A 144,179-nucleotide genomic window follows, 5' to 3' on the forward strand; every position below is an offset into this window, starting at 1 on the left:
GAACACACATGCTTGAATGGACACGTTGAGTGAGGATGTGAACAGGAAATCAACCGAGGGAAATGTTTGCAATTCCCAAAAATATACATAGACAACCATAAGATATTCATGCATGCATATGTCCATTTTCACACACAGAGCTAAGCACCACAGCATCTACACTCATGCAAGCATGCTTGCAGCACGCCTTTGCGTGCTTCCACACAAATGCAGAGGCAGCGTTTGTTCCCTAAGTGCCACTCAAAAAGCCCCTAAACCAGCTCTCCAGTTCACACTCCAGTGCCCGCTGAAGCCGGCTAATGCTCCCTGTGGAGAGGCTCGGCACAAACACTCATCTGCTCAGATTCCACAGGCAACTCCTGCCTTAAACGCAACAAACACGCAGCAAACATTATGCTGCAGCTGTGGTTAGCATGCAGCAGTGTTGGCTACATGCATGGAGGTCATGGTCATAAAAACAAATACATTTGTTAGAAGGCCAAAAGAAGAATAGTTTAAATATGAATATTCATTTGAGAATTGAATATGGTCCATCATCCATTCATTGGATATTTTTCACCAAGGTATAACCATACTACAGTAGCCTAGATTGAAAATCTTTGATATGTAGGGTGACCAGATTTGCCCAAACTAAAACCAGGACACTTTGCGCGTGACAGCTGTGCTCGTGCACCCACCCGCTTTTTAACATGACACAGACAGATTACAGACGTAGACAGTGCTCGAACTATACCGTGGCCTCCGGTCGTGCACTTGCGACTTACAATGACTTACAAAGATACATAACAGCTACAAGTGTATGCACTATACAGGATTTACCCTATTATACTTTATCGACAGGAGTAGATAGGTCAAACAGCAAACAGCCAGCCACAAATAGTCTATAAACAAAGCATCAGGCTGTCTTTCAAATTTGACATGAACAACGGTTAAAGTTACTCAGGCTACCGAAGAATACCAGAATTCCTCCGTTCAATTAGGCCTTAGCGACGCACCCCAAGCTTCCATCCTTAACAAACAGCCATGTATATTGGCTCTATATTGGGAGAGAGAGGAGCAAGAGGGGTTAGGATCATCTTCAGCCAGAGAGGACATTATTTCTTCAGCTTCTTCTTGCGTTGTCACCCCGATGGGAGATGTGCTAACAGGGCTTGCAGCAGGTGAATTAGTCGTGCCATTCACATCATCGCTACACAATTTCTTAGTAAAACCAAAATGAATTAAACTGCCTTGTTTTCTTTTTGCCATGGCTATATGATGCTTACTGCAGAATGGATTTCAAGGACTTTGCGCGCCGATTAATGGCCTCCAACGTTTGTATTTTTTCTGTGAATCTCTGAGTTAACATGTAGCCTACTAAACATGAGTTGAATTTGCACCACAGCGCCGCCACGCCTTGATGCTCATAACAAGAATAGCATGTATAGTTACCTTTATTGAATTAGGTTCAAATCGCAGACATGCATGAATGATATTTTTGCAGTTTTACACAAAATAATCCACGATGATCACATTACACAAAACTGAAATTGCACGTCAAAATGACCCCCCAAAATTTCACAAATCACGTTTTCAGGGGAGCCCATATCTTATTAAGGGGAGCCGAGCTCCCCCTAGCTCCCCCGTAGTTCGCACCCTGGACGTAGACCGCTACAATTGACACACACACACACACACACACACACACACACACACACACACACACACACACACACACACACACACACACACACACACACACACACACACACACACACACAGTTAAAATCATACGTTGGACGCTTTATAAGTCTTTCTACATGGGTTTAGTTAATGCTCGGGCTATAATAAGACCACGTTGAATATGTAATCGCTGACAACCGGGACAAATTCATAGTGGTTGGTGTAAACCAGGACATTTTAGCATCCCGACAGCCTTTGTCGGGACTCGGGACAGGCAGCTCAAAATCGGGACTGTCCCGGTCAAATTGGGACTGTCCCGGTCAAACCGGGACGTCTGGTCAGCCTATTGATATGAGAAAGCTTGGCTGCGATGTTCACCTCCATTTTCAGATTACTACCATAGACTGTATGAAAGAAGAGGATGTAGCCACTGTCACGTCACCCATTTGTTTGTGAACTACAGTTTTAATGCGTCGAGTTTGGCATTTTGGACATCGCCATCTTGTGTTTTTTGGAGCCAGAAGTGACCGTATTTGGACATGGGGTGGAGCTGGGAAGGAGCTCTAGGCTAAAGTTACCAGCTAGTGATAGTGCCAGCTTGGTTAGCAAGGTACATCTGTGATTTAATTTCAATTCAATTGTATTTATAGTATCAGATCATAACAAGAGCTACCACAAGACACTTTACAGATAGAGTAGGTCTAGACCACACAAAGACAAAGACCCAACAATTTCCCCAAGATCAAGCATTTAGTGCGACAGTGGTGAGGAAAAACTTCCTTTTAGGCAGAAACCTTGGACAGACCCAGGCTCTTGGTGGGCGGCCATCTGCTGCCGGTTGGGATGCAGAGACACTGATACAGATATAGAGAAATATGATTCATAATAATTATAGCAGTTGGTACGATGATAACTGTAATATTTATTTGGATGCTAATTTCGGCTAGCACAAAACAGGCTTAAAAACAAAATGTAGGCCTACTTACCAGAAAAATGAACAACCTAGTCTCGCATTGCCAGACCCTCCTCCACAGCACTGCGGAGGAAGGTGTGGTTAGTCCACACAACACTCTGGAATTGGAGAAAAACATGCTCTGGTTTATTGGCATTTCTTTAAACAAATCCAGTTGTCTTGGGTAGTGCTAATCTCTGGACGCAGGTATGGTGCCTCTGCAAAAATAGCCTCAGGAAGGAACTTGTTTTGTTGGAACATGTGCACGTAGGGAGGCGAGAGGAATTTAAATAGCTGTCAAGTGTGTAATGACAATTTTACTCAAAAAACGGATAAATATAATTTGATTGTCGGTTCTAGCTCGGAGGATGTGTCCCGAATCAACCGGAGTTTAGAATGCCAACACAAACAAAGCGGAAGGTGGGGGAAATCCATCCGAAAATGAGGGACATCGGGCGGATCCTCGGGCGGCACCAGAACAATCCTGTAAATGAAACGTTGTCGATTTAGAGTAAGTATAACCGTAGAACAGCAGAACAAGACATTTTTAGGCGACCAAAATGTTACAATTAATTTTCTGAACTGAAAACACAGTGAGAGGGTCAAAGTACCCCCAAATAGGTTCACGGCAAGTATTTAAAAGTACACAGTGCCATGAACACTCATTGCTGCCTCTATCCTCATTGACGGTCCTTAATGGGACCATCATTGCCAAAATGTACATCATGCTGTATTGAAGAAGACTTAAAATTAGCGCTTGAGACCGTTATAAATCAAGTTAGAAGTAGGGTGATTTTCTCATTGACCTAGACCATTAGCATCAGACTTCTTTTTACAACAAGTGAACTCGCCCCCTGCTGGTCATTAAACAGAATATAAACTAATATGCTTAGTTTATAAAGTACTGCATGGCTTGGCACCACCGCCATTGCAAGAATTTATTAAATACAGACAGACTCGGATTACTAGAGCTGTTGTAAACAGGGACTGTGAGGTTCCTTTTAGAAAAACTTCTTTTAGCCATAATGCACTATCCATTAAAGGTAGTGCATTGTGGAACACACTACCCCCAACTATAAGGGAATGTCCCACTCTGGCCACCTTTAAGAGCCAGGTAAAAACACTTACTAATAAATTGTCTTGTTTGTTATCACTGTATATATTTTGTCTTAGAAATAACCAAGTATGGGTCACCCCTACTTGTATGCTGTACCGTATTAGCTTAGTGAAGCATATGTATGTTGTGTCTCTGTTTTAACATTTATTAATAATTTGTTTTTTTTTTTTTTTTTTTCCTCTCTTTCGTCCTGTTTTATCCTGTTTTATATAGCAAATGTTAATAGTGTTTATCTTGTGTCCTGTTATTGTAATTTATATCTGCCAAATGGGACTACAGATGGAAATTAGCCTTTGGGCTATAATCTGGCACTTTTACGTGTACTGCTGTACATGTTCATTAAATGTGCATTGTGCTTAAATAAATAAATAAATAAAAAAGAATGCAGATTTAAGGCACTCCCGCACTGGCTTCCCTTTTCAGGCCGGAGGCGATATTACAAATCCCACTATGGCCACACTAAGACCTGCTCGCCCTTCAATAGAATTTATTGGCCAGGCGTCCATGCTTACGCAAGGTAACGTAACCCCATTTGTACTCGTCTTATCCCCTGACCAATCGGCTATCCTAACCCTTAACCACTCAAGGTGAAATGCCTAACACCAACCAATCGAGCTGCTTCGTAGGGCGGGTCTTGGCGTGGCCATAGTGGGATTCGTAAATTTGCGGCCCAGAGGTTGCCGCTAATTGCTACGTATACATAATTGCTGTAGAAGAAGAGAAGCTTTGTGCTCATTGGTCAAACTTGCTGCAGCTTTTCAAAAGTTCCTGCATTGCCTGGGAGGCTCAGGCCAAAAACTCTCTCTCCCTGATACATGGGGTGAAGCTGGCTACTGACATAAGTACAGAAGATGACAGAGAATATCTACATCAGTTTGGCCTAAAACTGATTTAGCAGCAGCACAACCCTCACTCATGTGGTGTGGTTCAAGACGGACAACACCACCAGTGTATTTGTCAGTCCAAACCTCTTCCTGCAGTGATCCAAACTCCTGAAAGTCGTCATTTCCAAAAACCCAGTGAAGCAGCTCACAGAGACGTTGTGCTGGGTCCTGTTTCATCCCCTCCCGTTTGTGTTTTTAAGTCATTAGTATTTGTCATCTTGTGTCTTTCTCTCTGTCAGCGTGAATCAATACTGGGAGTTCTTTGTCTCACTTTACCCATTTAGCATTTCTTTACTCATCTCTTTATCAATAGCTCAAATAAAATCTGCCTCCAAGTAAAGCAAACTGATGCTAATGACACAAAAACAACCCATTAGAGCACCTGTGGCTGGATGTTTGCTGTCGGACGCCGGCAGAAAGAACAAAACAGCTGAAAGCAGAGCTCGCTAACAGCAACCGACAGGCAGAGAAAAACACAAACTAGTTGTTTAGGTTAGGTTTGGCTCACCAACAAAAACACATAGTTTGTGGGGTGAGGAATAAATACTGTCACTGCATTTCCCCCCCCCAATTTTTATTTCTCTGGGAAACATTTGCTGTGAGCTGCTTTTACATTCACACGGCACAGTGAACTCACTGAACTCACCCAAAACACAAACAGAGCTAAACACAGAATATAAATCTGTGTATGTGTGTGTGTGTTTAGATTCTCACTGCAGCTTTCTATTGTGCATTTGGTTTTCTACTCCGCTGCGCCGAAGGTGTATGAAGATGAAAGAGGTACCTGTGAGCAGTTCAAACTCACATCTGCTGCTCTGGAGAAATCCAAATGACTAAGGTGGCTCAGAGAAAATGGGAATTTGACAATAGTTTTATTATACGCCGGTGAAAAATAAGAAAGGGAGCAGAGTGACTGCAAACTGCGGAATCAATCTCAGCATTAAAATGAAGAGTTGAGGACAGGATGTGAACAAAACCGAGAGGCACGAAGAGAATGAGGCACACGAGTAAACAGAATATTTTAGATGAGCTGCAGATAGATGATGTGGTGACAGCTGCTGCGCGAAGAATCCGACCAGTTTGGGCAGCAGGCCTGTTGTCACTGCACAGCACGAGGAGATGTGTGTTTACTCGGCAAACATGTTCAGTCTGTAAAAATCTCCCAGAACAAGTAAATTGCTCAGCTGACACGCTCAGCTGTTGGGTTTCTGTGCCTGGCTTAAGGGCACCACAGTGCTGATTGGTGACTAAGTAAGTTATGTTGTTGTCAACTTTAGCGTCCGGACTTTTTTCCAACAAGTCTGGGATTTAAATTTGCAACCAGCGGGGTGAAAGCGTGTCAGTTTGTCCTCACTAGTGTCTGGGAGGAAGATAGATGGATTTCAAAAGAGTTAAAGAAATGATTAAGTTATAAGAAAAAATGATGGAATTTTATACTTAAGTCAGTGTAACTTCAGAAGATGTCTACTTGATTTGAATAACTTAAGAATGTGAAGCCTCATATCAGCTTTAGTATTGTGATTTGCAATTTAGTAGACCGGGCTAAATTTGGTCAAAAAGTTATAATTTTTAGATGTCTAGCTTACATATAACCATTGTTTTTTTAAACAGAATTTCAGGGGTAGTTAAGACCTGCTTCACAGTGAAACACCGTTGTCAAAATTTGGTGATCTTCACATCTGAAATACATTTACGTTTCAACCAAATTATCCCGATTTTAACCTAGTTTTCCCCAAATCAACGTTGACTGGTAACGTTTCTAGTGGTAGTCAATTAACAGCCAAAATAATAATCGATTAATAATTCAAATCATTTATTAAGCATAAACACTCGTCACTGTCCTGTGAAAACCATGTATCTTCAAAAGTCAATATGACTGCTACATTTCAGCTTTGTGAAACTTAATCAGTTTAACACCACATTTGGAGTTCGGTGGTCTTCAACGGACAGCGTTGGTTTCAGCTTGTTAAATAGGAGGATTTGCAACCCGTCTCGGTTTTATTTCATTGTTTGGGTCTTTGGGTTTTGGACAAAATAAGCATTTTTAAGACATCAAAATGGACTATTTAGATGTCCAAAGACATGCAGGTCAGGTTAATTGGCGGCTCTAAATTGCCTGTAGGTGTGTCAACCCTGTGATTGACTGGCGACCTGTCCAGGGTGTAACCCGCCTCTTGCCCAATGTGAGCTGTGATTGGCTCCAGACCCATGCTACCCATCAAAGGAAAGCCGTGTATAACCAATAGATGGACTTTGGACAATGCTGATGACCAGAGGTGAAATGCACTTTAAGTAAAAGTCACTTAATTACATTAAAAAAAAAAAAAACGGGGTAAGACGGGGCAGGGGGATTTAGCCAGTGTCCTACATACGTTGTCCTACGGGTTGCTGGTGCTAGACAAAAATCAGCAATACGCCACGAAACATGTTTTGCTAATTGGCAATTTGCTATTAGTCTTGAAAACTTCGTTTGAAGTACCAATGCACAAATACTTACCTGCTCCCGCAGATTAGATGTGAAGTTATTGAATGCTGGCAGTTCAGTCACCTTTGGCAGGCACATCTGGCATTGCATCATGATACTATTGGTCCTCTTGAATTTAAAATGAAACGATTTTCATCGTTTTGGGCAGCAGAATTCGAGGTTTCAGCTAGCATTTCTACTGAAACGGTCTCTGAACAGTCGTATCTCGCCTGATCCACCTCCATCTCGTTCTCCGTCTCCTACAGAAAGACCTGGCGCCTGGTAGGCAGCCTAGATGCTGATCATTCCTCACTGTAGTGGTTCCGGGTGCGATTTCTTTTCTTCCTTTCGGTTTTCATTAATCAAAGTTTTTTCTTTTTTTTTAACTCAATAATGGATGGGATTTGTAATGTAGCGAAATACAATACTTCACTCAAGACGTAAGCAATTACATTTTCAATCACCGATTTTAAAAACTACTTGAAAAATACAAAATACACAACAAAACCACTCAATACAGTAACATGAGTAAATGTATTTCGTTACTTTCCACCTCTGCTGATGACCACCGTTCAATATTTTCTAGTTCTATCTTCAATGTAGACCTTGAACATAGTTTCAGATCAAGTCCACGTCCTTTACTCTAAGTTCCAACCCCTATGGAAATAATCACCAGTTAAAACCCTCAGAGGGTTCAACGCCAACCCAAACGAGCACACGTTTTCACAAGACATTAAAGTGAAAACGGTTTTGATCTGATGAAAGCTAGGTTATGATTTCCCAGTTTCACACGACATCTGATCTCATCTACAAAACAATAATCCTGGTGCATGGTTTTCATGTGTGAAGGTTCATATTTTAGCATGTGGTATTAATGTGAGGTGACATGACGACACTGAACAGGTTTCTGGTTAGTTTTATTGAAGACACACAGTCAGTTCACAGCTGTCCTGACAGATACTACTGCTGAGCTGCAGACACTCCCATCTGCTGTGTGTGTGTGTGTGTGTGTGTGTGTGTGTGTGTGTGTGTGTGTGTGTGTGTGTGTGTGTGTGTGTGTGTGTGTGTGTGTGTGTGTGTGTGTGTGTGTGTGTGTGTGTGTGTTCAAAATCAGAACTATGGCAACACTTCAAAAACTTCATGGTTGATCTCAGTTCAGGTAGCCCTGAGGCATCAAATAAGTTAAAAACAACAATATGACTAAACACAGTTACAAAACAATAAATTAGAAACAGAAATGCTGTACAGACGGTGAAACCAGATTATCAGCAGGTTAAACACGTTACACTTCACACATTGGTTTGACAGCTGCTTAATAAAAAAAAAATAATAAAAAAAGTAAAAAAATCCCCCCAAAAATATGAACAGAATGTACAGGATTATGTTCAGGCTCTGTTCTCAGGCAAGCTCTAATACTGTCAAAGGTAAAGGAGGTCACACACACACACACGCGCACACATACACACGATCTCCTACTCCCTCTAGTGGAGAGCTGGAAAATGGCAGCCTCCTTTGATCCGCACACACACGCAAACACACATTAGGGACTAGACTCCGTTTACGCCCTAACCGCGAAACATAGCCTGCATTTGATCAAGTTTCTGATGAAAACAACAGATTTTAATGGAAAAATGCCCTCTTTACTTCTTATCCATTATTGTTAGTTGTTGATGGTTATATATCATAAACACATGGCTCTCATGTGTGGTGAATTCATTCAGTTGTTGTCGTTTTGTTTTTTTACAGTATTTACATTTTTGGTCATGTTTGCTCTGGGAATAAGGAAAGGATTCAAAAATAGCAGCTCCTCGCTGTTCATTTGTCTTTAAATGGGAATTAAAAATATATACTCAATTGAAGAATAATCCAAAATGTAAGGTTTAAAGCCATTAACTGTTTTTTAAACAAAATGTAATGTGAGTTGTTCCAATCACGCTCAACTGGCCTGGTGAAGGCAGGTAAAATGTCCTCAGTTTAGCCTGATTTTTAACTTGAGGACATTTCATATTTTGGTATATTAGTAACATTTCACGCACACTCTCCCTCGTGTCTTAAACTGGAACTGGCTGTCCCTCCCGCTGCTCGGCTCCGTCCTGACATTCAGACGAACGGGAACAGCTAAGCTTCCAGCTGAGCAGCTCCCTCCCTCTGCTTCATGTGCACTGCAGCTGATACAGCACTATCCAGTGGGAAAAAGGGCTCTATTTTATGCAAAAACATGCCACTTTCAGGAATGTCATACGCAGACAGTGTCAAGTAGACACCACCATGTTGGACAAATATGAAATAATAAAGAAAACAAGGACTTAAATGCTGCTTCTTTCTTGATTTCAAATATATCAAATTTCTCTGCTGCAAAAGATTCAACATTCTACTAGTCTAGACACTGATCCCTTTTTATTATGATTTGTTTTTATACTGATCCCCTTTTAACTCTGCGTAGAAAGGGTCTTGTGACTGCTTAATACTGATGTTGTCTACCTATGAGACAAACATCTAGCAACAACAAATAATAAACTGTCTTTATCTAAATATTAATTTAGTGACTAAACAGTGAGCATATCTTTAAAGCCTCAGTGCGTGACTTTTTTTTATTAACGAACGTCCAATTGGGAAATTAGTTGATACAAAGCTAATTAAACACTATCAGTTATTGCTCAGCTGTGATTGGAGCATTGAGTGAAATAAAAAAACATTAAAACTACAGAGAATGCATTTTTTCTTTTCATCCCTTTTCCAACAGATGAGTCTTTTTGGACTTTTCCATTAATGCTGCCATGAAGAATGTTTTTTTTTTTTTGCTTATTAATTTGTTTGTCAGATTAGGGACAGCTCAATATAATGGGTGGAAATCTGGATCTTTTCACCAATAGACACATTTTTTTTTTAGCTGTAAATACATACAACATACGTAAACTAATGGAGATCAAGAATTCAAAGAGTTGTTTTCTTGATGCAAAAATGCTCTGAAATTAAAATTTAAATGCATTGAAACAAAAAGGTATAGAAAAGACACTCTCTCTGCTTTCATGTTAAATAACAGAAGTGGAAGAACTGAAGCCATGGTACGTTTTTTTTTCAGTCCAGTCAAGCAGGTCTGTATACTGTGTGTCAAGAAGATACTGAAGGGGAAGACATTTGCTAAACCGACAAAAACAACTTAAACTCTGCGGCAGCTAAATGTTTTCCCAGTCCATCCAACTTGAAGAAATGCCACAGGCAGACGCGACCTGCAATTATTGAACAGTAGCCATAGCAACAAGCATCATCAGGTGCCTATGAATACAGAAGAAGTTCGCTTCAGTCCCGTCTATAATGTTTTATATCTATTTAAAAGCTTTTCAAGTCAAAAACCTCAGGAAGGAATTTAGTCTTGTACTGTAATAGGAGCGGAGGGAATGAAAGCACACTGGTGACATATCTACTTTACAGATACAGAAGCAGATGTAGGAAGAGAGGAGTCTATTTTAAATCAGCTCATGGTTAGAGTGGGAAAATGACGGAGGCTTAGACTAAATAAACATCCAGAATAACGGGAACACTCTGTGCCGCCGAGTCTCCTGCCTGCCTGCTATTCCTCCTCACATCCTTTTTTTTTTTATTCCATTTTCCCTCCAACTCTTTTACTTCTTCTCCATGTATGAATTCCATCCTGTGTCTTTACATCTCCACCTCCTCGCCTCTCCTTCTCTCTCCTAATCAGCCCTTGAGACATTTAACATTTACAACACATTACACAGTCTGAGATGATGAGAGCGCTGTGTACCTGTCAGTCTCGATACAGTACTGCTCCTGCCTCCAGGTGAGGAGGAGGAGACTCAACACACACACACACACACACACACACCTGTCAGCCCAATTTCATATCAAACAGATACACGCACGCACGCACGCACGCACGCACGCACGCACGCACGCTGTTTGCTCTGTGTGAGTCCAAGTGTTGCTGTTAGCTCGCAAACACACGGAGGCTCCAACGACAACATGCAGCCGTTCGTTTTCAATTCAAGTGTCCTAATGTCCCGCTGAGGATGCTGGGATACGTCTTCTCCTAGAGCTCAGCTTATCTCGTGCGCCTTCAAAACCCATTCTCCCCATCGTCTCTGGTGCTTTGTAATAATCACCAGAAGAGATTTGCAGTGCAACTTGCAGACCGTCCTTCAGCATTAAGATGCAGAGTTAAAATTCCATATGAGCTTAGCATTTGTCCTGCCAAAGTGCTCATGAGCAAGACACAATATAACAACCAGCACACGGACTATAAGCTTCCTTCATTTTCTTTTCCAGTGTGTCACATATAGTAAGATAAAGCATTCTGGGGGGCGGGGGGGCATGTCCACAGTAAAGCAGAGACATCCTAAAACGCTGCGGCTATCTCAAAGGTTACCCTCGCCTCGTTTTCACGTGCCTTCTGTCGCACCTGTTCTAGCCGATTGAAGGTTAGGCAACTTTCCGATATTTCTGTCAACTAGCTTTTTAACATTTTCACAGTGTTGCACCGTCAAGTAATGTCTAGATGGTGTTTGGAATGATATCACAATCAGATGTCATCGTTTTAAAGCTCAAATTTGTTAGTGCACACCATTATGTGAGACTCATCACCACTTTGGAGAGCAAAATATATATTTTTAGTGTCACTTTTTTCAAATAATCCAAGTTAGTACAGAAATGGCCTAAGAGAAAGGCCCGTACTGGTAAAAGGTTACGCCATTACTTATCCAATCAAGAGTCTAAGGATAGAGGCTGTTGTATTCTGTAAAGCCCTTTGAGGCTAATTAGTGATTTGGGGTTTTGTAAATAAAAGTGACGTGATTTGACTTTTACTTTCCTTTTCTTGTAATTTGGTAAATGTGCACAGGAAGTGGGTGTAGAATAAGTGATGAAGATTAAAAAAAAGTTTACAGCTGTAAAACTGAAAAAAGCAGTCAACAGAATTTGGCTTTTAGTTCTACAGTAACAATGGGGCCATCTAACTACTGTATTAATGGCTCAAATGGCTCCGATTTTGACATTGAAAATGAAAATAACCGATGGTCACTATGTAGAATAATTGTTTGAAAAGCAGGTGCACCTGCATTATAAAAATACTGCTGTAAGACCTTCTAAAGACAGTGAATCCCCCATCATACTGCTGTTTTTCCACTCCTTCCTTTCAGCAGTAGGGCTGGTATGTACCAGGTGGCCCGGTCCCCATAGGAACCATTGTGAGGTAGTTGGATGGCACGTAGCCTCTCTTCCCACCTCTCGCCTCCACTAGACTCCATTCAGGGTTCCCGCGTTTGTCGTGGTGCTCCAGGACACGAACTGGCTCGCCGGCCCGAAGAGAAACTTCATGGTTTCCTCTCGCTGTGAAGTCATATGCCGCCAAAATCTGGAAGAGAGGACTCGGAGTCAAAAACAAGGAGTAAACGTCTGTCACGCCAGGTACCTTGTGAGGTGGTAATGGTTATTACATAGCAGAGAACAAAGTGAAGAGAAATGTAGAGAAACACTGTTATTCCTTGACCTTACTAGTAATAGAGGGGGAAAGAATGTAACATTTGGCAAGGTGGCATCAGAGGAAAGGTCATGCGCTCAAAAAGTTTGATCTTCTGTAATATGGCCATTTAAAGACACCTCAGGCTCAATTTGACAGGCTTTAGCTCTACATTGTCACACTTTGCTCAAGTTTGTTCAGTCTAAGGCCCTGTTTACACGAATACGCTCGCGGGTGAAAACGACAAAATATTTTATCAGATGTGCCTTTCGTTTAGACAGCTACAACGTTTTGGGGGCTTAAAAAACGCAAAAAAGTGAAACCACCCTCCAGAGTGGAAATCTTAAAAACGCTCCACGTATGTGGGATGCGTGTGTGTGTGTGTTTGTGTGTGCATTGTTTGGAGCAATAACTCCACCTCCTCATCTGTCCAGACGGACAGAAAATTGTCAGCTTTTGTTGTGCATACTACATTAAATTTCACACACTTTTGCATCACCATATGCACGCAGATTTCCCCCCCACAACGCTCGTCTAAACGCAGAAGAAAAAGTGAGAATGCAACGCCACTTTTGCGTTTTCTCTTCAGATCGTTTCCGTCTAAACATAGCCTAAGTTGACCTTATCAGCCTTAGCTCGTTAGGATCAGCTCTGATTTGGGATGAATATAAATGCTAGCACGTTAGCATGCCTTGAGTTGTCCTTTTTTCATGCATGCTGACTATCGGATGCTATGTTGATGTCTGGAATATAACACTGAGCATGTTAACATGCATGTTAAAGCTGGGCAATAAATCAAATATGATCATTTATTGACTGCCAGAAGAATCATATTGTGATATGACCTTACATTACAGGAACACGCCGACTTATTGGGAATTTAGCTTATTCACCGTAACCCCAGAGTAAGACAAGTCCATACATACCCTTCTCATCTCCGTGCGTGCTGTAACGCTGCCTGACGGTTCCAGCATTAGCTTAGCCTAGCACAGATCCTGCAGGTAACTGGTTCCAACTAGCCTACTGCTCCGAATTGTGACAAAAGTGACAAAATAACACCAACATGTTCCTATTTACATGTTGTGATTTGTATAGTCACAGCGTGTACAAAAAACAACGTAACATGAGACACAGCCATCTTCTGACAGTAAACAAACCAGGAACTATATTCTCAGACAGGCTTGCTGCGAGCATTTCACTCCGCCCAAGTACTATATTCTTCCGCCTGAGAATAAAGTTCCCGGTTTGTTTACAGTTAGAAGACGGCTGTGTCTCACGTTACGTTGTTTTTTTGTACACGCTGTGACTCTATAAATCACAACATGTAAATAGGAACATGTTGGCGTTATTTTGTCACTTATTCGGAGCAGTAGGATTGCTGGAACCATTCACCTGCATGTTCTGTGCTGGCCTGATGCCGCTGGAGCAGTCAGACACCCTTACAGCACGCATGGAGATGAGAAGGGTATGTATCGACTTGTCTAACTCTGGGGGTTACGGTGAATAAGCTAAATTCCCAATAAGTCGGCGTGTTCCTTTAAGTTAGATTATGTTATATGCAAGTTTGCATACATTTGACATATTGTGTATACATATGTCAGAAAATATACTTTATGATACAATTTCATTAACATGATTTCAAGAATAGCGTTCAGCATAGTGAGTGTGGTAACAAGCAAATGTTTCGCAGTAGAGAGCAGTAGGCTACAGGTATTTCAATGTGTCAGACACAAATTAAATCAACATTTCAAGGCCCAGTGTGGAGGACTTAGGGAGCTCAATTGGCAGAAATGGATTATAATATTCAAAATTATGTTTTCATTAGTGTTTAATCACCTTCATATCTACACATGTAGCTGGTCCGATTGAATGTTTAATGATAACTGGATACCGGGTCCCAAAATGGGGGCTATTCAGTTCAATGACAATTGCTTGCGTGGCACATACGGCAAAAAAACGTTTCTAAGGTCCCGGGTTTACTTCCCTGATATGCGGCCTGATGCGCTGTAATGTTTATCCTGCTGGTCCCGCCCGTGAGTTTACCGCTCGATCCATAGACTTTACATTGTTGTGACATTACAGGTTTTTAAAATCGCTCTAACCAGCTCCCGATTCAAATATAAAAACTCCATGGATTAAATATTCAGAATAGAAAGAGTCAAAATGAACCTTGTGTGCAGTGTAACAGTTTTACAGACGTCTTTTCTACAATGGCGGCCTGTGATGAAAATGCTTTTTGGGCCGCAGGGGGATTTTTCCTTGCAATACCAAGAGTGCCACTGGAAAAAAAAATTGTCTGCAAGGCTAAGCGGCGGCGCCGTATCTAGTTGTTATTATACATCCATGGCGGGTCGCAAAATTACGAATCCCACTATGGCCACACCAAGACCCGCCTTACAAAGCAGCTCGATTGGTTGCGGTTAGGCATTTCACCTCAAGTGGTTAAGGTTAGGGTTAGGGGATTGGTCAGGGGATAGGACCTGTACATGTAAGCATGGACGCCTGGCCAATTGTAGTGTGTGAATGCTATTGAAGGGCGGGTCTTGGTGTGGCCAAAGTTGGATTTGTAATATCGCTGGCGGGTCCTCTTCCACTGAGCCCGCCATGTTTTACTGCCATGTTTCTACAGGAGCCCAGAACGGACAAACCAAACACTGACTCTAAAGTGGGCCTTTCACGTTTTTACGTTACAAGAAGGCGACCATAGGTTCTACTACACACGACTCACTGCTAGATGGCACTAAATCCTACACACTGCTCCTTTAAGTGACTATAAGTATTGGATTGAATTCGGATACCCAATATTAAAGGATTCGGATCCCTAAATAACAAATGTTGTACAAAATGAACAACACTTCAAGAAATTATTATTATTAATTAATCTAAGAAATTAGCACGACGTCAGCATGCATGCACACAGGTGCAGATGTGAACACACACACACAGAAAATTCATTGTAATATTCTCTGAAAAGGTTAAGCCCACTAGTTGTGTCTTGACAAATCACACACACACACACACACACACACACACACACACACACACACACACACACACACACACACACACACACACACACACACACACACACACACACACACACACACACACACACACACACACACACACACACACACACACACACACACACACACACACACACACACAAGGCTTCCTAATGAGCCCTGTGTTGGTATGACAGAGTGCCACAGCAGTGCTAATAGCCAAGTTTAGCTGGCTGCTCGGTGTCATTAACAAACCCTTCACCTCAGCTACAACATTAGCTCTGCCCTGATGGTCTACACCAATTAGCATTTCATTAGCATTTTGCCAGGCAGAGACAAGGAGGAGGGAAAAAAGAAGTAAAAGTGACCATAGCTATCGGCTGCAGAATGAATCATGTTGCAAGGAGCTTGGCGAATATTTGCTGCAGCTATGTTTCTGATGGAAATGAAAAGAGTTGAGGAGTGGCGTAGCTACGCGGCGCCCCTCTGTGTTGATATACGGTCATGACAACGTGGTGGGGCCACAAATGTGAGAGAAAGAGACAGTTAACTGAGACTGCCAGCGTGTCTACAGAAGCCAGACGGGAATGTATTAATAACAATATTGTTTGTTATACTCTCTGTCACAGATCACAGAGAAAGTAGCAGCCAAGATGAATTTGGCACCTTAATATTGCTGTTTCTGCTCTTTATAAGTTGACAGTGATAAATCATCTCTATTTTCTTCAGCCACTAGCAAAACCTAAAATTTTGTGTGGATCAAAAAACAGAAAGGAGTGGGGGGGAAAATAAGGCATTTTTGTGTAACATCTGTAACAATGAGGACAAGGCCAACACTATGTTGTGTATGTTTTGTATATGAGCCGACCTAGGGTCATGAGGGATGGACGTGAGGAAGAGAGGGCATCTATACAGCGTCTATAAGGTCACTGGAGCAATCACTCACTTTAGCAGGCCTATCTCTCTCGCTCTCTCACACACACACACACACAATGCCTAATGCATCTCCCTATCTCCCATTTACAAACCCACATAAACCAAATTTACGAGCCACGACACTCCCCTCTCACACTCACAAGTGTTGCAAATGTAAATCAACTTCACACACACACACACACACACACACACACACACACACACACACACACACACACACACACACACACACACACACACACACACACACACACACACACACACACACACACACATACACTCTCTCAGCCTGCAGCGGTGCATAAATTAACTCTCAACCCTTCACACAGTAACCCACTTACAAGGTTAAACAGTCAATTATGGACCTTTCTATTAATAACACATACACACACACTCTCACATACACACACACACAACATGCATGCACAAAATAAATCCAGTGTGCCCTCTTACAGATATGGGGACACCCATGATTACACTCCCGCATGGCTGGATATGGAAAGATTCTCTCACATACACACATGCGTGCGCACACGAACACACACAGTGCTAGTCAGACATGTGACAGATTGATGCTTCCACAGCAGAACGCTGTCACATTGGTCAGTTAAAGCCACACACACACACACACACACACACACACACACACACACACACACACACACACACACACACACACACACACACACACACACACACACACACACACACACACACACACACACACACACACACACACACACACACACACACACACACAGTAACGTGTCATTAAGGAAATTAACACACACACTCTCACAGTTTGCAGTCTGGTGTCAGATAATTTAGCAGCGAGCTGAGCAGCCAGGCTAATTCTCATGTATGGCTGTCCAAAATGTACAAGTCTATATCACTAACGAGGCCATTGCATATGCTGATTGTTGTATTAGTTTAGAAAATATTAATGTCAAAATATTAAATTTCACATTTCAATATTTGGCTGGTGCTAATATTAAATATGTATTTAAATCATTACGGAGCATTGAGAGAGTTTTTAAGAGAATCACTTTCTACCTCATTAATATGCAGATGTATGCAGCACAGGCAGAATTCTGTGTAGTGAGTGTGAAGTTTCCATCATTTAAGTACAGTAAATTAATCAATCAATTAATCACCTGGAAGCATGGCCGGCTCAGGACTGTCAGTGGCCGGCTCTCTGGGGTGTAGGAGTGTCTCCTGATTTCTGTCACGCCATCAGGCGGGGTCAGGTGTGGTGAAGGAGGCGGATCCTCTGTTGCCTGGTGATACCGAATCAGCTTGGCACAAGGAGCGTACCCTCTTCTGCCTGAATACAACATACACAGATAAACGGAGGTGTTGACAATGGAAAAGCTGTAAAGTGGTACCTTGTTATTATTTTTACTACCGATTAATCTGTAGATTTTCTCAGTAAATAAATGTAATGATTGGTTGACAAACCAATTGACAAAATTTTCCAGAACCCAAGTGAACATCTTCGAATTAATTGTTCTCCAAAACCCAAAGGTGTTCAATTTACTATCACAGGGGAGTATGAAAAAGTTTTCACATTTGAGATGTTGTTGTTGAAGCAAATTCCATTTTCAGAATATGTCCTCTAAAATGTGCCACCTATGTGCTCAGTTGCCTGGCTCTCTAACCTATACTAAATTCTAGGGGTGTGCAAAAAAAAAAAAAAAAAAAAAAAAAAAAAAAAAAAAAAAAACTTCGATTCTCATTCGTATCATGATTCAAGCTCTATAGATTCTAAATCAATTCATAGAATTCAAAAAATCCCCCCAAAAATGTTTTGGGTGTTTTTTTTGTGTTGTGACAAAAGTAACTACATTTACATACTGTGAATAAATTCTACTGGGCCTGTGTTTGATTGCGTGTTATTTGCAATAATGCCAAACACCCAAAAGATGGCGCCAAAGAGCTGCCTTTAAGAAACTAAAACCCAATGTGTATGGTATGTTAGTAAGGCAAGGCAAGGCAAGCCAGCTTTATTTGTCTAGCACATTTCAGCAACAAGGAAATGTATAAGCTGTTGCTCTATACGCGTAATCCACCTGCAGTCCTTGCCATACCGAGAACGGCCGGTCCCACCGGTCTTACTTTTTAATTGTCTTTATATGATTTATATTTAAATTTTCAACACTGTAACTTCAGTAACAATAAAAAATATAGAAACTAATCTCAATAAAAGTTACAGTGCAGTATAAGAAATTAACAATTATTTAAAGAAAGGCAGCAAAAAAAGATGTTGTCGATGGTTTCATGTCCAAAGCTTGAATTCTACAGATTGTGTTATAAATATGCGTAGAGACTGCCCTGGTTGAAAACCGGCTGTTGCAATAAAATGCTGCTATTGGCTGACTTTCATGGTCTCGGCTTGCGTCTTCAGGCAACCCGATGGTTCTTACCTCCTGCGTCGACCAGCCATCTTCGTTTGTCCCCGCGGCTGTCTGCCTCACTGATTATGGCCACCAGCTCGCCTCTGGCCAGGTTCAGGTCCAGGTCCCGGCTGCCAACCACCGTCTCCATCACCTTGTAGATTTTACCAGAACCGTGCTTATCTGTTAGCTGCTTCAGACGACGCCGAGAGGATGGACTCAGGGGCTGGCAGAAGAAAGAAGAGAATGCAGAGGAAAATGAAACATAATGAGACCTGACAAAGGTAAGAAGAGGAAGATAGGCCTGACGTATAGGGCTATGTTAAAGTAGTTTCCTACTAGAACGCGGATAATCCTTAGTTTCACATTCTAACTGAATGAAAAAAAAATGTTGTTATCCTTAGTCACTGTACTGTACACATTTGAAAAGAAAATCTCAGTGGGTAATTTCTCAGAATGAGCTTAGCAAAAGCATTAAACCTGTCACTGAATACGTGAACACAATGGGAAGTGATTAGAAAGTTGCAGAACAAGAAGAAGACTATTCAAAATCCTGACGACGTTTTGTAGTTACACATGAGACTGTGAAGCTGCAGACATGAATCACTGCGATGACTTGGAATATTCTTCAGCTTGTACAACATGTTTGACAGCGATGAACAGTATTAAAGAATCACCTGTCAGAGAGTGTTTTAAATCTACTCTAAAGATATTAATAGCAAAACATGACGTGACTGTGCAACCTGCTTATCAGTCGGTTATGTATGCAGGTTGCCTGGCAGGTTTAAGGAATGTAACTCAGTTCAAAACAATTAACAGGCATTACAGGCAGCACGACATACTGTAAAGAAAAGGTATTTGTTGATGACTACAAGAAACCAAAGGCGCAACTATGACATAATCATGCAACAACTTGCTGCCAATTGTTGTCCTCTCATCAAATATAACACTGCTGCTATTCTAGAACAGTAGGAGCCTACTAGCAGTGTTGTGCCTGAATGCGTATTGAATGATAGTTCATGAACTCGTTCATATTTTGGGCGAACATGAACTGAACGTACTGTATTACTGCCTGATGAACGTTACTGTGAACTCGTTCATTCTGGTGTCTGTGAACGGCACGCTCTCTCAGTTTAACTTCGTTCAATAGGGTGCCAGATTTATATAGAGCCTTCCAGGCCAAAACCCAGCTAAAACACACTTTAAACAGGCCTTCATATGTATCAGAAAAAACACCCAATCTGGCAACACCAGCCACCAGTGTCGCACCGCTGCATGAGTCATCAAAACAAAAAGCAGCAAGGAGGCGAAATATGATCATTTAAACGAGTTTTATTTCAAGGTCGGTGAGGATGTGAAAATCTTACATTTCGGTGCAAACTTTGCCCGCTGGCTTTCAAAAAGAAAATCCGCAAAAAAGCACTATGAACTAGTTCATTTTTGGAACTGTGAACTTAGTTCAAAATGTTGAAGTATAAACTATGAACTGAACTAGTTCATTTTAAAATTTGTGAACTGAACTTTGAACTAGTTCATATAGAAAGTGAACTACTAGGAACGTATTTGTCATGACCTGACGTGTTGCACAATGGTTAAAATTGACCTAAAATGAGAAGTCTGAGCATCAATCTAATTAGGATTCATAGCTGCTGAGATATTTCACTCCAGATCAAAGTGTTCCAAAGCCACACTGCTAGCTTGGTTTAAACTGTCATTAAACAGAGATCAATTTAATGCTTTTTTAAAACCAATAATAGTAGCTAGCAGTGTCAGGTGGTGTGTATGCAGATGTTAAAATTGCTCAAACATAAAAAGGTCCATAAAGTAATGTTAGCTGGGTTGAAGATCCCTAACTGCAGTGTCTTTTGTTGAGTAACTTTCGAACAGGACATGCTTGTCCTTCGCCTTCAGGTGACATTGTTCTATTTTGGAACATGTAGTGTCTTGTACAGTAAATGTTTTGCACAATGTGTTAATGCCATTCAAGCAGCTCAAATTTCTTGCGCTTGTGCACCTGCTGTAGTCTGTAAAAAAAGTCGAAAGTCTGAGGTGAGGTGTCCAATGTTGTGCTGACTGTTGTCCTAATGATATCTTTATTTTACGGTCTGTTGATCACCATGTCTGTCTGTCTGTCTTTGACTTATAAAACTACACCTGGGCTTTAAAAGGGTTAATGATGCAAATAATGCATGAACACACAAGTTGTGTACCAGTATTCTTGGTCAACACACTGTGACACAACAATGACTTTTAGCTCCATCATTTTGTACCCACCTGGATGGCAGGCGCATTAAGCGTGTCCTCTACACTTTGACACAAAGTCTCCAGTCTTCCCGCACCTTCCAGCACTGCAGACTCTGCCCACTTCCAGAATGCACTGGGATTGAGAGAGCTGTGAGGGAGCTGGAAGAAGAAATGAATTCATTTGAAAGCCATTAATGTTCATATCCTCGTTCGTTAGCGTACTGGAAAGAAAAAAAAGGTTACCCAAGATTTTTATCTAAAAGTAAAAATAACTTCAGAGGACTTCATTGTAAAGGGTTTAAACAATGTTTTCCATGCTTGTTCAAAAAAACAAACAATTAATGAACAAATGACAATAACAGCTTGCAGGTGGTAGGCATTTAAGGTCACAGTTATAAGAAAATTAGGTAAAGTAAAAAGACCTTTCTAAAGACTCTGAAAAACACCAAAAGAAAGACGCCCAGGGTCCCTGCTAATCTGCGTGAATGTGCCTTTAGGCATGGTGCAAGGAGGCATGAGGACAGCAGATGTAGCCAGGGCAAATACATTGCAATGTCCCTACTGTGAGACACCTAAGACGGCGCTACAGGGAGACCACGTGTAACAACACCTGCATAGGATCGGTACATCCGAATATCACACCTGCGGGACAGGTACAGGATGGCAACAACAACCGCAAGAACTGGCCAGTCTGGTGCAGTACATGAGGAGGAGATGCACTGCAGTACTTAATGCAGCTGGTGGCCACACCAGATACTGAGGGCTACTTTTGCCACGTCTGTAAAAATTGTTGTTAAATCTTTTAATGTTCATACAAATATTTGCACGTTAAGTTTGCTTAAAATATAAAAGCAGTTGAAGTGACAGGACGTTTCTTTTTTTGCTGAGTATGTTTTTCTGCTTGACCTTATCATATATGTAGAGAACACATGGTACACGTGAGATTACCTGTTGTGCAAAGCTCTGGAACAGCTGCTCCATGTCTGAGGCGAGGTCTTTATGCAGGCAGCTGAACGTGCCCAACATGCTCCAGATCATCTGCAGAGCCAAACCATTAAACCGAGGAAGCTCATTGAGGAGCAACGTGTTCATCGTCCTGTGAGGAGAGGAGATGAGAGGTTAGCATGTAAACTGAAGTTAGAGATTGAATTAACGTTTTGTTCTTTCATTAGACGACCTCACCCCTCATCTTAACATAACTTCCAAAGGGTCTAATCCTACTGGTCTCACATTATAAGACCTTCCTCCACAGCGCTGCGGAGGAAGGTCATCCCCACAACATTCCGGGATGGGAGAAAAACGTGCTCTGGTTTATTGGCATTTCTTTAAAACAATCACAATCTTCTTGGGCGACGCTAAGCGCTGGACGCAAGTACGGTCTCTCTGCAAAATAGCCTTTGTTTTGGTGGAACATGTTCACGTAGGAAGGGGGGTGTCTGGAATTCAAATGGCTGTCGAGCGTACAATGAGAATTTTACTCCAAAAAAAAAAAGGTTAAATATAACTTGATTGTCGGTTCTAGCTCGGGGGAGGTGTCCCGTACAAACGCGCCTGGCTTTTAAAGGGAATGGGAGATGACACTGATTGGTTTATTGCATGTTACGCCCAAAACACACCTATGAATTAATGAAGACACTAAGTAGAACCCTTTTGAACCATTCCCACCGTGGATTTGGACACGCCCTAAACACACCTGCACCAGGCGCTTCACGCCGTGCGCTTAGATTGTTAAAATAGGGCCCACAGTATGCAACAGACCTTCCACACATAAGTCCAGCTCTCTCTCTACCTGTACGTGTTGGCCACAGCCTGTTCCTCGTAGCTCAGAGTGGATTTGGCTTCTATCAGTTCATAGTCGAGCAGCTTGTCCAGCCTTTTTCTGATCAGGTTCCTCGGGCCCACCAGGAGGTCGCGGAGCGCACACAGCGGCTTGTGGATTAACGTCCTCATCCTCTTCTCCTACGTGGAGGTATAGATGATGCTCATCATCAGACAAATGCTGTGCTGGTTAATGCGTCAATCATTTTAGACTGGCAGGGTCCATCTGGCTTACTTTTGATACTTAACGTGTACTTTTTTTTTCTTAAGTGCAATTAATAGTGCAGCAAATGTATTTGTAGTTCAGGGTTTCTGTACTTCTTTTTTTCTTGCTTTAAGTTAAATAAAGGATTTGATTACAGTGGTGGAAGAAGTATTCAGATTCTTTACTTGAGTTAAAGTACTAATACCACACTGTAAAAATACTCTGTTACAAGTAAAAGTCCTGCATTGAAAATGTTACTTAAATAAAAGTATGTAAGTATCATCAGGAAAATGTACCTAGAGTATTTAAAATAAAAGTACTCAATGCAGAAAAGTCCTTCCATTTTAAGTGTTTAATGGTCTAATCATTTCAGCTGGACTTGTTGGCCTATATAGTGTTGGGTAGTTTAATTTACAATAAAACATCAGATTTTATAAACCCCATGTGTTTTGTGTTCAAAAATCTTAATTTGTAAAGTAACTAAAGCTGTCAGATGAATGTAATTGAGTAAACAACATTTCTCTCTGAGATGTTATGAGTAGAAGTAGAAAGTGGCATGAAAAGAAAAGACTGAAGTAGAGCTGGGCAATGTATCGATATTATATCGATATCGTGAAATGAGACTAGATATCGTCTTAGATTTTGGATATCATATCTTGATATGACATAAGTGGTGTCTTTTCCTGGTTTTAAAGCCTGCATTACAGTAAAGTGATGTCATTTTCTGAACTTACCAAACTGTTCTAGCTGTTCTATTATCTGCCTTTACCCACCGTCATTATATCCACATTACTGATGATTATTCATCAAAAATCTCATTGTGTAAATATTTTGTGAAAGCACCAATAGTCAACCCTACAATATTGTATCGATATCGAGGTCTATGGTAAAAAATATCATGATATTTGATTTTCTCCATATCGCCCAGCCCTAAGTACAAGTACTTCACATTTGTACTTAAGTACAATACTTGAGTAAATGTGACATTCCACCTCTGTTTCTGTATTACTGGTATCTACATGATAATGTCAGGTAGACTCACAAACGTAGGAAGAATCCACTGTCTGAGAGCAGTAGTGATCTCCTTGTAGCAGATCGGGGCCTTCTCTCCATCCATATCTAAATCAAACTCCTCGGTTTTGCAGGCCAGGAATCCCTGAAAAACCAACAAAGAAGAAGGAGCCATGAACCCCTGCTCAGGTCTCTGACATCTGTCGGGCTCATTTTAAAACGCTTGTAGGACTACTGAATTTACCAATGTCTGCTTTTTTGTTTGTTTTCTATGTTCAAACGGGTTGCTATTTCCAAATCAGAAGTTGTTAAAGAAATATTACTTTGTCAATATACAAGAAAATTATCTCAGCAGGAGGACAACTTGTATAGCCTGGTGAAAATAACTGGCCTTCTACAGTATGAGTAGGAGACTATGAAAAGGAAAGAGGATACAGTGCTGATCTTTGTTGGTTTGGAATAGAAAGAGGAAAAGAAACATTTTAGAGTGAAACGGTACACAGAAACCCACGTGTTTTGACCTCAGGGACGCCAGGGGCCTCTGAGTTTAAACAGCGTGACTCAGAAACACATGGCGACATGTTCAAAAATACATATCCAGTTATGTTCCACTTATTCCACTTCTCCACTGCATATAAGTCACTAGTTCAAGTCTTTGGATGGGCTGCTGCAATCTGAAATGGGGGAATAAATAAGATATGCACTCTCATTACCCTTCATTTAAGACATGCAGGTGTAAAGCAAGAGACTCAACCCCCCAAACTTGTTGGGTAATATACTCACATTGAATATGTGGAACTGAATTAGTACGAAGGGAACAATGCGAACAACACTCTTATGCAAAATTAAATCTTCTGGAGCCCAAAACATCCAAGGTATGATTTCCCCCTCCCATGTGGCATAGATTTAATATACTCACTAAATATAAAGATGGTCCGATACCATTTTTCCTTCCCGATACTGATTTCGATACCTGAACTTGCGTATTGGCTGATACTGAGTACTCATCCGATACCAGTGTGTCATACATTTTACTATGTTTGAACAGCTGTATACTTCTATCCCTGTATGGATGTGAAAGGATTTCTATCTTTGCCGTTTGGCCTGGCTTGGGTTAAACTTTTTGTGAAACATGAACAAAAAGTGAACGCCATATAACTTTCTATTGTTATCCAGTTTGACAGTCAGTCATAACCGAAAAATAACAAACAAAGCTACGTTATTCGGGGCTAAATTACATGGTATTGGATAGATGCGTAGACTCCAGTACTTACCGATACAGATATTATGTACAAATTAATTGTGGTAAACAGATACAAAATGATATTTCCTGAATCCCAAGAATAGGATGCTCAAATCAGAATTACTAAATTCTTTATTTCACTTGAGAAAAGTGTATTAAAATGTAGGTACCAAAGCAGTTTGTCTGAGAGGCATCAGCATGGAAAACAAGACAAAGCAAAGAAAATAAGTAGATGATATGTTCACTATCAGGTGAAATGCCTCAGTCAACAGCTGAATGTTGCACATATCATAATGTGATCCATTAGAACAAATGCAGCCTACCTGTAGGTGGTGCAGGTACGTCTCCACGTTCTCAAGGAGCTCCAGGATCCCATGCTCCAGAACATAAAAGAAACCTTCCAGGGCGTCAAACTCCTCATCCACCAGCTGGAGCACAACACACAGGGACAGATACTTTTTTTTTTGTGAAATTAAATTAAAAAAGTGCTTTATTGCCCTGTATTTCAGGAATTTAAAAAGTCATGGGGCTTTGATTTGCAAGTTAGAAACACAAGATCACATTTGACTCTTTTCTAAGCTCTGTAATTACTATCATTTCTCTTCCTTTGCCTTCATCTTTTTAGTTTTTACTATGTAGAACACATTGAGGGCAGTATGACTCTGACTCAAGGCGTATTTTGTAGATGCGTCAAATCCCTAATCATGAAAGTGCATATGCAACATCTAATGTAAATAATGGGAATAGAAAATATTTACTGCATGCTTTTTATTTGCTTTGGTTACAAGATTTATTCTCTAGCTGCAGTATCAGCACCTGTGGTTCCTATACTTTAGGACTTGAAACAATCACTAAAAAATAAAAATCGTGACACCAGTGAATATTCACACCCCTAGTAAATACTGCTTCCCATACATTGGTGCGTTTTGTCTACATGGATTCTAGACACATGGCTCCTTCTCTTTCTCTGTCTAAGCTATATTTTCTTTATTTTTGTATCATTCATTTCTAGTAATACACACATTAGCAAGGTGCTACTAGTCTATTCTGTCCCCTAAGACTGTGGTTGCACTAGTTTTAAATATAGCAAATAGCTTTAAAAGACAGATGACAGCACAGATAATTGTGTTTTTGCAGAGCTTCAAAGTGTAATTCATTTATATTCTACATATATGCAATGCAGCTACAACCTATATAATGTATGCAGAATGTAAAAAGATCAAAAGGCAAAGTGGGAAAATGTTATCCTGTGAGCAACTATTAAAAATGAAGCCACAGGTGACATGTGAGGATGCTCCTGGATGTGAACTCTTTGATCAGACCTAAAAAAAGAAAATAATCTGTAGACAGGTAAGTGTAACTTAAGGCAAAGCAAAGTGTAGCAGGCCAGAGCAAACAGCAGGTTCATAACAGGTCATATAATGATTAACCATTAACCACTGTATTGCAGCTAGAGGCAGGGTGTGTATTGGAAGACCATCTATGACTCAGAGACCTGGGAGAGTCAGTAGTTACCTTCAAGTATAAGCACCCTCAAACATAACTGTAACGTGCTGCTTCTCTGATTTCTAATGTCTAACTTTAATCAAGGGACAGTGATCGGCCAGGGTTAGTTATAGAACAGCATCCTGGAGATGGCAAGGGTCTTGCGTTGCTCCAAGACCCTTCAGCAGGGTGTTATTTAAACTAGGGCCATCAAACACTTCAATCCTACCTTAGGTGCTATTCCAGTCTCATGTTTGATTTGCTGGCTGAGCCTCGCTGTCTTCTTTGCGATGCTGTGGGTGTTGAGACGGTTGATCTTGTCCTTTATGCTCAGGGTTTCTGTCTTCTTGTATTTGTCAGCTACAATCATAGTATGAGGGACAGTTAATCTGGGGTAGTCAAGTCAACTTTGCTGTCAAATATATCAAAGTATGTGCCAGACAAACAGAGGAATTGAAAATACTAAATATAAACAATACAATCAATACATTCTAAATAGTGCAAAAGTAAGGCAAAACCAAACAGTTCAAATAACTAAAGAAATTGAAAATGTGCAATTTAAAATGAAAAAAATGAAAGTGAAAAAGTGTTCCTGAGAGACAGTACCAGTCCTCCAATTAAACTGGGACTCTGAACAATGAATTCACTGTGTTGAATGCTTTTCAACCCACCCAGCTTTATACAGTAGACAGATTACTGCCTTTCTCTACCTGTTGTGCTACTGTAAATAGGGAATTGAATCGTTAACTCTAGATGTGTTAGTGCATCCTTGACTCTAAATGTATCCGTGCATCCTTGACTCTAGATGTATCAGTGCATCCTTGACTCTAGATGTATCAGTGCATCCTTGACTCTAGATGTATCAGTGCATCCTTGACTCTAGATGTATCAGTGCATCCTTGACTCTAGATGTATCAGTGCATCCTTGACTCTAGATAGAGAATAGTGGACTTTATGAACCGGCCTCACCAACTTCTCTGAAGCGTTTGTACTCGTTGATGCGACAGTTCAAGGCGATGGAGGTGTGAGCGGCATGCTCCAGAAGGGCATACGCCGGGTGCGTTCGTTCAGTGTGTTTCTGGATGGTCTGCAGGAGGAGGGGGTAGCGGGCAATTCGCTGCACCGGCATCACCAAGAAGAAACTCAGAGAGGTGGCGTTTACTTCAGGCCTGGAGAGATGAATGGCAACATTAAACAGTCATAACTTCAGGACCGAAATCAACAGCCGTTTTGTGTTAGGTCTTTTGTTTATCCAGTTGTAATTTTATGTTTTAGGCAAAAAAAACAAAAAACAGTTGGTCCCATTGTAAAACAACAGAAAATGATAGAACCCTACGCTGAGGCCTTGATGACTCTGACAATCTCGTTCCAGAGCGCCTCCTTCTGTTTGTAGCTGTTCTCCACCACTGTAATGTTGGTGTAGTTGGCCAGGTATTCCTTATAGGCTGCCTCAATGTCTGAAGACAGGCTGAGGAACGAATCACCTGTCAGGGAGGCAAAACATATATTTACTTACTTAACTTTTAGCATGTGCAAATATAGTACATGCATTGCAGACATTTCCAGGTACACAGCTTTAACAATAAACTGTGTGTGTGTGTGTGTGTGTGTGTGTGTGTGTGTGTGTGTGTGTGTGTGTGTGTTTTGCATTCAATTGGAGATGCACCCATCACCGTATCCAGAGACCTTTGACCAGACTGTGAATGTGTCAGTGTGAACTCATTTAAATTCTCACATGAATGTGAAAACCACCTCTGACAACAAGACGGGGGAAGATTTTATTGGTTTCCTGTCAACAAGTGTGATCAGAGTAATTGGTCTAAGAAGAGAAAACCTCTGTGAAACCAGCAGCAATCTTACCACTTCCTGTTGAAAGGCTGAGCAAGCTCATGTAAGACTGGGTCCCGAATTCAATACTTTTTAGGCACCGACCGAATTTCTTTGAAGTATCGAGTATCAAAAAATGCAGGGTCATTCAATACCAATTTGCAATACCTAAGAAGCAAATCTCATCAGGGTCAGTGAGCCAATAAGCATGCAGCATGCTTCTACCAAGATCTAATAACGCTGCTGATTGGCTGTCTAATGTTACACGTAGAGGCAGGCAGGAAAAACTCTACATTACTACGTTGCTTTAATGTGTAATGTTGTAAATTGGTATCAAAAAAGTATTATTTAGGAACTGGTGGTCTCACTTTGCCAGACCCTCCTCCAAAGCGCACTGGAGAAGAGTCCGGTTAGTCCACACAGCATTCCAGGATGGGAGGAAAATGTGCTCTGGTTTAATGGCATTTCTTTAAACCAATCACAATCGTCTTGGGCGGTGCTAAGCACCGGAGAAGAGCCGCGTTGCCTCTGCAAAATAGGCTTGGAAAGAACTTGTTTTGGTGGAACATGTGTACCTTTAAAAGTTGTTTTAGTCGTGCAACAGAAAACTCTGATTGGACAGATAGTCTAGCTAGCTGTCTGGATTTACCCTGCAGAGATCTGAGAAAAGGTCCACCATAGTGCTCATAAATCGACCGGAGTTTAAAATGCCAACACAAAGGAAGCCCAAGGCAACGCATACACAAAATTTTAAAAATGTTTTAATTACGGGGCAAAGTCCGGCTAATGAGTTGCCAGAACTTTCTCCATTTTACGGATTTATTTCTTAGAGTGCAGTATCCAACATTTTGTAACAAAACCCAGCCCTAAGCTCATGTTGTGACAAAGGAGGTAACAAAGACAACCCCAATCAATAAGATGGGACATTTGGGGCAAATGCTGAGGAAACCTAATGCTGAGGAAACAATGGGAGAAACTGAATGAGAGAAAGTTAAGTTGTATCCCTTACAGAGTGTCTTCAGGAAGAGGGGGTCTCCAGGCTGAACCTGCTTCTGGTCCAGCAGGCTGAGGAGTCGACTTGACACGTCAATCACATCCTCGATGTAGAGAAACATGCTGTCCAGGTTGGCTGGAGGAGGCTGCGGTTGGCAGGCAGAAAGAAAGAAAGACACACGGATTCATTTCCTGAGCTAAGATTCTATTTCAATATGTAATGACATGCAGATGAGACATAATCATTTAACCTAATGACCTGATTACCTCAAGTCAACTCCCAGTGGATGTGCTAGAATCAACGATCATCATACCAACTGCTATAATTAATATGAATCATATTTTGAGTCTTTTCAATTATAGTGTGGTCTAGATCTACTCTATCTGTAAAATGCCCTGAGCTAACTCCTGTTGTGATTTGACACTATAAATAAAATTAAAATTATTGAGTTTCTTTAATATTTTTTTTTGTGGAACTAAAAGAACACTCTGAGTCCAAGGAACAAAATGTTAAAGGTAGAACAGCTATTTCCAACATCCTGAGATGTTAAAAGACAAATACAAAACATGGGCCTATATAAATAAAATACATTAGTAAAATTAAACCAAAAAAATAAATCCACAATGTCACAAAACATGTTGATGGCTCAAATTAAATTAGTTAGCTCAATAAGCTAAGTAACAGGTATTTCAGTTTATATAGGTTACTCAGCTACTCAAAACAGAAAACTAAAATAAATGTTGAATGGCAAAGCAAAAAGTGATTTTGGCAATATAACCGAACTGTGACATCTACATAGCATATAGTGTTATTAGCATCAGCATCATGTCCTTCTTAACCTGAAGTTTCTGTCTTATAACAATTGTAGAGTTTAAAAGTAAGATGTATTCACATATTCAAATGAAATGTCTATCTTGTGCAACATATGCATGTGTGTCTGCTCTCTTACAAGAAAAATGCTAATGCTGAGCTGATGAAGAACCCTTCTGTTTGCCTCCATTCTATTCTAATGAGAGAACAGTGGGCACTGCTGGAAGAACAATCTGCACAGAAAACAAACCAGCAACTTTCCTGTCTCACAATGGCACCATTCATTCACATATTTATCCTATTTCTCGGTCTAGCCGTTCTCCACTGTGCTGCTTCCCCTCAGTCTTTCTCCTGCTGTCCTTCCTCCATCCATCACACTCCTTTACACATCTTTTCAATTCCCTCTTTCATTAATTTACACACATTAGCAATTTGTCTCTCAATTTTAGATTTTGGATGACACAGACCAATTTTATTTTTTGAACGTCTATCTCATCAACTGTTCCTCTATTGACCGGTTAATCTCCTTCCCTTAACAGGTCAACAGCCCATAATTTAGCCCTTCAACTGCTCCTTTTTATTTTGTTGTCATTTCATTATCTATCAGTTCATCTACCGTTCCCTCAGTGCGTTATCATTTTCACGCTCACTCGCACAGCTCAGTCCTTTCGGCACATTAAGCCTGATTCCATTATGTTGTACGAGGCCTCGTTTCATTACCGTGTCAATAATAAATGATTATTTAGCAGTAACAACCAATACCTCAACCGTAATGAAAAGCTAACGATAATAAACCACCGAGCAGCCTCCGCATTACAGTTCTTCTGGAAGTTGCAGTGCCAAATCAACATGTAGTGATTACATTTTAATTAAAAAAGGCACAATCAAAGGGTTGTCCCACAACAAAAATTCAAAACTCAGAACTAAACATGCTCTAAAATTGAGTAGGCTTCAAGAAAAAATCCAAGGTACTTGTCTCCATAAAAAAAATGTAAAATGCCTTTGCTCTAATGCTGCAAATATTTTTGATTAGATAGATAGATAGATAGACAGATAGATCGATCTTTGTACAGGCAGCCTCTTTCTCAGCAAAATCATACCCATGATTACATTTTTTTCTTTATAGTTCTGTGTACTTGCACCTAGGAGCTATACAACCTGTACAAGCAGAAGTACCAAATGCACCTGTTTGGGATGTGGTGGTACAGGATAGGGATAGTTCCCTCATGTGTGATATATATTGTAAATGTAGATCTACACAAATTTTCTATAACAATGCTACTTATAGGTGTGGGGAAAAGAAAAAAATCAATTAATGTATGTATCATGATTTTTTTTTGCCGAAATTTTTTTTAAATGTATTCTTTTCCTCAGAATCGATCTTTTAAATAGTTTTTTAACCAATGATTCACCTACATATTTTCGGTTTATACGGTACTGCAGACAACGACTACATCATATCTGTTTCCAGCTAAATAGACCGAAAGCAGAAAATGTTGAAAATCCACGTTATGCACTTCTTTACAAATGAAATAAATGTCAGACTGGCTGACTGATATGTGATGTGATCTTTCTTCTTAGAAAACTATTCGTTTTTGGAAATGTCTCATGATATATCGTCTTAAATGGTGTATAATTAAATTCATCGCAATACTCAATGCTATCGAATCGCAATACTTCTAGAATCGCGATGAATGAAAATTGCAATACAAATCAAATCGGCACCAATGTATCGTGAAAGAATCAAAATCAGGACAAAAGTATATTGTCCTAGCCCTAGCTACTTAATGCTATAAACACTTAATTTATACCTCACTGATTTATACCTGCAGTTTCTGGAGGTTGCTCTTGATGGTCACGGTGCTAATTTCCAGCAGTCGAATGTAATTCCTCTCCGACTGGACCAGCTCCTCGATGGCCAGCATCTGTCTCTGGGCTTCCCTCTCTTTAGCTGCCACTTCCTCCTCTTCAGACTTCTTTTTGGCCTCTTCTGCCTCCTCTGCCAACCTCTCCTCTGATATTGAGCTGTCCTCTGAGAAACTATCCTGTGAGGAGCGTTTGACATTTTTTCCCCCAGCGGAAGTATTTGTATCCAAAAGTTCCGAGATCTCGGCATGCGCTTCCACAAACACAGAAGCATTCAACTCCTCCTCTGTGCTGAAAATCTCTTCCTCAAACTCATCTGTGTCTGCGGTTTCATCCTCCGTCTCCTGGAACTTCTCTTTCATTACATCTTTCTTGGAGATCTGCTCTAAAGCTCCAAGGGGAGACAGAGCAGATGAGGCCGGCTTAGGGAGAGGAAGTGTGAAGGAGGAGGGCTGATGCCTCCTGGGCACCTCCATGTTGGAGATCACTGTCAAAGCAAAGCAAACACGGTTTAGACCATTTGTTTCCATGTTTTGGAATGGCAAATAATATCTCTTCATAAGGAGGGCTGAACGATTAATCAAAATCCGAGATTTGAAAGAACGCAATTAGCTAATAGTGAAGACCGTGATTAATCTTCAATGAACGTCCAATATTTAGCTGAATGTTTGGTTTTCTTTCCTCCTTTTCATTATTATATTTACTTTTTTTTTTTTTCATAAGATAAATGCTGGAATAATTTTACATATCAAAGAAATGTCCTATTTTCAGTGGCTGTTTCATCTATATTATTTAATTTAACATGATCGTAGAAGATGCGATATTTAGATGCTGCTATTGAACTGAGGCATTACAGAAATTTCAGTTTATCAGAAAGTACTGATTATTTATGTATTGGAATTGTTTTTTTTTTATATAAGTTTAGCTTTTGTTATAAATGTTCTGTGTTTGAGTGTTCAATGTTCCATGCTTATTAAAAGAGAAACACTTATTGCTGGCAGCTCATATCTATGTTCTCATCCTTGCATAAGAACATAGAGCAGTTTGGATGGTGTCTCATGTTAGAATGCTCCATGACATGTTTTATCTGTTACACAGTGAATATTGAACTTTAGCTAAAAAATAAAAAAATAAAATAAAAAAAGAAATCGCAAATTGAATCCAAACAGCAATATCTTAAATTTTTTCCCAAAATCGTTCAGCCCTACTCATAATTAACAAGTTCTTAATAGGCATTGTTAAGCATATTTCCAATATTATAAAAGCATTTTCTTCACATTTAAAACCACAGAGAATACAGAGTTAAGTATGGTAAATGAAAAAATATTAACCCCTTTGTTTGGACTGCAGTTTTCTACTGTAAAAGAACACCCATCTTAACAAGATATAAGTTTCCCCCGGCCCCCCATTATTGATTCTCTGAGCTATCAGGAATTGTACCTCATACGATTTCATGTGACACATAAAATTATTGATTGATTAAGTGCAACTGCTGCATGGTGTCAAATGTCCTCATCCCAGTTTGAACCAGATGGACCACCAGATGTCAATAGCACTGGATGACAAGGAAGCGCACTCCAAACTATACAATCATACCTTTTCTTGCATTTAAGAAATTACGTAAATGTTACAGTAACTAAGTCACCTAATTGTGGTGAAATATCAGCTAGAATGAGCAGTTTTAGCCTTGAGAATAGGAAGAAGAAATAATTATCTTTTAAAAAGTCAAAATAGATGGCTGCTATTTGGGGAGATACACCGGGCCAGTGAAACTTAAAAGTCAAAACACACTTGACGTCTTTTGTTGAGTAAAATCAAGGTATGGACCATGGTGTGTTAAACTTCAAAAGCTCAATACAGGGGCAGTATGAAACAACCAGAAAAGACAACCAGCAGCAGTCAGAAGATAAGGATTTCTGCAGGGGTTAACTTTTTGTAAATCCTCCCCTTGTGTGGTTCCTGTTTTAGCACTGCGGTGTTGTCCAAACAAGTGCAAGAGAAATGTCAGAAGTGACACATTTACATGAAGAGGTGAAAGAATACTGATTGTAGGAGCATGAAACTAGACAGTCAGTATTACATAAACAACCTTTTCAGTTTAAGGACCTATTTGTCTGCAATTAATGTCCTCACCATTTACATGGACAAAACCAACATGTATGTAGTATAAAGAAAGTTATTGTCATAAAAACTCAATTTCCATTTTCTACCCTCTGTCTGTTGTTCACGGACCACAAAAGTGAAGTAAGAGTTTGGAGCTGGATATATCTTCCACATGGAAATTCCTAGAATTTTCAGGGCAGCTAACCCAACATTCCTCATTCCGATTTAAGGTTGTATCAACTAATAATAATAATAATAATAATAATAATAATAATAATATATACTTTATTAATCCCACAAGGGGAAATTACAATGTTTTACAATGTTTTCACTCTGTTGTTATTACACACAGGCCTGAATTACACACACATGCTCAGTACCTAAACATGCACTAATGGAGAGATGTCAGAGAGAGGGAGCTGCCCATTGAAAGGCGCCCCGAGCAGTTGCTCAAGAGCACCTTGGCAGTGCCCAGGAGGTGAACTGGCACCTCTCCAGCTACCAGTCCACCACCATACTTTGGTCCGTATGACTTGAACCAGCAACCCTTGAACCAGCAACTCTCCGGTTCCTAATCCATTCCAACTCCCTACTGACTGAGCTACTGCCACCCCCAAGTGAAGTATATCAATCATCTCATATAAAAATGAACTCCACAAACCCTCAGACAGCAGCATAGCTGCATATGGGATGGCTTTGTTTATATCAAGGTTATCCAACTCATTTTAGTTCTCATACCCCTAATTTGATCTCAAGTGGGCCAGACCAGTAGACCCTTTGGTGGGCCGGTTTGTATTGTTTACTTCACACAGACATTCAGAGAGGGGAGATGTATTGTCATGGACCCTCTGAGCTGGAACACCATGTGTTGACCCACTGGGAGGTTGGCAAGCTGCTTACAGAGCGACTAATGCTGCCACCGCTGTGACAATTAGCCATTACATGGTTCAGCTAAACAGCCTTCTTTAAAAGGATGGACTCTAATGACAGTTTTTATTTTTGAGGCAGTGATTCAATTATAGAGTCTGTGTGACTCATGACCACATCAGCAACTTAGGCTCAGAGTTTCTTCCATGCATCATAGCCTGTAGGGTTGGGTGGTTTCACTCCTGATACCAAAACAAAATATTGTGATACCTTACTTTGAAAATGATGAACATGTTTTTCTACATTACACTCTTCATACTCATGTGTACTGTACTGTTCTTTGAACACATTCAGTCTGTACCAACATACTCGTTACATATACAGCCCTAATAGTCTGATACTGTACATCTAAACAGAGTCACTATATTATGAACGGATATGTTCTTGCAACAATGTCACACAAACAAATTCCTTTGCATTAGTTTTAGCTATTGCACAGAGTGAATCTGTTCTGAATCTACTCGAAAAAGGTCATCAAAAATATGTAACGGAAAAATGAATCATTTAATTTTCATCCGTTTACTCAATTTCAATATGTATACACTCAGTATTACTTTTAGCTAGGTGTAACAATAAACTGGCAGCTGTCTCACACAACAGCCCTGAATTCATCCATACAGTCATGAAGATTATAATGTTCCGTTTTTGCTTTTTGACTTAACTGAAGCCTCTAGTTCTAGAGTGGTGATTGTAATTTATTTATTTTTTTCACACAATAAATGTTAAATTGCCTCTTCTTTTTGTTTTGTTATTATGTGCATGGCTAGACTGGATGGCATTGTATTTTCAGGTGTCCACCACTTGAAAATTATTATTAAAAATAGCTTATGGTGACTGTTATCCTTCATTCTGATCTAATCCTTACTCACAGATTTATCTTTTCCCTCCAACAGACGGTTTAGGGGTATGGCAGCATATGGTGACCCAGAATTGGGTATAACAACGAAAGCTGGATGTCAATCCTCAATACTGTTTTTGGACTGGCAAAAAAAAATCAAACAATCTGCAGCAATAACCAAAACTGGACCAAAAGCTGGCAATGAATACCCGCTTGTTCAAATAGTTCCTTATTTGAATCAAAAATGTTGCTTGTTCTAAACTTGTAGACAAATTTCTTGACAGGCTGCTTGTGTTTAGACATAATGTAACATTTCTAAAAAAAAAAGTTTGACTTAAAATAAAAAATGTAAAGTAGCTTGTAGAAAAACTTGTTTAGAACTCTAAAAGTAAAGTATTCAGAAGAGTATCATTTTGGTACATTTACCAAAACCCAGGTATTATACTGGTGTTACCTATAACCTTTCAACCATTACGTTACTACAATTATGGCACACAAACACACAGAAAAACAAATGACTCGAAGTCACAACCTGACGCAAAAACTTTCTTTACATCCCCCCAAAAAAAAAGAGCTCCAGGCTGAGACATCTGCTGCCCACAGGCAGACCCAAAACCGCAGCAAACTCCACTGTCCTGACAACAGCGGTGTGCAATAGAGTGACAGAGTAGCATTTACATGACATCAGGCTATCATTACCTTATGTAAAGTCCTTGATTCAGCTGTGGTGAACGTCGATCTCACCCCTCTCTCTCGCTCTCTCGGTCTTGTTGTGCTCTGTCCCAACTGAAGTAGAAATCTGCTGCAGAGGAGACGCTGCTGCATTGAAAACACACACACATGCACCAGTGTAACTTTCTCCAGTGACTCACACACAGCAGGCTACTGCTGGGCCTCATGTGGCAGGAGTGTGTGAGTGTATATTCACGTGTGTGTGTGTGTGTGTGTGTTTGTGAGTGTGAGAGAGAGAGAGAGAAACACAGTGTATAAGTGTGTGAAGAAAGGGGGGATGGGAGTGGAAAGGCTGGTGGGCCAGTTATTTTGCAAAGGAAAAGGAGGGGAGGGGGGAGGAAAGGGGACACACACACACACACACACACACACACACACACACACACACACACACACACACAGCTGAATAAGCTGATTGACTGCAGCAGCTGGTGGGAAGAGGAAGTGGCACTTACCCAGGCGGATGCTGATTGGCTCACAGTGTCTCACAAGTGGAATGAAGGACCAATCGGACGACACCTAGATAGCTTTCATGAAACACTGCACAGACCAATGGAGACGGAGCGATGAAATGATTGAAGTTCTCCTCTCACAGGAAACAAAAGCCCCGTGGGACGTCCCATCCTCTTCCAATTGCAAAGGGATTGTCTGGATTTTCTGGTGGAGAGAAGGTAACAAAAAGGACTCACAGCTCACGTCTTTGGATTTTTTCAGCCGTAAATAAAAGATTTATGGTTGTAGTTCATTTCAAACAATTAAACAAACAATTAAAGACGGTGCATGCATGTCCACTGAGCAGCTACTAGTCATTACAAAAGGTATTCAAATGAAAAGTTAAGAGAACTTTGTATTTTGAGAGTCCACAGCATAACCATTCACTTTCCTTCAATATTAAAGATTGAGTTTCCCCTAAGAGAAGGTGGTATCCAGCCGTGCAAATCTCTGATGTTAATTAGAGACACCGGCCGCATTACAATGGAAAGAATTACCCTTGTGGTGCTAAAAGCTTTTTAAAAAAAGGCTTCTGAGCAAGACTAAGAGCCAGAGCTACGCTACAGGCTGTACTTAAACACAGCAGTGCTTTTCCGTAAAATACTAACATCAGCATGCTGATATGCTCACAACGACAATGCTAATATCCAGATTTTTACCACATTAACAGTATTAGTTTAGCATGTTATGCATGCTAACATTTGCTAATTAAATCAAAAATCTAATTGAAATTAAAATTGACAAGGCTGATGGGAATGTCATTATTAGTTTTGCAAGTATTTAGACATAAAACCAAACCAAGGGGTTCTGGGATCATTGAAGTTAAAAGTGCGGCCTGCAGCCTGGTAAAATGCTGTTTCTATTTTAGCTCAAATGCCTCTGGGCGCAATTGGATAGTCCTTCAACCAATCAGACCAACGATCCGGGTGACGTAGCAGCGACAGCGGCATCAACGGGTTGCTGCGCTTCGGTGGGCGTCACGTTGAATGTAAACAAAAAGCTGCTCGTAAAGAGCCCGCCTCAGTGGTTGTGACTGGTGCCTCGATTTGGAAAAATTGGAAATGGGCTTGAATGGGCTCTTGGCCAGACAGAAATCTCAAATTTGCCGGAAGTTCAGCAGGGTTTTCCCAGACTAAGTCTATTTAGTAATAGAGCTGAGTGATCTCATGAAGTGGCGTATGTATGACACGCCAATTCGTATGCCATTATTGGCGTGTTATCAAAACGCATACTCGCTTTTAAGCGTGTTTTTCAACGCCGTTTGGCCTCTATTGACTTACATTACCTTGCGACTGCGTGTGAATTGACGCCGTAGCGAGTAGTATGAAAGGATGAGGATGGTCGGGGTGGAGGATGGGTGAAACACAGGACTTTCACCCAGGAGAGCGGGGATCGTGTCCTGCGTGTGACGTTTCCTTTCCACGTTTGTCGTTTTCCTAAACCCAACCCCGTTCTTTTCCTAAACCCAACCGGTTCTGGCGTGTGACGTTTTCTTTCCACGTTTTTTTCTTTTCCTAAACCCAACCCTCGTGGGACGTTTCCTAAACCCAACCGTAGCCTCGCGATAACACGCCACGTGGCTTTAGAAAGTGGAGTGTATGTTTACGCTGTGACGTTGCAGACTGCGGTCCGCTGTATACAGCGTAGATGTACACGCGGATAGCTCGGAATGCGTACAGATAACACGCCACTTGGCTTTAGGAAAGTGGCGTGTATGTTTACGCGAAGTCATGATGTCATGTTGAATAGAGAGACATCCTTGTGTAACCGGATACCCAAACTGACAAAAACACATTCAAACAACAGTTTGACTTTCAAGGAGGTACTAGATTCTCAGTGACTGCTTCACTCAGCTTCAGTGGATTTGGTTCCACAGCACGAGATCAGTCTGTCATCTCTCATCTCTCACAACACGCCTTTCTTAAACACAGAAAATCTGTTGTTTGATATAGTGCAGACAGGAGCGGTCGCTGCTAATCCAAAAAGTAACAGGGTGGAAATGAAATACTGACAGAGGAGGCAGGATGCAATCATAACTTATTTCATTTTTACCTCCTTCATCATCATTTAGACTTTATTTCAGATTTACAGACTCAGCATTTGTACGTATTTCAATATTTTACTATACTAATTTCCACTAACCTTTAGATGATTCAACAGAACATTCGTTTCTCAAAAACAACGACGAACCAAACACATACACTCAAAAGACCATCTCAGCATGAGCCCTGTCAATAATTAGAACTACGACGTTAGCATGAACCCAGAGACAATGGAGAGATTCATGGAGGCAGGAAGGCAGCAGCTAATCTTTATGCGATCGGTATGTCAGGATGGAATGCTGCAGTTCAACATTTCTTTTTTTTTTTTTTTTACATCAGCTGACTCATGATGATCTGACAACAACTTAAGGTGTGCTGCAGAAGAGTACGGCTTGTGCAAAGTGACGCTTCAGGGAATTTTCAAAACCAAAACCTGCCTTTCTAAAAATGTCCCATTCCTAGAAAGCACTAAGTATACTTTTTCCGAGGCTGTGGAAAAGGCTGACACAGTTATCCTTCTTGTTATCGTCATCACAGGCAGACCGTGAATACTATTGTTATCGGTTTGTTTAAACTCTGATATATCAGGGTGTACAATACTTGCTTATCACATGCGGGCGGGGCCAGTTGCCAGTTGGACTGGAGAGCTTTGAAGTTAATAGTTAGATGGTGGCTGATGTCTGGAGTTGAAAGGCGATTTAAGAAGATCAAGGTGAAAGAAGAGTCAAAACTGGGTGGAGTGATGACGTAAGAAGGCTAAATGTAGAACCATGTTTTCTGTAATTGCAGGGTTGGTCCATTTCCTAGCTCCTTTGCATGCATATCTTTACATAAAAGTGTCCCAAATTAAGGGCAAAAATGACCCAAGGAATCTCAGAGTTTCCATTCCAGTCATCTAACATACATGTAAACAAACAACGCTGTTTAAATGCACCAATAATAGCAGTAGTATGCTTTTCATCACGTTGGCACAAGATTACTGAATGCATTTTAATCTGAGCTCATTTGACATTAAAACAGCAACTTTATTCCCTAATAACTATTCAAAGTGCCCCCACGTTTTGTAAATGCCCTGACTTTTTATAGACAGTGGGGGCAAAAGTTGTCCCCCAAATATTTGTATTTATTTTCTACACTGCATAAAGACATAGATTATCTTTGGTACGGTGCTAAAAGGAAACTATCATATGACAGACTTTGACATCAGACATGTAATACCATCTATCAGCTGGAAATGGTCCACCTCGGGACATCAGGATCTCATTACTTTTCTAGTTCATAATCAATATGACCAGATTACTGCTTTAAGGTGCCCCTCTTGGACAACACTTCAAGAGAAACTTTGAACTGGAAGGTTGCAAAGTCTGTTAATAACCATCATCAGATATCATGGCTGTAAATGAAAGCAGTGACGATTGCATCCTGCCTGTTGAGTCAGCAGTAAACACTCTCTGTCAAAGTCTCAAGTTGCTGCAGCATTACCCACAATGAGTGAAGAATTATTTTAGGATGACTGTGCGTGCCATCACGACTTTAGTTTGCTGTCTTCGGTCTGACCTTTAGAGGTTTACATTGTCTCATGTGGTTTGTTTAGTTTTCACACTGTACTTTGCATCATGAATTCATAAGCCGCTTGATTATTGGTATGTTGTTGACCTGGCATCACACTGGGGAAGAAATATTGGCAGAGAGGAGTGTTGAATAAACAGTAGTAAATGAAACGCAGCGACGTGCTAACATGGAGTTCATTCTGTGTTCTGGGAGACAAGCAACAAGTTACAGTGAGTACTTATAGGCACCCTATCCTTAAATAAATATGTTTTAGAAGAAACAAATAAAGAAATTGGACACTGAAAACTCACTATGCATAAAGAGGTTAAGCAAGAAATACAACAACTGAGTCAAGAAAAAAAGTCAACAAAACTGATGTATTCACAAACTGTTCATACATTTAGTGGGGAAAAAAAGTGGGGAGTCAAACAAATGTGTTGTTTGATTATTTCTTTAAATTAAGAGTCCTATAGCTAAACTGTGAAGCCTGGCAACCAATAGCAAAGATTGTGGCGTGACAGACAGTATGGATACATCCACAGAATGGTGCCCAGAATAATGAGAATAATAAATTGAAGTATTACCTCTGTTCATTAGGTTTCTTCTCTCAGTGTAGCTCCACTCTGGGCACCAGAAGCAGCAGAAGGAGAAGGAAACGTCATGGTAACATTGGCTTCCTAATCACTGGAGAACTGAAATAACCAAATTCAGACAGACTAAACATCATTGTTCATATCACTACACCATGTGCCTGGTCTGAACAACAACCTGCTATTTCGCATGAGGCTTTACAGTTGGCCTTTCCTGTGTCACTTTTTTCTTCTTAAAATCAGACAGAAAGTTAATGGAGAGCTGTAAATTATTTAAATAGCTTCACATATGCATAAAATATAATATACACACATACATGTTCCACAGGTAGCAAGGCATGGAGATGACATGCTGTAAATGTAAAATGTATTTAACAGCATTTATATGTACAATACTGACACACACACGCACACCATAACACTGTGTTAGTTTGTGAAGCCTGCTTTCATTTCATAATGTTAGCATCTTTGCGGCAATACAGTAAATGATACCAGCAAAACGACATTAGCTTGTTTAGATTTTTATCATGAATGAGAGTTGATATGGGCGGCGGAAACCAATTAAGACAATACTCTATACTAAATATATAATATAAATATACACATTTTTTAGGCATTTGCATTTTTTAAGACATGTCTGTTAGAGGACTTTAAACCAACAAAATCTCGTTAGCAACCTGACGCAGAGCGGGATAAAAAGGCAAACCCTTCGTTGTGCAGTCTGTTTGCTGCCTTGTGTTTGGATAAAGACAGAAGAGAATACTGACGAAGAAATGTGATAAAACGTTTACCTTTCTGTCACAGTGCTCTCATCACGTATTTAATCCCGTTGTGATGTCCTGAGCTCTCTCGGCGTTTCTGACAAACTCCCGTCCCGTTTACCTGTTGTCATGTGGGCAGCATGTCAAATTCGCGACAATAACAAACGAGCACGACCTCCGGGGAATCCTTTATCAAAATAAAAGCCATGTTAATTTCAGAGTAAAAGCCAAACACAGGAAGGGCGGATGTTGTGTCGATATCTAGCTATACCTTTTATATATGTCAATGAGCTATACCAATGACTGTAAATATGATAAATTATATTAGGGTTGTCATCATATTTTATGTGTATAAAGTTTGCCCCCTAAAATCATGAATTGATTAACTGAATGGATAACATTTATTTATATTGTGTTGTTGAGAGAAATCAATTTAACAATACATTTTACTAAATACAAAGTCAATTTCCTTAAATGGATGCATGTTTAGCTACTCCTCGGCGCCAGGGGGCTCCACCTCTAGTGCCTTTTGTAACTGCGTCAGAGGTGAAAGGTTAAGAGTCTGACAGCGCCACATGCATGATGTTATGTTGTTGATGCTGGATATTTAAAAAGGTTTTTATTACTTCAAGCTGTTTCTTCCAGGTGGGTTTTTACAGTTTTCTTGGAAAAGCTTTTAAAGCTTTCATTTTCTGTTTGTTTAATTGAAGAATTGCAGCTGAATAGCATGTCGCTCCTTCAAGTTTAAAGATATGCTAGCACATCCAGTTCCTTCTAAAACCGTATAACTGCTAACAAACTAACGTTAGTTATTTAAATTAGCTAAGTAACGTTAGCTACCTTTAAAGCTTCACCGTTATTGTTGGTTTGTGTTACTTGTCTGGCTTTCGGCGAATTGATATAACGTTACGTTGTCTACAGGGCTCAGAAAACTGGCTAGCAGTTAACGTTTCAAGAAAACATTAAATTGACAATGTAACGTTAGCGTCAATTAATATGGGCGTTGTTAGAAGGAGTATTGTAACGTTAAAGTTAACGTAGGGATTGTGTTAGCAACCAAAAAGAGAGAGAACACAGTATTTTCCGAATCCAGTGATGCATCACTCTCATAGTTACGTCCATGAGTTGTACATGAAACAGAGGAAAACAGACACTTTTTCACATTTGTAACTCTGAAGTCAACAAATGCTGCAAATTGATGACACGATTCAGGTTCGATTTATTTCATTTCTCCACACAACAGCAGCCAAACACAAACAGTCCAGCCCCCCAAAATTATCTAAATCTGAAACTATTAACGTTATATAAACAGGGCTGTGTGGCAGTGTTTTAATGTTGGACTGAATGTCTCAATATTGCTATGATATTTTAGGAATTTGTCTTGGTGCTTTATAGAATGTATTCCACACCCGGAAAAACTGAATAGCACCCATTTTATAAATTGGATTTGTCAAGCAGGTAGAGGTAGATTTTACACCAGCCACACTGAACTATAATGTTAAACACTGAAGCTATTTTATGGTATTATAATAACTAAAATCCCAGATTTCTGGTGTTTTTAATCACCGTAATGATACAGTAATAATCCATCACTCTATGTCAGTCAACTGTTTTGAACAACTGAACATGTTTAATTTTTGCTGTTTCAGGTGTTCTGCAGCCTCTGGCTCCAGACTAAGGCTCTGTGTATTTTCACTCTGTCTTGAGGTAAAAATGCGGAACTTGAAGCTGCTGAAGAGCCTGCGGAGCTCGGAGCTGCAGGGTCCAGGCTCCCCGCAGTGTTTAGCAGTTCGGGCTGACACCGGCTCGCTGCTGGTCGCTTCCCACTACTCCATCACAGAGTACGACCCACGCACTAGCCAGGTGAGCTGGGGATGACATACTGTGCTTGGCTCTGGATTTAAACAACACACTATCTCTGTTTACTTAATTATTTTAGCTTCATCTGGTTGAGGATAGTAACGTGTTCAGAGATGCGTCCAAATAAACAAGTAGCAAATGGAGGCGCGGCATTTCAAATAGGAATCAACTTTCCTCTATTGTGTTCTGCAGGTGGTCAGTGAGGCCTTGTTGACAGCTGAGGGTTTCCTCCCAGAGGACGGCAGCGGAATGGTGGTTGGACTACAGGACCTTGCTGAACTCGAGTCGGCTTGTTTGGGCACAGCTGGTGGCGATGTCGTCCTCTTCAACTTCAACACCTGCCAGGTTAGCCACACAGAAGTTTAAAAGTTTGGACTTTTTTTTTTTTTTTTTTTTTTTTTTTTTTCAGCCCTCATTTCTTTAAAGAGCTGTGTGGCAGTTAAGTGTTGGCTTTAGGGTTAATGTTTGGGTTGGTTTAAAGTTAAGGTAAGTATAAGGGGCAAGGGAATGTATTATTATGTCAATGAGAGTTCTCACAAAATGTCTGTGATCATGTTCCACAGTTGGAGTGTGTTGGCAGTGTGGACAGCGGTCTGACCTCGATGACTTGGAGTCCTGATGAAGAGCTTGTCGTTCTCACTACTGGTCAGTATGTTATACAAATGTCAAAAAAACATATTTCACTGTTTTAAATCAAAAACTTCCTCCTTAAGTTTTGAATCGTCGGAGAGCCCCCAGTGGAGTTGTCAGTGCTCCCTGTGCATCACTTCAAGCAGGACAAAGCACCAACAATATTAAGATACAAGTCTGTTATTGTCTCAACAATGGGCAGAAGGCCAGTACATACTCAATCCAATTGTCTAAACATTACCAGTGAAGGTGGGATAAGATGCCAGTCCTGATAGTGAAGTGGGTTATTGTAAAGTGGAGGCAGTCATTGGTAGCACCTTTTCTTTGTTTGGAAATTGTCAAAGATTAACAGTAGTTCAAATCTTTTCATAAGCGGCGTATGGTCAAAATGCATTGTTGCTCTAGATAACCATAGTTACAGATCAATGCTTAGTTAGTTCATTCTTAGGTAAACATATTAAGCAGTGCTACAAATGAATAAATCCCTATACTTTGTGCTCACAGGTCAGGAAACAATCATCATGATGACCAAAGACTTTGAGCCGATCACTGAGGTCGGAATCCACCAGGATGACTTTGGTGAAGGTACAATGGCTCCAAATGGACTCTGTATAGATTAGTGGTTCCCAGTCTGAGGGTCAGGACCCACAGAGGGTGACGGGGATGATTCATGGAAATGTAGAAATATTTGTTATATGGCTAAATAATAATAATAATAACATTTATAATACATCAATCTACTGTATATTGCGTTTTTTTTCAGGGAAGTTTATCACGGTGGGTTGGGGGAAGAAGGAGACTCAGTTCCACGGCTCAGAGGGGAAACAGGCAGCACAGAGGAAGACCCAGGTTGGTGTTTAACCACAGAAACCTCAAAGCCTGGGAAAAAAACAAAATATATAAAAAAGTGTTGAAAATGAATAGAACATTTAGTTTAATATCACAATATTCCGAATGATGTAAACATGCACCCACAGGAGGTGCAGCCGGCTGCAGCCTGGGACGACCGCACGCCCCGTGTGACGTGGCGAGGTGATGGTCAGCTGTTTGCCGTTAGCGCCGTCTGTCTTCAGACCGGAGCCAGGAAGGTCCGGGTCTGGAACAGGGAGGGTGTTTTGCAGGCAACCAGCGAGCCCATCAATGGCCTGGAGCAAGCGCTCTGCTGGAAGTAAGCGTGCTGTCAAAGAAATGTTCTTGTAGTTCATTAAATACATTTTTTTTTTAAGATTAAGCTCTTTCCAATGTGGAGAACTGTATTAATGTGTAAAAGATCCCGGGGTCTTTCCTGGATAAACCATCATTTACATTATACATACATATACATTATAAAGAGACAATAGTAGAGGTGTGAATTTATGGTAAATCTTCTCCTGCTGTTTCAGACCCTCAGGCAACTTGATAGTGAGCACACAGCGTCATCCCAACAAACACAGCGTGGTTTTCATGGAGAAGAACGGGCTGCTGCATGGAGATTTTACCCTCCCATTCAGCAAAGACCAGGCCAAGGTACGTTCAGCTAAACCTGACTCACGTATGGTTTTAGAAATATCATATAATGAACCTCAGTTAGTGATTTCTTTTATTTTCAAAACCAACATAAAACACTTTGGTGTGTGTGTTCCAGGTGAAGGATTTGCTGTGGAACAGTGACTCCACTGTTTTAGCTGTATGGTTGGAGGACATGACTGCAGGAGAGGACGGACAAGTCAACACTTCCAGTAAGTTCAGCCAAAGTTGGAGCCCATCCCTCAGGCCAATTGGTGTCATTTTGAACACGTTGGACCACATCAGTGACATTAATTCATTGCCTAAAGACAAGGAACATAAGGACTCTAACATTAATTGGATACATCTGTGACAATCCATTGTTCCTCCTCTGATGTTAAACTGCAGTAAACTGACTTTGGACTTTATTCTTTATCAAAAGTATTTGGATGAACATTTTTCCATGGCTTGCCTTTTTTAGAAGTTTGCAATTTATTGTTACATCACTGACAATACTACAAAAGCAGAGCCTGTTTAATAGCTAGAATGACTTTGTTCATCAGTAAATTGAATGAATAAATAAATAAAAGAAAACCTACATTAATCCGCCACCTTAAAGCTGCCCGTGCTCCCTCTACAGTTCAGCTGTGGGTGGTTGGGAACTACCACTGGTATCTGAAGCAGAGCCTGGACTTTGGCAGAGACTCTCAGAAGGCTCCGGTCTGTGTCTGCTGGGATCCCGAGCGCCCCCTGAGGCTTCACGTGGTGACCCGCAGCTGGATTAGCATCACCTACGACTGGGGCTGGACAACTGGGAGGAGCCCCGGGCTGGACGCCACCGACAACGCCAACGTGGCTGTGATTGATGGAGGTAAGGGACAAAGAGTTGACGGGACATGTGGGAACTGTGGTATGACTTTCGACATAATGTTAATATTTATCTAAACACCCCTCCCCCCTCAGATAAAATCCTGGTGACAAACTTCAGGCAGTGTGTGGTTCCTCCTCCCATGTGTTCATTTGAGCTCCAGCTGACCTCACCAGTCAACCAGGTGACCTTCCTCTGCCAGCCTCAGAGGACCAATCAGCTGGCAGCGTTGACCTCTGACGGACAGATCTCTGTCTACAGCCAAGGTGGGTTTGCTTGCTTGCAATGTTTTCCATAAAGACAGCAATCGCCAGAATGAATGAGAGTGAAATTTTGTATGCTGAATGCTGTTGCATTCTTCACCCCCGTTACAGCTTGAGAAATGAAAATATGAGTGAGGAGAGCAAAACACAAGGGATCTTGGGTAGAAGGAGACAGATGCTGAACAAATGTTATATATTATTCTGAGCAAGTTTTTCCCTTTGCTGCACCCACCATTCTTTCCAGATTCAGGAGAACAAGTTGACAAAACAGCAGATGGGTTTCGCACGATGTCTCGTCCCCTGGTCCTCCAGAAAACTTTAAGGTAACACACAGCCACCGCTGTCTGTCATGTTGACTTTAATCATTTGAACATATTTGTTTTGTCTAAAAGCTGCCAAATGATACTTTGAAACGAACAAGCACTACATGAAGTTGGGTGCTGGTATTCAGCTTGTAGGCTAAAGATGCCAGCAGTCTGATTAATGCACATTGTTTTTTTTCATAGCTCTACTAGTGTTTCTTCAGTGTTCCCTCAAGGATTGCGCTCCTGTTCCTCTGACTTTTCTGCAGAGTGGCGCTTGTCCAGGAGCAGCCTCTGGCCCTGCGGCATCTGCTGTGGCTGGAGGACGAGCTGTTTGTGTGTGTGAGCTCCGGTCTGCTGCCAACCTCGTCCACCCTACTGATGCTTCACAATGCTCATGACGCTGATGACACGCTCACTGTCAGGTCAGCAGGGCTGAACTCAAAACACCCGAGTGGCAGCACTAGTTTTTGTCCTGTTAAGCTAACAAATGAACTGAATTGCATTGAATATATTAAAGTAAATTATTCCAAAGCCGTGTTGTAAATCAGGACTCGTCACGGTGTGTTTTTATTTCAGGTCTGAGATAGAAGTTGATGGTGTTGTTGTCAGTACGATTCACTGCTCCAAGACTGGCACTGTGGCACTACAACTGGAAGATGGACGGATAAGGAGGCTGTGCTGGGGTGAGTCACCACACTCTTCTTCTCTAAGTGATGTTTTCTTGGAAATTTATGAATTCAGAATGGATTATTTGATAATTCAAAAGCACTCTGCACAGCATGGAGATTGTGCAGAGGGTCTGACTTTCAGCCTCCCAAATAGGAGGTATTCTTCCAGCTGAAGTACCATAGAGCAGCATAATAATTTGCTGCCTTCGGGTATTGCAGGGTATTGACAGTATTGACAGAGGAGAATGTCACCGTAAAATGCATTAGTTTACAGAAGGAAATAAAAAAGTTTTCTTTAGTTTTATTATAATTTCTGTGTAGATCATCCTGAGCCGTCAGTGGAGGATTGGCGGGACTCGAGCGGATGTGCCATCAACTTCCCTGTTCCCTGTGTTCAGACGGCCCTCGGCAGCATCAGTGGGGAGGTAGAAACGCATATAATTCAATTTACGTGACTTATTATAAGTGAGTTCTTTGTACAGGCCTTAACGCTTATGTTTCTTTTTGTCTTGCTTTTATGTCTTCAGGAGTATCTGTTCGGCCTGACGGACAGATCCCACCTGTACGCTGGAGACACAGAGGTACGCTGTCAACTTTATTTTACCAGCTCTCTCAACGTTTTCCTTGTGAGAAAGGGCTACTGGGAAATGTGTTCATTTATGTTTGCTTCTTTCTCAGCTGGCCTCCAATATTTCCTCCTTTGCCGTTTGCAACGACTTCCTCCTCATTACCACACACTCCCACACCTGCCGCTGCCTCCAACTGAGCGTGCTCAGTGTCAAAGGTAGGACACACACACACACACACACACACACACATACACACACACAATTTGTAATGAGCTGATACAGTGCTATTCAAAGTTGATGTTATCCAGCTGAGATTGAATACAGTTTTTATATTTTTTTGGTTTACATGACAAAAAGTATATTATGGATAGCAATAGTTCATATTATAAATATAATTAAAATCTGATTTATAACAATACGGGACAACTTATTGTGCAGATCCCCAACATGGCATCATGACTTTGCGTAAATATACACGCCACTTTCATAAAGCAAAATGGCGTGTTATTGTACGCATTTTCAGCTATCCACGTGTATGCCTACGCTGTATACAGCTGATGTAAACGTACCCACCACGTGGCCTCGCCACGGTTGGGTTTAGGAAAAGAACACAGGGAAAGGCTTTAGTAACAAAACCGTGAAATAACACGGAAAATAATGACAAAAACACGCTTAGGAACACAATAAATGGTTGGGTTTAGGAAAGAAACATTGGGGCTTATTAAAATAAAAAACGGCTGAAAAATCGCTGCACACGGGACACAAACCCGTCTCTCCTGGGTGAAAGTCCTGTGTTTTACCCGTCCGCCACCCCAACCTGCCTCCTTACTCAATCCCCCGTTCATTTATACTACTCGCTACGGCGGAAATTGACTCGCAATGTAGGTCAATGGCGGCCGATTTGCATTGATATACACGCAAAAATGCGATTATGCGTCTTGATAACACGCAAAAATGGAATACAAATTGGTGTGACATACATACGCCAATTCATGAGATCAGTCTGAGATCCCAAAGATGAGTTACTACCTCTGTTCCAGGGTCAGTGTCCTCCATCTAAAGTTAAAGACTGGTCCATATCCATGTAAATAACATGGCGTATTGCTTCAGTTATCTTAACGTTGACCTGGAGGAGTTTAGTTCAGTGTTTGTTGGAAGTAGCATCTAACTTTATCTCTGTTGTTAGCTGGCCTCTGGCCGGCTGCTTCTGTAGCTAATGTGAACATCCGTGCTGTGTTGGTATACGGTCATTTATGGTACAGTTGAGGTTAAGACCTTTCACTCCGCAGGGCTGCAGGCAGCCTTGGCCTCAGATGGAGGTCAGAATGACGAGACGCTGCGGCGGGTGGAGAGGGGATCCAGGATCGTCACTGTGGTACCGCAGGACACCAGAGTGATTCTGCAGGTCAGTTTTATCACACATAAACAGACATGTTGCCACCTTTCACTTTCCTGTGTAAACACCACAGCAGTGCTGCAGATGTTATTGTCTGTGACTGTGTATTTTTTAATGCACATCCAAGCTCCAGATGCAAATAACTAATTTATAAAAAAAAAAAAAATGTACTATCATGCACAAATTGTGTTGACAAAACAACACAATTTTGCTGCATAAATAAAAAGCACCGTAGTTTTTTTTTTTTGTACAGCATTTTGGTCAGCTTAAACTGTTGAAATGTTCTCTAGAAATAAACTGTACTTACTTACCAAGAGACAGGGTTTAGAGAGCAATTCTCAACAAAGTAAACAGAAGTCCATAACCATTGTGTTGTCCTCCGGGTCACTGGGACCCAAAGGACAACACAAGGGTTAGAAGTATGAATTTGTGTCCAGATGCCTCGTGGGAACCTGGAGACCGTGCATCATCGATCGCTGGTCTTGGCTCAGCTCAGGAAGTGGCTGGACAGGTGAGTTTGAGATTCTTCCATCATATCATCTGCTTGTTTTTACAACATGGTGTTGAGGGTTTCGTCACTTTTGAATGTTGTCTTAATCTCAATGACTGAAGGTCCTCCCAGACCTTCTTACATTGTACATTTTAAACAAAATGTAGACTTTTTATGTGATGCAAATGTCACGGTTTGTAGCTTAATACTTAAAGACTTGAAACGGCGTGTGAGCAAACATGTTAACATTGCACCATACTGAACTGAGTGTTAAATCAGTTTTTTTTTTTTTTTTTTTTTTTTTTTCTTCAGTTTGAGGTTCAGAGATTCTTTTGAGTGTATGAGGAAGCTGAGGATCAACCTGAACCTCATTTATGACCACAACCCAAAGGTACATAAAAGGTTTCATATGTAGTTTTGTGGCATTACATCTTTTATTTTGTCCACAGCAGGCAGTTTATTATGATGTTAATATTTTTCAGTTGTTTGACTGTTTCCTGGTCCTGTTCTAAATTATGAAGGCAGTGCATCAATTAAGATTAAAGCATAAACCCAAACAATGACACCACTGCTCATGTTTCAATGTCCATCGCTTCCCGCAGATTTTCCTGGAGAACATGGAGACCTTCATCACACAACTTAACTCCATCAGCCACATCAACCTCTTCCTCACGGAGCTCAAGTAAGATTCTTCAGATCGGCTGGAGTTTTTCAGTTCTAGCAACTCTTGTTTTAACAAGTATTTAACTCCTATATTGTGCAAATGTTTCTTTCTTTGGTACCCAGGGAGGAGGATACAACCGCCACCATGTACCCCCATCCTGAGTGCAGCCCGGCCCAGGCCCAGCCCGTTTCTGGGCAGAAGAAAGTGGATGTAGTTTGTGATGCTTTACGGAGCGCCATGGAATCAATGGATCCAAACAAGTCAGTGCTTCTGACATGAATTTAGAAACGTGCTTAGAACCTCAAAAACCTGAGACTTGGACACGCCCTCTTGAGACCTGACTCACACCTTGGTTCAAAAGACTTAAAAACAGCTCTGCAGCAATTAGGCCATAAATGTGCTGTCTATATAAGAGTAGATAAAGCAGGGATATAAACCGATGATGTTGTCGACCTTCCAGGTTTTTTCTGTCCATACTGACGACTCACGTGAAGAAGACAGTTCCAGAGCTGGAGGTCGCTCTGCAGAAAGTCCACGAGCTTCGAGGTGAGAACACTGATGACCTAACTCTAAACTGAACTGTTACACACACACACACACACACACACACACACACACACACACACACACACACACACACACACAAGCAGATATTGGGAGGAGGTGATATATTTAAACTTTTTTAGTTCCTCATTGTGTGCTGTGTTTGTGTATTTGCCCAGTGAACCCTCCTGATGCTCCCGGTGCTGTGAGTGCTGAAGAGGCATTGAAGTACCTCCTCTTCCTCGTCAACGTCAACGACCTGTACGAACACTCTTTGGGAACGTACGACTTTGACCTCGTGCTCATGGTGGCTGAGAAATCTCAGAAGGTACAATATGGCAGAGGAAGAAAGGTCTTCATTATCTTGTTTCACTTGACTTTGACTTGCAAAGTGCTTTGCTGCACAAATAAAAATGGAAGTCCAAAGTACCATGACGTTGTGTACCGAACACAATCCGTTATGTTGACGAGATTATTAAGTAAGTCCTTATTTCTGTTCACATACCACCTGTGATGTTGATGACCTCTGTATCCTAAAGCATTTAGAAGTTTTCAAGGAAACACATTGTCCTCGTTAATATGCGTGAGTATACACCAAAACTCCAGAGGTGGAGTAAAAATGACACGAGAGGCTTTCAAGCTGCCAGATATTGCACAGATTTACACATTAATATGTTCACTTACACTGCAAGGCTCACCAAAATATCAATTAGGTAATCAGCACTGACAGCAGAACAAGTTTCTGTAGAGTTTTTGTTCTTGGCATCTTTGTGTTCGTGGGGAAAGTAAACAAAGCAACAGAGAGTGTATACATAAGAATCAGTGTACCATGAACATGATTTTTTTTTTTTTTTTAAATGTTATGGACTATATGAAAAGAACAAACAATGAATTCATTTCCAACATTCCTGATAGTCAAAAATGCAACACCAGCATTCCCCATTCATTATTTTTTTTTAGACTCCTGTTATATGACTTTTTTTTTCTCAGTATGTATCCGTTAATTGTTGTACACAATCCCTGCAGGACCCCAAAGAGTACCTTCCCTTCTTAAACATGCTGAAGAACCTGGAGCCAAACTACCAGCGCTACACCATCGACAAGCACCTGAAACGCTACAGGAAGGCCCTGCATCACCTCAGCAAGTGTGGTCAGTCTGAATGTTTCTGTCAGTTCTGCCTGTTTTTTACTGCTCTGAATTTAGAGAGCCACCGTTAGCTGTGAGATTCTCCAATTACAGGATCCCCACAGGTCCTTAAAAAGTCTTGAAACGTCTTAAATAAAATGTTCGATTTTTAAGGTCTGAAAATGTCTTAAATCTGGAATTTACGATAAAGAGGTCTTACATTTCATGTGGGACCGAGTCGTGATAGATAGATAGATAGATAGATAGATAGATATCTTTTTCCAACTGCAATTTGGCCAGCACACCATCTGGGGGCTGCACTTCAATCTATGTGGGTGCAGCCTAGAGTTTAGATTCTCTGAGCTCGAACTTGAACCTTTAGAAATTACCTGAAGTATCTTAAAGGCTGATATTTTATACATACACAGTCAACCATGTCAAGGTTGTAAGGCGAATCAGCACTGGGTGCTACACTTTACCACACCATTCTGTGTCATGTCGCACTGAACATTTTCCTGTTTTTTTTGACGTGGTAAAGTCTTAAATTTTCCTTTTTTAGAGAAAGGTCTTAAAAGTCATTACATTTGCTGTTAAAACCTGTGCGGATACCCTGAATTACAAGACTCGTAGGTTTGATTTTCTTTGATGAAAAAATGATTGGCTTATAAATCACAGTTCTTAGGAAGTTGTTATCCTGCGTGCATGATTTATGTGAGAAAATATTCTTGGCTAACTTGAGAAAGTTAACGTGGCAATTATCACAAGAAAACCAACACTGAACATACATGTTAATCTGTGTTCTAATGGTTTGCAAAGTCTGAACAGGCTTTTTTTTTTTTTTTTTTTTTTGCTGAATGAAAGTTTACTGTGACCTAATCTCCGTTGTGCTTTGTTTTCAGGAGAGGAACATTTCCGTGAAGCTTTGCTTCTTGTGAAGGAGCAGAAACTCTACAGCGAAGCTCTGCGGCTGTACACAACAGACGGTGCTCACTACAAGGTAGAAACACAGCCCAGCATATTTTTCACTCAGAAGTATCTAAAGCCATCAGTTTAGGTGGTCCTACACTACCGGTCAAAAGTTTGGGATCACTTTGAAATTTCCATTCCAGACAGAATAGCAGCTGAGATCACTTGCATTGGTTTTTTTTAACCAGGGCAGCAGTTTTCAGATTACATTATGTGCTTACATAATTGCAAAAGGGTTCTCCAATGTTTTCTCAGTTAGCCTTTTAAAATTATATCCGATTAGTAAACACAATGTGCCTTTGGAACATTAGATGAATGGTTGATGATAATGGGCAATGTAGATATTGCATTAAAGATCAGCCACCCACTCAGATCAGCTGGTATTCTGTCTATAGTGGAGTGGAATGAAAATTCTAAGTGACTCCAAACTTTTGACCTGTACTTTTCTTCTTCCGGTTTTCAGATAACTAACTTACATTTTTTGAGATGATCTTTTACGGAAAGCTTGACCCCTGAACTCTGACCTCTAGGCTCTGAGCTGTGCTTATGCTGAGCACCTGATGGAGCAGCAGCAGGCGGAGCAGGCCGGCCTGTTGCTATGGCGATGCGGCGAGCCAGCCGGCGCCCTGCAGGCATTCGCCAGCAGCTCCAGTTGGAGAAACGCCATCTGTGCGGCGCAGCAAATCCCACTACCACCCGACCAGTTGGCTCTGCTGGCCAGGGACCTGGCAGGTAACCATAACAACAGGCACATAGTAGAAAGATAAGAATGCAGGTAGCCAGACAGACAGGTAGCCAGTTAGATGGTCAAACCTGGTACCATGTAAATCCTGAACCGGTTAGTTTCCTTCCCTTTTAGAGAAGCTGACTGAACAGCGACGGTACTCAGAAGCTGCTCTGCTGTTGGACCAGTACGCCAAAGTAAGATCCTCTACAGCAAGAAGCTGCTGGATGAAATGGCTTCCAATGAAGCAGCTGGCTTATAGTTGAAACATGCTCACTCTTTTTCCAATAGGACTGTGAAGAGGCCATCTTGGCTCTGGTCACTGGTTCAGTCTGGGAGGAGGCGCTCCGATTGGTCAGTAAAGGCTCATTTTTAACTGGAATTTTTTTATTTTTTTACTTTTGTTTATTCATTTATTTATTGTTGACATTACCATGGTATATGTTCTTTGTCTGCTTCAGATTTACATGCACAACAGACAGGACATCACAGAAACCAACCTCAAACCTGCTCTGTTGGAAGGTGAGGAGAATTCCGACTGGCCTGTTGAGCCATCTAACTATCGCTTCTCATGCTAACTTGCTCCCCGGTTATAGCCTGGGTAAATCCTGACGAACTTCCGGCAAATTTGAGATTTGCTCTGCAAGTCAGTCTGGCAAAGACCCCATTCAAACCCATTTCCAATGTCCCCAAAATCGAGGCACCAATCACAACCGGTGAGGCGAGCAGCTTTTTGTTTACATTCAACATGACGGCTACCGAAGCGCAGCGTCACCCGGATCTTTGGTCTGATTGGTTGAAGGACTATCCAATTGCGCCCAGAGGCATTTGAGCGGCGTCCGTTGGTGACGCCACTTTGGAAATGAACTGTCAATGAACCTTTCCCAGACCCACTCTGTTACAACTGAGAGAGGCCAAACAAAACTCAGCTCATATTATGCTTTTTGCCTTTTTCCCTTTCCTTTTATTGTGTTATATATCTTTTTTTGTACATTCGTTATAGATTTACAAAGTGAAAAAGCCCAAAGTCCACCCAAAGGGACTTACCATCTCCAACAGAAAACACTGTTCACAAACTGCTCCAAACAGCTCTGTTGTAGTCCAGCCTTTACTTCAGAGACCAACGTGGTCACTTTGTAACACACGTTATAATGCTCGCCTAGCTGCTAGCATGGCACGCCCTCATACTCTGCTTCTGACTGGCTAGTAGTCCTTACCTAGGTACTGTCAGGGCACGCCCTCATACTCTGCTTCTGACTGGCTAGTAGTCCTTACCTAGGTACTGTCAGGACAAGCCCTCATACTCTGCTTCTGACTGGCTAGTAGTCCTTACCTAGCTACTGTCAGGGCACGCCCTCATACTCTGCTTCTGACTGGCTAGTAGTCCTTACCTAATCTACTGCGCATGTGCGACTCCTCACAAAGATGGAACAGAAGTGAGATGTCTCACTCTGTAGCGAAAACAGAGAGCTCAACACACAGGGTGAAAAGAGGAGCTGCAGCAATGTGCAGTACAACAAAAATATGGTGTATTTTGAAAATTAAACCATGTAAACCTATTCTGATATAACCTCTAAATACAATTATGAACCTGAAAATGAGCATAATATGAGCACTTTAATGTCTTGTTGTGTCATGTTGTTTTGTGTCAGCTTTCAGCACCCAGACTGCATTCCTGGAGGCCCAAGTAGCGACGTTCATGCGGCACAGGACCCGGCTGGCCGTGGTCCGGGAGCAGAAAGAGAAGGCCAGACTGGACATGCTGGGTGAGAACAAGTCAAACTTGACAGGACCTAAAGTATCTGAGCTAACATGTTTTTTGATGATGTTATGTCAAATCGGTCTGTTAATGTCCTACCATATGTTGATTTTTATATTACCAAATGTCCACACCCTGTAGGCCTAAAAGGAAATCTCAGTGAAGAAAGAATTCCAACAGTTATTTTTTTTGTCAAAACGTATGTAATAATTATTTCTCAGACCAGTCATAGCATCTGTATGCTCGATATGTTGAGTCATATTCTCACCCCAATATGGTTAAGTACACTGCATACAAGGTCAAGAGGGAAGCCATAAATGAAAGAATTAAGAAATGAATTAAATATACAATATATTTTCTGATTATATTCTGCAGTTGAAATCATGATTTAAAACTGAAATTTGCTGTAACGCTCTGTGTTCTTCATCAGATGAGGACGGTCCGGACTGTCCTGATGCGGAGCTTTATTCTGAAGCCAGCAGTGTGATGACCGGCTCCAAATACTCTCACAGTAACTCCCGCATCTCCTCGTAAGACAAAACACACACACACACACACACACACACACATCTAAAAAAACACTGTTGTCAGATTGTGGTGTTTTCCACATTTTGTAAAGTTCCATGTTTAAAATAATTAACATTTCGGGCGCTGGTTCAATGTTCTGCCTGCAGGAGGTCGTCAAAGAACCGTCGGAAAGCCGAGAGGAAAAAGTTGAGTCTGAAGGAGGGAAGCCCGATGGAAGACAGAGCACTGATGTACGCTCTGGGTGAGATCCTCACTACTGTGGACAAGATGAGAGGTACCGACCCTTAAAGGCTCCTCATCATTTATATTTACTTCATTTTTTTCTTTCTATTATTATTTTTTAAAATTATCAGTGTTTGGTTTGGCAGAGTGAGATTAGGTTGTGTCTGCTTGTTGAAATTATTGTTCAATTCTGTGGTGTGAGTACAGAAATAGCAGTAAAATGGCAGGGAGCAGCTCGGGATGATGGGAAATGTGGTCTTATTCTGGAGAAGCATTTTAATCAGCATTTTCAAGACCTGGACAAAAGCATTTAATTCTCTTTCCTGCAGAGGAAGTGCACAGCGCGCTGAAGGCCCTGGTGCTGTTCCAGTTTGACAAACAGGCGGAGAAGCTGCAGCTGGTCTACGAAGACGCTCTGCAGACGATGGAGGCAGCTGTTCCTGAGGTGTGGCCTGAGGGCCTGCAGAACAGTCAAGCTCCGGTAAATATTATACCACATTTCCATAACACTTGTTATGATAAAATTTTAGGTCTGTTGCTATGATTGGTTTAACGCTGATTTGAAGTGTCAAATGAGTAAAATTAGATAGGAGTCTGTCTGCGAGATTAATCTTTTTCTAAGGCATTTTAGGCTTTTATTAGACAGGACAGCTGTGAATAGGAAATGGGGAGAGAGAGAGGGTGGGGGACAACATGCAGCAAAAGGGCCACAGGTTGGAAAAGCGATGCCATGGCAGCTGTGCCAAGGACTGAGCCATTTGTGAATGGGGGCGCACACAGCCAAGGTTCTTTTTGAATAAGAAAATGAAATGCATTAAAACATAAAGCAACCAAATAAAAGATTAAGAGTCAAGACATGGGCCTACATCCATTATGTGTCTTTGTGAGCAAGGAGAATGCAGTATTGTTAATATTATTTTTTTTAGTTTTAAATATTTTTATTTTTAATGTAACGTGTGAACTCATTCTGGCTTTTCAGCTCACTGGGCCAAACTCGACTGCAAACAGCATCATGGCTTCTTTCCAGCAGCAGCAGAGACCTGCAGCCTCACAAGGTCAGCAGAACGTGTATTGTTAAAGAATGTTTACATTATATCTCATTATCTCACGTCGCTGTTTGAACTTCATTTTTTGGATGCACATCTGATCTGTGCCATACATGAGCACACACTCAGAAAGGAGTTGGTTGTAACATCTAGGCACCATCATTTCTCCGTTCAAAGTAATTTGTCTGTTTTTAACGTTTGTGTTTTGTTTTTTTTTTCTTCTTTGTAGCTGCTGAGGTCATGATGCCACCAAAAATGAGAAACGGAGTCAAGTGGAAGCTGGCTATTCTTATGTAAATTAGTAGTTTTTAATTTTTTTTTTAACTGTAAAGTCAAATAAATGGTAATTATGTAATAAAGATTCAGTTCAGTCCTCTTACCAAATGTGTTAATTCTCTGGAGTTCAGAAATGAAACCACATGATATTGCATCCAGGTATTTCCAGAATTTAAACAGTTTGATTAAAAAAAAAATTGTTTTTTATGATTTAGGTGAACAGGTTTTAGTATCAATCAAAAGAGGCGAGGGCCTCTTTCTGCACCATCATTTAACAATCATACGGGTATTTAGACGATGACACATTTATCGTTGTTTTGGCTCTGTATTCCTGCACAGTGGATATGATTTTAAAATGGTTAAAGGAGAAATGAACCTAGAGGTTAATAACACGTGTGTACCAAGTCGACCGTTCTCTGAGATTGTTTTCATGCTAATCTAATGTGACCAGTTTTAGTGCAAACCGCTAATTAGCTTATAACGCTAGTCGTCGGGGCACTGGTAAAGTAAAAAGAAATCTCTATTTCTATACCACTAACAAGGCTCAAAATAGCACCACACTTCCACGGTAGCATAATGAGGGTCCCTACGTGTAGACCGTGGAAGTGTGGTGCTATTTTGAGCCTTGTTAAAGGTCACATTCAATTAGCATAAAAACATATCCCGGATTTGTCCTTTAATTTATATTAGGATTCTGTTAATATGTAGAAACTGTAGCCCTGTCATTTTCCTGCTGTGCTGCATATAAAAAGTACACATTTCCTACACTGGGTGTGAACACTTTGAAAGCTAAAAAGTCACACTTTACCCTCATAGTCCTTTATTTCAAATCCAATGAGCTACCGCATCACTGTTGTATAAATGTGACCTTAAGCGAGGAACTGTTCCCTCAGTTGCTCTGCTGCTCCACAGCAGAAGATGAAACCTAATTTCTCAGGTGTAAAACTGCATGTTGCTGAAAAAGAAGCAAGGTAACAGCAATTTCTTTTTAAATCATGAAGTGACATGAATCCAGTGAAGATGGGTGTCTCTGAACCCAAAGTGAACTGAACCAAGTCCAGCTTTGTTCTGATATTATCTTCAATCATCACATCCTCTTTGCCCGTTTGGTAGCGTTGCGCCTCTGGTTGATGGCCTTGGTGGTGACGCGGAGCTTGCGCAGGCGTAGTTGTCGCAGCCGGAGCTGCAGGTCCTTGGGGAGTTTCCCTCCCCTCGCCAAAATGTCTTTTAGCCTCTGTTTGGGCATCTTGGTGAGGCGGAAGTCACAGATTGTCGGGTAGTGGTCGTACATGACCTGGCAGGTGCGGGAGGAGGGGAAGTAGCCCTCTGCGCTGACAGTCACCTGGTACTCACCGGGATTCAGCAGCCGCCAGTAGTCTCCATCGGTAACTGGAGAAAGGAAAGACAGCAGAAGTTGAAACTTCGGGACAAGTGTCAAAAAAGCACAACAAAATGTTGAAAAAAGTGTAAAGTTTTTCCTTGGCCTTAAGGCACTTTATTCAACGTATTACTACAATACTAGGGGTGCGGGGGAAAATCGATACAGCATAGTATCGCAATATTTTCCGTGGCAATACTGTATCGATACACAGACGCCAAGAATCGATCTTTTATTATATACGGTTGTGTTCGAAATAATAGCAGTGTGTTTAAAAAAAGTGAATAATGCTCAAAATCCTTAGAATAGCTTTTTAATTCCATAATATAAATGCAGTGGGAACACTGCACATTCAATTCCAAATCAAAACATGACCAAAATTGATTAAGTTTGTGTTATACCTTTACAGAATTGAAGAAAAAGGAATATTAGGCTGTTAAAAAAAATAGCAGTATTTGCATTTTTCTTTACAAACTCAAACATTTAAAAATTGAAAAATGTCTCAAGGGTTTGCTTTACTTTGAATCACCGCACTAATATTTAGTTGCATAACCATTATTTCTGAGAACTGTTTTGCATCTGTGTTGCATGGAGTCGACCAACTTCTGGCACCTGTGAACAGGGATTCCAGCCCAGGACGATTGCACTGGATTATTGGGTTTTGCCTCAGAAACAGCATTTTTGATGTCACCTATGGGATTGAGGTCTGGGGATTGGGCTGGCCACTCCATAACATCAATCTTGTTCATCTGGAACCAAGACTTTGCTCGCTTACTGGTGTGTTTTGGGTCATTGTCTTGTTGAAAGACCCATTTCAAAGGCATTTCCTCTTCAGCATAAGATAATCTGACCTCTTCAAGTATTTTGATGTATTGAAACTGATCCATGATCCCTGGTATGCAATAAATAGGCCAAACACCATAGTATGAGAAACATCCCCATAACATGGTTTTTGCACCACCATGCTTTACTGTCTTCACAGTACTGTGGCTTGAATTCAGTGCATGGGGGTCGTCGGGCAAACTGTCTGCGGCCCCTAGACCCAAAAAGAACAATTTTGCTCTCATCAGTCCACAGAATTCTCCTTTGGCCAGTCAATGTGTCCTTTGGCAAATTTCAACCTATTCAGTACATGTCTTTTTTTTCAGCAATAGGACTTTACGGGGGCTTCTAGCTGATAGCTTTGCTTCACATAGCCAGCCTTCTTCTGATCGTAACAGTACTCACAGGTAACTTTAAGTCTGATCATTAGTTGAGCCTTTGCCATTTTGGCTATTCTTCGATCCATTCGAATGGTAGTTGACCGTTTTTTCCCATGTCGTTCAGGCTTTGGATGCCATTTCAAGGCATTTGAAATCATTTTGGCTGAGCAGCCTAGTTTTTTGCACTTCTTTATATGTTTTACCCTCTCCAATCTATATATATATATATATATATATATATATATACTGTATATATATATATATATATATATATATAAAGAAGTAACTTTAATTAAAAAAAATTAAAATAAGAAATAAAAAATGTTATTAAAAAAAGAGGCTACTCCACAGGAATTACATTTGCTTTAAGGACAATGTTTTGTAATAGTTTGATTTACTTTATTTATTTACTTCAGTTTATTTTGGATGACAGTTGAGTAAAGTATAACATATATAATACATTTAAATATATTAGTTATGTACCGTTTTTGTTTTCCAGCCACAGGGCTTGATTTAATAAATATCTGATGTAAGACCGTACCTGATCTGATATGATGATCGATGTCATCGACTTTAATGATGGCATCTGCTATGCCAGCCTCTGTGTCTTTGTCTCGCACCACCCCCTTTATTCCACGGTGGACCTAAAACAAAAGAGAGACAGTACAGTTTTATTTGTACTGTATATAAAACATATACGGTATACAATGTTATATGTAAGTTCTATTCTAATTTTTGCTATCAGATCTAAAATCTCAGGGATGTTCATCTGACTTAAGAAAAATAAATAAGGAGAGGGATATTAAAAAGGGATATTAAAGTAACAAAGATTAAGGGAGAGCAACTGAAGAACATGTTAGCAGAACTCGACCAAAGCAGACCTGCTCCATGTAAACCAGCAGAGATTCTCTGTTGTTCTCCCACTCGATGGGGAGCTCGCTGGCGTGAGGGAATTTATCACAGGACAACTCCACCGTCACCTCGAAACAGTTGGTGTGCAGGTAGCTGAAATCATTCATACCTGCAAGGAAAGAAAAAAACGCAGAAATGTATATTTTCTGTTAAAGTGCTCATATTATGCTTTTTCCCCTTTCCTTTCTTGTGTTATATAATTTTTTTGTGCAAGTTATAGGTTTACAAAGTGAAAAAGCCCAAAGTCCACCCAAAGGACTTACCATCTCCAACAGAAAACACTGTTCACAAACTGCTCCAAACAGCTCTGTTGTAGTCCAGCCTTTACTTCAGAGACCAACGGGCGTTACTTTGTAACACACGTTATAATGCTCGCCTAGCTGCTAGCGTGGCACTCCCTCATACTCTGCTTCTGACTGGCTAGTAGTCCTTACCTAGGTACTGTCATGGCACGCCCTCATACTCTGCTTCTGACTGGCTAGTAGTCCTTACCTAGCTACTGTCAGGGCACGCCCTCATACTCGGCTTCTGACTGGCTAGTAGTCCTTACCTACACTGTAAAAAAAAAAAAAAAAAAAAAAACACGTAGAAAAACGGTAAAAAGTCTGGCAGCAAAGTTGCCAAACACTTACCGTCAAATTACAGTAAAAAACCTTATATTATTTTACAGGAAAATTCTTTTTTTAAATACAGCAATCTCCTGTAAATATTTTCCGTATTTTTACAGTCTCACTATTGTAGAATTAAAACAAATTCTTGTTATAAAACATTTCTAGAATGTTAAACAAATGTATAAATCTTTATCAAAACTAAAAAATATTGCAAAAATATCTTAAAATTACATAATTTAAATGAAAACTGCTGTTTTCATACGGTTTTCTTTGGTAAATTCACAAGCTTATCCAATCCATCCACAAGAACTCCCTGTTAAAGTACAGATTTCTGGATGTAAAACACAAAAATGATGTAAAATGACTTTCAAATACCCTCCTTTAGGCGTTTATTTTATGATTATCCAATCTATTCACGGTAAATTCCTGTTTAATACTGTTTTTTTACTGTACAAAAAAGAGAAGATAATGGGATAATACTTTCCAGAAACATTGTAATAATAGTCAGTATTTTATATAAACAATATTTGGGAGTATTTACAAGCAACTTTCCAATATATCTACATACTTTTACCATTAATGTATGTTGTTTACTTTAAATAAACATTCATTTATAGTTATAGAAGGCAACTCTCCAATATATTTACATACTTTTACCATTAATGCATGTTGTTTACTTTAAATAAACATTCATTTATAGTTATAGAAGGCAACTCTCCAATATATTTACATACTTTTACCATTAATGCATGTTGTTTACTTTAAATAAACATTCATTTATAGTTATAAAAGGCAACTCTCCAATATATTTACATACCTTTACAATTAATATATGAGGTTTACTTTATATAAACATTCTTTTTTTAGTTATGAAAAGCAAATATCCAATATATACACATAGTTTTACCATTATTGTATGGGTGTTCACTTTATATAAACATTATTTGACAGTAATAAGCAACTATCCAATATATCAACAGACTGTACCTCATTATTGTATGGGGTTTTACTTTATATAAACTGTTCTTTATAGTAATTACATGGAACTATCCAATATATATATATACATACTTTTACTATTAATATATGAAGTTTCTTTATATTACATTGTTTTATAGTAATTTAAAAGCAACTATCTGGTATAGCTACACTTCAACTTTTCCTCATTGAAGTAGGGAGTTTACTTTATATAAACATTTTTTGACAGTAATAACAAGCAACTCTCCATTATATGCACATACATGTTTATTTTATATAAACTTTGACAGTAATAACAAGCAACACCAATATATCTACAGACTTTTGTTATAAGTGCATGGGATTTACATAAACATTATTTGACAGTAATTACTATTACTATCAAATATATGTTCACAATTTCCTCATTAGTAAATGGGGTTTGGAACGTACAAAAACCAAAAGGGCTATGTAAAAGTGCATTTACATCAACTACTTTTACACGCAATAAATATATACATTTTTCTGCTGACATTTTACAGCATTGTCCAATCCATTCACTACAGATCTCTATTTGAGATGTATGAGATTTTATTATGTATCATAACCAGGAAGTAGTTTGTTTTACAGATAAATTCAATAGCATTTAAACAGTGCTATCCTTAAAGTTCACATATGAATAAACTTATGGGAGCAAAAACTGTCTGGTACATTACATTATAGCAAAAGGGGAACTATGGGCACTTTGGGAATTCATACATGTGTGTTCAAAATGTCAGTAAACATTAAAAAAATCCAAAATCCAAAAACTCAAATTTGTGATGTCATCTGATATAATGTCAGGAGCTTTTTCAAAAACAATGAATTGAGAAAGATTTTAAAGATGACAATGAGAACATCCAGGGGGATGTTCGGAGGTAACGGGTAGATTTTCTGTTTCAGAAATGAAACGCTAACATAGAATAAACCTCATTTGGTTTTTTTTTTATTCTACAAAATTAGTTTCACATTCATTGTCTATGAAGCAGCTTAGTAACCCGATGACATCATAGTTTGAGTCTTACATTTCTGGTTTGTGGCTTTGTAGGAGAGTAGCTCTTAATCAAAAATATCAGAGGTGAGATTAAAGGCTGTGGCACACCAGGGACGTTTTTTCCCTGCGATTATTTCGCATGTCAATATATTTTTTTGAACTGTTGTTTTTGTCACAAGTAGTGTTCACTTATGAGGATCACCAAACAACAACACAGAGGCTGCTGTCTGAACTACAGACTGTACGTCAGCTAACTTTATTACTCCTTTCAACCTTTACAAAGGCAGCACATTCTTTCACAATAAGCCCGAGACATATACTACACTGTTTTGCAGAGGGAATTCAATTGAGTATTAACTGTATACTCAATTAGAGTTGGAGGAAACTCAATAAATAGCTTACATTTGCTTAGTGTTACAGCTTTTCCTGGGACGTACCCAAAGCTAACCTCCGTCCCTCCACTCAGCAGTCTGGAAACCAGACAGGACACCTTTTGGGGATTGTGAGGAGCTGCTACATTTATTTGTTCTCAAACTGCAGAATCTAGCTGCTGTACAATCACTTCATATCTTCACCACTGATCGTTAACTCTCCTCTGCTCCGACTGCTCTCTCTTTCTTGTGCGCTCACATCACATCTTTCGTCAGTTTCTTTCTATCTTCAGCATCTGTCCGACTGATATGGTGGATGAGCTGGCACAAATATCCAAAACCTTTATTGAAAACTGTGGAAAATTTGCACCGCTGTTGGTGTGAATAGTTTTGATGTGAAATATTCACAGCCAATTATTTTGCATATTGGCGTCGCTTATTCGTCACGCCCCTGGTGTGTAACTGTCTTAAGTCACACATGTGTAAGTCACAAGTCTTAACCTTCACCGTCTTGAACAAGTCCCAAGTCACTGTGTTTAGACCCAAGTAAGGCTGTACCAACAAAAAGGGGTGTAACCTCTTGGTTGTTTTTTTGTTTCTGTTTACAAGCACAGACCAGGTAAAGCAGCCGTTAACAATGCAGGGGCCCGTTTCAGGAAGGAGGTTTAACAAACTCTGAGTTTAACCCTGATATCTGAGTTGATTTACCCTGAGATGGGAAACTGAGTTTAAAAAAAAATAAATAAATGTAACACAAAAAATGTGCTGGGATGTAGGGCATGTCAACGATGGGAGACGTTAGTGATACAAGGATGGCTAAAGTTAGGTAGGCTACATAACTGATAGACTGGGAAGAAAAATGATAGCGCTCAAATAGGAAGATATCTAAAAATTAAAATGTCGGGGTTTCAATATCATCTCCAGACATATGTTTAACTCCCTGTGAAGTAATACAGCTTCTTCATCAACGGGATCATCGACAAAAGGAAATGCCATGTTCGAGAAAAAAAAACGTTTCATAGTCTGCCTAACATGGTTAATAAACCAACCCTGTTTTTTTATTCATGCAGGTAACAAACTGTGTGCTAAAATGCGCTTGATTAAGACTGATAAATGAATGATGAAATAAAAGAGCACTGTGTCAGAGGGAGGAGACTGAAAGGAGAAAACCTGCTCCCGACCAGGCTAGGTTCACAGAGTCCGAGGTTAAGTTACCTCTCTTTCTGAAACGGAAAACCCAGAATTACCCTCATCTCAGGGTTAGCAAACTCAGGGTTTTCACTAAACCTGCTTTCTGAAATGGACCCCACATGTCATTCGGTACCTCCTTCAGCTGTATGTGGGTTTGTGAACTCCTTTGCTGCCTCCTTAGCCTCTGCTGGGCTCCCGCTTGCTCTGGTCTATCCTTTTCTCAGCCATCTGATGCATGAGTCTTCACCCAGGCTATTCAGACCGTAAAGCAGGTTCTCAGGATGGCTGTGGTAGAGCTGTCTGGTCTGTTGACCCTTGTCAAACTGAACACAGAATGAGAGCCATAACATGGGTGAGAAAGATGTGGTATGGTACAGATGATAACGTGTGATACTGAATGGTGAACATCTATTTACTTTAGCTTTCTGTATCTTCTTATCTTGGTATCCTCCTTTCTTCCATCTTGCCTAAACAGGGATTAAAGAATTAGGGTGAGATTTATAAATGACTGTAATAGTACTATACATTTTTTCAGATTTATTTGTGGATGTTTCCCAGCACTGACCACCAGCTATTTATTTATTTAGATTTACAGCAAAAATGAAACTTAAAATACATATTTCATTACAGACTAAGTGCAATTGTCTGGAGGGAGAAACACTTATAAAAAGAGCAGGTAGCCTACAGTATATCTTATTTCTCAGTTTGTTCAATTCCCTGTCCATTTATTTTTATGTGGAAAGCGAGAATGGAAAGACAGAATGACTGTTGGACAGAATAATAATGTTAATTTGGACACACTGAATCATGAGTGAAAATCGATCACATTCACATTACGATGTTGTGGTCCAGAAAGCAGAGTCTCCGTTTAATGTCATGTTGTAACTTGTTACACTTGTAAATTTTAAATGAAGCAGGGGTAAATTGTTAATTACAATGTGTGGTTCACTGTTCATAAAAGTAGAACCAACGTGAAGTTAGTCAGCTAAGATAGATAGCATATTGAAAATTGAGGCATAACCTGGTAACGTTAAACGGCGGTTTTCCGGTTATAAACAGTGATGTTAACTACCTAGCGTTAGGAGCAACGGAGCGTTATAACGTTTCCTCAATTACTAGTTAGTTCCCACTAATCAAGCTGACCTGCAAAACGGTCTACTACTAACCTTACGTACTTAGCAAGTTAACGTTAGCTACTAAATTAACTGCCACCTGTCTAAGGTCCGTGTTTGCACGAGGAAATAGGAACTTAAGTTAAACATGGAATGTTGACGTTACTAAATTAACGTTAGTGTTAGTCAACTGACAAATATAATGTAGCTAGCTAGTTAACTGTTTTATATTTAGCTAGCTAGCTAACATTATGATTGATGCATGGTTCCCATTCAAGGCTAAAATTACATAAGGAGAGTCTTATGTAGGCACATAAACGGCAAATGCTAACGTTATCCCTGCTGATATTTTAAAATTGTGAAACGTATGCAAGTGTTATCTTAACTCGTGTCCAGTTGATATCTCGTGAGGAAACTGCATGTAAATAAAAAGAAAAGTATTACTTTACCTTAAGTGAAAGCTGAATGTGAATCACCGTGGAAAAGTCCTAACTCCTGCAATACGTTATTATCCACACTGTCTCTGCATCGAGACGACTTTGACGTTAGCACAGCCCCCACATGAAGTCAAACAATATTATTGGTCAAGGTCGTCTCTGCCCGGTATGATTCATCCAATGATTGTGCAACATTCAATTATTTGAATCTGCGCGCACTTTCTTGATATCTGAAGCACATAGACTAAATAGACAATTTCTGTTTACATTTCCTTTTAATCAACCATTTTAAGGTCATCGCTTCACGTCCAGATTATCAATGTTCACGTTGATTCTAGAAGCCTTGGTTAAACTGTTGAGCCCTAGCATCCCTTCCCAGTCATTCACACATTGCATGTATTGCTAAATACAAAAAAAAAAAAAAAAAATATATATATATATATATATATATATATATACCACACCAATGTAAAGCTTTATTCATACTGTGTCCTCTCTGTCTTTATTCACCGTATATTACCTCAGCCCATGAAAAACTCTTTGTTCCCTTTGACCTGTAGAAAGTGGGGAGAGGCAAAATGATTTGAGGGAGCAGTAGACTACACAATGACCTTGCATTTTGTTGAACACTGTGACTCACTTTGGGTCTTAATATTAAGAGAAAATTGTTTTAACAACAATTTTAACTTAGCTACATATTCTATTTGAAGTACACCAAATACATAAAAAAGAGGTCTGCATATTAGTTTCTGAGTGGGGAATTGGGAAAAACCGTAAAAACTTCCCAAAATTTCTGAATTGCTTATTTTCATGACATTCATAACAGCCTTTTATGAAAAGCCTACTCCTTCAGTTTTGAAATTAAATCACAGATCATTTCTCAAATAAGCATAATGTTGCAGATGTCCATACGGTTTGTCGGTAGGCATGGCTTTCATAAGAGGGGACACACTTTAAATGGGTAGCCGCACACAATTCAAGATTCCTTTATTGTTAAATTAAATTACAGGTATAGAACCATATCAAGCAACATCTGACATTACACGAATGGCTCTGTTGTGTCTGTTGTGGCGTATAAACGCAGGGTTGAATTAAACTGTATGAGGGTTGGAACTAGCGGAACAAGTTAGGTTAGGTGGTGTGCAAGTTAGGCAAGCAGGTACATATTTGAGGTATTGGTGTGCATTAATATTGATTTATCACCCCTTATAAAAGTGTAGCATAGCTGTGGCACAGGCAATCCATTTGTTACAAATTAAACACACATTACCCAATATGTGCATCAATGCCTGTGTAACCATTGCAATTCAATGGAAATTGTAGTGTAATTTCAGAGGCAGGGGTGGTCAGATCACCAAGGTCTTGGTGAGGCATTTAAGATACCGTACATTATACCTGACATAAGAGGGAAGCTCATGCTCTGAGCTGTTTGTATGACATAGACAGGAACAAACATCAAAAGCCAGAGTGGACACAGTATAAGACATCACCACAGACATCAGTAAGCAGTCAATGGAAAAAGATGTTGGGCCATGAATCTGAAATAGGCCCATGGCCTCCACGGAAGTGAAATGAGGCAAGAACATCAGATGCCCCCTAAAATATTAGGATGGTGAAGATGTAGGCTTACCCAGGCTGAAGGCTGCCTGGCTCTCTGTGTATTGTACTGTCATCCTGTAGGCCTATAGGGTTGTGGGCCTATGTGATGTGAACTGGGGCTGCATGATTCTTTTGTCAACTAATTCGCCAGACCAAAACATGATTATATAGTGATGAGCATATCACCGACTTGGACTAAAATAGACATCATGTACATCCAAGGCTTGTAGTTTAGGTTGACTCTTGTCTCTTATGCATTCCCATAACTGAAGCTATGGCTTGGTTTCCACAAATATTTAAGTGAAAGAATGTTTATTTTTTACAAAGACAGATCTAAATACAGCATCTTTGTCCGCATTGGCCCCAGTGGTGATTTGGTACAGTACAGTTTTTAAAGCTTGTGTGCTGCCAAGTTGTTTTAGTGTTTGTATTACCATAAATATGCTTGCAAAATATTACAGTAATGTAGTTTCTTATATAATTACATTGGTCCAACTATAATTGAGAACAATTGCTTGTAGGGTTTTGCTGTGGAGTTGTTGAGGCCATGCAGTGAGGGTTCATGTCAGCCTCATTCAATGCATTAAACAGGTATGGCTGGTCCTACCTTTTTCAGTACCTCTGTTAACCCTTCTTCAAATAACTGCAAAGCTAAATACAAGTCCTACTCTATGGCTAGAATTTAGTAGACTTGCATTAAGAGATACTGGACATGATGATGTTTGACAGCGATTAAAACACTAACACACAGTATGTATGAGACCACATTGCATAAGCTAAAATGGACCCTACATTATACCAATATTTACGAGTCTCTGATGCATATATTGGATAGTTAATTGTAAATATATATATTAGGGCTGTCAAAATTAACACGTTAATTTTTGCGTTAATTTTTTTATATTTAACTCGTTAAAAAAAAGTAACGAAATTAACGAGCTGTGTTTGTTTACTTCACGTGGCGGCTGAGAAACGTAATATGTCTCCATAACACCAGGCGGCGCTACTCTGTATTGTTGCCCAAGTAATGAAAACCGGCAGCTGATTGGACGAACGCGTCACATGGGTTTATTTTCTCCGGATATTGAGAGCCAGACTGTCATGGCGGCCGTTCAGAATACGATCTCATATTGTACTAAGATAGTTCACTGAAACATATTTCTGAAAACATTTTAAGTGAGAAATAGGCCGTGCAGATGCTGAATCTGTCTTCATTTCAGCTCAACAAAGGTCAGTTTAGAAGATTTTCGTCAGATTTTGAGAGACTCTAGTCACCTCACTCCGCTCGCCATTTCCGGGTGAGTCCCGACTGCCCTGCCGGCGACTGAACTCTTGGCTCGTTGGAGATGAACTGCACCTCGCCTGTAAAGTAGACGAGAGCAGGCGACAGCAGCCGGGGACGGTGACAAAAATCTGCTCTCAAGTCAGACAGTTTCTAGCCGTTTCCAGCAGCCTTCAGCAGGACTAAATAAGCCAAATTGTTGCTGCTGTTGTTCTGAAAGATATTAAACATTCTGAACTTAGCAGAACCTTTCCTTGTTTGTTTTTTTCTTCATATTTGCAAAGTTAAATGATTTAGCATTTAAATATCCATTATTATAAGCTTCAGTCTCAATTTAAAAAGCGATTAATTGCGATTAATTACAGCAAATTGTGCAATTAATTAGGTTAATTTTTTTTAATCGATTGACAGCCCTAATATATATATATATATATATATATATATATACATACATATATATATATAACGTCAAACTATATATATATATAAAGTATTGTTTGTTTAAAGTAAACCTAATATATTAATGATTAAAGTACACTATATTAGATAGTTTCTTTTTAACACTATACAATATTGTTTATAAAGTAAACCCTTATACATTTACGGGGAAAAGCCTGTAGACATATTGAAGAGTTGATTGTAATTGCTAATAAATAATTTATATAAAGTAATGACTATAAAATAATGGTTCTTTAAGTTGTTATCACATATGGTTTTTTGTACAGTAGAAAACCAGAATTAAACAAGAATTTACTGTAAATTGGTTGGATAATCATGTAAAATAAATGCCTAAAGCTTTTAAGATACTATTAATGGGCTGTCAAATAGGGTACTTTTACATTAATTTGACATGATTTTTGTGTGTTTTACATCCAGAAATCTGTACTTTAACAGGGAGTTATTGTGGATGGATTGGATAATCTTGTGAATTTACCAAAGAAAACCGTATGAAAACAGCAGTTTTCATTTAAATTATGTAATTTTAAGGTATTTTGCTATATTTTTCAGTGTTTGTACATATTTATACATTTGTTTGACATTCTAAATATGTTTTTTGATTAAAATTCTTTTTAATTCTACAGTAGTTGGACTGTGAAAATACAGAAAATGTACAGTAAATATCTGTATTTTAAAAAGAAATTCTTTGTAGAATAACATAAGGTTTTTTACTGTCATTTCACGGTAAGTGTTTGGCAACTTTGGCTGCCAGACTTTTTACCGTTTTTTAACGATTGTTTTTTTAACTATTTTTTACATTAAATTTAAGGTTTAACTGTAAAAAAATAGAAAGTTGCCTCAATTTTACACACCGTAAAATTATGTTTTTTTTTTTGTCTTTTTACATAAAATTCAATGTAATTTAACTTTCAAGACCATAAAGCAATGGAATTATCCTGTTAAACAACTATATTATCTCATTATATCAATTTACAGACTAAAACCGTAATTTAATGTTTTTTTTAAAAAATAAAAGTATTTTTCTGTATTTTTATGGCATTAACACTTAATGTGGAAAAAAACGGAAATAAATCTGTAAAATTATACAGTGAATTCCAGTGAAATAACTTTTTTTTTTACAGTGTAGGTACTGAGCATGTGCAACTCCCAACAAGATGGAACAGAAGTGTGATGTCTCACTCTATAGCTAAAACAGAGAGCTCAACACACAGGCTGAAAAGAGGAGCTGCAGCAATGTGCAGTACAACAAAAATATGGTGTTTTTGAAAATTAAACCACGTAAACCTATTCTGGTACAACCTCTAAATACAATTATAAAGCTGAAAATGAGCATAATATGAACACTTTAAGTTAAGTTGTGTTCAATTTCTTACTAAGTAACCTCATTTTAGACTTTAATCTGTTACTTTCTGTCACACCAATATCCACTGCCATTTTGTTGAGCTGTTTTTATTAAATTGCAACAACAAACCTCAACTTTTGCTTCAGTCAAACCTTGTGGCTAACTTTTATGACTTCATCTAGTCTATATCCTCGACGTTCCACTTCCAGGATTACTCTGTTGCGGAAATTCCTACGGATTTTACTCATTTAGGCCGGATATCCGTTGCCTTGGTCTTCCTTTGTGATATAATTCATACTCATACTCCTGGTGGATTTCTGAGGACTATGGTTAACTGCTCCTCAGATCTCTGCAGGGTAAATCCAGACAGCTAGCTAGACTATCTGTCCAATTGGAGTTTTCTGTTGCACAACTAAAACTACTTTTATGCTGTGTTTGGACTAGCCACACCCTCCTCCGCAGCATTGTGGAGGAAGGTCCGGCAAAGCGAGACTATGACTTCATAGATAACACGTAGAGTGTGAATTATTCCCAAAAGCTCAAAACTAATAAATAACCTTGGCAGATCAAATTAGAGTGCACCTGCAGACCCAAATCTCACCTGATTATGGACTGCAAACCAAACTCTACCATACATATAAATATAATAACTAACACATAAGTTTACTTGTGAAAAACACACATTCTTACTTCCTGGTACGTTGTGCCATGCAGCTCCATTGATGATGTTGTTGTATCTAATGAAGTCCTTGTTGTGGCAGGGCCGCCGGTCCGGGTTGGACATCACCTGGATAGATAGATAGATAGATAGATAGATAGATAGATAGATAGATAGATATATATATATATATATATATATATATATATATATATATATATATATATATATGATACAGGAACATGTTTAGTCTATAGTGATGTTTTCTGAGATGCTTAATTTCTCATGTTGTCCTCAGGTCAAATTTGACCATTATTCAAAACTTATATATACACATATATATATATATATATATATATATATATATATATATATATATATATATATATATATATATATATATATAAATATAAATATGGGTTTCTTTTAACCAAATTGCCCAAAATAACATGGATGGTTCCATACAACATTCTTAAATAAATGAATTTTGGGTGTTTTATTTAATTTAATAGAATCCATTTTCTTCCCAGACCACAGATGTGATTATTTGCGGCCATTAAAAATAATGAAATGGTTTATGCTGACTAAATCTGTTGAAGTATGTGATAATCCATCAACAAATATTTCTCTGATTTTAATTAGTCAAAATAATGGATAACTTAGTGCTTTTTTAACTCAAAAATGAGGCATAATTTCACCAAAATGAGGTTCGTTGACCATGAATTCCAAACATAAGTGTAAAACTAGTGGGAATAAGTTGGAATGAAGTTGGCTAGAAGGTGTAATACAGAACTGGGTGGTAAGTTATGTTTTAAGCTTTACAGCGTGCGTGCATGATCGACAGGAAGACCACACAAGGGTTAAGAATGAGAGCAGGAAGTGACAGGAGGAGTGGGGGTTTGACCTGATTGGTGCTGGCGTACACTGTGGCCAACCAGCGGAAGAAGCTCTCATCAGCGGTGGGCGTGTGCTCGTGAGGTGCCCAGTCCCGGGTCATGTCGAACGGGTAGACGACCACCAGCTCCCCGCCATGGAGGTTAGCGCTGAGAACAAATGGGATGTTCTGCATCCAGTTGATGACAGCTCGGGTCTCTGACGCCACCTGATGTCGGAGCGGGAGATCCAGTCAGAGGATAGACTCCACTCACAGTTTCTACACATATTGCACATTTGCGGTTTTGTAGATTTGCAGTTTTAGACACGCGTCTGACGTTTTCATCACAACAGATCAATAAGCAGTGGAAGACGTTATACCACTAGCTTCAGTCAGACAATGCATTTTCTCCATCCATCCATCCATTGTTAGGATAATTATTTATCAAAGAATGGACAAAATCACTGGAGTTCTCTCAAAAGTTCGTTATTACTTGTAAGTAGAGTCAGTTTACAGCATGAGTACAGAAAATGACTAATGATAGTCTTCAGCAGCAGCCTTTTATAAGCAAGAGGGAGTAATATTACAAAAGAAAAACTGTCTTCTTATCTCTGGTCAGGCCCCACATCTCCTCCACATGTGCTCTGCCCTCAGGGGCATTCTGTGCTTTTCACAAGGTCAGTGGCTCTCATGATTATCTCATGAGAACAGAAATAGTTGCACACAGACTTCATGCAAATAGTTTAACACTAAAACGAAGCAAAGATTATAGCAAGCATAACTTTTCTAACAATCCATGAGAGCTGGGCGATATAGAGAAAATCTAATATCCCGATATTTGTAACCAAATACCTCAATGTCGATATTGTGGCGATATTGTAGGGTTGACAATTGGTGCTTTCACTAAATATGCACACAAAGATATTTTAGATAAATAATCATCAGTAATGTTGATAAAATAACTATGTGGGTAAAGGCGTATAATAGAACAGCTAGAATAGTCTGGTAAATTCAGAAAATGACATCACTCTACTGTAATGCAGCCTTTTAAACCAGGAAAAGACAGCATTGGACCCAAAGCTTCCCTTTCCTGGGGCACCTTAACCAGCTCTGACAGCGTTCCCAGGCCAGGGTGGAGATATAACCTCTCCACCTAGACCTGAGTCTGCCCCCAGTATTTTCTTATCATAGCTATTCCTGTGTTTTACATTCCATCCATATTCAGATATAAATGAGTATTTACTGCTGTAATTTAGAGTTGCATTTGAGCATTTAATCATTTTAACAAATATACAATAATGTTTTTTTAAGTGTTCAAAATTAGTATACCCCACAAGTTAGCCACACATATGATGTCAAAGTCTCATGGATATGTGTGGTCCAAACGGAAGGGGAATTGCTGAATATTTAAATCATCTTTGCCTCTGAAAGGCCCTAGGCAGCCATAGTACACCCACACAGGTGATTTCACTCACTTTGCCTGATTAAACCTAGTCTAATCAAGTCTATCAGCCAGAGTCAATGAAAACACATGTGAGGGCCTTGGAAGGAGGGTATTCCCTTAACTATAAACAATATGAAACAATATTTCCATGTCTAATTATTATTTTATCATTATTCCCATCTCCCTTTTGCAGCGTTACCATTTGACTTTTTTTCTTATAATAGGTGATGCATTTATGGTTGGAATAAACAGCAAGCCTCAACACAACTTCCCATAACCACTCTGCCATCAGTCATCATAACTTTCAAATACACACAGTGGCTTTAATGCAACACGCAGCAACAATAAACGTAGTTTTTCAATGGAATTGGGAAGCCATAAACAAACTAGACCATCAGCTATGAGTGTCTTCTTTCTTTCTTAGCATTAGTGCTAATATTGTTGGTGTTTCTCAAATGTTGACAGATTTTCTCACAGACCCTGTTGCATAAAGTTGTAATGAAACAAGTGAAAGTTAAAAGGGCCAAAGCCGTCAAAATGTTCCTGTCACCCTAAATATCAAACCTGAAAGCACTGCACTGAGAAGAGTCCTCATTTTGAGAATTAGAGAAATACTGCAAGAAGAATGGTGTGTGTGTGTGTGTGTGTGTAGATATAAAACTTACAAAGGCCTCCTCAGAGGTGTATTGTTCAGGGATGGGGAAGTAGTGGTTGATGAGTTTGGACCGGTCTGTCTCCAGCTCGATGGCGGACCACATCCCTGAGTTTAGGTCAGCAAAATTGTGGTTCATGTCGATACCTTCATAGCTGTAACGACCCCAGGCCCAACCTGCCAGTTCTGAGCCCTGCACATTAGAGAAAGTGGGATGAAACATCATAACAACACAACAACAACTGGACTAAATGCACTTCCAGTAGGGCTGCACGACATGAGGAAAATGTGCGATACGCGTTTAGATAGTTCAATGTGGCGATAACGATATAACTTGAGATATTAAAGTGTTGCCAGTTCAGCTGCTTTCAGTATTCTGCTCAAAACACAACAAACTGCTTGTTGAATTTCAAACAAATTAAAGGAAATCTTTTCCAAATTTCTTTTATTGAACAAATTGGATTGAACATAAAAGGCACCACTAAAAAAAATGATATTTTCTTTCAACTAACACAGAAAATCTCTGAGTGTCTATCGCGATGTGTTGCAAAGTTTCGCGATGTGTATAATGCGCCAGCGGATATTGCGATGATGATAAAAAAGAAAAAAAAGACGATACATTGTGCAGCCCTCATTTCCAGGCACCTTTTTAAAGGCCATCTCATATCCATCGGGGTTCATGGAGGGCAGGAGGTGGATGCGAGTCTCTGTGACCAGGCGGACGATGCGCTGGTCGCCCCGCTTGTACTCTTGGCACATGTACTGCATGAGATTGAGCAGAAGCTCTCGGCCCAGCACTTCGTTCCCATGCATCCCTGCAACGTAACGGAACTCTGGCTCTCCTGCAGGGGGCGCCAAAACACAGACACAGGAATGGAGTAAAGAGCACCAGTTCTGATATATTTTACCATTTGACCAGTTGGTGGAATGTAACTAAGTACATTTACTCAAGTTCTGTATTTAAGAAGATTTGAGGTACTTTACTTCACTCATTCCTTTTCATGCTACTTTCTACTTCTACTCCGCTACATTTCAGAGAGAAATATTGTACTTTTTACTCCACTACATTCATCTGACAACTTTAGTTACTAGTTACTTTACAAAATCAAGATTTGTGCACAAAAAACACAGTTTATATGTTATATGTATATGTTATAAATACAATGTTTTATTATAAATTAAACTACCCAACAAAATTATAGGCCTACAAGTAGACCCAAAATGTTTAGACAATTAAACAGTTAGTTGACTGACAGAACAGTGTTGATCGTTTCCAGTTTCTAAAATGTGAGGATTTTTGGGTACTTTTACTTTTAATACTTTAACTACATTTTCCTGATGATACTTACATACTTTTACTGCATTAACATTATCAATGCAGGACTTTTACTTGTAGCAGAGTATTTCTACAGTGTGGTATTAATACTTTTATTAAGTAAAGGATCTGAATAGTTCTTCCACCACTGGCATTTGACATGTATAATAACTTTATTATACACTTTGACTTTACGTTTTTCCAAAATCAAAATGAGTTTATACAGATAGAAAGGGTCTCTGAAAATCAAAACTAAGACAGAGCAAGACCCCAGGGAACAGGCAAATCAAATATCTTTTTGAGGAAGCAGTGTGCTACATCCTCCTCAAAAACATTAAAGTGCTCATATTATGCTCATTTTCAGGTTCATGTATTTAGAGGTTATATCAGAATAGGTTTACATGGTTTCATTTTCAAAAATCACCATATTTTTGTTGTACTGCACATTGCTGCAGCTCCTCTTTTCACCCTGTGTGTTGGGCTCTCTGTTTTAGCTACAGAGTGAGGCATCTCACTTCTGTTCCATCTTTGTTCGGAGTCGCACATGCACAGTACCTAGGTAAGGACTACTAGCCAGTCAGAAGCAGAGTATGAGGGCGTGCCACGCTAGCAGCTAGGCGAGCATTATAATGTGTGTTCCAAAGTGACCCACGTTTGTCTCTGAAGTAAAGGCTGGACTGTGGACAGTGTTTTCTGTTGCAGATGGTAAGTCCCTTTGGGGTGGACTTTGGGCTTTTTCACTTTGTACACATACAACATGCACAAAATAGATATATAACATAATAAAGGAAAGGGGAAAAGCCAAAAAGCTATTATATGAGCACTTTAATACTCCTAAACGATCTGTGCTTTCAAAATACCTTCTGTACATATCAACCTCTTTCACACATCCCCCTTATGAAGACCTGGATCTGTTTCCTGTGTGGTCTGCATGCATTGACAGGCAACTCTGAAATCTCTCACCTCCTCCTCACGCTGTTTATGAGCAGGAGTTTTTCAGCTCAAACATTTTTTTTGACTTGACAACTCTGTATGGAGATGGCTCTGCTTCAATAGCTGGAGCTGGAAACACTACTAAGGATCGTGAATCAATGTTTTGGTAGAGCCAGTTTGGGAGGAACAACGTATACAGCCTCTGCAGGTTAAAAGGGTTTAAGTTTTAGTCTAAAAAAAAAAAGCGGTGTTTTTCAAACTGTGCCTGCGGTTTTCTGTAAGTAACAAACTTTAACTTCAAGATTTAACCCTTTGATACATGTGCAAATCATCTTTGGGATTCTTGTGGTTTGATTAAATGCATTTATATAATCTCTAATATGACATGTAAGTATCAGTGGCCTAGCCATTAGCGTTGTAGTTGAACAAAACACGTGGAAAAAAAAAAAAAGTTACGTAAAGAAAGGGAAGGGGCAGGAGGAGTGTATTTGATTATTTTAAAGCCTGCTTGTGTGTTCCAACTGTAACCACAGAGATGGCAGATGACAGAAAAAACTCAGTCGCAGAAGATCGCTCCAACAGATGGAACATAACACCGCACCCAATCAAAACGCTGATCCCTGGGAAAAAAAAAAAGACTTTGAGGTGGATAAAAAATAAAAACAGGTCACTGAAAAGAGTGGTGAGAAAAACGAATGTTTTCCTTCTGTAAAGTTAACCAATTATCTGCAGTCCTGATATTAAAAGACAAGACAGGACCTCCACACCAGTTTTGATGATTTCTGTGTTTTGACTTAGGTTGAAGGATTGTGCATTTCACTTAATAAAAAAAAAGGTAGTCCTAACTGCAATGAAAAAAATCCTTTGGCAGAGGTTTTGCACCTGTGAGACGATTACATTTGATAACTGAAGACAAATTTGAAACACTGAACAGACAGCCACGATCTTCCACTCGCCTTCTGCTACTCTGTGCTGCCTTCACTGCCATGTGTTTTGGTGGGAAACCTCTCCACCCTGCTGCCATGTGGGCAGAGCTGAGGGGGCCAAAGAAAACATTTGTACGCTTCAGAGCAAACGAAGGGGAACTCTGGTCTGTATAGGTTTATGGTTCACACAGTGATGGGCTGTGTAGTTTTGCAGGGATGGGATACAGAGGCAGCCATTGCAGAAGTCGCTTCTGACCCCTTCTATGTGATCTCGAAGCATCTGTCCCTCATTAGAATAAATGGCTCCTCTCATCGGAGCACTACAGCACGTAGAAGACTGCAATTTCAGTTAAAGAAGGATTTCTTTTACGTTCTCTAACTCATATTCTTTGACCATGAACTAACTCTTTCATACATCAATCTATCCTCGTTAAACCAGCTACATTAAATCTAGTGCAATATTTATTCAGGGTTACACGTCTCCAAGACCTTGTCTGTGTGTATGTTCATGTCATTTTCTGTTGTTATACATGTATGCTTTGTTTCCTTACTCGGCTGTTTATTTCTGGTAATGTTTCATGTATGTCCTTTGGTGTTATTCATCTTACGTATGTCTGTCTGTGTCCTCTTATATTAGCTACCCAGTGATGCAAAAAGAATTTCAGCCCTGGCTGACTATAAAAGTTGTATCGTATCGTATCCTATGAAAGACCACACATTATTTTAAAAATGTTCAGCTTTTGGTTAATGATGAAATAATGATAAAACTTCACCAACTGGATCTTCTGTGTTTTAGTTATCGTATGATGAACAATAGAATGAGTTTTTTTCCTTTTAAACAGGTGTGGTGGACTTAGAAAGTTCCACATCTTCACGTCTGTCTCCGGTGTATCTCACCCAGCTCGTGTTTCCCAGGGTTGTCAGAGATCTCCATGACGTAGAGCTTCAGACCCGTGTAACTTTTCCCGATGCTGTAGATGCGAGTGATGCCAGGACACGCCTCGTTCACCGACTTCATCAACTGGGACACAACAACAAAGTTGCACATGTTGTCCGTTTACAATCGACATGCACTTATGCCTGACCTGTCTAAGTTGTGTTGAAATGCTGAATGTGGATCTGTGTTTGTTTCCGTGGGCTGTTTTCTGACCGTCAGATGCAGCTCGGTGTCTCCAAACAGACCGCAGGTAGTGGCAGCACAGTGACGACGCTGCCATGAAGGAGTGAAACCTCCCATAGTATTTGTTTTATGGTCAGACTGAGACCAGACCACACACGCTGTGGGAGCTTCCTAGACTCACTGCAAAACCCCCTAAACTGGTAGGCTGTGTGTGTCAACATGAGGCTGGAGTTTTATTAAAAAAAAAAAAAATCTCTTGATGGCAAAGCTTTTCTGTCAAGAAGTGTCCAATTGGATTGAGTTAAATGTCAGGAGCAGATTGAAAACATCACTGTCATCATGCAACGCATTCTCATGAATGGGTCCGGATATCGTACGGAAACTTCCAACAATTTGTATGATGTCCTACGAAATAACGGCAAGTGCCAGCCGGTAACAGTTAAAATAAATTTAGCCGAGAAAAGGTCACTGTGAGCCTGCTACATAGCGCCTTGAGGCCTTGGTCCGTAAGCGGCTGTTGCAGTTAAGTTTAGCCGACAAAAGGTGACCGTCATGCTGCGACAACAGTTAAACCTACATTGTGTAATGTTTTGAGTTGATTCTTAGCAAAAGCCCCTTTGTTCTTTCACAAATATGTGCTCATTCATGTGTAATTACGTCCCCCAACTAATCAGAGTATTCTCGTGAGCGTAGAATCTGCCATTCAGAATCATTCAGAATACATACGAGCGAGTCGCTCAAATGACGGCCGCCATGTTGTGCCTCCGTCTTTAAAATACATAAGCCAAAGAGGGACATACCTCCGCCATTCGCGCTTTTACACTCAGTGGCACCGTGACGAATGCCAGGGAGGGGGAGAAGATTACTTGCTACTGCCGGTGGATTTGAAAGCCGGTTGAAAATGGAGGATTTTTTAACTTCGCCAAGGAAGTTAAAAAGAGAATTAAAACGACAACGCGACAGGCAAAGCAACAAGACCAAAGTTAATATTGGAGTGGCTTTTCCAAGATGGAAAGAGATCATAAGGAGCAGGGATTTTAAAAAGGGACACCGAAGTTGCCTGCTTTCTTCTCGACGGGTAATTCAGCCTATTTGTGTAATTTCAAAGTTTTATAGTTGCTTGGCTAACTATAGCATGGTTATGCATAACGTCGTGATTTACCTGGCAGACAACTCATGTCGTGCAATTGTAACACAGACAGCTAGAATAGCGGCGTGTAAACGACGGAGATACTAAGAGCTAATTTCGGGTTCGGCCACCGTAGGAGTTAAAATGCGCTCGGAATGGGAAGGGCTGGAAAGTAATATTCATTTGGTTGTCATATACAATTTCACCGCTAGATGGGAGAAATTCTTACACAATGTAGCTTTAAGTTTAGGCACCAACACAACTAGTTAAGATTAGTTAGACTGCAGAGACACGAACATACATTTTCTGGATCAAGGTCTTTTGGTTTCCCCAGAAAACCTAATGATTTACAACCAACCCATCCAGCCCCACCTCCCCCCTACTCCCTCCATACAGCAATGCATACGCGGAATATAAACACATTGCAATGCATTACTTTTCGTAGCTATATGTACAAATGGTTCAAGCCTGCGTCATGAGTCTCTTCTTCTTTAACACCATTGTCTAACCTTTCTCATCTCCTTGTAGTTGTGGTGTCTGAAGTCCAGCTTGTCTTTAGACCCTGTTGGCTGTGTCTGCCACGCGTAGATATTATTCGGATCTGTGATAATGGGAAAGGTGTATGTTAAAGTGACCAAATAAAGTTTACATAAAAACATTGATTCTAGCAGTTGGCCTCCTCTACCTGGGAGCGCGCAGCCCAACATCTCAGCTCTCAGACAGATGTCCCCCAGCGTCCCGTTCTGGTACCAGGTCTGTGGGTTGATCCGGATGTAACGGGCCACCGTGGAAGTGTTGAAAAGGGCGAGGACAGGCGTCTCTGTGTCCTGGTTTCCTTCAAATACCTGCAGCACAAGGTGACGTGGTGAAACACGAGGAATCTTCAGTCTTGTGGTAGAAGTGGTTTAAGACGGAAACCATGAAATCACATTACTAAAATCTAACCAGGCACCTTTCTCATGATGTCATCCATTCTCCTGTCCATCCACAGCCTAAATTGCATTAAAAAAAAAAAAACGTGAAAACACTACTCCATATGGAGCTCAGCGTACATTTTTGCAGGAAGACTTCTAAACTTATTCACATTTCTCTCTCTTCTAAAACTGAAAATCTGTTAGAGGCGTTCACTTTTATTTTAATCAATCAGAAGCGGCCTTGAATTTCACGAGCCAATCACAGCATGACATCCCTGTTTTAAACCTGTCTTCTCTCTCTGCTGCTCAGTTGTGATTCAGGCTAAGAGCACAACCCTCCTCCTCCTCCCCTTGCTCCTCCGGTCTTCATCTCGCACGGCTCCTGGTTCCTCCTCCGGCAGGCCACTACCATCGGCTCCTTGGTTCGGTCTTCGGGTTCCTCACACCACCACCAGTGTCTAGACTCCATTGGGGGACCAGCTTCTGGCTTTCTAACCCCCTAAATATATATAATTTCATAATGATGGAGTCTAATCTCCAAAGACTGTGATATGTCATATCATGCATTCGTACAATAAATCTTTGCATATCTGCAACCAAATCTCTCCTGATTGAAATACGGAACAAGGCCCATGAAACGACACGTTTAGCTGTCATGATTTTTAGTTCTATTTGGCCATGCCATCACCTTCTACTCACCTTTTTTTAGGTGTCCTTACATGTCTCCCTAAAAAAATCAGACAGCTGCAGCTGATTCAGAACGCTGCTGCTCAAGTCCTCACTAAGACCAAGGAAGTGGATCACATCACTCCAGTACTGAAGTCTTTACACTGGCTCTCTGTGCCTCAAAGAGTTGATTTCAAAATACTTTTGCAACTTTATAAATCACTAAATGGTTTATGAAAAAGCTAGGCAGAGATGGAGTGACCCTGCCCGGAGGAAGCCCGGGGCCCCCGTCTGGAGCCAGGCCCAGACGGCGGGCTCGTCAGCGAGCGCCTGGTGGCCGGGTTTGCCACGGAGCCCGGCCGGGCACAGCCCGAACAAGCTACGTGGCTCCCATCTCTCCAGCCCATGGACCCACCACCTGTGGGAGGAACCGTTGGGGTCGGGTGCGATGCCACATGGGTGGCAGTGAAGGTCAGGGGCCTCGACGGACCAGACCCGGGCGGCAGACGCTGGCTCTGGGGACGTGGAACGTCACCTCTCTGTGGGGGAAGGAGCCGGAACTGGTGCGGGAGGTGGAGCGCTACCGGTTAGATCTGGTGGGGCTTACCTCTACGCACAGTCTTGGTTCTGGAACCGTACTCCTGGATAGGGGTTGGACTCTTTTCTTCTCCGGAGTTGCCCAGGGTGTGAGGCGCCGGGCGGGTGTGGGGATACTCACAAGCCCCGGCTGAGCGCCGCTGTGTTGGAGTTTACCCCGTGGACGAGAGGGTTGCCTCCACACGCCTGCGGGTTGTGGGGGGAAAACTCTGACTGTTGTTTGTGCATATGCACCAAACAGGAGTTCGGAGTATTCGGCCTTCTTGGAGACCTTGACTGGAGTCCTGCATGGGGCTCCAGTGGGGGGACTCCATTGTTCTGCTGGGGGACTTCAACGCACACGTGGGCAATGATGGAGACACCTGAGAGGCGTGATTGGGAGGAACGGCCTCCCTGATCTAAACCAGAGTGGTTGTTTGTTGTTGGACTTCTGTGCTAGTCATGGATTGTCTACTTGAACACCATGTTCGAACATAGGGATGCTCATAAGTGTACCTGGTACCAGAGCACCCTAGGTCAAGGTCAATGATCGATTTCATAATCGTTTCATCTGATCTGAGGCCGTATGTTTTGGACACTCGGGTGAAGAGAGGGGCAGAGCTGTCAACCGATCACCATCTGGTGGTGAGTTGGGTCAGGGGTGGGGAAGACTCTGGACAGACCTGGTAAGCCCAAACGTGTAGTGCGGGTAAATTGGGAACGTCTGGAGGAGGCCCCTGTCCAACAGACTTTCAACTCACACCTCGGGCGGAGCTTTTCGTGCATCCCTGTGGAGGCTGGGGGCATTGAACCCGAGTGGACAATGTTCAAAGTTTCCATTGCTGAAGCTGCGGCGAGGAGCTGTGGTCTTAGGGTCTTAGGTGCCTCAAGGGGCGGTAACCCACGAACACCGTGGTGGACACCGGTGGTCAGGGAAGCCGTCCGACTGAAGAAGGAGTCTTTCCGGGATATGTTATCCCGGAGGACTCGGAGGCAGTTGCAGGGTACCCGAAGGGCCCGAAGGGCTGCAGCCTCTGCCGTGAAAGAGGCAAAGCAGCGGGTGTGGGAGAAGTTTGGAGAAGACATGGAGAAGGACTTTCGGTCGGCACCAAAGTGCTTCTGGAAAACTGTTCGCCACCTCAGGAGGGGGCGGGGAACCATCCAAGCTGTGTACAGTAAGGATGGGACACTGTTGACCTCAACTGAGGAGGTAATAGGGCGGTGGAAGGAGCACTTTGAGGAACTCCTAAATCCGACTAATACGCCCTCTATGTTAGAGGCAGAGCTGGAGGATAATGGGGATTGTCGTCGATTTCCCAGGCGGAAGTCACTGATGTAGTCAAACAACTACACGGTGGCAAAGCCCCGGGGATTGATGAGATCCGTGCAGAAATGCTCAAGGCTCTGGGTGTGGAGGGGCTGTCCTGGTTGACACGCCTCTTCAACATTGCGTGGAAGTCTGGGGACGGTGCCAAAGGAGTGGCAGACTGGGGTGGTGGTTCCCCTTTTAAAAAGGGGGACCAGAGGGTGTGTGCCAATTATAGGGGTATCACACTTCTCAGCCTCCCTGGTAAAGTCTACTCCAAGGTGCTGGAAAGGAGGGTTCGGCCGATAGTCGAACCTTGGGTTGAGGAGGAACAATGCGGATTCCGTCCTGGTCGTGGAACAACGGACCAGCTCTTCACTCGCAAGGATCCTGGAGGGAGCCTGGGAGTATGCCCAACCGGGTCTACATGTGTTTTGTGGATTTGGAGAAGGCGTATGACCGGGTCCCCGGGAGATACTGTGGGAGGTGCTGCGGGAGTATGGGGTGAGGGGTCTCTACTCAGGGCCATCCAATCTCTGTATGACCAAAGTGAGAGCTGTGTCCGGGTCCTCGGTAGTAAGTCGGACTCGTTTCAGGTGAGGGTTGGCCTCCGCCAGGGCTGCGCTTTGTCACCAATCCTGTTTGTAATATTTATGGACAGGATATCGAGGCGTAGTCGGGGTGGGGAGGGGTTGCAGTTTGGTGGGCTGGGGATCTCATCGCTGCTCTTTGCAGATGATGTGGTCCTGATGGCATCATCGGCCTGCGACCTTCAGCACTCACTGGATCGGTTCGCAACCGAGTGTGAAGCGGTTGGGATGAGGATCAGCACCTCTAAATCTGAGGCCATGGTTCTCAGCAGGAAACCGATGGAATGCCTTCTCCAGGTAGGGAATGAGTCCTTACCCCAAGTGAAGGAGTTCAAGTACCTTGGGGTTTTGTTCGCGAGTGAGGGGACAATGGAGCGGGAGATTGGTCGGAGAATCGGCGCAGCGGGTGCGGTATTGCATTCAATCCAAAAGAGAGCTTAGCCAGAAGGCAAAGCTCTCGATCTACCGGTCAGTTTTCGTTCCTACCCTCACCTATGGTCATGAAGGCTGGGTCATGACCGAAAGAACGAGATCCAGGGTACAAGCGGCTGAAATGGGTTTCCTCAGGAGGGTGGCTGGCGTCTCCCTTAGAGATAGGGTGAGAAGCTCAGTCATCCGTGAGGAGCTCGGAGTAGAGCCGCTGCTCCATTGCGTCGAAAGGAGCCAGTTGAGGTGGTTCGGGCATCTGGTAAGGATGCCCCCTGGGCGCCTCCCTAGGGAGGTGTTCCAGGCACGTCCAGCTGGGAGGAGGCCTCGGGGAAGACCCAGGACTAGGTGGAGGGATTATATCTCCAACCTGGCCTGGGAACGCCTCGGGATCCCCCAGTCGGAGCTGGTTAATGTTGCTCGGGAAAGGGAAGTTTGGGGTCCCCTGCTGGAGCTGCTCCCCCCGCGACCCGACACCGGATAAGCGGACGAAGATGGATGGATGGATGGATAAACGGTTTATGGCCAAAATACATTTCTGATCTGCTACTAGGCCTACACAATGAACCACCCAGACCTCTCAGGTCTTCTGGGACAGGTCTACTTGCTGTCCCCAGAGTCAGAACTAAACAGGGGGAAGCAGCGTTCAGTTTTTATGCTCGACATATCTGGAAAAAGCTCCCAGAAAAACTGCAGGTCCACCGCAACTCTCAGTTCTTTCAGATCAAGGCTGAAGACCTTACCTTTTCATGGTGCCTTTCTTTAAATAATTGTTAATTTCTTCTACTGCACTGTTAATTTTATTCTCGTATTTTATGTTTTTGATCTTTTAATCGTTTTGATCTGCTCTTTAATGTTTTATGTAAAGAACTTTGAATTGCCCTGTTGCTGAAATGTGCTGTACAAATAAAGCTGCCTTGCCTTGCCTTACTCTCTTTTGCTTTGACATTTATCTTCTTGAGATTTACTGTTTTGTCCTCTCATGTGAACACTTCTGTTATGCTCAATAAAATACAAGAAGACATAAACTGACTTAGATATGTCTTTTTTTATAGTCATTTGTCTTTTGAGAACATTTGAACCAGTCTGATGCCCCATGGAAAAAAAAATCTTTGCATGATTGACACTTCATGGTCAGCTGTGGCTTTGGCACACATAACTTAGAGCCCACTCAAATAAGCAAACCTAACCACAGCTGCAAAGTTTCCAAACCAGTTTTGCCAACCTGAATAACCAAAGGGCAGAGGAGTTTCATAAATCTAACCCAATCACAAAGCCCTGTGACTGAGGTTATCCCTTGTGTTGTCCTCGGGTCACATTTGACCCGCTTTCAAAGTTTTTTTATATCAGAAATATGGGTTTCTTAACAACCAAATTGCCCCAAAATAACATGGATGCATGCATGTACGTTGTATGGAACCCATACATCCATGTTCTTTGCAGGTAAGATTAATGATTTCTTCCATTGAATTTTGGTTGTTTTATTTAATTTCATGGCATTTGAAAAAAAAAATGTAAATGGTTTCAAAACAACATCCTGACCAAACTTTGACATAAACCAGTCTGTGATTCACTCAACATCCTCTGATCTTAACTATTGTATTTTTTCAAACTAAAAAATTAGGTATAATGTAATTTTATTAGGTTTATTTACCATGAATCACAAAAAAAGCATTGAAAATAGGGACAAAAACGTAGCCAAAAGCATAAAAAAGCATAAAAAAAAGTCTAAAAAAGTAAAAAAAACCCCGCATTTTTCAATTTTGACCCAGAATGACGAGTTCATGGACGACGGTGAAGACAACACGAGGGTTAAGAAGCTAACAAAACAACACAATGCATTAGTAGTATTATTCCTTCCTAACAAAAATTAGTAACTTCAGACTTTTTTTCCACTGTTAGATTGTTTGCATGCTGTAAAAAGAAGAAATAACTGAATTTTGTATGTACCCAACATTTTTCATGTCCTTCAATAAACACTAGTGACCAAATTTTCCTTTACAGGCTTTTGTTGGAATGGTGGGAACATCTTGTGGATAAATTAAACTGTAATGACTTTCCCTTTTCTTATTTTCTTCCACAAACTGACATTCAAGATCAAGTGTGTGCAGGAGTGTCAACATGAAGCGTTTTCTTAAAAATGTAGTGCAGGAAGTGCTCAAATGTAACCATTTTACAATAAAAAATGTCAAAGAAATGTACCAAAAGCCATTAAAACATGCTGTATGAAGAGCAGCAGGACATTCCCCTGAACCTGACAGAATATGATTTATGAATTTATACATGAAAGTATTGCCAACTTAGCAATGCTTCCAGTTTCCTACAAAATATCTTTTACTTTTACAAAGTAATTTAGACAAAATAGAGAGTTCAATTTGTAAAGAAGGTGAGTACATACTTGTAATGTTTTAAGACAGAACTAGGCAATGAAATACTTGTTCAGTGGAAAAATAGACGAGTGTAGGTTGATGAGTTTATAAGCAGCCATTTACATCCTTGGGAGTTTTTTAGAGAGAGCTGCAAAAGTTACAGTTAACAGTTCTTTATCTGACAGAGATTGTGTTACACATACCAACAAATGCTACTGAAACTACCTTTTTTTTATTATCAATTTATCTCTTTTTTCCATTTTCCATCTTTTAGTGTATAAAATGCTACGAAAAAATGTCAAATGCTGATGAAATTTAAATCATTTCTTTATTTAATATGGAAAAGTAAAGGTGCCATTTCCTAGAATTCTTAGGGCCAGCAAGTCATTTTAACATGTAGGCAGCTGAGGAAGGGTGGAATGCGTTGGGTAGGAGGTTGTGGGGACAGGTAGGGTTTCAGGGTGTAGTCTTTAGTAATGCAGTAAATGTTAAAATGACTTGTCTGTCCTCTGTAGCCAGCTGGACGTCTTAGACCTCCTCTTTGGTCTGAGTCCTACAATTCCTCGTGATCTTGTTTTTAAGTTCCTGGATGAAATGGATGATGTTCTTCTTTTTCTTTGGCTCAACGACTGCCTGCTGGAGCTTGGAGGAAGCATGCGCGCTGCCGAGGATCTGTATCACCTGCTGGGCGATCAGCATACAGTAGGCTTGTATGGAGGCCTCGTACTTCTTCGACGACTCTTCCCAGTCAGGGTCGGCTGAAGAGCCGCTTTGGACCTTGATCATTCTACCCATTCCCCAGGATGCCGGAGGGAAGATGAGCGATGTCATCAGGCGCTTTATGGCTTCCTCAACGAAGACGTACACCTGCTCAGTGGGCGTGATGACACCGACAGACCATCTTGTCGGCTGGCTGAGTTCTGAATCGGACCACGCCTTTCTGCCGGGAGCCAGCGACCTAGGAGCCCTCTGTGCCTGTTCGTCAAACATGCTAGCGAGCTTGTCTGCCAGCATCTTGGAGAAGGTGAACAGCTTGTCCTGGCTGATCAGCTTTTCCAGCCCGGTCAGTGCTGCGTCGTCACCCAGGGCGCTGCTGTCGTCTTGTTTCAACGACTGCTCCGTTTCATCCAGGAAAGACTTCACCACGCCGGCCATGCTGTTGACCACAGACTCCGATAAACCAGTCGCTGTGCTGTGGAAGCTCTGAATACTACTTCCCTCCTGGGTGTCCTCAGCTTTGTCATCCCTTGTGTTGGAAAGAAGATCAGACAACACCCTCCTTGTCTCTTCCTTTTCGTCCTCCCTCAGTTTGTCTGAAGCCTCTTTGTAGGACTTATAAAACTTCCGCATCGTCTCCTGCAAACTGGTTTTAAGCGCCACGGCTGTGGAGACAAAACGTTTCTCAGACACGCTGGTGTTTTCGGACCATTGCCATGGGTAGGTCCATTTCCTTGGCTGTGGCTCCGACAATTGTTTGACACTGTTTAAGACAGTGTCCAACATATCTGAGGCCACAGAGTCCACGTTGGGTTCATGCGTGATGGCCCTTCCCTTGAAACAATACGGGGAAAACATGAGCAGTGACCTCATGAGGAATCCCTTCAGTATATGCAGGCACGTATCTCGAAACCTACTGCATGAAAGTTCTTTGACAACCTCCTCAGGGGACACAGTCATCGGATAAGTTGTTGCCTTGTCCTGAAGAGGCGACCTGTCTCCGTCTCCGACTTCAGAACTTGCCTCCTGGGGTCTTTTATCCTTTGGGCTTTTTTTAAAGGCTTCTTTTACTTTGCTGGTGCAGCACTGAAGTTTCTCATGGAGGTACCACCACCAGCTGCAGCAGCACAAGTCCAAATCCAACTCTTTCAAAGATCGTTTTTCTGTCTCTTCCCTGGTCCGTTTTAACAATTGAATTTGCATGGCGATGTTTTTTAGGAGTCTGCTAACAGGGCCTTCTGTCAGCTCTGGACAGGTGTCCAAGCTTTGAACGATGGCTGACATCACCTCCCCTGTTGCCGGATCCAAAAAACTTTCAATGTCTTGCCATGACCCTAATTCACAGAGGGCCCCGTCTACAAATCTCACAGACTTCTTTGAGGCAGACCTGGCTTCTGCTGCCTGTTCCTGGCCCTGGTCCACCTGCTGCGCCACTTCTCCCAGCATGCTACCGGCTGACATTTGGGAGGCAGAGCTACCCAAAGAAAGAAAGAAACAGTAATTGATTAGTTGAATCACACTTGAAATGTACAAAATTAATCTTAAATAATGTAAAACAGAAATAAATTAGCTAATTTTCTGTTACAAACAACTGTTTTTTTTACCCAAATGAATGAACAACTAATCATTCTCATCAATTAATCGACACGTTATTTTAGCACTACTCTCTTTTCATCAGCAAAAGAAGACTCTACGGGTTAACTAAAACAGCTGCTCCTGCTGTTGTCACGTATTAATATACACACTGTAGGATCATTTAGACGCCTATTCAGGGATGAGAGGTGGATATTCTACCTTCTGTCTTTGCACTGAGTCTCCTCCTCTTTGCAAGATTTACTGGGTGAAGCCTCCGAGGGATCTTGGGTCTGCAGATGGACCGTCAGGGCCGGGACCAGCACCTGGGACACCAGCTCGGACACCACCCCAATGATCCTCGTAGACACCTGGGCCAGGTGAACCTGTGTCAGCTGGAAGGAAAACACACAGTTTAATACCGCCTGTAGGCTAATGGAGACATTTAATGGCTGCTTCTGTGTTCTAATTCTAAACAACTGAAAACAAAGTGAAACCCTAAAGGTTTTATCATATGCCTTATGATTTATCATGGTTAAAATTAACTGGTTATATTAGAAACCAGTTGCCTAATATTGCAAATTAAAAAGGCAAAATAATGCCCTTAAATTCAGAGATATATGTCAGCTGGAGTTCATGTAAGTTTGTTTTTTTTCAAAAACAAATTCAAACTGATTCCGTTTTTTTCCAGCACATATTCAGCTCTTATTCTGTTTAATCACTTAATTTTAGACTGTTGCACCCTATGCTGCCGAATGTATTCAAAGAAAAAGGGACATTTTGGTTTGAATTATTTTCTGTTAAACAATAACCAAATGCAACTAAAGCTAACAACTATGCCTACTTTAGTATGAGTAAAGATTTATTCAGCAGGAACCAGACTTTCTGTCAAAGAAAGCACTACGAGATAACAGGTGTGTTTTGAGCAGAGGTAAAGTACCGTTAAGTTAGCTAGCAGGTAGCCATAGATTTATACTGACTGTAGCTAGCTATGTCTATGGCAGGTTACAGGTAGCTAGCTAGCAGTTAACTTACTGGTTCTCTCATCCTGTCCCGTATGGTCTCCCACTGTCGGTCGTCCAGGCTGTTGATAAAGGAGGAGAGGATGTTGAAGCAGATATCCTTTTCCTCCTCCTCCTCCTCCTTCCTCTCGCTCAGCACACTCTCTGCCACGAATCGCAACGCCGCGGCCCGGTCCTCATTCCGGGGTCTCGGCGAGTCAGGGCCCGCGCCTCGACTCACACTAGTCTCCGTTTCTCCGGAGCCCTCCATTATGTCTTCAACTGTCCAGGCACGGTGTCCGCGAGGAAGGTGCTCGTGCTGGATACTGACTAAATATTGAAATTAATCACAGCAGACTGCTGTTCGTGTCTCCTTTCAACCCGATAGTCATTGTTGTTTTTGTTTAGTTTTAAATGACCGTTCCATAACAGTAACTTAACCACTTTATTATTGTAACCATGACGACGAAGGCCCCCCAACCAACACCAAACCATAATAATTTTTTTTAAACCTAAACAATTCTTTTTTGGGCCCCAATCTAACCAAATAGCATCATCATAAAACTGACGAAGCAATGTGCAAACATATTGATTCACATATTCATTCACTGCTTTTATTGCCAAAGCTAGGATACTAGCCAACATATAATTTACCTGGCTACAAAGTGGATATCACTTTAAAAGTATGACATTTTTCAAGAAGTCTGCTGTTCATACATCATGGAAGCTATTAAATGCTGTTTAAAAATACATGCTTATCTATTTTTTAGTTAGGCCTATGTTATTTCCTGGACCTGTTTTTTTCTTTAAAATCAACCAGTCCTGCTACATTCCAAATGAAAAATGAAAAATTACAAGCAAATGAGTAGGAAACTTAAAAAATATAGCCTGTTTCCAAAGGTTAAAACATAGCCTACCTTAAGTGAATAGGCGTACTGCACCATCCTCTCTAATTGTTAAATTCACCATATTTGTAGGCCTATGTATGAACTGATTCTTCGTGTTACTCAGTGGCAGAAAGGGGAACGTCATGGTGCTATTCATGTGCTTTTCTGGATTTTAGCTGTAAATGCTTCATGTTGCATGGCCTAATAAAATGAGAAAGGGAAAGTCATACCAGTGTAATTCACACACACAAGCTGTAACCATCCTTACAACAATAATGCCTTGAAAGCAGAAGGCAGGGGAAATGTACAAAGGAGATAGGAGTTGAGTTTGAATGTTGTAAAAGAGCAATATGTTCACTCACAGCCTCTTCGGTCCCGTTCATGCACGGCTTCCAGACCAGCGAGTCGTTACTGAACTGCACCTTGTAGGTATGCACCACGTTCCAACTGTGGGTGAACAAGACACGTCTTGTTAGCAGGCCTACATATCAGTTCACGTGTAATACACAGAGTAACCTTGCAAGATAAGACCCCCCATGCACCATTAGAGAAAACAAGCATCACATCGTGCATTTATCTATTTTTCAAATTTACAGGATTAATCAGAAACATTACCTGCGGTTCAGGGAAAGAAAAATAAGGATGATAGAGGGAAGCCTGGTATTTATGTGTCTTAAGATAGGCCTATACCAAAATATACAGTGCAGGAAAAGTGCAGTGCTGACTATTAGCTTTAATTTAAAGGCCAGATGAATAGTATTGGGAAGCTGTTCATTTTAGCAAGTGTCGAAAGACTTTTGAGAGGGATATAACAGTGAAGAAGTGCTCCAAAAGTGAACATCTCAGCACAACTACGTTTCCCAGTGTTCACTGTGACCCTGTATGAACTTTAACCTTCTGTACTGACCTCCAGATGGAGCTGCGACCCTGCAGGATGACACCGGTGAAGCGAGTCGGTCGCAGAGCATCGACCTCCAGCCACTGCTTCTCGTCTCTGTACTGAGCACACCAGCCTCCATCGTAGATATCACCGTCCTCTACTCCAGACTGCAACACACACACACACACACACACACACACAGTGATATTGTTGCTCTGTAGATAGCATGTAATAGATAAAGTTGTTGGTTTGCTGTTAGTCTGTGTGGTTACCTGGATGTTGAGTCGGCCGCGGTGAGGGCCCAGGCCTCTACGCTTATAGGATGACGCTCTCAGCTGGTTGTCTTTTACCTTCAGTGACTCCAGACCCAGTGGAGGACATTCTGACACAGTCAACAGGGATTTACTCACATTTTGAATACTACAGTATTATACCATGACAGGAGAAGGCAGAGCAGTTCCAGAGGTAAAACTCTAGTTTAACTTTTGCGCAGACAGTGTTAAAAAGCCCAGCCGTTAGAGCATGAAATTCAGTCAAGACAGAAGATTATTGTCCGTGTTGAATGATACCGAGTTTATTGTGAAGTAAAGCTTCAAATTCCATCTTACATTGGGGGAAAAACTCATGGGACCAGCATCTCAATCCACTTTGCACCTCTGAATCAGACAGCAGGTTTGCACACTATATTTACTGCAGTTATACAAACACATAGTTTACTTACTTAGATTTTGACGTGTAATTGAGTATTTTTCATATTGAGGTATTGCAACTTTTACTTAAAGCTATGGTGCATAGTTTCTGTCGCCCCCATGAGGAATTCTAAGTAATATCAACATAGCTGCCTGTCGGCGCGTCCACATTAGAGGATGGATACCCGAACCGCTGGGTACCGCTGGGTCCCGACGGGTCCCGACGGGCCAGGCCGGGTTCGGACAGATATTTAGAAATGATGTTGGGGTTCGGGTCGGGCTCGGTCACATCAGCGCGATAAGGCATTGAACATTTTAAACAGCTTATTAACGTGCGCTTGTTGCCCCGTGTGCGCTGATGCGCTCATCTGTTGACATTTCCGAACGCCCAACCGTTGCTTAATAAAAGCGGGCTTTCCACACAAACAAACGTAGGCTACATGTGTCATTAGTAAGAGAAAAAAATTAGATTTTAACTGTGTCGGGCTCGGGTCCTGCTTGGTTACTGCTCTGTCGGACGCGGACCGGGTACGGACAGAAAATTTTGCCCCAATCCACACTCTACAAGCCTTCAGTTACCACACACCACACAGTAGCCAAGGAGGACAGGGAGGATTAAAAAAAAACATGATGGACTCTTCGAGTTTCTGTGCGCGAAAGCCGCCGGACGCCACAGTCTTCTGAACATACAGTAGCCATACTGAGAAATCCAGAGAGAGTTGTGTCGAGCTGATAGTCTTTTATTAGCTTTGTAGCAACTCATTTGGCAACGGCTTGAATGTAACGGACGTTCATAACTATCAAAAAGCTACGCACTAAGGCTTTAAGTGAAAATGGTCTTCTGATACTGATGGATTTACAAAGCCAGCCAGGGAAGCAAATTGAAAGAGATATAAAAAGGAGAGCAGGAAATAAAGAAAGTCCAACTCTCTTGCAGAGGGTGAAATGTCTTTAAACCTGTCTAGGGTCCCCTGCTGCCGTATTAACGCCTCAGACAGACTCTCATTGTCTGGAGGGTTCAGCTCAGGTCAAACGGCCTCTTCTTGCCAGGGAGCTTTCCTGGCCGTTAAAAAGTCTCAGGCCAAGATATAGAAGCAGTGTAAATGAAAGCTAAATGTAGCTGGCATTTCCTATAAAGAGCATTTCCCCCCTTTTGCCTTGTGGTCCAGCTGGATCTCTGTTGAGCTGCGTGTGACTCAAAATGTTGCTGAGCTCTTAAAAAGTCATTTATATTTGATTTATTTTAATTCTTTTTTGTTGTTACTGTTGACCGTAGGGATTTCTGCCCAACCACAAACTTGTGAAACAACTGAAGCTGAGCCAGAGAGTAAAGCAGTCCACAACCCAGCTGATTATCTCGGTGAATAAATTCCACAAGGAGAAAAAAAAAATTAAGATTGTTTGTAAGTTTTGGGGCAAAACCTTTAAGCACATAGTGGTCCTGGAAGAGAGGAGCTTTATTTCCTCTGCCTAACCCTAACCCTGTAAGTAACCCTGTCTCTCCTGTCTATCTCAGTTTTCACATCCACTCCCCCCACACCCTTGTTCACTTCCTTTTGCCTTCTTTCCTCTCTTTGAAAGCAGCACAAGAGGAAGATGCGTCCCGAGATGCCTCATCAGAGAAATATCCCCCACCGAGTCTAATCTCCCTGGATTCCTCCACATGACCTCTTCGCTTCATGACTCAAAGAATGCTTTTGGGCAATATTTAGGCTTTAATGAAGTATTAATTGTGCAAAATGCAAGTGAGTCAAACTCATAACTAAGCAACGTACATTTAAATGTATCATATTGCTGTAACACCACCTGTATAAACATCATCAGATGGAAATTGGTGGCCTATCCCATTTGCCTTAAAGAAAACTAGAGCCTGACCGATATATGGGCGGGTCGATATTATCGGCCGATATTAGCCATTTTCCAAACTATCTGTATTGCCATTTATAATGGCCGATAAATGAATATTTAAAAAATTGAAAAAAGGTCGAAACACCCTTCAACCATTTTATGAGTGCCGTTGTATAGTCTGTCCACCAGAGGGCGCTCTACAACGTCCCTGTTGGCAACACTCGTGTCTAACCCTTTAAGTTTAATATCTTAAATTTGTATTTTTATACATTTTATTTATCAGAACTTTAATTTATTCTGATGTTCCTCTGTTCTGTTATATAATAAAACAAACAAGTTTATTTTTAAACTGCATTATCATATTATTTTAGTGAGGACTCTTAAATAACTACAAATATATAATGTTAGGGAAATCTGTTTATGTTCTGTTAAGTGTTTCTGGATTATTTTTTTTTAAATATATATATTCCGATATATCAGAATATCGGATTTTTAAATCACCAAATATTTATATCGATATCGGCCTTAAAAATCCTTTATCGGTCGGGCTCTAAAGAAAACATACAATATCAAACAATTAACAAATCACTTGTTCCATGCGTAACCTTCCACTATATTATATTTATATTTGAATTTGACTAGACGATCTTGAGATATCCATCAAACAATCTCCTTGGATTAGGGAGTAAATGTTTAAACTCATCACCATTCTAGTTTCTCGCTAAATGGATGGTGAGTATTAAGCTTTTCTTCCTTTCATGCTTGTAGGATTTCAAACTTGTGGCTCAGGAGGTGAAGTTTGTCGTTACCGGTTGTGCTGTATGGGACCACCCACCAAATCACATTTTCCACTTTTGCTGTCTTTCTTTCATCGAAATAACAGTTGACATCTCACACAGACAGGAAATGATGAACACAACTGAAAGCAAACTTAACATACACAAGCAACTTTGAGTCCATGAAAAGCGCTATACAAATTCAATGTATTATTATTATTATTATTATTATTATTATTATTATTATTATTATTATAATACATGGCAAAGTGAAAAGACACTTGACTCAATTTGGAGTATTAACCATTGTGTTGTCCTCTGTCTGTTTCACCTGCTTATCTCCCAATTCTGCGTAAGGCCTACATCTTCTTAGCCAACTTCATTCCAACTTGACACTAGTTTTACACTTCTTGTTGGAAATCTTGGTTAACAAACCTCATTTATATGAAATTATACCCAATTTTGGAGTCAAAAACCCCGGAAATTATGAATTATTTTGACTAATTGTTAAGATCAGAGGATGTGGAGTGGATAATCACAGACGGGTTTACTGTATGTCTAAGTGTAGTCAGTATATCGTTACTGTTACTGAGGAGGTTCTATTATCAGTTTCTACTTTCACATTTTTACTTAATTTCCCAACATTGCAACTTTTCCTGCGTATCACTCACAGTTAATCCAACTCCAGCACTGGCTGACAGGCCTGACCGAACTTTAATGAGCATCAGCTCTGATTTGACGTGGCAGGTTGCTTACTGAGCATTTATTTCTAGCCACCTCCACAAGCTAATCTCTGCTTCGACCTTTCCCTCGCTCTATATACACGCAGAATATGTGAAGGCGCTCTGTATACACATACTTCCTCAGTCGGCTCAATTCCCAGCCCAGTACACACACACACACACACACACACACACACACACACACACACACACACACACACACACACACACACACACACACACACACACACACACACACACACACACACACACACACACACACACACACACACACACACACACTCTATCACCACAGCTTTATATTGTAGACAGTAACTGTGGCGGCCAAAACAATCTATCGCTTCAATGTTTATCATATATTCTAAGGTCATGACTTGAATGTCCTTTTAAACATAGTACAACGTAGTTTAAGTTTGTGTGCATGTGGGAGAAAGGTACCAAAAGAGAGACTGGAGAGAAGCATACAGAGAAAAGACAAAGGTGGACAAATAGGAAATCAAAAAAAGGACATGAGACATTTACAATGTCTGCAGAGGCCGGTAAATAAAGATATGGGACATCTTTGTGGCCAGTGAGCTCTCTGATCAGCCTCACATGAAGATGCTCCCAGTCTTCTCATCAAGGGTTTATCAGAGTCTGTGCTTTCAGTAGTGAAGCAGCAGATTGTATTTTTTTGTAGCAGTATACAGGTTCAGTACTGACTCTACAGCGTTGTGGAGATAGGTCTGGCGACTACAGGTTTAGATATACAGTATTCACTGCCTCAGCAAGGGAGCCACATGAATCAGAGCTGGGTCTGATTTTCTGTTAAATTAGCAAATAGTTTTATGGTGTGTTTGATGCTTTCCTGGGTTTCCTTTGCCTCAACTGACAATTCAATGTGTACCAGTGATCTTCACATTTCAAATAAACTATTACGTTGGTGAAGAAAGTATTAATGGTTGAAAAAAATCACCTGAGACCACTTGAATTGTCCTGACACAGTTAACCCCATAAAGTTAGTGAAAGCACTTCAAACTGTTTGCCACTAATGTCTGATTGACATACTGCAGACATCAGTGCTTACGCCCATACATACGTGGGACTGTCTCCGTGGCTACTGATTGGCTCACACTGTGTTTGACCTGAGGTTTGGCTTTCTTAACAACCTTTGGCTTCTTGGTGATGAGTTTGGGTTTCTTCAGGATCTTTTTGGGCTTCTTCGCTACCTTAACGCTCCTGGTGGACCTTCTTTCTACAAGAATGCAAACCATTTCATACATAGAAAACTTTAACATGTTGAATAGCATTACTTCAGACTGGGAATTAGTCAGTACAGTACACCAAGAAGAACCATTTTGCATTAAACTTTACTTTGAAGAAATAAATTGGACATTTTTGGAATTACGCTTAATTTGCATGTCGAGAGTTAGATGAGAACATTGATCCCAAAACACACCTCTGATTAATGAAGACACTAAGTACAACCCTTTAGAACCATGCGACAGGCGCACTGAGCCTTTTTTCCGCCGTCAAACTAGCAAAAGTGAATGTGTGCTTCACGCCGTGCGCTTAGATCATTAAAATAGGGCCCTTGGTGCTTCCAGTCTTTATGATAAATTAACCATCTGCTGCCTGTGGCTTCATATTTAAAGGACATATATAAGCAAAGCACCAATCTTCTTATCTAACTGTTGGCAAGAAATAATGAGGGTATTTTCCTAAAATTTTGAACAACTCCCACGGGTTGGAAAGTTATTTATTTACCACCAACGGAGGACACCATGGAGAGCCACAGCATGTAGATATTTACATGTATTCACATTATAGCCATTTGGCTGCAGCCGCAGCTTCAGTGAGTGTACAGTAGAATCACTGCCTGCATGGACAACATCACATTGGTCGGTTTGAAGGAGGAGTGTTAGGGGTCTTGTTCTTTTTTTTTTTTTTAAATCTGAGGCATCACACAGCCCATCTGGTTTTCATCAGTTAAAAAACACGCACACAGCTAAAATGTCTCACTGCACACAGGGTAGAATGTGGAACATCCTCCCCCAACCCTCGGACACCGACTCTCTGACCGCAGATATGCAGAGCCCACAGAGCTCTCGTTACACTAAAATCGGAGTCTTTGAAGAACCCTGAAAGATTCTTAGACTTGTTATTTAAAAGCTGAGGCATCATTAACTAGAACTAACACCAATGGGTCATGGACCTTTGACATACAGGAGGGGGTGGGGGGGGGGGGAGGGGTTTGGTCTGATGTGACCTGAGTAAAAAAAAAAATGTATTCCCCAAACTCCCCCAGTTTGTAGATTTATTATATATATTTTCTAAAGATGCAAACTAAACAACAATCCTGGTTAATTTGTTCTCAGGGGAGGTTTTCTGTATGTTTGTTTGCAGAGTAACACATGTAGGCTACACTTGAAATTTGAACTTCAACAGCATGGCTGTTTCTGGGAAAAGTAATTAGTCATGTTGTAAAAAAAAAAAAAAAAGTGCATGTAGGTTAGCACAACTGCCCTTATGCAGATCTTTCCATTCAAGTAAAAATAATAATGTGTCCATTTGATCACTCATTATTGAATACCACAGACACACTGCACATTTTCACATTAATGATGTGGTTTCATAGTGGCTAAAACAAACACACAAACATATAATCTTCTCACCTAATTCCAAAGGACCTTCTTCTTCTTCTTCTTGTGTCTCTTTTCTGGACACTGCTGTGTCCGCTGTCTTACCAGTGTCTTCAGTCAGATGTTTAGTAGTTGGAGTGGTTTTGGGAGGCTTAGCTGTTGCCCGTGAAGCTGTGAATGTTGTGGTGGGAACCTCGGTACCGTTTGTTTCCCCTGCAGGAAATAGGCTCTCAGTTGTAGGGAAAGCTGGATCCGAATCCACGGTGGATCTCACTGCAGTCGTGTCATTAGCAGTTCTGGCCGAAATGAGGAGAAATGATCCACAGTGCAGAAATAAGAACAGAGTGATGTGCAGAGCTCCTGCCATAGTAGCTCCTCCATGCAGAAACCCCTCTGACACCAAACAGCCATTCAACCTCCCTGACCTGCCGCTCCGCAACACCATCAAGTCACCCCCAATGCAAAGAACTACTTCCAGTCACAGGTTGGAAAAATAAAAGCTGTGTTGGAAGAAGTATTCAGATCCTTTACTTAAGTTAACGTACTAATCCCATACTGTAAAAATACTAGTACAAGTACAAGTCCTGCATTGAAAATGTTACTTAAGTAAAAGTATGTAAATAAGTAAGTAGGTATTATCAGTAAAATGTAATTACTCAAGGCAGAGAAATCCTCAAATTTTAGAAACTGGAAAACAGTTCAATGTTTAATGGTCTAATCATTTCAGCTGTAGGCTACTTGGAGGCAGTTACATTGTTGGGTAGTTTAATTAAATATTAAAACATTGTATGTTATAAACTACATGTGGTTTGTGTGCAAAAATCCTAATGTGTAAAGTAACTGGTAACTACAGCTGTCAGATGAATGTAGTGGAGTAAAAAGTACAATATTTCTCTCTGAAATGTAGCGGAGTAGAAGTAGAAAGTAGCATGAAAAGAAAAGACTTGAGTAAAGTACAACTACCAAATATGTTTATTTAAGTACAGTACTTGAGTAAATGTACTTAGTTACATTCCACCACTGGTTGTAAGTTATGCGTTGTGTTTTGGTGCTAATTTTTTCCGCTTTCCATTTTGTGCCAAGTTTTGTTTTTGGTTATGTTGTCTTTCTTTTTGTTTCTTTGTATTGAAATTTGTATTGTATATATATATATGTCTTGGCTTCTCTACCCCTTAAAAATTAATTACTAATAACTAATCTCCAAAGACTCTGTACATTTCATATTATGCATATGTACAATAAACCTTCGCATATCTGCAACAAAGTCTCTCCTGATTGAATCGAGGGCAGGGGACAACGCATGAAAAATAGCCTTTTGGCTAATTCTGGCATTTTTAACCCATGTAAAATCCGCTTTCATAAATAAACTGAATTGAATAAATAATACAATAAATAGCAGCGAGGAATAAAAATGTGCTTAAATAAAAACACATTATTATACCCCTAGAGTTGAACCAATTAGTCAACCAACAGAAAAAAAATTGCAATTGATTCTTTTAATTTAAATTTTTCTAAAAAATAAAATAAAAAAAAGGCCCAAAATCCTTTGTATCAATTTCTCAAACAGCAGGATTTTCTGCTTTTCTTTGTGAGATATGAGACCAAAGTGAATTTACTCAGGTGTTAAGACAGATGGTTGGATAAATCAAGGAATGTGAAGGTGCCACCTTTGGCTCTGGAAAATTCTAATAAGCATTTCTCCCCATTTTCTATAATAATAAAAATGATTGTTGGTTGCAGCCCTAAAACGTAGGATTGTTGTCACCCGGAAAGTACAATACATGAAGCCACATGAAAGGCATGCAAGTCGTTTGCAAAAATAAAATGAAAATAAAATCTTACAATTTGTTCCTTGCATGTCAGTTGGATATGGCAAGGTGGAGAATTCACCAACCCTCAGGTTACTTAAATTAACATGTCATTTTCTTATACTTTACCATCATAATAAGGAACAAAAATCAAGAAAAAGTTCCCAGAACACGAGTTGGTCTAACAAATAGACAGGTAATCCTGGTAGTGATTATCCAAGCTCAAGATTCAAGTAAAAAATGTATCAGATTGACCTAAAAACTTCTATTTTTATTGCTTCTGATTAGCAGATTCAGACTCCTTTTTAACAGCACATTTTATAAAAGGTGACAACAGATGCAGCAGAGATGCAAAGTCAGTAGCGGACACTTTCCAACTCTTAAACATACTAGGTAAAAGTTACAAATCCATGCTTTTATTTTGAATGCGTAATCAGAATCCTAGCATCAGTCCTGCTGACTAACTTCACACTCTGAGCTGCTGTACTGACAACCATCCACCCAGAGTTTATTCAGGGATCAAACTCAGTCAACTCCTCATCTCTCCATCTTTCTGTTACACAGAGGCAGCATGCATGACTGGGCACTTAGTTATTCTGAGGGTTTTTTAAAAGTCTAAAGTCCCATAAAACAATGTTTTGTAATGAAGAAAATCTTTTATTCTCCGATTGGATAATCCGGTTCTCCAACACCACAGGTCAAAACAATGTCAAGGTGCTTTCTTCTGTTCTGGTTAAATAGCTTTAATGGCACAGACGAGATATAATAACGGGAAATACATACATCCAGCAAGTTATAGAAAACTGAAATATGTCTCATTCCAAATGTATGTACAGTGTGGGAAAAAATGCCTTACAATGACTTTGTTATTACATTTAATGTATTATGTGGTTCTCCACATTGAAAGAACAATCATTTCAAAAAAAAAAAATATATCAAAGAATTTTACAATGATGCCATTCAATTCTAGTCAGAAATTCAAAAAAAAAAAAAAAAAAAAAAAAACAAAACACTACTTAACCAGGTCTTCTTGGAAAAAAACTAAACAAAAATGCAAAGAAAAAAAAACATATTTACAAAAGAGTGAACATTTTAAAAACAAAACTGAGTCTAGTAGCTACACTCCTCACCCCGGACATCTGACATCTCCCCTCCTCTCTCTGAAGTTGAAGCCCCCAAAAATTAAGTTACTGAATGTCTGTAAAGATCAGGTGTTTAACAGCAGAACCTTTTATTTTACCTGCAACTGAAACAATATCATGGTCGAATGAATGAAATACATTTTTTACATTTTTTTATCTGGATAAACATGGAAGCACCTTTCTTAATGCGTGTAATGAACAGTTACGAGTATTTGTAATAATTGTATGTGTGGGTCACACTTTGAAGAGTTTCTTTCCAAAAGTCCACCACTTAAACAACATGACACATACACTTACAAATTCAAAATAAATGCATTAAAGTAAAGCAAATAAGGTTTCTTTGTAAGCCATCATTAAATCCTTTCTGTGATGGACAAACAGATTTTTCTTAGACTTAAAGGATTCAGTTGAACAAGGCTCTGCTGTGCAAACACTCGAAAACCCCCAAACTGCCATTAGTTGCTGATATTCAGCTGTGTGGCTTCATGGTAAAAGAAGAGCACCAGTGCTGATGTGAACATGCAGCTGAATAGGTAAAGCCTAGGGTTGGGCAACGAGAACATATTCCTACTTGGAATCGTTTCAAAAATTACAAGCAGTGGAATCGTGTCTTTACTGGAATCGTTTGGGAGGATTTGGTTTCAAATCTGATCATGGGTTCCAAATTTAACATGCGCGAGTTTTGGTTTCTGTAGCGGCCAGGCGCTTGTTGCGTTGCAGCCGTGGAGCACAGTAAGCGGCGCTCTAGTGTGGCTTTAGTTTACACTGAAAAAGCCCTGTCAAACTGCAAACCCACCATTGAATCAAAATAAAACTTTCCTCTTATTTGTGAAATAAGCATGTGATCCGTTTCAACTCCACCCTTCAAAGAATCTGAAAATATAGATAAGAACTGGAATCATAAGGAAGAATCTCAATTGGAATCCATACCATTAAAGTCCAAACGGTGCCCAACCCTAGTAAAACCCATGATGTCATTGAGATTGTCAACATGTATACCAAAACCTCAAGTTCACAGTGACCTGAAAGAGAGGGATTCACCCAGTGCTGTAAAAAGACAAAGAGACAAAGACCAAACAGAAGGGGCAGAGCCGTGTCCAGGAGTGAGGCGAGCAGCTGCTGGGTGACAGTTTGGAATCAAACACCTCAAGGCTTCCAGAGCTTCAGCAGACCGTCCTCGCTGTAGGAGGCGATGAGGTTCTGATGGGGGTGGTGGGCGATGCCGATCACATCCTTCTCGTGTACCTGGAGGGGCAAAGAACATATGGTTTAACCCTTGTGTTGACTTCGGGGCAAATTGACCGGTTTTCAATTTTTGTTTGATATCAGAAAATATGAAACGTAGAACTAAGCGCTGAAAATGTGGAGAAGAAAACTTTTACTGTACGTACACACCGCCGCCGACTTGAGCTGCAAAGAAGCTCTGGACGCCCTGTCGAGGACGCTTGTCAAAAAGTCAGAGGAAGCTGTTTGACGCTTTGGCCGCTCTGACGTGGGAGCATTCTTCGATCATGTGCAACACACGATTGAAGAAAAAGCACAAGCAGCCACTGCACGGCCAATACACTGACACTAGAAACCTTTTATAAATTACATATATAAGGACATCATTTGTATTGTTTGTTGGTCACAGCGGTGTCTGTTAGCAGTTAGCCGCTGAACCGCAGCAGAATGCAGGCAGAGCGAGCAGCCGCCAGCTGTTGACCCGTGCAGGACTTCACCGTGAGCGGACTGTTTAGAGACCATGTGACGGCACGTTAACTGGTCTCTATACGCAAACAACGTTACATCATAAATGATAGGGGAACCCAGCAACGGCGATTATGAGATTTCCCTCCATTTTCATGGAACTAATGTCTTGGTAGGAACAAAAGTTTACATCGTATGTTTCTCCAGAATCAGCCAGCGAGAAGGACGTCTATATTCCGATTGGTTGCTGCCGTTTGCCGCTGCTTGCCGCTGAACCGCGTCATAGCTCATTACCATAAAGTTGACCAAAGTTCAACTTTCTGATTGACGCTCAAAACGCCCAAAACGCGACGCCGACAGTTTTGACGCTCCTTGCAGCTGAGAGAAGCCAGCTTCCATTGAAAATTAATGACTTCCGGTATCTTTAGACGCCCAAGTCGGCGGCGGTGTGTACGTACAGTTACAATTTAAAACATTGGAAAAAGCAAAAACAAAGAAAAAAAGGCGTCAAAAACGTTTTCAAGGTTGACAGGAAGACAACACAAAGGTTACAAATTACGGACGCCATATATATAGCGGAAAACTCAAAAAGACTATTCGCTATTTTAAGTTAGCAAAATGCAGATCTAGAAATGATTTAATTTAACTAATTTAATAAACTGTCTGTACATTTACAAAGTTCTCAATGCTTCGGTCTACATGTAGGGACCCTCATTATGCTACCGTGGAAGTGTGGTGCTATTTTGAGACTTGTTAGTGGTGTAGAAATAGCAATTTCTTTTTACTTTACCCGTGCCCTGATGACAAGCGTTATAAGGAATTTAGCGGTTTGCTAAAACTGGTCACATTCGAATAGCATGAAAACAAATCCCGGTCGACTCATGCCATTAACCCCTAGGTTCATTTTGTGCTCGATTTGTCCTTTAAGTTACAAACTGGAGTAACAATAAAGTAATAATGTCTTACTAGCAGAATTAAGGGGTCACCAGTAGATCACAGGATACGTTAGTCCGAGAGATTTACTTTATTAAATTTATTTTTTAATTTTAATTAATTAATTTTAATTTAAATATTACTTTATTTAACATGGCTTAGAAGGTGCAACATGTAGATGCTGCTACTGAACTGAGGCGTATCAGCAATTTCAGTTTATAAGGAAATTACCGATATTTTTTATTGGAATTGTTTTTGTATTATTATAACGGCGTTTGAGTGTTCACTGCTCCATGCTTTTTGAAAGAAAACACTTATTTCTGTCAATTCATATGTTCTCATCCTTGCATAAGAATGTAGAGCAGTTTTGATTGTGTCTCATGTTATAATGATCTATGACATGTTTTATTAAAATTGCAAATTGAATTGTAATCGCAATATCTGGCAGAAAAATCGCAATTAGTGAATGTGAAGGAAAAAAATGTGAAGAAATTCCCTCAAGGCGGTCCTGAGATATTGTATGGGGGCAACCCAAAAACATAATGCCTCTGGCCACGGCTATCGCTGACACGGAGGCATTAAGAAGAAGAAAAAAAGTTAAGTGACTTGTGGAGAACTTTGTTTCTTCTAGACAGGCCAAATACGGCAATGATCATAAATGATTTATCTATTTTTATTTGTCCAAGCTTGTATAGTCATTTAATAAAAACAAGGCAAAAAGAACTCCAAGACTTAAACCAAAACTTTACGGTCAACCTGTTCTGCGGCAGAAGCAGAGGGAGGGAATGGGATATTTTCGGACACTTTGATGTAAGCCCCTGAGAGCAGTCACGTACCGTCAGCGTTCTCTCCAGCTTGCCAGTGACGGTGCTGAAGCAGTAGAGCACAAAGTCTTCACCCACGCAGTAGATCCACTCGCCGCGGGGCGACAGAGTGCAGCACACAAAGTCACCTCCTTCCCTCTTACCGGAGCTGAAACTCCTCACGATCTGCACGGCGGGTCACAGGGGTCACACACACACACACACACACACACACACACACACACACACACACACACACACACACACACACACACACACACACACACACACACACACACACACACACACACACACACACACACACACACACACACACACACACACACACACGTTAAAAAGGCAGGCAGGCTCAGTTTCATAAGCAAACAACAAACAAGCTCAAAATAGCTACACGTTTACTGCTCAGTATTTTAGAGATAAAACACGGAGTTCAAAATGACTGACCTTGTTTTAAAACCAGATTAAAAAAAAAAAAAAAAACAGTTTATGTAATGGCTCAGGAGCCTATTCCAGCACCGCGCCGTCACTCCTAACAGCACTTACGGAGCTACACTGTGCTCCGATTTCTTGCTGGACTGTTCCGTGCAGAAGTGATTTGATTGGAACTGACCTGTCCCTGCATGTTCATGATGACCACCGTGTTGGAGCGGTTACACACTACAAAATGCTCCGGGTTCTTGGGCAGCTGGATGACGTTGTTGACGGTGATGTCGGTGCCGGCCGACGTGCCCAGAGGCTTGAAGGTGTTGGAGCACTCGGTGGTCTTTATGTTCCACATCTGGAGCGGGTCGAACACAGCGGGAGGAGAGACTGGTCAGACACAGTGTGTTCTCAAGATAACACTGCTAAAGGCACAGGCACATTAACACCATTAGGACGTTAAAGGACAAAACCGGCGCAAAATGAACCTAAGGGTTAATAACACGTGATTACCGAGTCGACCGTTCTCTGGGATTTGTTTTCATGCTAATCGAATATGACCAGTTATATCGCAAGGCTAGCCGTCGGGGCACGGATAAAAAGAAAGAAATCGCTATTTCTATACCACTAACAAGGCTCAAAATTGCACCACACTTCCACGGTAGCATAATGAGGGTCCCTACATGTAGACCGAAGCATTGAGAACTTTGTAAGCGTACAGACAGTTTTTTAAAACGATAGTTTAGAAAGACAGTAGGCCGTGCAACGTGAGCTGAACTGAATCACGTCGCACGGCGTTCGTCATTCGACTGGTTGTGACTGTTTTCGCAAGATGGCGCCTGCCTGTATACGTGAACGGTTTGTCTTTATAAACCATCTTTTTAATAAACTGCCTGTACACTTACAAAGTTCTCAACGCTTCGGTCTACATGTAGGGACCCTCATTATGCTACCGTGGAAGTGTGGTGCTATTTTGAGACGACTAGCGTTATAAGCTGATTAGCGGTTTGGGCTAAAACTGGACACATTCGATTAGCATGAAAACATGTCCCAGAGAACGGTCGAACTCGGTACACATGTGTTGTTAACCCCTAGGTTCATTTTGCGCCGGATTTGTCCTTTAACTGTGTAGCTGCTGTGTTGCAGCGGCTTCTCTCACCTTGACTGTGCCGTCCGAGGAAGCGCTGATGATGTGGTGACCGTCTGGAGTGAAGGTGGCCTCGTTCACAAATGAGGTGTGGCCGCGGAATTCCTTAAGAGTTTTACCTGACTTCAGTCCATGGATTCTTCAGCAAAAAAGAAGAATTAAATGCATGTCCATAAAATTATTTAAAAAATAAAAAGATGTTCAGTAAAAACCACTGTTGTGTCTAGGGCTGTCCTCGACTAAAGAAATTCTTAGTCGACTAACACTTATAGGATTTTGTCGACTAATCGATTAGTTGATGTAATCGACAGAGCTGTGCGCTTTGAGAGGTGGTTAAGACTAGAAAAGCCATCTGTAAAACTGAGTTTCTCCACAATTAATCCTGCAAAAGCACCACTTTAAATCTTGTGTTTACCATAAATGTGCTCAGAAGTTTCTTGGAAATGAGTAATTAAGCATGAATAAGCATAAAAAATGACTAATCGACTAAAGAAATCTTAGTCGACTAAGACCAAAACTACCGATTAGTCGACTAATCGACTAAGAGGTGGCAGCCCTAGTTGTGTCATCAACTGGAAGAATTAATGGTTAGGTCTTTTTTGAGAGTTTGGAAGAAGAGGGTGAAGGCGTTTGGCAAGAATTGAGTTTACCTGATTATCTGGTCGAAAGATGCGCTGAGGATCTGGCTGCTGTCTTTACAGAAACTGACGCATGTTACTCCTTTACTGTGGGCGCGCTCAAACCTCCTCAGACACTGACCGCTCTGGATCTTCCACACCTACACTCACACAGACATAAAAAGTTTTTTTTTACTTCCATAGTTGTAAGTAGTAATAATGTCCAGTAAACACATATGTTTGTACAACAGAAAAGCCAAAAGAATACATTGGAAATAAGTGGATTTTATATTGGAAGACTACTGTTGTCTTCAATTATATTTCATAATACCATTTACGTCCCGATTTTCAGGGTTTTCACACCTCATTGAAACAACGAACCATAAATAATATTGCTGTTTAAATACCGGCTGATATAGGTCTATTTAAAACATAAAAAGTCCAGTAGTTGTTCTATTATAGCTAAAAGAAAACTTGTACCCAAGTTTTCTTTTAAGACATAGCGCTATAATCCATGTGTACTAGGGGAAGAACCCTCTGCGCAAATGTTTCCAGGAGTAATGTTTCTTGTCTACCTTAATCTTCCCATCCTGGGCTCCGGTGGCCAACATCTCTGTGTCCCGACTGAAGCCCATACACAACACAGCATCGTCCATCATCATGAGGTTATCCTGAGCCTGGTACTTCAGATCCTGTAGGACACAAACAATGCGTGCAATTATTTCAAGTCAGCACATGTCATTTTGAAATGATAAACAAGTAAATGTAGCTATATATTTAACCACACAGTAAATCTGATGTATGTGCCTTTATTTAGCATTAAGCTACCTTTCTGATTTTGCCGGTGGTGAAGTTCCAGACCTCGATGAAGCCGTCCACAGAGCCAGTGACCAGATACTGACCGTCAGGGGAGAACCGTGAACACTCCACGTGAGATTTCTGTCCGAACTGTGCAGGGAAGAAAAAGAAGTCAAGTCAGAACACTTTAGGCATTTAGGTCATACAATGTATCATATCTCCTGGCAGAGCTATATCAAAATGACAGTATGCTTGGCTGAATGCAGTTTGGAACAGCGAAGCAGCCCATTAATGTTGCTTTCAACGATCCATATTTTGGGACAGTGTGGGTACCTTGATCTGTCTGCTGAGCTGGGTGGGGAAGCGCTCCTCCTCAACATCTTTAACGGCAGCTTTACCCCTGAACAAATCGATAGTCATGCCAGGAGGCAGGAGGCCCTGATGCTGCTGCCACTTCAGAGACTGAAGGAGGAGAATTAAGATTAAATCATCAGCAGCACTTTATTTGAATGGTAGCATAACTTTCATGGCGAAGATTAATCAAGATCAAGAAAGACAATGTTGTGCACGTCCATATAGTTGCTGGTGCAGGACAAAAAAAAATAATATTCTAAGAAAGTGAGTGAAGTCCACACAACAGCTGAATGCTCAAATTGTGCAAAGAAGGCACACGCAACGTTTCGGCTGACAATTTGGCCTTCCACGCCTGAGGAAGACCAAATTGTGGGCATTCAGCTGCTGTGCGGACTTCCCTCGCTTTCTTTGAAGATTAATCAAGAGGCACAACTATGCAAATATATTGCAACTATGTCAGGATTAAGATACAAATTAGTTATCTTATGGTGAGTCTCTTATTAAGGAATTACACTTATCACATCTGCGTGTTTCTGGATCACTTACCTGTCCCAGCAGAGCCATGAGACGAGAGGGCGGCACTACGCTGACCTCCCCTGCCAGGGCCTGGGCAATGGCCGCTCTACGCTTTTCCTTACTGCTGCCGTCTGGGTACGCCTGGACATCAAGAAACACAAATATCAGAAATGCCGCACAACTCTAATATGTCTTTCAGATGTTCTCTTTATGCAACATTTGCAGCTTGATGTATTTTGAAGCCAAAAGCATAATGAACAGCCAGACCAACTGATCCTAAAATGATTTGATGGATGGATAGATAAAGATTGCATCTTGTCACACGTTTGGTTTGGACTCACCTCTCTGGGATCGAAGTAAGAGCGAGCCAACAGGTTCTCCAGGTGGATGTATCTCTCTGGCTGGGTCTGTTTCAGCATGATCATGGGGTCAGTCTGCCTGAGGAGGGAACGGGCTGCACCCAACTCTCTCAACTCGATCAGCTCTAACACCACCTATTCAGGAAACAACACAGGCATGATCCACCAGGTCCTTTTCACTGAAAGATCTGTTGACATGAGACAACAGCAGAACAAATGCAGGGTCTTTTTGTTTTGTTTTTATCTCAAAAACGATAAACTAATACATCTGGATTAAGAAAGGAGTAGCGAGAACAATACATTAAACAATATATAGTTATAGTTAGTTATAGTTATTGAGTAGAAATTAACAAGAATCACGTTTAAGAATTTCTGTAAAGAAACAAAATGGGACAACAATCACACGTAAAACAACAAAACTACACAAAGACCAAGGAGGAGAGAATATTAAGCAATTAAACACCTGGTGAAGTTCATGAAGTAGGGGAAAAAGACAGACTAGGGAGAAAATAAAAGAAGCCCATAATATGTCACCTCAAGACAAGCTTATTATGGGTGCACTGGGTAATCCGGGAGGATATCAAGATGTAAAGTGGACAATGAGAGAAGCTGTAGACCACAATTTATCCAAAACCTCACCTGTTCATAAAGGTCTATCAGGGTCTTATCTGGCAGCTTGAGGGACTGGATGGCTTGCAGGACAGTGTCCCAGTGGCCGCTGTTTATGTCTGCCACAAAGCTCTCTATACTATCCACAGTGTTCAGAGACACGGTGGTCTCCTCCTGCAGGGTGACTAGAGTCCGCTGCAGATTATTTTCTTTTAGGTACTGCATAATCAGACGGATCACGCTGTGGAAAACATAAAGACATTTGGATAAACAAATATAGCAAGATAGCTCAGCTGAAGCTATTCAAATTACAATGTGTTGATGTATTGGATAAGGAGTCATAGTTTGATGTTAGTGGATCATTTAACAACAGTAACATAACTAACAGTCAATTGATTTTTGCTGCCAAAGTTTGAATAGTTTACTTCCCCGGTCAGAGCAGAGTCTGGTGGCAACTGGCAGTGTAACGTTAGCTAATGCTAACTTACTCTAACTCCCATTTTTGAATTGTTTATTCTATAGCTATGCAATGAAAATACAACATAAGAATACTTTAATACTTCAAATATCAGACCAATACTTCGGACTGAAATTACCGTCACTTTGCTAAAAAAAAAACAGAAAACATCTTTTACGGGGGTGACTGTAAGCTTAGCTTGTTAGCTTAGCTCAGGAAGCTAATGCTAATGGATTGCAGCGAAGGATGAGACAGGCCTCTTTGACAGACAATGTTATCAAATGCGGAGTTATTAGCAGGCAGTTTATTATAGAAATTGCCCTTCTTTCAGATAAATTAACTTGACTACTTACTCTGCGGATTCCACCTCCAGAGACATGATTATTTATCTCAAATTTGTAGCCACAAGACACTCTTGAGCCTGCAGGAGAAGCAAGACACGCAGGACACGCAAACACGGAAGTACTGTGGAAGTTAGTTAGGGACCTTCAAAATAAAACGCTCAGTGTGTGGAGGTGGTAGATTACCTCTGATTTTGGGATATAACAAACTAGACCGTACTGTATAAAATACAAAACGGACAGTTAAATAGGATTTTCTTTTCAAGCTGACTTAAGAAAAAAGGCTCTCAAAATTATGACTGAGAGACATTAAATGCTTATAATACAAATAAATCATATGTAGCCTAACGAATACAACTTGTTGTTTTAATGTAGGCTACTTTACAGTATATGTCAATTTTTTCACTTGATAGTCAATTTCATTGAACTCCATCCATTCATCCATCCACAATAATAACCTTTGTGGTGGCTATAATATTAGGTAATTCAACATTATACACCTGAGATCAGTTACGCTTAAAATGGAGTCCAGGGACCAACAAGGGTCCTTGAAGAGGCGGCAATTGTCACCTGCAGGATTTCTGCTAGAAATGATTTGAACAAGAGAATATACCAGAATCAGATTATGAAGTCAAAGCATGGATAGGTTTGTGTTCCCTGGGACTCTGTCCATAAGAGGACCTACTGTATACAGTGATTCTTAGAGCCTCATACGCATTAGTGTGCCATGCAGTTCCCATCTGCTTTAATGCTATTCCTTGTTTGTTTCCAGGATGATCAACAGGGGGCGCTATCTGTACAGCTATGACTAAGAGGCCCTCTTGACTCTCTTCTCTCCGCCAGTGAAGGTCTTTCAAGGTTATGATGATGCTCAGAGCAGCACCACTTCAGTCTGCAGCCCCACGGCCTGGGTTTGATTGTTTTTGGCAATCATGACATAATCCCTCTGCGAGCCTCATCCACGTTGGAAATGAATTTGGCACCAAGAACACACCAGACCTCCTTTGGTTTCATTTGCTTTTGCAGATGGATAAATGTATCTGGAAGCAATGAGGAGGATGGGGAGAAGAGGAGTGGTGTTTTCACACAATCCCATAACACTGCATGCAGTCATTCTGAATATATTAACGTAAGAGCAGAAGAAAGATGTTAATATAATTTTGCCATGTTCTGGCATGACAAAGCAGAGCCTGCATGGGGAATGCTTACAGAAGAGGGAGACGCCACCATGCTGGAAGAATGACAGCGACACAAAAGGCTGTAATGTAATCACTTCATCCTTTCTGAGAAAAACAAAGACATTTCTAAATTTATGTGAGATGTGTGCCATTCTCGCTGTGCAATAAAATTACCCTTTCCCATCGTAATTGGAACACATTACCATCACAAAGAAATTTAACCTTTCTTTGGTCAGTCAGGAAGAAAATTGTGAAAATAAACACCTAGTGGACGGTGCTATGAATTTATATCTGGCATCAAAACACTTCACAGCTATGAGTCCCACAATGGGTTTGAGCAAAAAAAAAAAAGCTAACTTTGTTGTACTTTGTGTAAACTCTGGACGAAATGACCAAATCTTGATTTTCATGAATTAAACTCTGTTTATCTCTCCTTGGAAAATCTCAGCATTGATCCACAATTCACTGCTTCTGCATCATATTTTTGCTAAACACTACAGACAATTCTGCATTTCCCGGCAGAATCTTCACAATTCCAATCTCTTGTGTTCTCATGGAAACCATTTGAAATGCTAAACTGAAATGACCACACTGAATACTCACAGCTCTGACAATAATAACAAAGCGAGGCATCGAGCCAAGGGCAACTTGTTTAAGGGATGAACAGATGAACAATTCAGTTGGTGACAAAACTGCCGAGTGAGAGGCAAAGGAAGAGAATGATGAGGTGGAGGAAGAAGTCGAGGAGAAAGAACAAACAGGGATTTGTGCAGGGCTGGATCTGTTGAAAACAGACCATTTTTTTCCAGTCTGTGATCTGGATCCTACGACAGATTACAACTTTAACTGTGACAGCAGACAGCGGCCCTGCTTTCTAAAACGCATTCTGGATTTGTAGTATGCCCCAACATACCTAACTGCCTGCAGGATTGTACAAAATTGTTGCATCAATCATTAGTATATTTGTGCTGTGTGTGGCTGATACAGAAACAGGACACACTGTAGGAAATGCCCAACAGGACACATCAAATAAAGTAAAGAAATAAGAGAAGGGAGACTCCCTGGGAGCAGCTACTTTAACGAAAACATAAAATAATTTAGTCTAGAGGCAAGCAAAGACATTGTGTCTGTTAAAGGTTTCATTTATAATACAGTAGTGACATGCATTAGTGCACTGGCATTACAACTGCAGTTGGTCCCCAGGCTCAGGACTATGGCTGGCGCCCAGGGCGCTCCTAATTAGTTAGGATGCAGAGGAAATATTCCTTGAATGTATAAATGTACTTGGCAAATAAAGGAAATATTATATTGCATAACAAGGATATGAATGTAATAATTACTTTCCTGTAGTTTGGTTTCATATACACTTTTTTATTTGTGTTCAGTGTCTTGAGTGAAGGAAGTACTTTCTCTTCAAGGGTGCCAATTATTACAAAACAAAAACTCACATAGGAAATAGGAATTACTGCTGTATGCCATAGCTGAGATTCAGTCACATTACTTATTGATGGGGATTAAACAAAATAAGAATAAGTTACAGATTATAGTAAATCTTTGTGATGTCTTGTCAGATAAAGAGGAGATTGCAGATGTGCTGTTAGGTACTAGTAGGATTAAATGGCTTTTATCAGATTTGAACAGCAAAGATGATCTGCATGCATACTGCTTTTCAGCTACGCACTACATTCCAAACACTGAGATGATTGATTGGTTGGTTGGATTGGAAATGTTCAGATATACTATGTTACATGATATAAGAAAAAACATGGTCTGTGGCACCCTCACATACATTATGAACTGAGATTCGCTGAACAGCATTGTTGACTTTTTCTCCTCATCATCATCGTGAGCTACTTATCAGCAGCGTGATTCACTATCCCGACCACAAATGGTCATGGCGAAATTATGTGAATACAATGTGAACTGGATGTTTAATTTTCATCTGTCCGTTAAGTGAGATAAACCTAATCTGTGAACAAAATTTGAGGCCGATTTTTAATAGGACTTACTTTATGTGGGGTTAGGGTTAGCTTTGCATAATGTTAGCGGTTGAACTGTCCAATGGTGGGGTCCTCTTCATGATTTAAAGCAACACTAAAGAACTTTTCCCGCTTCGGTCCCCCTACAGGTTGGAAATGGAATTGTCCATTACATTACATTATGCAAGTTTGCCAGATCGGGTAGCGGATCTGTAGTTCGAATGAACTGGACTATGTAATGTAATGGACAAAAAACGGGAAAAGTTCTTTAGTGTTGCTTTAAAGACCCAGCAAAAAGTCTTCATATCTAAACAGCAGAGTATGAACATTTTTAGTGCCTTAGAAAGCAACTCCACATCCACATATGACTCTAATTTTTATTTTTTTTATTTAACGGTTTGGTTAAATAAAGACAAGTTAAACTACTGGTAAAGATCACTTTCTGGATTACAGGAAAGCATTGATGACTGTTGTCTCTGGTCATAGTCAGACATTTTGTATGCTTATTTATTTCCACTTTTCTCCCCAGCCAAACACAATGAACAAAGGTCCATTCATTTGCTACCGAGAAGCTACTTACAACTCCTTACCAATTGCTGATTTCTTCTCCAGTCAGTCAGCCCTCGAGTCACAAGTGGTAGTGGGTGGAAGGGTGTGTGTTTGTGAGTGTGTGTGTGTGTGTGTGTGTTTCTGAGAGGTATTGGTCATTGGGGTGGTTGTGATGTTAAATGATGATGGATCTGTCCCTGTAGGTTGTTTGCAGCTTGGGTCTGAGCGTCAGTCCTATTGGCATATCCATTATTCTCAACGGACGCATTAGAAAGCCAAAGGGGACTCATTGAGAAACCCTTATTGATATTCTCAATCTTCTTGGCACAAAAACAGGAATAGCTGCATTCAGAACTGCATTCAGTTTCCTGGAGAGGAGGGGCACCAACCCATACAGCAACGAAGAATTGGGTTTGTTCATGCCGCATTGGAGCGTGATAAATTACAGGTCATCAAGGTGATAAAGCACTAAGCTGGAAATGGGATTGTGCCTGTAAGGCAGTGTACCAGGCAGCACACACATGAACTGATACATGCTAGTCCCTGAGCAGTCTGGATAAGAGAGATACGCAGTAGGGCACGTTTCTACCCGTGACAATGTAGATAGAGGCTATCCACTTACCGGGTGAATGCCGCTGCCTCTCCTCAGCTGAAAAGCTCCCTGGGCCATGTTGTATTTACAGAAATAAATAAAAAAACATCAGTGCTGACACAAGTGGATGGTTTTGAGTAGGGTAAGGTCTGTCTTTTCAGTTACTGGTCTATCTCTGCTTTTTCCAGGGCCCATATTCATGTAAGTCTGACATCTACAACTTAAGGTGTCTTTTTTGTCAGGTTGTCCACTGGAGGACTTGATGGACATTTATTAAACATGCCAGAATCTTTAATGCTGGAGTAAGGATGAAAGGCATGCCTTTGGGGACTTGGAGGGTTGCAATGGCTATGATGAGCTTTGAGGTGTGAAATGTCAGCCAATGCTATAACCAACAGGGACTAACACAAAATCAGTTACAGTAGTTGAAGGCGCAAGAAAAGCTTGCATGATAGCCTGTAGTTGCAAGCATTGTGAGGTCCTCCGAGGTGCAGAGCCACAAAAGGCTCTGATCATTCTATTGAGGCTCACAATTGAAACCTAATTGTGTTCAGAAGGCCATTCAATAGAGCTCACAGTAGGGAGATCCGGCAGGTTGAAATTAGGTTATTATGCAAAACACAGAAGACAAAGGGAAGCTATTTGCAGTTAATTAACGTGGTAATTTTCTTAGTAACTGTCTAATAATTTATACAGCAGAAGGAATGCAGATACTTAGGCCTCTCTGCTTACTTTTAGTGGAGCAATTGCCTTTTTTCTACCTGGCTTGAACGTGCATTTGTATGGCCCTCACACTCTTCTCGGGGATTTATTGATTCTCCGTGTCTCGCTCATTGTCATGCACAGGCACGATAATAAGTAAATCCATCTTCTGTCAGCCCCTGCTGAAGGGAAGGCAGTCCTAAGGGGAAGAAGGCAACATATTCAGGTCCAATTTTCCTGTCCTTTGCCAAGGATTACCATCGCATTGTTTTCTCATGTACAGCCCCGACACGGCGTCCTGAGCTGCACCAACGCATGAAGTGCAATGGGACTTGGGCTCATTTGGGAGACTCACCGGCAGAGAGAATCCAATAATAGAATAAATTCATCCGTGGTGGTTTAATTAACGTGTGCTGTTGGAGTGGAACAAAGCTAGTTGATGGGATATAAACACTCCAACAAAGACATAAGTGCACTTTGTGAAAGATACACCCAAGCTAATGTATGGGTGAGATTATTTTGTATTCTGTCCCTCATAAACCTACATGTGCCACATACAAGACTGAATACAGACATACTGAAGTATTTAACTAATGCATTTCAGTAGCAATTTAGACCTGGCCCATTCCTGAAGTATATACTTGGCTTTATTGCAGTGTGTTAGCATACATGTCAACTGTCCACTCGGCCTCTGAGACGCAGTTGGTATTGAAAGGAAGTCCTCAACATTCTCTTCTGATTGAGGCTATTTTCACTGGTCTACAGCAGCACATCCCAGCAGGGAGCCTGTTTCAAGCTGAAATAATGGGCCGTGGACTCTCCCGTGCCCCATGGCAGTTGGCATCTATAGAGATTGGACTGGCATGCATGGTTCCTTTTCAAATATTGGATTGGTCTGAAAATCCCTAGTGGGTTCTTGCAGAAATGGAACAAGTAATCTGAAATGTGACTGCCTTGCCTCATCTGTCCTATAGCACCACTCTGTGTTATGTTACTTTTTGAGTGGCATTTTGACTCTATAGGAATATGACTGTCCCTCACAGTTGAATGAAAGTAAGAGAACAACCCATTTGCAAAGGTCACATCTGGAAAATGAGAGCCAGATAGCCTTTTTTCATATCTGCATTTTCAATTTATGATTTACGGTGCATGATGCAATTACTGTCCGTCAAGATGAAATTATGCAAAGTCTTAGCACTGAGCTATACTAAAATGCATTTCTTCATGTATCTCTTAAAGGAGCTGCGCTGCTGGTGGAAATAAGCTTTTAAATAGCAGACTAAAACCATATAAAATTCACAGCGTGTGTTAGTATCAAGAATACAAACTGTAACCATGCCATTTTTGAAAAACATGGACATTGTCTCTAACACGTGCCTAGAAATGTAACGTTTGTTATCAAGTTCTTGCACTCTGTTAGCTCATTTATATTCCAGTGTGCAAAGAAAAGGTCAGGAAAAAACCTGATAGCCAGTTTGTCATTATAATGGAAACACAGACATTCAATTTATAGTAAATCCTTTTTATTGACAAGAAAAACCTTTCAACCACACCTTGTGGTCTTCCTCAGTGTCAGTAAGTGTCGGTAAGTAACAGTAAGCTCCGGTTAAAAGCTTTGGAAAAACCTAGTTAAGAGGAATTTACATCTGCGAGATGTTTTGCACCATTAGTGGTGCTTAGTTGGGAGTGGCGGGTGTGGTGCGCGATCACGGAAGGCTTGTATCATGTGGGATGCGCCGACAGTTTTGTTGTCATTACTTAGAATTCCTCACGGGGGCGACAGAAACTACGGACTATAGCTTTAAGGGATGAATCTTAACATGTATATAAAAGGTGAGCACAGCACTGTGTCAGTGCTGGAGTATGGTCTAGCTGCATGGGTTAACATTCTGGCATATGGGGAAAAACCTTTTCTGGCTTGTTTGTATTTCTTAACACCAAATCACAACCATCCTGGGCGGTGCTAAGCAGTGAAGGTGCCCTTGCAAAATTCCCTAGCAAGGACCACACCATCGACTAGATACCTTTAAACAATTTCTTAATGAAAGATGAATGAAAGATGATCAGTGTGCGTGAAGGTGTGTTGAAGTCGGTTGTAGTTATCCGTTTTACTGACTTGTGAGGAAGCTTTGGTAGGGAATCCACTGTAGCACCCAAGCCTGGCAAACCCCCTTAGGACCTTAAGGAGAGGAGAACTGAGAGGAAGAAAGAACAAGGGTGGGAGGGAGGGGCGCAGAATGCTAGAATGAATGAGAGGGTAGGTGGGTGTTTATAGGAATGCTGGAAGAGGCGCAGTTGAGGTGTTGCCCTGCTCCCGGTATTCTGCTAGGTAGCTTCAATAGCGGGACGCACTGGATGTCAGGCTTTATCCCTGTTAGGGAGCTTGTCTGACCCAGAATGCAGAGAAATCACACCGACAACGTAAAGCAGTTTAAAAAGGTTTAATGAAGCAGAGCGTACTCAGAGAATCACTGCAGGTAGTGTCAGGGTGGTGGAACTCCTGGCTGGTCTGAGGCTTGTGGCGAGCCGACAGGGAAGAGTCCAGGGCTTTATGGGACACGAGGGGAACAGGCAGAGACGAGAACATGGAGGGTTTCCCAAGTTGGAGACAGAGGCTGGATGGTGAGGCTTGAGCAGGCAGGCAAAGCAGAGGAGGCAGCTGGGCAGAGCGGTAACTGGAGAGAGACACAGGGTTAGTAGGAGCTCAGGGAACAGAGACAAAACCTGAGCAAAAGGCAAAAGGGATTATACTGGATTTAGACTGAGAGCCAAGTTACCACATGGGTTGTAGATAACAAACTGGCACCAACAAGGTGATCAGCCCGGGTTTAAGTATTGCAGGAGTGAATCGTGAAGATGAGCTGCAGCTGTGAAAACCGGCAATGCAGTGTTGGATCGGCCACGCCCCTTGACCTACTTCCCTCTGGACACTCCTCCAGCACTCCAGGTGGAAAAACACAGAACACACAGACAAACAGGGAAAACAAAACCACCCAACTCAGGTTGGAGAGAGAGCAACCCATAACAATCCCAGCATTGTACATCCGGTCAGACAGACTACTTGCATATCAATATATCATCAATCAGTCCATTTCCTCTACCCACTTTTCCTTTGCTGGGTTGTGGTATAGTGGGAACTTCCCAACATCCCAAAGCACATTAAAAGGGAGACGGGAAACATCCTGGAAAGTTTGTCAGTCTAGAACATTGGCATATCAATTATTAAAGCTACTTTGTGTAAGAATTTCTCCCATCTAGCGGTAAAATTGTATATGACAACCAACTGAATATTACTTTCTAGCCCCCCTCATTCCGAGTGTGTTGTAACTCCAACGGTGGCCAAACCCAAAATTAGCAACGACTTTGTCCGTGAATTCCTCCCAGTGTAATAATAGTTTTACGTTATTTTGGTACCATTTCATTGCTAACATCCACTATCAGGTTCCCAAACATATGCAAGCTAATGTTAGTAAAGTATCAGTGCTATCGTTATTCTGTATATTGTACGAGATTAAGAGTGTAAGGCAGTGTTTACAGCGTAGGAGAGAAGCAACGGAGGTTTGTGTTTTTAATATATTTCTCTGAGCAGTATGAACAATAGCCGCTTTCCGACCAAATAGTTACAGGAACGTAGTTATAGGAAAAGTCCACTTCTAACAGATCTACTAACTACTCTCCCCCAAAACCGTTTTTTCCATTTGCATTCGCACTGGCCAAGTGGCCATAGGGACTATAGGAGGGGTAAGGGAGTGACGCAAGCATGGCAACAGTCTTTATAGCGTTAAAATCAGAAAACAAATACACCAAAAAAAGTATGAACTAAGTCTAATGTATATAGAATATTTGTCATAATTTAAACAAGTCTCCCGAAGAGAAACGGGTATCTCTCTCGCCCCCGCCTCTTCCAGCTGCGCTGTGGACGTGTGTGTGTGTGTGTGTGTGTGTGTGTGTGTGTGTGTGTGTGTGTGTGTGACGGCTGGCCAGTGAGGTTGTCAAGCCACGCTTGTGGAGTTTAACGCTGAAAAGACAGTTAACCACAGGTTCCCGTTAATCTTATGATGGACATGTGTTGTGATATTTAAACAAACGAACCGTCAACGGCGAAATAAAAGCCTGTTATTTACGAGAGCGGTCTGAGAGACCTCCAGCTTACAGCGGGGTCTCTGAGCAGGACTGGCCGAGTGACGAGCTAGCGGCCCCGGCAGGCGCCTGCTGGCAGTCGCCTGCTGGCTGTCACCTCACTTCATGGAGCTTCTCAACTCCAAAAACTTTGAAGCAAATTGTCAATTAGGCAACAATTTGCGCAAGACTGCCTATATTCGAAATCAAAACAGTCAATTTCTCGCCTAAAACGTTGTCAGAAGTGAATTTAGTGATGTTGTCCCGTTGTTGGTCTGCCTGTACCGGAAACCCGACCCTTGTTGACCTAGGTTCCTATGCTGAAAAGGGAACAGCGAAAAGACCCTGCCCTGAAGTAGGAGCTGAAAGAGTTACAGGAACTGTGGCCAGAGGAACTTAATAATTCCCAAATTGGTCCAGTCGGAGCACGAGAAAAAAAGGGTTCTAGGAATTTTATGTTCTAGGAACTGCAAAAATCCCAGTCGGAAAGCGGCTAATGTCAATGAAACCGAAATTAGCTCTTAGTATCTCCATGGTTTACACGCAGCTGTTCTAGTTGTAGCCAGTCAGTGTTACAACCCCATTACATGATGTTGTTCTAGCGTTATGCACGACCATTCTATAGTTAGCCAAGCAAGTAGCAACTATAAAACTTCGGATTTACACAAATAGGCAGAATTACCTGTCGAGAAGAAAGCAGGCAACTTTGTTGTCCCTTTTTAAAATCTTTGCTCCTTATGATCTCTTTCCATCTTGGAAAAGCCACTCCAATATTAACTTTGGTCTTGTTGCTTTGCCTGTCGCGTTGTCGTTTTAATTCTCTTTTTAATTTCCATGGCGACTCCGTTACATGTCCTCGAGAATAGGCGCAATCCTCCATTTTCAACTGGCTTTCAAATCTGCCGGCAGTAGCAAGTAATCTTCTCCCCCTCCCTCTCTGGCATTCGTCACGGTGCCACTGAGTGAAAAGTGCAAAAGGCGGATGTATGTCCCTCTTTGGCTAATGTATTTTAAAGATGGAGGCGCAACATTCGAGTGAGTCGCTGGTATGTATTCTGAATGATTCTGAATGGCAGATTCTACGCGTACGAGAATACTCTGATTAGTTGGTGGAAGTAATTACACATGAGTAAGCACATATTTGTGAAAGAACAAAGGTTTTTTTTGCTAAGAATTACACAATGGAGCTTTAAATCTTAGCTAAATTTATCCAATGATAACCTTTCAATTGTCTTGAAAATTTAAGGGAGATTTCAATTATATTTACTGAGCGCATCCATGCTCTCAAACCCTTCTGATTTTAATGATGACGCGGTCTTGGTGTCTAACCCTGATCCTGGAAAGCTACTGCCCTGCATGTTTTAGGGATCTCCCTACTCACATCTCATTCTAATGATCTGCTCATTATCAAGCCCTTGACAAGCTTCAGCTGCTTTATAATGAGCAGATCATTCAAATCAGGTGTGTTAGAGTAGGGAGCTACCTAAATTATGCAGGGTAGTATCCCTCCAGGAGCACGACACCTTTTTTTTAAAAATTTTTTTTTGAAACTTTACATTTTTAACCCACAACTGATGATCTGGGAATAGATTTAACACTTTGCTCCTGCGCATGTAATTAACAATACAGCCTCCAGGGACTGCAAATGGGTTACTGTTTCTTTTTTCTTAATATTAATATTAAAAATAAAATAAAGACCCTTTAAGACTGGAACTGTGCTTATGTGCTACACATTAAATCAGTGCTTCCTACGCTTTTTATTGTGTGTCCCCTGAAAATGGAGCAGTACTTAGGACCCCTTATCACAGGTTCTTATGTCTGTGATAAGTTCTGCCAAAGAGTGATTTCCCCCCCAAAAAATTTCTAGATTGATGGCAACTAGACAAAGTAAAACTATTCAGTATTCCACAAGAGAAAAGGCTGACCATTATCAATCAGCATATGACTTCATTTATAGGCAAAAGCACAAAGGCAAAAACCAGCTGCTGACTGAAGGAGACACTTTTCTCTGCTAAAGCTCTGAGGATGAACGCTCGCTGATGCAAAGAAAACACCTGAGAACAAAAACATGCACCCATTCACACAGATGTCAGTCTTTCACAAGCACATTCACACTCACTCTCTCTCTCTCTCTCACACACACACACACACACACACACACACACACACACACACACACACACACACACACACACACACACACACACACACATATATACTCAGGTGGACTGGAGTGTGAAGCTGAAGAAGTGGAGTGTGAGCATCCGTCAATCTCTCCCCACACAACATCCCTGCAGCCACGGAGTCCGCAGATAACATGTTTTTTCCCATCTACAGAAATTCCGACATTATCAACCACAAAAAAAAGGGAAAATGTGGGTTTGCTGTAGAAAGCATTAAGCGAGGTGGAGACATGTCCACTCAGGTTTAAACCGTTTCAGTTCGGGAGAAAAAAATGATGTTCGTCCCAAAGCAGCATGACTACAGACAGAGCATGAGCCAAGTAAGTGGGTCTGCAGTAAAATAAAGGAAACAACTTGAGTTCCTGGTGAGTTTTGAAACCTGTCAGAGTCAGAGCTGTCTCTCTCACACAGACTGGAAAAACATGCCAGGGCTTGAATTCACACACACACAAATTTGGATGAAAATGTGCTATGTGTTCAGTCTGGAAGAGGTCAGAGCTGAAATGTATGTGATCTCAAACTATTACATGACACTATAGGTCCAATAGCTGCAGCTGACTGGTAAACAATGATTTTTAACTCTGGGTTGTAGAAGATTTTGTACAGCATGTGCATCGTGCATGGTGTTTTTTTCTTCTTCTGTTTATTTATATTAATTGACGTGATTTAATCCCGCCCCAAGACCAAGTACTGATACATAGAACATGTGCTGCTTATCAAATGAAACTCACCAGTGGATGGTGTGTTTTGTCAGGGGTGAAACAGGGGCCAAGTCTTGAGAAGCACGAGCATCATTTCAGAAGGTTTCTGATGCATAAAAATCTGGCGCCCCAGGTTTATTGAAAGGGTGGAACAGCTCTGTTGTTTTGAGCTTTTGCGGCATGAATGTTAATTACTGATCGAGAGACAGAATTGGCCTGAGGCCTCAGAAAATATCTAGAAAGTAGGAATTATGTTTTGTTACACAAAGTCATTAAGAGGATGCTTTTTACGTGATGTGGCAATTCATACTATCAACCACTCAACTCATATTTAAAGGTCAAGGACAGGATGAGGATTGGAGTTTACATTAAGCCCTAGTTGATTCATTAAGTACAGGATGCTTTTCTATGTTATTCATAATTTGTAACATATTCTAATATAAGTTTTATTTGATTTAATAGGGCACATTCACACCACCATTTATTACAGAGAAATTGGACACCAAATGTAGTTTTTTTTTTAAGAATGGAATTGACACTATCTGAGGATTTGTTCTCAAGGTATATCCTTGTGGAGGTTTTGTGCAAAGTTCAGCCTTAGACCTTTGAAATTTCAGTAATTTCATCGACCAACAGCTAACTGTGTTGCCACTGTTGCGTCTGAGGGGCAAGCCTGGTCTCACAGAATTCCGTGAAATGATTACAAACTGTGAACACCGCATTACGTAGTGGTGGCACGGAATGTGTGAAAATTCCGTGTGGCCACCACGGAAAACAATGCCAACGTAAAGTCAATGAGAAGATGACGTAGCATTAAGAGCGACTACGTTAGCGAGTAGTTTGAAAAGCCAAAAATCAGCATAGGGAGGTTGGTTGGGGGTAGTGGATGGGTCAAACAACACAGGACTTTCACCCAGGAGACTGAGGATCGGGTCCCGCGCGTCACGTTTCCTAAACCCAACTGTAACCGTCCCGTTCTTCTTTACTTAAACACAACCGTCCCGTTGTTGTCCCACATCCTGTTATTGTTTTCCTAAACCCAACCGTTTATTGTTGTCCCGCGTGTCATGGAAACGTAAGCCCACACATGACCTTTTCCTTAACTTAAGAGGACGTGTTCATTGCACGGACTTCTTCCGTGGGCCCATCGCCGAATTTTTGGCGTTTACGTGAAACTGCCACAAAGTTTTGAGTTAAGGGGCTGTGTTCATTTCACGGAATTCTGTGAGATCAGATTGGAGGGGAAAGAAAAATAACGTGGATGGTTCCCTATAACGCCCATAGCAAGTAAAATAAACGATCGGTTCACGACTTTCATTACATTTGGTTTAATTCAATTTTATAGCATTGGAAAAAAATGATAAAAGAACGTTAAAAAAGTGAAAATAATGTCTGAAAAAGCTTCAAAAATGTGGGAAAAAATTATAAAAACATCAGAAAAAGTTACAAAAAACTTGGAAAAAAGTGACAAAAACATTGGGAAAGCGACAAAAGTGTAGAGAAAAGTCGACCAAATACTTTTAATTTTAAATTTAGACCCAGAAAAACCAAAGTTGCATGGTCAATGGGAAGACAACACAAGGTTTAACACATCTTTAGAAATACATGATTTATATCCAATCCGGTGATGTGGTAATCCTGCTCATCTTTTCATTCTGTTTGCGACTATATGTTGGGTGCCAGGCACTCATTTCTGTGTTGTTGTTCTTCTGTACTGCACTTCCCAGAAATCTGCAGTCAGTCACACAGGCGTAGTTGGTATTTTCCTTCGTGTTGTTTTGGTGGTTAATGAAGTCGGAATTTCTGCCGATGGCAAAAACATTTAGTCAGTTCAACAATGGCCATTTTATGCTCATCCTACCTACCCAGTTCTTCTGTTTCTGTTTCTCTACAAACTAATTGGAAACTAGAAACACATCAATTCCTACAGCTATGAGACACTGCACAGCAAATAAACTGGTACATACAAATATAAGGTGCTGACAAATTGGATGTACATTCAATTTGTGACAGACATTTGTTGATGCTAAAGTGTTGCAGATTATTACTTTTAGACACACATTGAATCAAACCCTTATCCTTGGCAGTATTCACCCTTTGCACTTAGCTATACAGAATCTCTTTAGCCTGGCACTGAAAATAAAGAGCCCTGCATGCACAAGCTGTTGCTCCAGGCCACTCTCTACATTTCTTTAAGTCAATATTTATTCAGAAAATCATTATCAATCCCAGTTTTTATTAGATTTACTTCTGAGAAGAGGCACTAGGAAAAAAATACCTTAGGCGTCTTCTGTGGAAGAGAGAGAGTATGTTACAGTAACTGTCTTTTGTGGCCAACGGGAATGGAAGGAATGAATGATTTTAGAGAGCAGAGGTGTTTCCAAACCTCCATTCAGTGGAGTAAAAGGCTTATACAACACTAAAGGCCACGCAACCCAACACTGGAGAGCTGATAAGACTCAAAAGCAAATCCAATACAGTGGGGTCCCGGTGCTGGTTTCTCCCTGCAGAGAGTAAAAAACCCACAACAGACAACAAAAGGCAAAACATGAGGCAAGTTTGTGACTTTAAAGTCCAACCGTAATCACATTCAGTCATTCCACTTTTGTACCAAAAATAATGTCAACGTGTTTTTTAAATGTATTGTTAATGTTTTTCTTTTTTATTATTATTATTAAAAGGAAGAAAAAAAAGGTCATTTTTGTTTAATTGACAGCAGCTAAGCTGTCAGAGTGCCCCTGTTGGAAGGGAGGGAATGAGAGACAACAAACTGGCGCTGTAGCCTACATGTTATCAGCATAAAGCGCGTTGTTAGTGGTATTGAAGATTAGGGACAACACCAGCATCATCTAACTGCACCAAAGTGATATTTACAGGTCCCTTTACATGCTGTTTAATTGTTCCGTGGCTTGTTCGATAAGCTTAGTTGCAGGACATGACGGGTTCATGTAAGTTCCTTTCCTGGGCACTGCAAAGGTGCCCTTAAACAAGGCACCGCACCGCAACTGCTCGGGCACCTGTCATGGGCAGCCCCCTCACTCTGACATCTCTCCATTAGTGCATGTAAAGGTCCTGGGCATGTGTATAATAACTAACAACAGAGGTTCAGTGAGACCGTCTGCTCTGCATGTAATAGAACGCTGACGTAGAGAAAAAAAAATCAAATATCACGATATGTTTGACCAAATGTAAATATTTCGGCGACATCATAGGGTTGACTATTGGTGCTTTCACAAAATATTAACACAATGAGAGTTTTGATAATGAAACAGCTAGTAAGTCTGGTAAATTCAGAAAATGACATCACTTTACGTTCCACTTCTGAGATTGTTCAAATCCGCTGGGTGTCCCCCTTTTGAGGCCGGATGACCCACCTTCCGCTTTCTTTGTGTTGTAATTCTAAACTCCGGTGGATTTCTGAGGACTATGGTTAACTGCTCTTCAGATCTCTGCAGGGTAAATCCAGACAGCTAGCTACACTATCTGTCCAATCGGAGTTTTCTGTTGCACGACTAAAACAACCTTTAAACGTACACACGTTCCACCAAAACAAGTTCCTTCTCGAGGCTATTTTGCAAAGGCACTGTCATTGTGTCCGGCGCTTAGCACCGCCCAAGATGGTTGTGATTGGTTTAAAAAAATGCTTTCACCCATCCCAGAATGCTGTCTGGACTAGCACTGTGGAGGAGGGTCTGGCAATGTGAGACTACTTTACTGTAATGCAGCCTTTAAAAGTAGGAAAAGACAACACTTGTGTCTTATCGCGATATTACGATATCCAAAATTTGAGATGATATCTAGCCTCAATGTCGATATAATATTGATATATTGCCCAGCCCTACGCTGACATCACTGCTTTGTGCACAATTTGGTTGGCTGTATTGTATCATGTGGTATCATTTTAAATATCATATTAAGAAAGGAAGCACTTGTAGGCTCTCAAGGGGCCGACTACAGAGACTTTTTCTGTCTTGTGGCTCTGCTAATACAGCTCTCCTTCTAAATGAAAATGACATTCTGTCTGCAGAGAAATGAGTCCGGCTGTCAAAAATTTGGGAAATCATGGAACCATCCTGGTCACATCCAAAGGTCACATCCTGTCAATGAGAGCTGGATGGCATTTTTATTCTCATTTTAAATGTAATTTGCATGATGCATTATATAATTAATATTTTAATATATGTTCTAATAGTTGAAAACTTTATATTTTTGGAAAAATGATCCAATCTCAAGAACCACTTTTCACAGTCTTCATCAGGTTGATGGAGTTTGCTTAGTTGTCATGGAGATAGATCATTAGATGATTTCATCCATAGCACTTTTAGGACATCTTATCTGTTTTGTTGAGAAAATAAAGCGAGAAGTATCATTCTCATGGCTCATGGATTTAGTTGACAAAACAATTTCAGCTCAGGTTAATGTTAATTAATATCCAATGTAGGGCTGGGCAATATCGATATATTGATATCGTGATAAGAGACTAGATATCGTCTTCGATTTTGGATATCGTCATATCGTAATATGGCATAAGTGTTGTCTTTTCCTGGTTTTAAAGGCTGCATTACAGTAAAGTGATGTACTTTTCTGAACTTACCAGACTGTTGTAGCTGTTCTATCATTTGCCTTTTCCCCACTTAGACATTATGTCTGATTACTGATGATTATTTATCTAAAACCTAAGTGTGAAGATATTTTGTTTAAGCTCCAACTGTCAACCCTAGAATATCGCCGTAATATCGATATCGAGGTATTTGGTCAAGAATATCGTGATATCTGATTTTCTCCATATTGTCCAGCCCTAATCCCATTTCTGCTAAAACATGTATTTTCGTAGGTGGTATATTATTTTCATGGGGCATTATTGTTTTGGATCCCTTCTAATGTTGCACTGGTCCATTACATCTGCTTTAACTGAACTCCAACTACAAAGAAAAGACATCCTTGAAAAATTGCGACTGTGACTTTTAGGAGACATTTATAACACGTTGAAAACACATGTTATTCTTTTTGAACTGCATTTCATCAGCATTATTTTCAAAGGAGGAACCTCCTCCTTTATAAGTCATAATTAAGTACTGAGCCTCATAGCGGTGCAGATAGAAACAAATGTTCAGGGTGAAAAAATCTTACATATGCAATCTGCTGGGAGAGGGAATATAAACAGAAGCTAGTGCCTCTGGGCTAAATGATGTGACCTGTTGAGTCAGAAAATCCTGACTCAGTATCCTGCAGGGAAAAGAAAAGTGTCGAGCTAAAGTCTCTTTTCTTCTCTCTCTATCCTCACACGAACCCTCGCTGTTTGTATTCACAGTCAGCGCAACAATTACATCATACCATAACATGTAGTTATTACCTAGCAGTTATTAAACTCCTGGAAGATCTTTAATATATTTTTCTATTTCATTGCATTCTTTATTTATATTCCTTATTGCCTTTTCATTCTTATTTCTTACAATCTTTAGATCTTTTCTTGATTAACTGACATCTCTATTCTCCGCTGCTGCAGCGAGTCTCTTCTCCCTTAGGGATCAATAAAGTTTATTTTATCTTATCTTGTTTCTCCAGAGAAAGTTGACTGAGCATGAATCCTCTTTATCATGATCAGACCCGGCCACAGTTAAAGGAATTCACTCCGATATGCAATCTATTAATTCCTGTTGAGCACTGACTGAACACCCCGTGCCTCTGTTGTGGGTTGTCTGCAATTCACATTGAAATTGACCCTAGTTTACCCTGGTCCAACCCACACTGGCAACCTGGGTAGTGAAGCCGAGTAGATCGAGGAAGGTTACCCCATTCAAACACACAGTCAACCTCGGTATAACCCTGGTAGAGCCATTGATGCAAAAAGGGTACTAGACTTCTCCATGTCACTCAGAACCCGTTGAGGGGGAACTATAGTATTCATGAGCAAAATAAACCAGTCCGTTTAAATGACACTTTGGAACCAGAAAGGGCATAAAATAAAGCTGCAGACACGGGTGACAAATAGTCTTGTTTAGCTTTAAAAGATCGTATCGGAAAGGATGAGATCTCATATTCTCGCTTCTTTTATCGACTATCAAACTCATTCTCCTGAGGTTGGCTTCTCTGCCGCCGGGCTGCAAAAACATGACAAACACAATCAGAGTGCCTCGGGGGAATTTTGGGGCAGATTCGGCATGATATTAAAGGTCATCTCATTTTGCTCTGACTAACTAACTCTGTTGTCTTTTATACTCTCGCAAGCCAATAAATCTTTTCATCCTGCTTTCCTGCAAGCTCTTTCTCATACACTCACACGTACAGTTTTAATCAATTTTCCGCCTGGTGAATATAATGGTCGGATGTGTCTGAATTGCCCCCCCCCTCCCAAATTGTAAAGGTGATAGGATATCACACTTCTCATTCCCCAAAGTGAAATCAAATTAGTTTAAGTCCAAATCCTGAGCATTTGTATAGAGGAAATCCCTCTCAAAGCTCCAGTGCAATCAGTCCTGGCTGAAAATTCACTATAACTCCACTCCATTACACTTGATGACTTCTATATAGACTCCCAATATCCATCTTATTGAAAGGTTCCTCACAATGAAAGCATGCAATTTATACTGAGGAGTCAATGAGACTCAAAGTAGTCCCTCTGACAAAAATCAATAGCATTTTGAAGGCTGTGCTTTAGTTTGTTATGGTATGTGTTTATCTTCAGAGCTGGGTAAGAACATTCCTATATGCAATTCACATTATGCAGTACTTTGTATGCAGCATCTACCCCTACATGCTCCCTTGTCAGTCCCTATGTCCATGAATATATTTGCAGGTGTAATTTGGAACATAATTAGCTTAACAAATTTCTGGAATGAGGGGGCGTGCTGAATTGTTACGGCACACACTATATTACTGCAATGTACCTGCTTCATCTCCCCCTTATTTACTGTATGCATCTTTAAAGTCCGCTTTCCAATACAGGTGAAAAAGGACAGTCTTAATTAATTAATTGTACAGTAAAAGGAGCAGCTTTAGCCTCTACGGCTAATTTCCGGCTGTAGTCCCCGACCAGCTGTAGTTAAAGTTTCTGAGAGGTGCATGTCAGGCTACGGTGTAGGGTCGGTATCTCCACATGCCTACGTACGTAACCACGTAAGTATAAATCAACCTTAAGCCTGTTGCTGGCAATACAATTATGTCTAGCTCACCACTACATAACACGATTCTTTGATTATTTACCAATATCTTTGTTCAGATATTGATTACTGTCTGGACCTTATAACAATATATAATATCAAATATTTCCTCAAACCAAGGCTTAATAATCCACAGTTTTTGCCCTAAATGTGTTAATTCGTTTTTTAAGATATATTATGGCTAAAAACATCAAGTACTTTAATTTTAAATCTTGTACGACATTTTGGTTCTTGGGAAGACCTAAATGACACACTGGCAGGGAAACAGGATTGATTTCATCAATCCATCTTCAGACACACACTTAATGGGAGTGTTTTTCTGGGGCTCTGGCTTATCCATTAGGCTATCAGAGGCTCCTTACAAGTGTGTGTGTGTGTGTGTGTGTGTGTGTGTGTGTGTGTGCGCGCGCGCGTGTGTGTGTGTGCATAGAGCGTCTGTCTCTTTCTGTTGCAGGTAAACAGCCCTTGTAAGAGATGTTGTGATGCTTCCTCAGCCATCAGCTTCCTCCCTGAGGCGGCTTCCTCCCTCGAGGATTGCCAGTCAGCCTCGGCTTCCTGTGGCTTCCCCTCCTCGCCCTGTCTTCTCATCCTGTATGACAATAAAATAATGGCTGTAGGATAGCTATTTGATAGCGTAATCACATGTTGCCTCGGAATGTTGCACACATGGCTGGTGATGTGTTCCTCTCAAAATAGTTGCCGGGATGCAGATTGTGCTCGCTGCTGAAGTGCCACTTTATCTTGTAACGGGGTGAAGAGTCATGCCATGAAATTCACTTGGCTTTTACTGAGATTTGATGAATTTAGTTTTCATGGCAATATAAAACACTGATCTTACGCTGTGCTTGTGAGATTTCACGGTGAAAAATGAGTTTGAAAGGAGTCACAAGTTCACAGCTGTCATGTTGGGGAAACTTATGTATTGATTTTCCCACAGAAGATTAAAAGTGTTATCTCAACATTTGCTTTCAGAGGCACAAGGCATACAGAATTTCACAGGGAAAGGTGGTTCCATTCAGACACCATTAGCCTCAAGGCCAAACAAAGCTGCATCTGTTCGGTCCACCTCAGTCTTGTTATGGGCCAGTGCTCTATTGTCAGGCGCTCAACACTTCAGCTTTTAACGTCACGTTAATATGCTTTTTATTTAGCTTACCAAACCAAATGAAAATCACAACAATTTCAAACTCCGGTGGACTTTTGAGGACTATGGTTAACTGCTCCTCAGATCTCTGCAAGATAAATCCAGACAGCTAGCTAGACTATCTGTCCAATCTGAGTTTTCTGTTGCACGACTAAAACAACCTTTGAACGTTCACACGTTCCACCAAAACAAGTTCCTTAATAAATAATTTTGCAGAGGCACCACTGCTCTGTACGGTGCTTAGCACCGCCCAAGACGATTGTGATTGGTTTAAAGAAATGCCAATGAACCCATCCCGGAATGCTGTGTGGACTCGCCAGACCCTCCTTTGCAGCGCTGTGGAGGAAGGTCTGGCAATGCGAGACTAGGAGCAAGGTAACTGGTAACATCTACATTCCTGCCAGGTGGCTCCACCCACTCCCAATTAACAGTATTAAGAGCAGGTGTGGGAAGTCACATGTTAATGTTAGTTGATTTCAGTTTGAATCGTTTCGATTTGCTCTTTGTGTATGCAAGCATTAGACACATTTACCAAAAGTGTGTCTTGCATTTTCTTTTTTTTCAGATTGTTTTTCCAAAATTAGGCCCTATGTTCGCCTAACCCCTAACCCACCCTTACCCTAACCCTAACCCTTGAAGGGAAATGGAGGGACACAAAATGTCCTAGAAATGTGGGAACATAGGGCTGTGGGAACACAGGGCCTAATTTTAAGAAAATCTTAGAAATGTGCGAACATAGGGCCTAATTTTCAGTGAAATTTCTTTTCTTAGAAATGTGGGAACATAGGGCTGTGGGACAATTGGGCTGTGGGAACATAGGGTTGTGGAACCATAGGCTGTGGGAACATAGGGCCTAATTTTAAGAAAATCTTAGAAATGTGCGAACATAGGGCTGTGGAAACATAGGGCCTAATTTTCAGTGAAAAGAAAATTCTTAGAAATGTGGGAACATAGGGCTGTGGGACCATAGGGCTGTGGGACCATAGGGCTGTAGGAACATAGGGCCTAATTTTCAGTGAAAAAAAAAATTCTTAGAAATGTTGGAACATAGGGCTGTGGGACCATTGGGATGTGGGAACATAGGGCTGTGGGAACATAGGGCCTAATTTTCAGTGAAAAACAATTCTTAGAAATGTGGGAACATAGGGCTGTGGGACCATAGGGCTGTGGGAACATAGGGCCTAATTTTCAGTGAAAAAAAATGTCTTAGAAATGTGGGAACATAGGGCTGTGGGACCATTGGGATGTGGGAACATAGGGCTGTGGGAACATAGGGCCTAATTTTCAGTGAAAAAAAAAATTCTTAGAAATGTGGGAACATAGGGCTGTGGGACCATTGGGATGTGGGAACATAGGGCTGTGGGAACATAGGGCCTAATTTTCAGTGAAAAAAAATTCTTAGAAATGTGGGAACATAGGGCTGTGGGACCATAGGGCTGTGGGAACATAGGGCCTAATTTTCAGTGAAAAAAAATGTCTTAGAAATGTGGGAACATAGGGCTGTGGGACCATTGGGATGTGGGAACATAGGGCTGTGGGAACATAGGGCCTAATTTTCAGTGAAAAAAAGATTCTTAGAAATGTGGGAACATAGGGCTGTGGGACCATTGGGATGTGGGAACATAGGGCTGTGGGAACATAGGGCCTAATTTTCAGTGAAAAAAAATTCTTAGAAATGTGGGAACATAGGGCTGTGGGACCATAGGGCTGTGGGAACATAGGGCCTAATTTTCAGTGAAAAAAAAAATCTTAGAAATGTGGGAACATAGGGCTGTGGGACCATTGGGATGTGGGAACATAGGGCTGTGGGAACATAGGGCCTAATTTTCAGTGAAATTTTTTTTTTAGAAATGTGGGAACATAGGGCTGTGGGACCATAGGGTTGTGGGACCATAGGGCTGTGGGACCATTGGACTGTGGGAACATAGGGCTGTGGGACCATTGGGCCGTGGGAACATAGGGCTGACCCCGGTGGGGGAGCCACTTTGATAAAACACAGGCCCAGCTCACTATCAGACAGCAGATTTCTCAGTGAACGTCCGTGACTTATTGGACGTCCAGTGAGAGACAAGGAGTCAAATGCCTCTGTCCTTAAGCTTATGAGTCCACTCTCATGTTCAAAGTGTTGCTGGGGAGGTCTGTGTCTCCAAGCAACTGTCAAGTTCTACTGACCATGTGCTGTAGTAAGAAATCAAGTCACTTGTCCCAAATGAACTAGGCTACAGATGAATTAAACATGAATATCTGTCTTTAGTTAGCGGGCCACAGAGAGGCCCACTTCCTTCTCAACGAGCCAGTTATTACACACTCATAGAGACTGCTGCGATTGCGGTGCTTTGATGACATCAGATTCTTTTTGTTGTGTGTGTATTTTTGTGTATGTTTAAAAAGCCACCAGGAGTCGTATCAAGATGCTGTTTTCCTGCCAGTAATGTGGGTGAACAGTTGGCTGGTGTGTGTGTGTATGTGTGTGTGTGTATATTTTTCAGTAGTTGTTCTGGCATTTTAATTTTTTTCTATCTTATTATTTTTTTTAATCTTATTTATTATTTATATTATACTTGTGTTTTCTGTATGTGTATGAGATAGTATGTCTATGTCCTTGGTTACTAGTAACTTCCTGCAGTAACAGAGTAATTTCCCAATTTGGGATTAATAAAGTCTATCTATCTATCTATCTATCTATCTATCTATCTATGAATGTATGACTTGTAGGCGGTAGGCATGAAGCTAAAACTCCCAGCATGCACTGGTTCAAGTCTAATTTTATTTTTACCATTGTTACTATCATGTTATGTTTTATATTCCACAATGTTTCCAGTATTCCATTTTTTCCACACTTCCAGCATATACTTAGTTTAGTGTGGTTTGATCATGAGTGATATTTTGTGATTAAGCAGCTTTATGCCATATTTAAACCATGTAAACTAAAGAATATCCTTAGTAGGCAAGTCCATTCATTTTTTAATTTACTGGTAGTTTGCATGCCTACAACATGTCCTAAATGTATTGTTTCAATCCAAATACAAAACCTGGCATCACTAAAATGCACATAATTTGTTCAGCTAGCGAGGCCGTTCAAATTGCTTAGGAATTTTGGAACTCAGCAGATGCTGTGCTCTGCTGATGTAAAGGTCAGTTTCTCGCCCGGGTGACGAAGACCTCTGTTCATCATGTGGAAAGACAGCTGCAGCTCCTTTGAGACAGATAGATGTGTAACTTTAATATCAAGGTGGTGCAGAATGAAGAATGAGAGTGTGGGGAAGATAGAGGGATCAAAATTATTAGTGTTGTCAGTCCAATCTCCCTCCATCAATGATATGGGGATGCAGTCAGCTACCATTAGTGTGTACTTCTCTGGACCGTTGGACTGCTGAACAATTATTTAGCCCCAAGGCCACTTGAGAGGATTGGGATTTGTTCTTTGCCATATGAACCAAAACTGTTATTATTTTGATATTGTGTTGAGGATTGATGCTATATGTTCTCTCTGTCCAATTTACCAGCCTCTGTTTCCACCTCATGTAGTCTAGTGTCAAGGCTAATTTTCCATTACACAATGGAAAACTGTCTGAGCAAGTGAAGACAGTTTTTTCCAATGCACTTTTCACCAGATTTTAAGGATTTACTCAAACAAATGACAGCTTGAAATGAGGTTGGTCACTCTGCTTGTTAATGCCTCAAATTTAAAACCCAATTCCATATAAAATCACTTCCTTCTTGTTTTGTGAGATATTTTTGAAACCCTATCGGACTTTCTTTTTTCTCACCCACAGTTTGTGTTTGTTACTCTCTGCTTCATCTTTTTCTACTTTTCATTTAGTTTTTATTCCTTTCATGTGCAAATAAACTTCAAAACCTTTTTTCGACTACTTTGCTTTAGTGAATTGCATGGGAACATATTTTATCCTGCAACTGCTCTGAACGAAAACGGACACAAAAGGAATAAATGTACATATTTTATTTATTTTAAAAGTATTTCATATTTAAAATAAAAAAGACAGAGGAGGTAGATCATGGATTTAACCCGTGTGTTGACTTCGGGTCAAATTGACCCGTTTTCAATTTTTGTTTTATATCAGAAAATATGGGACGTAAAAATAAGCGCAGAAAATGTGTAGAAGAAAAAAGTAACAATTTAAAAACGTTGGAAAAAGCAAAATCATACTTAGTTGAAAAAAAAAAGGTTGTGTGTTGTTGCATTATATTGTGAGATTGGGCCTGTGCTTCAGTCAACCCCTTACACACACAAAACACACACACGCACGTACGCACGCACACACACACACACACACGCACGCACGCACGCACACACACACACACACACACACAAACATATACAAGCACGCACACACACGCACACACATCAGTCTGTCAACACAGCTCTATCTTGTCTTCCTGTTGAGATGGACAGCCAGAACACAAACCCAGTTTCTCTTTGCCAGCCTGAATCCTCTTAGTGTTCAGAGACTCCACTTCACAAAGACACTGGCATCGTCTCTCTTGCTGTTTGAGAATTTGTTCCACCAACAAAAAAACTTTTTTTCTGTTTTTCTCTTGTTTTGCCCATAGAGAGTTGAGAGCAGCCGATGTATGGGCTGTCATGTTCCAACACTGTAACAACTTGAGTCGCTACAGTATGTAAAAAAAACCCACTGTCACGCACAACAGCAGCGTGAGCTCCCATCTCGTGTCGAAGAGTGCACGCATTTCCGCCGTCCGCCGTGACATTTCTCAGTGTCACAACATGCCAGCTACCGCAACGTCAAGTATGTGGAACAAATGTCAGGTTTTTCTAACCTTTATTTTTAGTCAGGGAATGGTGATTCATCTCCAATAACGTGTTGCTCCACATTCACACCCGGGAGCTGTCAAGTTTAAATGCAATCTCTGGAGTAAACTGGAGGTTTGTGGATTGATAAAGAACACTCCAATAAGAGCTGGGAAGTCACCCTTTAGTCACAAGCTAACATTTCTGAAATCTAATTTATTCAAGCCAGCCTTACCCTTTTATTTTGTACCTCAAAGTGTGTTATTTTGGGTCTCTGGTGCTTCCACACGCATACAAACTTGAAGAAAAAAAAAAAAACATCCATGCTGTTTTGAGTGAGATACGGGTTTCTGGATGTGTCCTGCCTTCAGTCTGCGGGTGAGCTGTTCAAAATCGCCAGGGCTTTCTATTTTATTAGCCGAAACGAGGTGGCTAACCGTAGAATGCTAGCGCTAGCATGCTAGCTTGTTCTGAGTGGAAAAACACTGCTACAACACACACTTCACCATAATCTACAAAAGAACTCCTTACATGTCCCTGTTCTGCGGGTATTCCATGCAAAGTTGGAAGTGCGCCCTTGTTTAGAAGAAGTCTCCCGGCTAATCCTGCCTTGCACTAACTGAAGTTGGAGAAACAAGCAGCTAGATGTGATCCTTACCTAGCTACTGTGCATGTGCGCATCCCAACAAAGATGGGAAAGAAGTGCGATGCCTCACTCTGTAGCTAAAACAGAGACCTGAACACACAGGGTGAAAAGAGGAGCTGCAGCAATGTGCAGTACAACAAAAATATGCTGTTTTTTGATTAATTAAACCATGTAAACTTATTCTGGTACAACCTCAAAATACAATTATGAACCTGAAAATGAGCATAATATGGCCACTTTAACTCCACACAGAAGGTTGGTTAGATTAAGTATTTTTTTCCTCAGAGACAGTGCAGGTGTTACCAGACACATTGATCAACAAAGAGGCAGCCTTGTAGTCAAAAGTCGCATTCAAAGTAGCAGCCGACACTGCAGGTTCCTTTTAGCAGGAATTTTAATGTGCATGTGTTACAACCTGCTCAAACGACAGGCATTAATGTGATATGAAAGAAGCTACTTCAGTGTGTAGTTGTGGTTTTATCTATTCACTCACAAATGTATAATGTATGCACACATTAACCAGTACACACATTATGTTATATGTTGACTTTTAAAAAAACGTGAAGATAGACAGATAAAGGGGGACATGTTAATTTGCTCACGGTGATAGTGAATTCTTAACCTTTTTTATACCTTATTTGATCAGCCAATTTGCATTCCACTACCTCTCCAGTCATTTCAGAACTTGCTGTGTTCATTTTCAGCAAAAAGTCAGCTAGTGTGATGCTATTGTGTGCCGGAGTCGGCACCCTTGGTGTCTGTTCTGTGTGTTCAGTGGTTAATTTAGTAGTAGTAATTTAAAACTATCATATACACTTTTGAGTAAGTATTCAACGTCCCCCATTGGTAGTGTTAAAAAAGATATACTAGCTGTCTGTGTCCGACCAAAGGACACAAAAACAATTGGACCAAAAGCAACACATTGACTCTACCAGTTATTACTAGAAATGCCTTATTTAATGCTTTAAGGATAATTTGAAATAATCACACAACAATTTTACACTTGGCACATTTCATGCAATTTCCTTTGACATGAGGGTTTATGGGTTCTCTCAAATGAATGTCTTTTTACCTATACCCTAAAATATTATCAAATTACATCTGAACTGCAAGGCAATTCCAAACTTGACACTGACACTTGACTCTTATTCACAACCACCCTTTTCTTTTTTTCCTTTTTTTTTACAATTTTTTACAAAAGACATAGTGAGTAGTTCCCTTGGTTTTCATGGATATTTTCCGGTTCACATAATGACCTAGCGATTGTCTGCTGTATAAAGACTTTACTAATAATGAGAAATGACATGAAATGAATGACACAGCGTGTCACAAATGGCTCATTCCTGTTATTGGTACAACAGCCTGTGATTTCGCTAACATCCTGTAATTTCTCCCTCTTAACAAGCTGGGATTGTGAGAACAGGCAGGACCTGGGATTGGCCTATTCATAGTGAGAATGTGTCTGTGTTTGTATGTATTTGTAATGAGATTCAGTCAGTCGGCAGCCTGAGTCACTTCAGCTGGGCGGGATCACTCTGCCGCCATTAGTGGAAATGTCAACACTGAGGTAAAGGCCCTTAATTATTTACCACTACTGCCATAGACAGTGTGTTTGCAGTCATGCCATCTCTCTATAGACTGTGCTGCAAGCACGGTATGGCCGACAACTAACCACCTTATGGTCTATCTTCATGTTATAGGCAACTGTCTGCTAAATTGTCTTTCGGTCTTAAGTAGAAACATATCATTCATCTTGCTGAGTGGTCACACATCTCATCTCTAATTAGATATCTTGGAGAGATGAGAGTGATGCAGTCAGCTGTTACTGCTGTGACCGGATTCATCAAAGCTTGCAGCCAATACAAGATGGCATTCTGTCCAACACAGGCAGCAGAAGCACACAGAGCCTTTGGTGTTTGGCCCTGAATCAATTCTTTTTCTTCTTTTTTTTGTGTGTGTGTTTGCAATCACAAAAAAGGTATCCCTGGCAATAACCTTGATTCAGTCGGGTTGGGACCAAATGGCCACATGGCATAATGGGTTAGGGCTCAATTGCAAACTATCACATCAACATTATTCAAGCAGGATCTTATTTGTTGTCAGGAGAAGAAAGAGGAAAATAAAGTTTAAAATAAAGTTTTTAAATGATTAAAAAGGATTAATTATCTATCACTGATTCTTGGGAATTTGGATAAAACAGGTTTTAATTTTGAAAATAAAAAGTTAGTTAAATTACAAAATCTGAAGGTATATCATTATAGACAAAAGTGCTGGCTGTTCAGCTGTTCAGCTGTTACTGCTGGTGCAACCTCCTCATTTTGTATTTTTTTCATAAAATAGACGTTTTTCCAGTTATTACTTTGTTTTTGTCAACACTGTCAGACACAATAAAAAGCATATTATGTTTTATTTATTTGGTCTAATATGTATTTAGAGTTTTTAAATCGTTATCTGACATTTGTAGTACACAGATATGCTGTTAAATGTTGAATATTCACTTTTGTTCATTTTTTATACTGTTTCACGTGTACTCCTTTAAAAGATCTAACATCATACAATGTTTACTTTAAGCCTAAATAGAAAAAAGTCATGTTTTTTATTTAACAAACATATTTGTATTAAAAGAGACTTTTACTTTTATAACTCAACAGCACTGAAGAAACATATTGTAAGCATATTAATTTAAAACAAATAAAACTCCCTCTGACGGTGGTGACTTTAGAACTGACGGTGGTGACACTAATCTGGTGACAGTGGCCTCATAACAACATACAATTCCAAAATGTATACCACACAAGATGGCTTCTTGCTTAACAACTTCATTCAACTATTGGGTCCAAAAAATAACAATCCTGAGCATGAATATCATGTGAAAGAGTAGGTTTTTGTCACCACCGTCAGACATCACCACCGTCAGATCTTGAAGCATGCAGTAGAGCTGAAGGTTTGAAAATGGGGTCCTCAGGAATGTAGTTGACCTTTTAGTTGCCTGACTATTGCTTTTTATAAATATACGAATATGTGGGACACATTTTGAGCAACCACAAAATAATAGTAAATATTGTTAAAAATTCAGTTTGTAGTTTTTAAAACATAATACAATGTACTATTTCATGTGGTAAAGATATTATTCAATTCAATTATTACTTTATGTTTTTTTAATCAAGTTGAAATGATTATCTCCTATCCCAGGACAACTGATTTTGTAGGCAATGGGCCAGCAAATAATCATTAAATTAATACAAATTAAAAATTAAACTATAAAAGAACCTTACATATGTGCAAAGGACCCCTTGATTATAACCTTGATTCTTTTTATTCATGAAAATGTTATTAATTTCCAACAGAATTGGCACTTTTCTAAGTGGGACATGTTTTTGCCAAGGTTTCAAGAATCACTGTTATACAAACCTTATGTTATACTGTATCCATCCATCCATCCATCTTCGTCCGCTTATCCGGTGTCGGGTCGCGGGGGGAGCAGCTCCAGCAGGGGACCCCAAACTTCCCTTTCCCGAGCAACATTAACCAGCTCCGACTGGGGGATCCCGAGGCGTTCCCAGGCCAGGTTGGAGATATAATCCCTCCACCTAGTCCTGGGTCTTCCCCGAGGCCTCCTCCCAGCTGGACGTGCCTGGAACACCTCCCTAGGGGGCGCCCAGGGGCATCCTTACCAGATGCCCGAACCACCTCAACTGGCTCCTTTCGACGCAGCGAGGAGCAGCGGCTCTACTCCGAGCTCCTCACGGATGAGTGAGCTTCTCACCCTATCTCTAAGGGAGACGCCAGCCACCCTCCTGAGGAAACCCATTTCAGCCGCTTGTACCCTGGATCTCGTTCTTTCGGTCATGACCCAGCCTTCATGACCATAGGTGAGGGTAGGAACGAAAACTGACCGGTAGATCGAGAGCTTTGCCTTCTGGCTAAGCTCTCTTTTCGTCACAACGGTGCGATAGATTGAATGCAATACCGCACCCGCTGCGCCGATTCTCCGACCAATCTCCCGCTCCATTGTCCCCTCACTCGCGAACACAACCCCAAGATACTTGAACTCCTTCACTTGGGGTAAGGACTCATTCCCTACCTGGAGAAGGCATTCCATCGGTTTCCTGCTGAGAACCATGGCCTCAGATTTAGAGGTGCTGATCCTCATCCCAACCGCTTCACACTCGGTTGCGAACCGATCCATGTTATACTGTACTCTTTTTTAAATATTTCTCTGTATCACCCATGTATGTACAGTATATATGTATGTATGTATGTATTTCATCACCTTAACCATGATCACTACATCACAAATCCTAAAACTAACCTGAGCCTAATTTTGAGATAAACCAAGAAATGTTAGCCCTAAAATACATGGTTAGCCTTGTGGGGACCAGCATTTTGTCACCGGATATGTGAGTCCCCACAATATATGAACAAATTGTGGTTCCCACAGCCCCTCCGCCTGCTTTTAACCAAATGGTTTGGCCTTCTCTTAACCTGACCATAACTTAAACCCAGACCAAGTCTTAACACTAAAAGTCTGAAAGTGAGCATCAGATAAAATGTCTTCACTTTCCCAAAACATCCTCACTCTTGAAGTCTAAAATAGAAATATACCGTCACACACACATCTATTTTTGCCTTGTCTCTGACACATAAACATTGACTTGAGACAAATAATGTGATTCACAGCACAGCCACTGTGTGTGTGTGTGTGTGTGTGTGTTTGTGTGTGTGTGTGTGTGTGTGTGTGTGTGTGTGTGTGTGTATGTGTGAGAGAGACTGAGGAGAGGGTGGGCGACCACATCAGTCATGAAAACAGTGAGGCTTTTAAAAACACTTTGTCCTTTCCACAGCTTCTGCATCTAACCGTCTAGGGCATAACCCGATGACCAAAGAGGAATGCTAGGAACGTGACAAATCTCATTAGTGGGTAACTAGTATACATGGATGAGATGATGAGCGCTGACATGAAAGCTTTCTAGATGACTTTTAAAGCTTGTTAGAGCCCTCCGACTTTGAGCCAACTTTCTGCGGAAGGGCTTTGAATTAAACACGACTGGGTGTTTGCCTTGAGAACAGATCCCTCAGCAGCTGCCAAAAGCTAAGGTCTTCCAATCATCCCTCTTTGCTAATGACAACGACACAGTGTCCGTCTTACACAGGGAGCAACAGACTACAGTGGAATGTGGCTTTCAATGAGGCATGGAGGCCTGCAGGTTGTTATGGCATTGTGACAACAAGGCTTCCTTCAAAGACAGTTTCTCCAACAGGACCTTGTACAGTATGTTGCTCAAAAAGTAAAATACACGCTGTGTGGCTGCAGTTTGGTTACAATTTCCATTGGGCTATGGTGCCTCAAGGCTGCTAGGCTACAATGACAGTGGAGCTGCCTTTAAAAATAGCTTTTCCAGCCAAGTCTGGTAGAAAAAAGGATGTATGAAACTGTGGAGCCTCATGGATACAGAGCTTACAAACTGGCTTGTGAATGTTACAATGTTTTTTTCAAAAGATTTTATATTTGCATTTTACAGCAGCATCGATCAATTCATTTATTTTGGCCACTTGGGGCAGCAGATGAAGCAGTAAACACAACATTGACGTATTATCACCTTATTAGAAGAACATTGGGCTCTAAACGCTCCAGTATGTTCACCAAAACCATTAACTGTGTCTGTCTGCTGTTTGGTGCTAGACCAGGCAATACACTTTTAGATAGCCAACAGGAAGTCAGCTGGCTCGGCCAAAGGAAGTCACAGGCATGCACGCTTATAACCGGCTACTACTTTAGTGTGGTCTATAGTTCCAAAAACAAAAAAAAGTACGAGGTAGACTTTTTCTTCTTAGGAATGAATGGGGCACGATCTTTAAACACATTATCCTATATTCTTAATAAATCTATGTGCTGGACCAGCCAGGTCTCATGGCAGTTCGTTATATAGTTACGTTATTTTAATCTATTAAGTCTTGGACAGGTTACGTAAATGCCTTTTTTTTTGTGTGGCGATTACGAAATTGAAAGCAATGCAATTAATGGGAAGCATATTTCGTGATCCCAGAACGCTGACGGTAGCGAGTAGTATTGATAAGGTGAAAGGCCGCGCAAGGAGGTTGGTTGG

At 40.8% G+C, this 144,179-nt stretch overlaps 5 protein-coding genes and 1 long non-coding RNA gene across 8 annotated transcripts; 2 read left to right on the forward strand and 4 right to left on the reverse strand.

The window, feature by feature from the left end:
• Positions 1-10,911: 10,911 nt before the first annotated feature.
• On the reverse strand, positions 10,912-42,545 carry arhgef37 (Rho guanine nucleotide exchange factor (GEF) 37). Of its 2 annotated transcripts, none has more exons than XM_028590181.1 (17): positions 42,459-42,545; positions 41,662-41,769; positions 37,448-37,649; positions 36,960-37,062; positions 32,353-32,879; positions 29,732-29,861; positions 28,232-28,379; positions 27,865-28,064; positions 27,125-27,255; positions 25,734-25,838; positions 24,199-24,312; positions 22,923-23,092; positions 22,082-22,229; positions 21,164-21,292; positions 18,920-19,115; positions 17,651-17,820; positions 10,912-12,450 (listed from the first exon to the last, which is right to left on the reverse strand). In XM_028590181.1, exons 5-17 carry the CDS (start codon positions 32,866-32,868, stop codon positions 12,232-12,234), a joined length of 2,376 nt encoding a protein of 791 aa, XP_028445982.1. In that variant the 5' UTR covers positions 32,869-32,879; positions 36,960-37,062; positions 37,448-37,649; positions 41,662-41,769; positions 42,459-42,545; the 3' UTR covers positions 10,912-12,231. The 2 variants fall into 2 exon arrangements, with proteins under 2 accessions (XP_028445982.1, XP_028445981.1); XM_028590180.1 differs by having other exon boundaries at positions 36,960-37,079.
• A 395-nt stretch (positions 42,546-42,940) lies between these two features.
• elp1 (elongator acetyltransferase complex subunit 1) lies at positions 42,941-58,919 on the forward strand. 2 transcript variants are annotated; one of them, XM_028589464.1, is made up of 36 exons: positions 42,941-43,073; positions 44,078-44,291; positions 44,481-44,633; positions 44,852-44,933; positions 45,423-45,503; positions 45,682-45,767; positions 45,896-46,086; positions 46,301-46,424; positions 46,543-46,636; positions 47,044-47,274; positions 47,367-47,537; positions 47,779-47,857; positions 48,106-48,261; positions 48,416-48,522; positions 48,829-48,932; positions 49,035-49,088; positions 49,186-49,291; positions 50,366-50,481; positions 50,910-50,983; positions 51,275-51,353; positions 51,565-51,644; positions 51,749-51,886; positions 52,087-52,172; positions 52,349-52,497; positions 53,196-53,319; positions 54,195-54,292; positions 54,792-54,993; positions 55,121-55,182; positions 55,277-55,339; positions 55,447-55,507; positions 56,638-56,751; positions 57,175-57,274; positions 57,419-57,546; positions 57,824-57,975; positions 58,474-58,549; positions 58,770-58,919. In XM_028589464.1, exons 2-36 carry the CDS (start codon positions 44,142-44,144, stop codon positions 58,835-58,837), a joined length of 3,939 nt encoding a protein of 1,312 aa, XP_028445265.1. In that variant the 5' UTR covers positions 42,941-43,073; positions 44,078-44,141; the 3' UTR covers positions 58,838-58,919. The 2 variants fall into 2 exon arrangements, with proteins under 2 accessions (XP_028445265.1, XP_028445266.1); XM_028589465.1 differs by having other exon boundaries at positions 44,136-44,291.
• Positions 58,920-59,613: 694 nt separating this feature from the next.
• Positions 59,614-100,775, reverse strand: cpxm1b (carboxypeptidase X (M14 family), member 1b). Its single transcript, XM_028590294.1, has 14 exons — positions 100,368-100,775; positions 93,930-94,039; positions 93,685-93,824; positions 93,140-93,224; positions 82,439-82,598; positions 82,263-82,354; positions 80,402-80,525; positions 76,976-77,172; positions 76,344-76,523; positions 74,265-74,462; positions 73,393-73,489; positions 62,278-62,417; positions 61,938-62,040; positions 59,614-60,205 (listed from the first exon to the last, which is right to left on the reverse strand). Exons 1-14 carry the CDS (start codon positions 100,699-100,701, stop codon positions 59,904-59,906), a joined length of 2,262 nt encoding a protein of 753 aa, XP_028446095.1. The 5' UTR covers positions 100,702-100,775; the 3' UTR covers positions 59,614-59,903.
• On the forward strand, positions 81,665-83,399 carry LOC114563429 (uncharacterized). Its single transcript, XR_003693615.1, has 3 exons — positions 81,665-81,702; positions 82,422-82,610; positions 82,978-83,399. It is a non-coding gene; the product is annotated as an uncharacterized LOC114563429 (long non-coding RNA).
• On the reverse strand, positions 88,921-92,349 carry LOC114563428 (uncharacterized). Its single transcript, XM_028590295.1, has 3 exons — positions 91,925-92,349; positions 91,112-91,284; positions 88,921-90,791 (listed from the first exon to the last, which is right to left on the reverse strand). The coding sequence occupies exons 1-3, from the start codon at positions 92,159-92,161 to the stop codon at positions 89,129-89,131; spliced, it is 2,073 nt and encodes a 690-aa protein (XP_028446096.1). The 5' UTR covers positions 92,162-92,349; the 3' UTR covers positions 88,921-89,128.
• Positions 100,776-102,869: 2,094 nt separating the features above from the next.
• smu1a (SMU1 DNA replication regulator and spliceosomal factor a) lies at positions 102,870-112,493 on the reverse strand. Its single transcript, XM_028589291.1, has 12 exons — positions 112,361-112,493; positions 111,581-111,791; positions 110,924-111,076; positions 110,613-110,723; positions 110,046-110,174; positions 109,743-109,862; positions 109,490-109,606; positions 108,948-109,075; positions 108,310-108,436; positions 107,341-107,508; positions 106,743-106,895; positions 102,870-104,529 (listed from the first exon to the last, which is right to left on the reverse strand). Exons 1-12 carry the CDS (start codon positions 112,384-112,386, stop codon positions 104,431-104,433), a joined length of 1,542 nt encoding a protein of 513 aa, XP_028445092.1. The 5' UTR covers positions 112,387-112,493; the 3' UTR covers positions 102,870-104,430.
• Positions 112,494-144,179: the final 31,686 nt, after the last annotated feature.

The sequence above is a fragment of the Perca flavescens genome, chromosome 10, assembly GCF_004354835.1.
Source record: "Perca flavescens isolate YP-PL-M2 chromosome 10, PFLA_1.0, whole genome shotgun sequence".
Classification (NCBI taxonomy): domain Eukaryota; kingdom Metazoa; phylum Chordata; class Actinopteri; order Perciformes; family Percidae; genus Perca; species Perca flavescens.

Bases quoted from the DNA above. Each gene is read 5' to 3' on its own strand.
- arhgef37 (XM_028590181.1), bottom strand. From the start codon at position 32,868: ATGGAGGTGCCCAGGAGGCATCAGCCCTCCTCCTTCACACTTCCTCTC. The intron at 28,380-29,731 runs GTAAGGGATACA...CCTCCCTGACAG, and splicing joins CCTCTTCCTGAAGACACTCT to GTGATTCGTTCCTCAGCCTG. The intron at 12,451-17,650 runs GTGATTAATTGA...CCTCTCTTCCAG, and splicing joins TGAGCCGGCCATGCTTCCAG to ATTTTGGCGGCATATGACTT.
- cpxm1b (XM_028590294.1), bottom strand. From the start codon at position 100,701: ATGGCAGGAGCTCTGCACATCACTCTGTTCTTATTTCTGCACTGTGGA. The intron at 82,599-93,139 runs GTGAGTGAACAT...CTTGTGCTGCAG, and splicing joins TGAACGGGACCGAAGAGGCT to GTATTTGAAGGAAACCAGGA. The intron at 62,418-73,392 runs GTAAGAATGTGT...CTTTCCTTGCAG, and splicing joins ATGGCACAACGTACCAGGAA to GTATGAATGATTTCAGCTAC.
- LOC114563428 (XM_028590295.1), bottom strand. From the start codon at position 92,161: ATGGAGGGCTCCGGAGAAACGGAGACTAGTGTGAGTCGAGGCGCGGGC. The intron at 91,285-91,924 runs GTAAGTTAACTG...TTTTCCTTCCAG, and splicing joins GGGACAGGATGAGAGAACCA to CTGACACAGGTTCACCTGGC. The intron at 90,792-91,111 runs GTAGAATATCCA...TTCTTTGGGTAG, and splicing joins ACTCAGTGCAAAGACAGAAG to CTCTGCCTCCCAAATGTCAG.
- smu1a (XM_028589291.1), bottom strand. From the start codon at position 112,386: ATGTCTCTGGAGGTGGAATCCGCAGA. The intron at 109,863-110,045 runs GTACCCACACTG...TTCCCTGCACAG, and splicing joins AGCTCAGCAGACAGATCAAG to TTCGGACAGAAATCTCACGT. The intron at 109,076-109,489 runs GTAGACAAGAAA...GTGTGAGTGTAG, and splicing joins CCCAGGATGGGAAGATTAAG to GTGTGGAAGATCCAGAGCGG.
- elp1 (XM_028589464.1), top strand. From the start codon at position 44,142: ATGCGGAACTTGAAGCTGCTGAAGAGCCTGCGGAGCTCGGAGCTGCAG. The intron at 44,634-44,851 runs GTTAGCCACACA...CATGTTCCACAG, and splicing joins TCAACTTCAACACCTGCCAG to TTGGAGTGTGTTGGCAGTGT. The intron at 55,508-56,637 runs GTGAGGAGAATT...GTTTTGTGTCAG, and splicing joins CAAACCTGCTCTGTTGGAAG to CTTTCAGCACCCAGACTGCA.